A 144,179-nucleotide genomic window follows, 5' to 3' on the forward strand; every position below is an offset into this window, starting at 1 on the left:
CAGGATGCCAGTATAAGCCAGGATGCCAGTATAAGCCAGGAGGGACACGGGTCCAGTAAACATGTGGTGGCAAACTTGCCAGATTTGATAATTCTTTGGTACCTGAGTTGTTTGATATATCAGACAATCACTTAAATTAGGCTACCGTATCATAATTTGCAGCAGTAATATGGAGTTTTGCTGTATAAAATGAGAGTTGGCTCTGGAGGCTTTCCTTGAACCTCTGGGAGGGCGAAAACGGCCTCCCCAGGCTCCGGAAGCCCTCTGGATGCCAGAAATAGGCCCATTTCTGGTGTTCCTGAACTTCCGGTAGGCCCATTTTTTGCCCTCCCCGAGCATCCACGCGCGCCATGCACTTACTCACATCCAAACCGGGCCGCAGGGGGACTCCTGGGAGGGGGGGGGGGCGGAATTAGTCTCTAGTAGCCAAAAATCAGATGGAATTTGGTAGACTTTTTATTCACGAACACATTTATTTTTATGCGATAGAAAAGCAAGGATGCCTTTTAATATAGTTTTTTTCCCCCAACGTATAGCCTGTAGTTCATAACCTGGTCATATTAGGAGTTTAGAGGTGGAAGTGGTTCAGAAAAGAGGACTCAACAGTTCAGGGTACTCCAAGGGATTCAGGCAATTTAGGGTACGCAGGTAAAGACTGAGGGAACTCAGCAAGCGGGCTTAAATCCACCAAGCAGAGCATCTCCCTCGGGTAATGTCTCATTACTAGATGGAGCAGTATCCTGCATCCTTATTTATCTCTGCTCTCTTAGGCCTGGGAGGGTGCAAGAGGGTTCTTTGGGGAAATAGTCCAGTCACCAACAAAATACTTTGATTATGTTCTCTGTGCTTTCATTTCACAAAAACTTTAAAAACTTACTTGTTTCTTTACCTCTAGGTAAAGTTAATATTTATCACTAATCTATACTATTTATTATATTCTATCCATGCTACAGTAATGTCTATATGTATGTGTCTAAATTAGGCACAGTCCTATGAACATTTCTATTCTCCTTAATTGCCTGAGCTTATAACAAAGTCTTTAGCCATTGTTTAATCACTTTCAAGTTAGTTGGCTTCTGTTGCTGTCACCTGCTCTTCTGACGTGACAGCCTCTCAATCTGCTTTGTGGGTGGGGTGGGTGAGGAAGAAAGTGCTTTACCAGCTGCTAGCTGGCGGTAAGGCTTATACCAGCTCTGCTGAGTGGTGAGGCTTCCCTTTTCAGCTCATGCACTGTTGGTTTGCTGAAATCTGCTCCTCCTTCACTATTAGTCATCTATTAAGTTTTATACTTTGTTCTGACAGCTGCAAATTCTTCCTTTCTGTCCTCCTACAAAACACAAAAATGCCTCCAGTCCAAACAAGTATTAGAAGCAAGTGTGCATAGTTTATAGCTGGAAAGCAGACTCCCTTAAAGTCAGTGGTGGGATCCTGCCGGTTTAACAGCCATTTCGGTGATTGCGTGCTTGACGCCCATGTGTGTTCAGCCTTAACAAAACTTACTTTCCATGATACTTCTAGGGAGTAACACAGCTGAGGCGTGGCAGAAATAGGTAAGTAAAGAGCAGGGGCAGGCGGGCTCACCTGATCGGTGGATCAAACCAGTTTGCTCCCCAGCTGATTGTCAGAGCTACCGGTTCGCCCAAACCGGTCCGAACCTGGCTGAATCCCACCCCTGCTTAAAGTCCCATGGAAGGAAGAGCTTATGGTGGCCACTGCAAGGTCTTCCTTTCACAGGGAGGCATAGATTCCAACAACCCTCCTCTCCTTTTGGAGAAGATTCCTAACAATTAGTTACAACAGGATGCAGTTCCTGATTCTGAAGAAATAAAATTTCTAGATCTCAAAGAAGTCCTCGGAAGCACACATGACACTCTGAACTAATCAATAGTTTTTCTAATTGCTGGTTTACAGATGACGTCCAAGCAAATACCGTCTCTGGAGCTGACGAGTCTTCATGCCCAACAACAGTAGAGCTTGCTGTGGTTCTCCATTCCAAAGATCCATCACTTGCTTACTTGAAGCACTGCAAAAACTCTACTGAAGCTCTCAATGGAGTCAGGGAGAAGTATAATCAGATGATCAGCTAAGTAAATTGCTTTTGTGAACACCAGAAAGGGTAAATATAATAAAATTAGGACAATGTTTGAATAATGTTGGGTTGGGTTTCTTAAAAACAGGCTTTCTATAGCATTAAAAGAGCAGAAACTCCACATTGTTGAAGTTGGTATTATCAAGACAACTAGTAAATATTATGTCAGCTGGAAAGTAGGAAAAATCAGAAGCAAAAAATACACAAGGGGCAAAACATGACAGCAATGTGGCAGCTTCCAAAATTTTGTCAGCAAGGCTTTTCGGAGGAGGATTAATCTTGGACAATATTTCTCAACCTCAGCAACTTTAAGATGTGTGAGCTTTAACTCCCAGAATCCTCTAGCCAGCATCGCTTGGCCACCAGGCCAGTTCTAAGTAATTTAAGAAGAAGATTGACAGATGGGAAGGTCTCCAAAACAAGGTGGCAAGAATGAAGTAGGAAGATGGCCAGAGTGGGTATTCAGCTGGCTCGTATTGATTTGGGCGAACTGGTAACGGAGATCACCCACCCGCCCCAGCACTATGCCGCACTATTGAGCCACATTTTTGAGACCGGGTGCATGCGCGGAAGCACAAGCAAAGCACATGCACGGAAGGCCGGACACACCTGCGGAAGGTCCGCACGAAGTGAGCGTGCATGCGTGGGGCGAACCGGTGGTAAAAATAAATTAAACCCACCGCTGAAGATGGCCTGGCTTGAGGAGCAAAGAATCAACTAATTTATTCTACTGTATTTCACTTTTGCACAGAATGGGATGGAGGAAATTTTTGTTCCTGGCAATGGGAGGACAGTGATTTTTGTGGTGGGGTTGCAGTTCGAATCCATATCTTAATCTATGCATTTTAAAACCTTAAAAGAAAAGAAAATGAATTTTAATGATAAGCAATACATTAGCTATCAACCAGTGGTGGGTTCGGACTGGTTCGACCGAACTGGTAGTGGTTTGCCACATCCCAGAACCAGTTCTCCTATGGCAGGGGTGTCCAAACTTGGGAACTTTAAGACTTGTGGACTTCAACTCTCAGAATTCCCCAGCCAGCCATGCTGGCTGGGGAATTCTGGGAGTTGAAGTCCACAAGTCTTAAAGTTCTCAAGTTTGGACACCCCTGTCCTATGGTTATCCTACGGCAGCGCCATCTTGTTTTTTGCTTCTGCGCATACGCAGAACAATTCTTATTGCACTGCGCATGCACACACGGCACACATCAAGCATGCATGCATGCAGCGCACATGAGCAAACAGGTAGTAGTGCCTGCCAGAACCCACTCCTGGTATCAACGTTCTAACTTACTAATTATTGTGGCCCAGAGGCGGCCTGCAGAGTTGGCAGCAGAGTTGGACAGTGAGAAAGTTGGGGTGGAACATGGGCCAGTCAAAACACCAGTCATTTATATTAGGTTTTCCAGACCTGATGCTCTCCATAACTGTTTACTTCACATAATTCTTCAGGCTTTATATTTGAAACCCTGGAGGTTCCCAGTACTGCATTTCATACTTGGCAATATTTTTGAGGTTTTTTTTTTTCAGAATTCCAGCTAAGGGCACTCTTTGGCTCTCTATGTCTCTGCCCCTGACCCAGTTCCAGTCTGCATATTATGGATTTGGTAGCCAGCCATGGAATGCAATTATTTTGGAACTAATGTTGTTGTGCTGCTAGTTTTTCTATAAATTTGTTGTCAAGATCAGCTGGCCATTTGCAACTTGCATCATTTCTTTTGCTAGTACCAAGCTCTAACTCAGCGATGACGAACCTTTTTTGGTTCGCGTGCCACAAGTGGGGGGAGTGCAGGGGGGGTCGTGGGCCGGCGTGCCACACCCATAATGCAATGCGTGACCCCCCTAGTGTGCATGTGCGCACTACAGGCGCTCCCCCCATTTTTACATGCTTTTTTCGCCCTCCCCAGGCTCCAGAGGCTTTATAGTTACTTACGGTTTGCTTGGAGGGTCGTTTTGAGCACTCCAAAGGCTTCAGGGAAGCCTCCGGACAGTCCCTGAAGCCTCCGGAGTGCCTCCGGGGGTGGGGCGGGGAGGCTCTTTTCGCCCTCCCCAGGCTCCTATAAAGGCTCTGGAGCCTGGGGAGGGCGGAAAATGGCTTTTAAAAAGTGTGAACTCAGCTGACCAGTGAGCGCATGCGCGCTGGCCAGCTGACAGGGCAGCGCCTCGTGTGCCCTGACAAATGGCTCCATGTGCCACCTGTGGCATGCGTGCCATAGGTTCGCCATCACTGCTCTAACTTCACAAGTCCAAATGGGAGAATATTATAGCTCAGACTGTTTGACTATCCAGTTCTTTTTTTAAATGCTTGTGTAGGGATGTACACACACCAAAGTGTGTATTCAATAATTATGCTTGTTATAATATTTGAATGATCAAAACTACTCTCAGTAGGGAATGTTTTCCACGAAGAATATCATATTCATTATTGTTTATATCCATTTACCAGATCATTTTTGTTGATTGGTATTTAGCTTTTTGCCAGGAGATGGCAGCAATATTTAAACTTTTCTTTCCTGGCTGATTTAATTGGCTTCATTTGGGCCTGAAAACTGCTCCCTCAAATACTTCCACAAGAAGACTGACAGGGCTAGATCATTTTAGCACCCGGGTTTTTCTTGTGCTCCACCTTCCACTCACATTTAGAGGTCATCCTTGACTTACATCCATTCATTTAGTGACCATTCAAAGTTACAACAGAACTAAAAGTGACTTACCAATGTTCACACGACCATTGCAATATCCCTCATGGCCACGTGATCAAAATTCAGACACTTACTGTGTTTCTCCGAAAATAAGACAGGGTCTTATTTTCTTTTGACCCCCGAAATAAGCCTTGGCCTTATTTTCGGGGAGGTGTTTTTATTTTTGAGGTGCAGGAGGCAGCGAGCATGGTCACCTCATGGCTTCTGCTGTGTTTAAATATTTTCAGGGGATAAATATTTTTAGCGTATGCACTCAAAAGCCCGGTTGAGCTTATTATCCGGGGAGGTCTTATTTTCAGGAAAACAGGGTAGCAATTGGCATGTATTTATGATGGTTGCAGTGACTTTTGATCTCTTTTTGCAACATTTTGACAAGCAAAGTCAATACGGAAGCCAGATTTACTTAACAACTGAATTCCTAACTTAGTTATTCCAGTGATTTATTTAACAACTGTGGCAAGAAAGGTTGCAAAATGGGGCAACTCGTTTCACAACCATTTTGCTCACCAACAGAAATTTTGGGATCTTTTGTGATCGTAAGTCGAGAGCTATCTGCGTTACTTTAAAAGGCAGCCCAGAACTGAGTTTTCTCATCTCTGTCCCTACAATGGGAGAGATCAAGGCAGATTTGAGAGGCGTTTGGGAAGTCCTTGGAAGAGCTACCAGCAAAAACTGGAGATAGGGCAAGGGGGTCGAGCATTCATCTCTGCAATTGCTAGGAGTTGAGCCCAAGTCAAAATAACTCTTTCTCTCAATACAATACAATAACAGAGTTCAATTACACCCCATATAGATTTATCACTTTTATTTGTAATTCTGTTTATTCTGCTGGAAGCTCCTTGTTTAGCCCTCTTGCCCTACTTCTAATATATTTCAAAAAAATTGCTCTGTTTTCTTTACCTTTTTTAACTTAAACATTCCTTGTTCTTTTTGATTTACATTATTTACATTTTGGTTTCATTTTTAATCTCATTTCATTTTTGCAGCAACCGTTCTCTTGTATTCATTTACAATACAATACAATACAATACAATAGTAGCATTGGAAGGGACCTTGGAGGTCTTCTAGTCCAACCCCCTACCTAGGCAGGAAACCCTATACCGATTCAGACAAATGGTTATCCAACATCTTCTTAAAGACTTCCTGTGTTGGGGCATTCACAACTTCTGGAGGCAAGCTGTTCCACTGATTAATTGTTCTAACTGTCAGGAAATTTCTCCTCAGTTCTAAGTTGCTTTTCTCCTTGATTAGTTTCCACCCATTGCTTCTTGTTATACACTCAGGTGCCTTGGAGAATAATAATACAATAGTAGAGTTGGAAGGGACCTTGGAGGTGGTCTTCCGGTCCAACCCCCTGCCCAGGCAGGAAACCCTATACCGTTTCAGACAAATAGCTATCCAACATCTTCTTAAAGACTTCCAGTGTTGGGGCATTCACAACTTCTGGAGGCAAGCTGTTCCACTAATTAATTGTTCTAACTGTCAGGAAATTTCTCCTCAGTTCTAAGTTGCTTTTCTCCTTGATTAGTTTCCACCCATTGCTTCTTGTTCTACACTCAGGTGCCTTGGAGAATAATAATACAATAGTAGAGTTGGAAGGGACCTTGGAGGTGGTCTTCCGGTCCAACCCCCTGCCCAGGCAGGAAACCCTATACCGTTTCAGACAAATAGCTATCCAACATCTTCTTAAAGACTTCCAGTGTTGGGGCATTCACAACTTCTGGAGGCAAGCTGTTCCACTAATTAATTGTTCTAACTGTCAGGAAATTTCTCCTCAGTTCTAAGTTGCTTCTCTCCTTGATTAGTTTCCACCCATCCATTGCTTCTTGTTCTACCCTCAGGTACCTTGGAGAATAGTTTGACTCCCTCTTCTTTGTGGCAACCCCTGGGATATTGGAACACTGCTATCATGTCTCCCCTGGTCCTTCTTTCTATTAAACTAGACATACCCAGTTCCTGCAACCGTTCTTCATATGTTCTAGCCTCCAGTCCCCTAATCATCTTTGTTGCTTTTCTTCCTCTTAAAACTTTTTACCACACTTTTCTTCCTCTTAAAACTTTCTTTTACTTGTCTTCCTCTTAAAACTTCCTTTTACAACAGCTTCTACATTTCTTATCATGTTAAGTGAACCAACAAACTTGCCAGATTTGATAATTCTTTGGTACCTGAGCTATTTGATATATCAGACACTCACTTTAATTAGGCTACCATATCATAATTTGCAGCAGTAATATGGAGCTTTGCTGTATAAAATGAGAGTTGGAACTATTGCATCAGTTCACTTGGGCTACCAGCATATTCAGTACAGTTACTTGGGAATCAATAAGTTGTGGTGGGAACAGAATTTATAAAATAAATATAAACAGCGGGTTTATAAATGAGTACTTGTCTGGCTGCAAATAAGAACAAAGGAGGCTGCAGCAGACCCAATTTTATTTTATTGATTAATCGATGAATTTGTAAACTGCTCTGTTCATACAATTCTGTGTAGTGCCCAGCAGGCAGGTGCAAACATGATTGAATTGATCCACATAAAAAGAAGATAATCAAAACACAGCATTACATCAGACGGTTTCTTTCTGTCACACGGTTTCTGTCAGACACTTGGTGAAATAACATGCTGGAGCCATTCTCCTTTTCTGCTCCATCCAACGTTTGTCAACTTTTTAGGTGACCATGTGGGGGAAACTTCACAATGTAGAGCAGGAGTGTCCAATAAGAAAGTTCAAAACAGTCAACACTTCTGCAACCACATGACTGAAGCCTTGTTTACAAACGTTGTACATGTTGTGGCTGTCATCTTTATTTATTTAATTTTTGCATATAGATTTTGTAGGGTGCTACAAAAATCATCTCTGCATGCTTAAAATCCACACACTTGGAATTAAAAAAAAATCAAAGTTCTTGTCCTTGACGTATTAGTTTTTCACACCTAGGGAGGTATATTTCTATCTCAATTCTTAATTTCTTTCTCATGATCCCTGAATGAATTTTGTATCTTTCGTAATAGCTCTCTTCTGAAACCCTAAATTTTATGTTTTTTTTTAAAAAAAGAGCAGCCTATGAATGTAATAAATCAAATCCTTATAGTAGTTACTCACCTCAATATACATGTGAAGTTATTTTTTTAAGAGATGCATACGCTTTCCAATGTTGAATTGAATTTCTGTTAATAATGCACATACTCCATCTAAATTCAAGGTTAATAAATACATTTTTTTTCAACTGTTTAACCTATTTTGTTTATTTTCATTCTCTTTCATGATCTTTAGCCAATTACTCAGAGTTAGTTTGGTTGGTGTCGCTTATTAGCCCAGAAAATAGTATACGATCAAAATATTTATACCCAGGAAAAGCTGTACTTATTTGTAATGAGTAACTCACAGGTACATTCTTAAGGAAGGAGACTCAAAGGTCTAGTGACAACAGCAGCTCTTCTGAAAATGTCTAAAGCTCAGATCACATCTCCAAAAATGCTTGCTATTTGTTGGTAATGCTTGATGCAAAGCATGTGAACTCCAACAGAGGGTACTCTAAGATTTCAAATGAGTGTTAACTCAAGAATTCTCCCTAGAATACTCTAGCAGTTCTCAACTTTTGGCTGACAGGACTTCTGTTTCTTATCAAAAACGTTTACAGATCATCACCTAAGAAAGCCGTTTTGTAATATAGCCTACAGCTGCTGGAAATCAAACCTTTCTATCAAGGAATGTTTAAAAAAATACAGCTATTCTTTGTAATTGATGATTAACCAGAGTTCCACTGGATAGCTGGGCAGCCATATCAATGTGTATAATAAATTCTAAATGAATAAATGGACCACTGGAAAGCCATTGATGATACAGTTTAATGCAGGGGTCCCCAAACTTGGCAACTTTAAGACTTGTGGATTTCAACTCCCAGAAGTCTCCAGCCAGCATGCTGGCTGGAGAATTCTGGGAGTTGAAGTCCACAAGTCTTAAAGTTGTCAAGTTAGAAGAACTTTGGTTTAATGTTTGCAACTTAAGCTGTTTCCTTCAATCTCAATTCTTTCCTTTTATCATTTTTATTTTTATTATATAAAGTACGAAGAAGAAAAGAAAATAGGAAATTAAGGGAGAGAAAGGGAATGGGGGGAAAGGGGGTGTGAGATACAAGAGGAAAGAGACAAAGAAAGAAAAGGGGGCATTGACTTCCAACTCTTCCTAGCACAGTACAAGATAAACACACTCCAAGCTCAACTTTTTGCTTTTGCACGTGAATATATAACTAGCCATTTCTATCTCAATTCTTAATTTCTTTCTCATGATCCCTGAATGAATTTTCTATCTTTCGTAATAGCTCTCTTCTGAAACCCTAAATTTTATGGGTTTTTTTTTAAAAAAAGAGCAGCCTATGAATGTAATAAACCAAATCCTTATAGTAGTTACTCACCTCAATATATATGTGAAGTTATTTTTTTAAGAGATGCATATGCTTTCCTATGTTGAATTGAATTTCTGTTAATAATGCACATATTCCATCTAAATTCAAGGTTAATAAATACATTTTTTTCAACTGTTTAACCTATTTTGTTTATTTTCATTCTCCTTCGTGATCTTTAGCCAATTACTGGACCATAAGAGAAGCCTTTCTCTTAACCCATGACTGCTATGTTTGCTCTAGAACCCAGTCTTTTTTTAAAGTAATAATAAACAAAATTTCTAAACAACATCTTAGTAATATCCAATCTCGTCTTTAGCAAATTAAAAATCAAATGCTTTGAGAATCATCTGTCACATCATCTTTACCAGCCTTGCTTTGTTTTGTAGGTCCCTGTGGGCAGCTTAAATCTTAAAATTGGTTAAAATTGGTCTTCTGTTAGATTGCTGATCCTTCTATCTGAGCAAAGCGAAGTTTACACCTTACAAGCCCATTTAGATCTTTACAGAGAAACTCAACAGAATGAAAATCAGACAGAATGGATTCCTTCTCTTTTATGCCCTCTAGTCCAGGGGTGTCCAAACTTGGGAACTTTAAGACTTGTGGACTTCAACTCCCAGAATTCCCCAGCCAGCCATGCTGGCTGGGGAATTCTGGGAATTGAAGTCCACAAGTCTTAAAGTTCCCAAGTTTGGACACCCCTGCTCTAGTCCAACAATTTGCCAGTTCTAACCACAACCATCCTTTGTAGGAAGGGATATTTATCTCAAGGCAAGTGGGGAGATGAGCACAAAGCCCACATAAGCCTAGCTCAGAAGAAGGAGGAGAGAAAGAAGGAGAGATGGAGGAAGAGCAGAAATCTCTCCCTTCTGGGAAGTCAGCAAATCTGAAGACTAGCTGGCCACACATGCCTGGTCTCTGGCTGTTTTGGGGCTGTTTTTCAGGACATTTTGAGAGGTTTTTCAGGCTGTTTTGGGGCCAAAACCAGCCTGAAAACAGCCTGAAAAGTGGCCTGAAAACAGTCCCAAAAGCGGCCCGAAAACAGCCCAAAAAGCAGCCTGAAAACAGCCTGAAAAGAGGCCTGAAAACAGTCAGAAAAGAGGCCTGAAAACAGCCTGAAAAGCGGCCTGAAAACAGCCTGAAAAGCGGCTTGAAAACAGCCCGAAAAGCAGTCTGAAAACAGCCCAAAAAGAGGCCTGAAAACAGCCTGAAAAGCGGTCTGAAAACAGCCCCAAAAGCGGTCTGAAATCAGCCTGATAAGAGGCCTGAAACAGCCTGAAAAGCGGCCTGAAAACAGCCTGAAAAGCGGCCTGAAAACAGCCCAAAAAGAGGCCTGAAAACAGCCTGAAAAGCGGCCTGAAAACAGCCTGAAAAGCGGTCTGAAAACAGCCTGATAAGAGGCCTGAAAACAGCCTGAAAAGCAGCCTGAAAACAGTCCGAAAAGCAGTCTGAAAACAGCCTGATAAGAGGCCTGAAAACAGCCCGAAAAGCGGCCTGAAAACAGCCCAAAAAGAGGCCTGAAAAGAGCCTGAAAAGTGGCCTGAAAACAGCCCCAAAAGCGGCCCGAAAACAGCCCAAAAAGCAGCCTGAAAACAGCCTGAAAAACGGCCTGAAAACAGCCTGAAAAGAGGCCTGAAAACAGTCAGAAAAGAGGCCTGAAAACAGCCTGAAAAGCGGCCTGAAAACAGCCTGAAAAGCGGCTTGAAAACAGCCCGAAAAGCGGTCTGAAAACAGCCCAAAAAGAGGCCTGAAAACAGCCTGAAAAGCGGTCTGAAAACAGCCCCAAAAGCGGTCTGAAATCAGCCTGATAAGAGGCCTGAAACAGCCTGAAAAGCGGCCTGAAAACAGCCTGAAAAGCGGCCTGAAAACAGCCCAAAAAGAGGCCTGAAAACAGCCTGAAAAGAGGCCTGAAAACAGTCAGAAAAGAGGCCTGAAAACAGCCTGAAAAGCGGCCTGAAAACAGCCTGAAAAGCGGCTTGAAAACAGCCCGAAAAGCGGTCTGAAAACAGCCCAAAAAGAGGCCTGAAAACAGCCTGAAAAGCGGTCTGAAAACAGCCCCAAAAGCGGTCTGAAATCAGCCTGATAAGAGGCCTGAAACAGCCTGAAAAGCGGCCTGAAAACAGCCTGAAAAGCGGCCTGAAAACAGCCCAAAAAGAGGCCTGAAAACAGCCTGAAAAGCGGCCTGAAAACAGCCTGAAAAGCGGTCTGAAAACAGCCTGATAAGAGGCCTGAAAACAGCCTGAAAAGCGGCCTGAAAACAGTCCGAAAAGCAGTCTGAAAACAGCCTGATAAGAGGCCTGAAAACAGCCCGAAAAGCGGCCTGAAAACAGCCCAAAAAGAGGCCTGAAAAGAGCCTGAAAAGTGGCCTGAAAACAGCCCCAAAAGCGGCCCGAAAACAGCCCAAAAAGCAGCCTGAAAACAGCCTGAAAAACGGCCTGAAAACAGCCTGAAAAGAGGCCTGAAAACAGTCAGAAATGAGGCCTGAAAACAGCCTGAAAAGCAGCCTGAAAACAGCCTGAAAAGCGGCCTGAAAACAGCCCGAAAAGCAGTCTGAAAACAGCCCAAAAAGAGGCCTGAAAACAGCCTGAAAAGCGGTCTGAAAACAGTCCCAAAAGCGGTCTGAAATCAGCCTGATAAGAGGCCTGAAACAGCCTGAAAAGCGGCCTGAAAACAGCCTGAAAAGCGGCCTGAAAACAGCCCAAAAAGCGGCCTGAAAACAGCCCAAAAAGAGGCCTGAAAAGAGCCTGAAAAGCGGCCTGAAAACAGCCTGAAGAGCGGCCTGAAAATGGCCTGAAAAGTGTCCTGGTTTTGGGGGCATTTTTCAGGCCATTTCCTGGTGCTCTGGCGCCCACGAAGACCAGCTGGAAACCAGAAGAGCAGCTGGAGATTGCGCCCATGCCCACACGGGCCATAGGTTTGCCATCACGGAGCTAAATTCCGATTACCAGAGGAAGCTCAGGTTTTTCACTCACAAAAAGAACCTGACAGAAGAGCTCATGGTTTAAGCATGACTAAAAAGCTGCATGGTGCTGTTTAAATCCACAAATTTGGGGATAACATGCTGCTGTAAACCCTCTTGTGTGAAAAGTCTTTATCTCCCACTTTATCTCAAGCCACAAGATTGTGGGGCTAGCCTATCTGTGTGAGCCTTACTCTTTTAAATTGGCTTCCTTCCATTTAAATGGTAGATCTAGAATAGCAACTCACGCTGAGTCATGCATATATCAAGCATTTCTGTCGGAAACCACATACACCAAAAATATTTAAATGTCCCTAACCAATTCGCGTTGTATTTTTTTATAGTACAGATGCTGGACTGATGTTTTAGCTATTAAAAATACAAGAAAGAAGCATCAGAGATACAGGATGGTGCATAGACCAGAAAATGCCTTACAGATTGGAGTTTGGAGGCTGTTGCTTCCCCAAAAGGCAGAGGGAGGAAAGGAAAAGAGGAGGAAACAGAAGTTAGAAATTAGCATAAGTGAGTTGTTAGAAGGCAGGAACTTGGAACTTGGTGGAAGATTCTCCTTCCTTCTATTGTGCCTTCTTTTGCGTCACTCTTGCCCTCCAGAAAACAACCCTTCATCCAAGGTCATTTCCTTCCTCTAGTCTAGTGCAATCAGCACTCTAAAAGCAATGGAACCAAACACTGCTGTGAGAGCCTGTTGTGAGAGGCTGCATGCCACCACCCCAGCCCAGACCAAACAATTGTTCCAGCTCCTCCCAAACCTTGGATGGTTTGAAGAGGCCATATTTGTTTAAGCTTGTCTGGCTACTGGAAATTTGTCAGTGTGTGTTTTTTTTCCATTGAGAGAAGGACGGTTTTGAAGGGATTTCCAAATTAGCTACACATGTATTGGCAAGCACCAACCTCATGAGAAACATTTTTTCCACAAACTTGACCTGTTCAAAATAATCTTTCCCTCCCCATGATAGGCGTAGCAAGAACCTTGGACCCAACGATAAGCTTAGAATGCCTTAAACCAGGAACCTAAGCCCTATTTCGTTCTCACTAGCTGCTCTACAATCTATGTAAGTTGCTAAGGTGAAATATATATTTTAGATTGCTATTTATTGTCTTTAGTATTACATATCAAAGTCAAATTCATCAGGGTTTCCAAAGGAATATGCTCAAGACTGATTCAGCCTTCTAACTTTCCGAGGATGGTAAAATGAGGACCCAGATTGTTGGGGGCAATGTGCTAACTCTGTAAATCACTTAGAGAGTGTTGTAAAACACTGTGAAGCAGTATATAAGGAAATGGCAAGACCTCAAGAATTCAGATCAGCTCAGTCCAGCTTGGAATGAATGGGAGAAGCCTGGTGGACAGAACAGGCCAGTTTTCTAAACATTCTCAGAACTGCTATGTTCTTGACTTCCAAAAGGAGAAATGGACTGAAGTTAGCTCCACAAAATGCAATCCCCTTGACTGCAGCAAAGAGCAAGTGAGTAGACTCAGAATCTCTCCAGATAAGTAGAAGGTAGGAGACTGCCCACATGCATTCCAAACAGTTGCTCCTCACAATGAGATTGCAAGACAGTGGGTTTTAACATACAAGGTGACAATGGGAATAGCCATCTTGCTTGTAACTTCGCAAATTTCCTTTTCTAATCACATATGGAAATTGCTTGTTAGCTACTTCTAAGTTATTACAGGCATTTGAATCTCCAAATGAATTGTCCTTTAATTCTTAATGAAAGAAAATTTAAAACATAAGTTTAAGAATGTTTTTAAAAATCAAATAAGCAGCAAAAAGTTAAATAAGATTTGATCCTAGAAAGATCCTAGAATGGATGAGAAGTCCAGATAAATTTGGAATAATTTGGGGAACATAATTGTTTAGATTTTGCAAGACGTAATTTTAAACATTAGAGAAAAGCAAAGATTTTAGTTAAAAGAGAAACATGCCCAAGCCTGATCTGTTAATTAACTGGGATATATAAAATGAAGCAAAATGCAGATAGTCCTCAACTTACAACTGTAATAGAGTCTGTCCATTAAGATTGTAAGTCATGATGGTTGTAAAGCAGGTCACCCACATGACTGACGTGATTTTATGACCCTTGTTGCAGCAGTTAAACAAATGTGATGGTAATTAAATGAACCAATTGTTCACAATGGGCCATTTTTACCAGAAACCAGAAATAAATGCTACTTTTTGGCAAAAACATTGTTGGTTGATCGTTTGATTGATTGGCCCTTAGGCCATATCAAAATGCAGAGTTCCAGAAACAAATTATTACTAAAATTTGATAAAAGCAATTTAAAATGAAATTGGAATAAAATACAATAATTTAAGATGTAGATAAAATATGATAAAATTATATTTCAGTGTCACCCCTACAATCTACCCCAATCAGTCCCACATATGCAGATCTCAACGGAACCATTTTGCTTAAGTACTGTGCTGTGTTAAATGTTATTTTCAGATTCTGGCCACACACAAGGTAAAGAAACATGATGGTTATTAAATGAACCAATTGTTAACAATGGGCCATTTTGGCCAAAAACCAGAAGTAAATGCTGTTTTTTTGGCCAAAACATTGTCAAATGAGGTCACGTGACCATGAGACATTGTAAACAGCAATACTCAGGGACTGGAGGTGGAGGTTAGCCATCAAAATGTCTGAGCCAGGTCAGTAGTTCTCCCAGAGAGATCCATCATAACTTCTAAGCAACTGGTCATAAGTTTAATTCTTGTAAGAGGGCTATAGTGTTATAAACACATGGAACTAAGCCTCAAGAACACAGGTGCAGTTCTCAGTGTTGCCTTGGTTTGGTATACAGTAATCAGATGATGTCATGAAGAGGCTTACAATTAAGAAACATCTGGATTTATATGGATAATATCAATAGACAAGGAACATCTGTTTTGAACCAGAGGTTTCTATTTGGGGGGGCAGGGAGGCCTTGCTTCCTGTTTTGAAATTTCTTCATTGAAAGGAATTGACTTCTCCAACCTTTAAGTTTCTGGAATCCTGCTGAAGCAAGAGATTTACACACTCAAAGTTGTTGATTTTCTACTAAACCTGAGGGAGAATATTTTACTTTCTGATGAGAATTAAGCAATGCATGCCTAGACATGGATCTGATAGGGCAGCAAGACAAAAGTTCTGAGGTATTGGCTGGCAAGCAAGCAGTGACTGACTGATGATTCTCTATGCTTAATTTCTGTTCAGAAAAGATGAGCACTGGTTGACTATACTGCTTCACAAGGGCTCTGGACATACAATCGTACCCAGAATCCTGTAGCTGAATATGAACAACTTGGATCAATCTCACATGTTTTTTTAAAGCTGGAATCAGAAGAGCTGAAATTCTTGTTTGCTAGAAGGGGCTATATCACATGAAATTCAGTTTTGTGTGGAGCTGCAGCAAAATATGTCTTTTCAGCTCACACCCTTCCTTAGCAGGCATGCCGTAGAACCGTGTTTACAGCTGACATCTTAGCTTATTTTGGAAAGGTCCATGTGTTTGTTTGCATAGGACTTTTTGGCTTTCATTGTATCTTTGGCTATAGCAGACCTGGAAAGTGGCCCTGGAAACCTTTCCCAGAACTCGGCTATAAAAGATTCCTTCACCCTAGTGTAAACATATAATGATGAAAACATAAGAGAAATCAATATTTGGATGACTTGTTTACTTGGACTTATATAAAGACTCTCCCTTTAGGGCTTGAGAGACAGAATGCATACTGAAGACCGAGAGAAAGGGAAAAACACACGTTGAAATCACTTCTTCCGATTGTGAAATGTTTGGTAGGTATGAAGGATTACAGATGGTATTCAATTTACGGCCACAATTGGGCCCAAAACGTCTGCTAAGCGAGACAGCTGTTAAGGGAGTTTTTCCGCCTCTTATGAGCTTTCGTACCACAAAAGTGAGTCACTGCAAGTGTTAAGTTAATAAACATGATTGTTAAGTGACTCTGGCTTCCCCAGTGACTTTGCTTGTCAGAAGGGGCACAAAAGGCAATCACATGGCCCTGGGACAGTGTAACCGTCATAAATATGAGTGAGTTGCCAAGCATCTGAATTTTGATCACGTGGCCGTGGGAATGTTGTAACGGTCATAATTGTGAAAAACTGTCATAAGTCACTTTTTTCAGTGATGTAACTTTGAATGGTCATTACCTACTGCCCCACAGAACTAGGAAATTAAAGCAGAAGAAGAAGGTTTACTGGACTAGGAAATTTGGGGAGAGGGGAGGAGAAATCTCCTCTAGAGTAACCCTCCCCTAGACTAACCAGAAAGTTCTCCCTAGGACAAAATCAGTGTTGAGAGGCATTTAACTTCTCAGCTGAAGTACCGACATGAGGTCTTATGGAGAAGACAACTTATCACAGAACGATCTCTTTTTCTGTATGGTTATAGCCTTATAACATGAGCGTAACAAGCCATAGCTACAAATCCTGGTTTTCATAACCAGAGCTTGTGCCGTCTATCTGGATTCAAGGGTCTTGGTAAATGAAATAATATTGTTGTTTATCAGCAGTTGGGGAGAGGCCAGAGGTGGTATTCAGCCAGCTCTGACCGGTTCTGGTGAACTGGTATCAGAAATTTTGAGTAATTCGGAGAACCGGTAAATGTCACCTCTTACTGGCTCCGCCCCCTTCTATTCCCTGCCTCCCGAGTCCCAGCTGATCGGCATCCTAGCTGATCGGCTGGGTCTTCCTCTGTTGCCCTGCACAGGAGAACAGAGCTGGAAAGCAGGTTTGTGGGGTGCGGAGGGAATGGGGAATTTACAGTATCCTTGCCCTGCCACGCCCACCAAGCAACGCCCACCAAGTCACACCATACCCACAGAACCAGGAGTAAAAAAAAATTGAATCCCACCACTAGGAGAGGCGTAACACAATGGTCTTTCATGATTCTTTGATTTATTGTGTTATTAGTAGTGCAGTCTATGGATTGCTGATGTGGACATGTCTCCTGATTAAAAGATAGATTAGTGATTATTATCACTAATAATAGTGATAATAATTATTAGAGGTGTATTTGAAAATATTCTAAACAAAATCCACCCGTTTGTAGACCAGCTGTTCTCCAAGGATGATAAAAAAACCTTCTCAAACTACTGGAAAGATGCAAACGTGTAGAAAGTTACCAAACTACAGAGGCATCTTCAGAAGTAGCTGAAAATGCAGAGGAGTCAGTTGCAATTTTGGAACACAAACCTGACACCAACTTTTATTATAATGGTTTAAACATAAATCTCTCAACACAGCTGAAAGAAGAGCTTGCAGAACTTTTAAAAAGACAAGTTTGGGACTTTATATTTAAGGACATTAACAAGATTGAGAAATCCTTGAGAAAAAGGGAGGCTTCTGACTGCTTGATAAACTTTCCAGAGAGGAAAGTTTGTACTCCATGAAGACAAGCTGAAAGGAGTGACTTAAACTTATCTAGAATGGATTTTTATTTGTTCAATATTTGTAATTGAAAAAAGTCTTAATCTAAAATTTGAAAATGTAACATACATACATACATACATGTTACATATATATAATCACACAAACATACATATAAAAAATGTATCACATTTCCCCCTTGAACCTTCTCCTCTCTCTCCCTTTTCTTCTCCTAATTTCCCATTTCTACTTCTTTTTGTATTTTACATATAGATAAAACAACAATAAAAGCATAAAATGGAAAAATAAAATCTAAAATGCATGGCCCTTTAAGAATATTACTATTCCTATGTTATTACTATGTCAAATATTATTATTCCTATATTATTATTATGTCAAAGTTTACATAGGGAATTACATCATAAAACTTTGGCAAGTGACCAGGAAGCCCCCAAAGCAATCTGATCAGCTTTTCTGCATATTCATTGTAACATTAACACTCTCTTTTTCCCTTTCCTGTTTTCACCACTCCCTCCACCACCTTCATTGCCCCCACCCCTGGAATTTCTAGGCTTCCTTCCAAACTCAGATTTAAAAAAAACATGGGGATTTGCCTCTAAAATGAAACAGAAGGCTCTGCTTCGAATGCTTTAAACTTGATCAATATGGTGATTTTCAACTTGGCTTTTAGTCTTTTTAAAAAAAAAAAAACTTTATGTTTCAGAGGAAGAAGATTGCCCTCAACAAATAAAACTTCAGGAAGTGAGGTAGCAAAAGGATTTAAGGATTTCAAGCTCAATGATTCTCAGGACAATCCACTTCCTGTTCTTGAAGTATCATTCCCAGCTGGATGTAGGAAAGTCACAAAATTATCCTCTAGTTTTTCTCAGGAAGACCAGAAAATATTTAAGGTCAAAAAGTGCACCAATTCATGAGAAAGGCAGATATAAGTAGTCCTCAGCTTACCACCAGTTGTAAAAGCACTAGTGAGCATTCAAAGTTACAACTAACCTGAAAAATGAGACAACCAAAGTTCTGATGGCTGTATCTCCCCACAGTCATGTGACTGTGTCAGGGTAGATATACACATGAACTGGAATAGGGCTTAGGAACAAGGTCAGCCAATGAGAGCTGAAACACTTTGGAGCCTGGGCTTGGCTTAGCTCTATAGCTCTGAGTCTGTGCAAAAGCTAAAAGTGGCCTGCAACTCTGAACTAAACTGGAAACCAATCTCTCCTCTCTACCACTTTGGAAGAACCACTCTTGGTATTGTATATATGCCTCATGTGTTACATTATATATAAAGAGAAGTTAATGAATCCTGCTGAATCAGTTACCTGTGTGTGCTTCTGGATTTGATTGCTGCAACAAACTCGGACATCCTGCATTTCGGGTGTTTGGTAACATGACCAGGTTTATGGCTGTCTCAGGCATCCTGTAGTCTTTTGACTATGTCTTACAAGTTTTGCCAAAAGTCAGCACATTTGGTTTTGGCAAAACCATGCTATAGCACAATGGGTTTACTTGATGACCATGGCATTTGCTTGATGACCATGGCATTCACACTTATGACTGCCATGTTCACTTAACAACAACCACAAAAAAAATCATAAAATTCTACAATAATTACAACCTACAGCTTTAATGGGCAGACTCCATTATGGTCGTAATTCCAAAGACTACCTATAGAGCAGTATGGAAAATGAGGAATGATGGCTAAGTTGATGTGTTGTTGTGAGATGCCCAAATTGTACTCTAAAATGGATGGTCACACAAATCTTTTAAATATTTTAATTCCCTCTTCTTTATAGTAGCTTATCAGATTACTGTTGTCTAGGAATTGAGGACAGAGCAATTGTTGTTTGATTTCTACCTGATTTTCTCAGCATCTCAAAGTAGAAGGGATAACTATGGCCATTGGGAAGTTTAAAAATTGTGAGGTGAAGCAGGACTCTACTCTCTCTTCTGATGTTACCCCCACTCTGGTCAGACAAAGTTGGTCTGGGAAAGAATGGCTAACCCAGGATTACTCTCTATTTCCATAGCTGTGTATGTAGAACCAGGGAAATCAAGTCTGGATTTCCCTGGTTCTGCTCTGACATGATGAGTAACCACTAATAGCCTTGAATGTGGGCAGCTCTCCCAGTTGGCAGCTGTCACTACACTTGTGGTAGCAACCTCACAGTTTATGAATCATTTTCAATTGTATTTTTTTGTCTACACAGAAGTTCCAAATTGAATGTTCTTGTACCATTTTCCTAATGCCATATATATATACATAGTTCCCCAACTATGCACGTGGCACTCTGGGGAGCCGCAGCAAATTCGTAAGTGTGCCATGTGCCAAAGTTTTGTTCTTAGTGGTGTGCAAAATAAACTACAAACAGCCCTACAGTCTGGCTTGGTCTCAGGAAATCGTTGACAAGTACTTCACCAGCCCTGTCAAAGAAACAATATTGGACATGTATTGTTGTATGATGTATGAAGAATCTGGTGATGTTGTGACAAGTTTCAATCAGGTAATAATTTGGCCTCTAAGAGATAAGTTTGGGATCCATGTGAATGCTAAGGAGACAACCGATGAATAAATTTGGTCTAGATAAGGCCAACACAGCTCACGGCTATCATGAACATTGATTTAGAAAGAAACATCACACAGTTCTTAAGAAAACAAACCTTTGTTTCGCCTAGCACAGTGGTGGGCAACCTTTTTTTTCAACTGAACCAAATCTCGCCAAAACCACGATTGACATTTACTTTGAGAGCCACATTTTTAAAACCGAAAATACATAGGATGGTACACTGTTTTTAGTTTCAATAAGTTTTTATTGAGAATATTCTGCATGCAAGTATCCACATAGGTTGGGAGGATACAAATAACACAACTAATAAAACAAAAACTTTAGAACGATATTATTTATCGATAACGTTAAATTCCGTAAAATTTGCCTTACAATGTAGAGAAAATTACATCCTGACATTGACTGACAAAGTCACAACCACTAATGTGAACATTGGCCTTGCATTTCCTTGGATAGTTTGAGTAAGTCAGGTTTGTATGTTGTTGTTTTTAATTTCATCTCTCTCTCCCACTTTCTTTTTTTCTTTTTCTTTCTCTCTCTCTCTCTGGCTCTTTGTCTCTCTCTCCCTCCCTCCCCCATCTCTGTCACTCTGTGTGTGTGTGTGTCTGTCTGTCTCTCACTCACTCACTCTGTGTGTGTGTGTGTCTGTCTCTGTCTCTCCCTCTGTCTCTCTCTCCTCCCTTCCTCTCTCTCTGTCACTCTGTGTATGTGGGTGTGTCTGTCTCTCACTCATTCACTTAATCACTCACTCTGTGTGTGTCTCTCTGTCTGTCTATCTTTCTCTCCCTCCCTCCCCCTCTCTGTCTCTCTCTGTCTGTGTGTGTGTGTGTCTGTCTGTCTGTCAGTCTCTCTCTGATTCCCTCCCTCACTCCCTCTCTCTGTTCCTCTCTCTGTCTGTCTTTCTCACTCTCTCTCTCTCTCTCTCTCTCACACACACACACACACACACACTGTGGTCACCTTGTTGAGTGTTCCAATCACATTTGAAACACTCAACAACTGGCCTGCATTTATGGTATTTTGCAGCATTCTGCAGTCATAGGACCAAAATTGGTTGTCACTCGCCCGGGCTTTTGCAGAAGCTTCCCTCCGAAGCCCGAGAGGAGGGAGGGGAGCGGGCACCCGGCACACAGAAGAGCCGCATTAAAGGGTGTAAAGAGCCGCATGTGGCTCCCGAGCCGCGGGTTGCCCACCACTGGCCTAGCATTAATTGTTTAACATTTGAGTGTCCCTGAAAAGTTTTATCCAAAAGCCAATTTCAAGGTTGTGATGTGAACTGGATGCAGCTGGAAATAAGAATTATCAGGGAGTATCTGTGTTTTTATCCTGGAAGGCACCCAAAGTTCACTAGACCACACAGTGTGTCTCATTCCATAAAGGAAGAAAGTTCTCTCTGCGAATAGGGATGTTCACAGATGAGTGAGATCATTTAAAGGAGTGGGAGGGAATTGCACATGTCTAATTTATTGTATGAATCATATAATGAAGATGTGCTGGAAAACTATTCACTGAAGTCTCCCAGCGCATATGATATTCTTGAGTATACAAAGACAGGGCTGCTTTATATATTCTGTGAATGTGACTCTTGAGAGGTGATGATCAACAAGCAGTATACTGCAAGCTTCACACAGATTTCTAGGGCTTTTGTTATCATGAATGGCTGAATCCCTCTTCATTTATTCATTTATAAACAGAACAACTCATAAAATCAGACAGCATTTATTGTTCATTTAGCCATATAGTTTTCCCCTGTGGATACAAAAATCTCTCCTCTGTTTTCGGCATCTCCCTTTACATTTGCAGTAATTGCTTTGTATTTTTGCAAGGAGAAAAAAAAATGTAGTCAAATATTTTCATTGTCCTCACTTGCCTTATTTATTTACATATTTACTTACAAGGGTTTATATAGACCAGTGATGGTGAACCTATGGCATGTGTGCCACAGGTGGCACGCTGAGCCATTTATCAGGGCACGCGAGGTGCTGCCTTTTCAGCTGACTTCCTGTTTGCTCGGAGGGTCGTTTTGAGCGCTCTGAAGGCGTCAGGGATTGTCCGGTGGCTTCCCTGATGCCTCTGGAGGGCGTCCAGGGGGCGGGGGAGGCTGTTTTCGCCCTCCCCAGGCTCCTATAAAGCCTCTGGAGCCTGGGGAGGGCGAAAAAAGCTTGTAAAAATGGAGGGGGAGAGCATCTGTAGTGCGCGCATGCACACTGGGGATCGCACATTGCATTATGGGTGCGGCACGCCCACATACAACCCCCCTGCGCTCCCCCCACTTATGGCACGCGAGCCAAAAAAGGTTCGCCATCGCTGATATAGACTTTCAATTCAAAAAGACACTGAGCACTTATACTGTATTCCCCTCTTACGGTAAGGGAAAGGGAAATAAAAATGGTGTAAATGCATTAAAATGAACAATTACTATGGAAATTCCAAAGCAAACTTTGGTTTCCAAAGACTGAACAAAAAGACAAATAGGTTTGTGATTCATAGCAGTTTTATTCCCAAGGTTTAAAACTGTCACACATTGGGAACTGTAGTAAGTCTAATCTCAGGATATGTGCTGTTGCAAACAAGAGGGCTGTGACAGAGAAGGCTTGACTCCATGGTGATATGGATGACAACCTCCCCCCCCAAAAGGGACTCTGACCCACCCACTCATCTATATCTTATTGGATGAGCAGAAACCAGAAGGAGGACATCCCAAAGACATTGAGATGTCACGTAGCCTTTTAATATTCAGTTCTACAACAGGAGAGGAGGTTCTGATTCAAATATAAAACAAAGCCTTTTAAAATATGAAACCAATTTTTAAAAATAGCAGGAATCCAATTCCATAATATCCAACTGAAAAATAATAGGTCTGGGATTAAAAAAAGTTTCAATCTGGAATCAAAGAGGACAATAAACTCAGCACTAAGTAATCCTTTCTGTGAAGAATTCTAAAGCCAAGAAGACTTTATCTTGTCCTAATGACCATCCGCTTTAGCCTAGGGAAGATTTATTGGAATAAACGATGTAATAACCAAATCTTACAGGCTGTTTGGAGTTGTGACATCATCCCATTCACTGCAGGTTTTGTTTTGTCATCCTTTTCAGGACCACCAGATAATTCTCGCTGAAAAATTCTACAGGAACAGCAGAGTATGTGAAAGCAACAGCAATGGTTGCCACCAAACCCTCACTACACCATCTCATTCTTTTTTAAAAAGTGTAAAAAAAAAAGTTATGAAAGTGAATAAAGATTAATGTGGCGACATTAAAAAAAGAAACTGAAGGCTTGATTTTGGCTGCTCGAGGGCAAACTGTTCAAATGAATGCAATCAAAGCAGAACTGAAAAATCATTGAATGATTCAAAGCAGAAGAAACAAGGGGTCGTATACTCAGCTAGTGTAAGAAAATCACACAGACATATGCTCTTGCTAGTGCAAGATCACACTCACCAAAATAATTCCCTAGAACATTTGTAAAAATTATCATATACCAGAAATGAAAAATTGCTGGGAACATATAATTGAAAAAATATAAAAAAGTGAGCAGCCTTAAATATTGTGGGATTTCTGACTGTAGACAAAGTTTTGGCTCATAATCCACTAGATGTAACTGTAGTTATAAAGAAGAAAATTGTGGATAAATGAAGTAGCAATACCAGGGGATAGCACAATAGAATAATTGGAAGAAATCCGAAAGTGTCAAGATCTGAAAATTGAAATTGAAATAATCTTTACCATAAACCAATCATGTTAGTCCTGGCACACTGGATGCCAAATAAAAACAATCTTGGATGGCACTTAGAAAAATCTGCACATTCAGAAAATTCCTATCTGTCAATTGCAAAATGCCCCATTGCTTGCAACTGTATATGCCAGGGGTGTCCAAACTTGAGAACTTTAAGACTTGTGGACTTCAACTCCCAGAATTCCCCAGCCAGCATAGCTTGTGGACTTCAACTCCCAGCCAGCATAGCATAGCTGGCTGGGGAATTCTGGGAGTTGAAGTCCACAAGTCTTAAAGTTCCCAAGTTTGGACACCCCTGGCATATACAGTATACTGATATATTTCAACAACCTAGATTCTTGGGTATGCAATGCATATGAAGGCCAACACCAGCTAAAAAACTGGCAGCTGTGACTTCATATTGTTGTCAACAGATAACAATTATTAATAATCCACAGTTTTAGATTCTTCACGTGCCACTTAACCCCTTTGTCATCCCAAGCTCCAGCTTCAGGGTGAAAACAATTTCTTGCTGCTTGATAATACAGATAAATGAAAGCCGGCCGTGCTTGAAAATAAGGTAATGGGGAAGAAAGAAATGAATTATAGAGTCCCTGTAAACACTTTCCTGTGAAGTATCATCTCTTCTGATTAATAATGGAGTAGGGGCAGGCAAGGGGACGGTTTAAAAAAATCCCCATCGCAATCCCAGATGTGACTACTTCTTCTATAAAAGCCTTCTTGATGCTTTCTCCAGATAAAATGGAACTGCATCTTCCAGGAATTGCAGTCCCAACACATACAGAAGGTTTCAAGTAAAGGAAGAATTTCTCTATAAGCATCCTGTCCATTATAGGACATCATTAATCAATCAATGACAGGGAGATGGATTGCTGAGGCTCTTGGCCACAAATTTATAAAAAAAAATAAAAGCCAAATCTACACACACACACACACACACACACCGTTAGCTCGGTACATTAACAAATCAGCTCCCTAGATTGGTCATGCACAGTAAAGCACAGAATACTGATGCCCTGAGACCAATTAAAACATACATCAATTTCTTTCTAATGGATTTTAGTCCATTTTATAAAGTGTTCTGAGGCAGACAGAACTCCATAAAACAAGTCATAAGTATTTGTTCAGCGCCCTTGTAACGTAGAGTAGTCACTGACCACATGGTCATAGGTCGAGGAGCAGCTTGTCTGTTAAATCTGTGATTACCTGCCTGAACCGATCCTGCTGAAAAGTGCTCACTTGATCTAGGCTAGATTACCTGCACGGATCATGGTGATTTTGCACAACTGGGGATGGCAGCAAGACTAAACACAATGTACTTTGTTTTGTTGACTTTAAATGTTGTGAATAAAGAGTATAATTGAGACAAAAATAAAAATAATGATGATTCATTGACAGTTCCGTCAGCAACTATATAAAGGCCCAATCTTTTTATGAAATTAAAGAACTGGTTTTTTTTATAAGTATCTATGAAATAGTGGATGAGAAAACCCATGATCTATTCTCTAGCCCAGTGATGGCGAACCTATGGCACGCGTGCCACGGGTGGCACACGGAGCCATTTGTCAGGGCACGTGAGGCGCTGCCCTGTCAGCTGGCCAGCGGGCATGTGTGCGCTGGCCAGCTGAGTTCACCTTTTTAAAAGCCATTTTCACCCTCCCCAGGCTCCAGAGGCTTTATAGGAGCCTGGGGAGGGCGAAAAGAGCCTCCCCTGCCCCTCCCAGAGGGCCTCCGGAGGCTTCAGGGACCATCCGGAGGCTTCCCTGAAGCCTTCGGAACGCTTAAAACAACCTTCGGAGCAAACCGGAAGTGCTTCCAGTTTGCTCGGAGGGTCGTTTTAAGCATTCCGAAGGCTTCAGGGACCATCCGGAGGCTTCCCTGACGTCTTTGGAGCGCTTAAAACGACCCTCCGAGCAAACCGGAAGTCACTTCCGGTTTGCTCGGAGGATCCTTTTGAGCGCTCCGAAGGCTTCAGGGAAGCCTCCGGACGGTCCCTGAAGCCTCCGGAGGGCCTCCGGGGGGGCAGGGGAGCTCTTTTTGCCCTCCCCAGGCTCCTATAAAGCCTCTGGAGCCTGGGGAGGGCAAAAAAAGCATGTAAAAATGGGGGGTCACGCGTAGTGCACGCATGCGCACTGGGCGGGTCGCACATTACATTATGGGTGCGGCACGCCCACACATGACCCCCCTGCGCTCCCCCCCACTTGTGGCACACAACCCAAAAAAGGTTCGCCATCGCTGCTCTAGCCAACCAAGACCAACTCTAGGTCTGAGACACTTTTGCCTACCTTAGTATCTGCTTTTTGTTTTAATGTCATGTTATGAAGTAACCCAACCTTCAGCAAATAGGTTGGAACCAGGGGTGGGCTGCTGACGGCATTACTGCCAGTTCGCGTGTGTGCATGCGCAATAAATGGTTGCCTATAAATTGTTAAAAAAGGACATAAAACATGCCGGCAATGGCATGGGCGACCGGGGAACCGGTTCGGGGGTGTGGCCAGCCTGCCGTCCCTACTGGTTCAGCGATCCAGTGGTAATTTCCACTATCGGTTCGCCTGAACTGGTGCGAACCGGTAGCAATCCACCTCTAGTTGGGACCTGAAAATGGAGACTCACAGCTGTCTGAGGCCCAAGAAGAAGGGTAACACCAATGAGTCCTGCCAGAGACTGTCCAAAGGCTTGGTTCAAACATTACCCAAAGCCAAAATGGAAGCTTGTTCATTTTGGCTTGCCTATAGGCTGACTCCATCACTTGGGTTGTATAAATCATGGTTTATAGCTTAGTGAGTTAAGTAATCCCAGCAACAAGTTATGGTTTCTTCAACAAACCACACTGAAACAAACCATAACGCAATGCAATGTATTTTGTATTCCTCCAAGTGCTGTTTTCCCCTTTCCTTTCAATTTCTTCCCAAATTTTTTTCTCTCCCAGCTTTTTACATGCACAATCTTTATATGCAGGCTTTGTCAAGGAAAGGAAAGGAACAAGGAAATCTACTGCCATGAAGTGTCAAAAAGTGAAAGATGAGACTCTGTAAATTGTAAAACATTCTTACATAAAGCATCTATATCATTGCATAATCTTTAGATAGGTTTATAGAGTAAAACAATACTCAAAATCAGGGCAGCCCTTCACTTTGAATGTGAAAAGATCCTTTAAAGCAGACAGGAACTGTACACTTACTACTTCTCTTCAGCTCTGTCAATCAAATGCATCTTTCAGGGAATCAGCAAGCTGAGCGCAGCCACACTATTCCAGGAGAAGACTCAGCCTTCTATGCTGCAACTATTTCTATATTTCATGCAAAGGCATGAAGAAAGCCAGCTGGGTGACATTGGGTCAGTCAATCTCTCTCCCCCAACTCACCTCACAGGGCTGTTGTTCTGGGGAAAACAGAAGAGGGAAGGAGTACTGGGTATGTTTACTGCCATGTGATATTTATAAAAGAAGAAGAAGAAGAAGAAGAAGAAGAAGAAGAAGAAGAAGAAGAAGAAGAAGAAGAAGAAGAAGAAGAAGAAGAAGAAGAAGAAGAAGAAGAAGAAGAAGAAGAAGAAGAAGAAGAAGAAGAAGAAGAAGAAAGATAGATGATAGATGGATGGATGGATGGATGGATGGATGGATGGATGGATGGATGGATGGATAGATAGATAGATAGATAGATAGATAGATAGATAGATAGATAGATAGATAGATAGATAGATAGATAGATAGATAGATAGATAGATAGAAGCAGAGGTGGTATTCAGCAGATTCTGACCAGTTCTGGAGAACCAATAGCGGAAATTTTGAGTAGTTCGGAGAACCGGTAAATACCTCTGACTGGCCCCACCCCATCTATTCTCTTCCTCCCGAGACAAAGCTGATCGGGAGGGAATGGAGATTTTACAGTATCCTTCCCCTGCCATGCCCACCAAGCTACTGGATGGATGGATGGGTGGGTGGGTGGGTGGATGGACGGACAGATGGATGACAGAGAGAGAGAGGGGGGGGGAGAGAGAGAGATGGTGGATGAATAGATAGATAGATAGATAATCCCCCTTCCAAAATGTATCTTTCCTCCTTCCAAGAATCAAAGATTGTCTTTCTCTAACCCATTTTTGTTCCTGTCTCTGCAGAGCTAGGCATCGATAGTGAAAACAACAAAAAGTTGTTGCGCTGACATTGCGCAAGCTTAGGCTCTTTGTACAGATAAATCTTGTATGCAGGAAGGGGTGGAGGTTGTGTCACCACAGCGCAGTGCTGCTTTCATCACTTTGTTCCTTACATTCATTATCTGATACAATACCATCACAGAAAGATCAGAGCAAAGAATGTAGAACACCTTTGATCAAATTAGCCATCACCTTCCCAAAGGAAGACAGACGCTCTGCCCCTTTCTGCATGTGACATTTGCCTGTACAAAGGGTGGGGGCTTGTGTCGCACCAGCACAACATTCTTTTTGTCAGTCTTCGTCCCCTAAATGGTCTCTGCTTCGTTTATGTTGCCTTTGCAAACAAACAAAATGAAGGCCAAATCAGTGATGAAATTCAATTTTTTTTTTACTACTGGTCTGTGGGGCTTGGTGGGCATGGTGTGGCTTGGTGGTCGTGGCAGGGGAAGGATACTGCAAAATCTCCACTTCCACCCCACTCTGGGGCCAGCCAGGGGTGGCATTTGCCGGTTCTCTGAACTAACTCAAAATTTCCGCTACCGGTTCTCCAGAACTGGTCAGAACCTGCTGGATTTCACCCATGGGCAAAACGTACTATTTTCATGGGCTTTCCAGACACTGCTTGCAGGCTCTGAAGTTGCACAATTCTACATTGAATGCCTCCAAGAGCACTTTGGATTCCTCCTGATACGTTTTATTGCTGGAATTATTCATTTATTTACTAAATAGATTCATATGACTGCAGCATCCCAACTCCTGAGTGGCTAACCTGTTAAAAACAGTAGTGGGGGGAAATCAACAAATGTTTAAAAATGTACAGTGGCTGCTGAGGATAAGCCAAAACAACACAACAGAAAACTCTCAGCAAGTCATCTAACCTTCAGACCCCAGGCCCTGCAGCACATTCTGGCCTTCAGTGCTTTGTCTAGCCATAAAGCATTGTACAACAGTAGCAATAACAAAAGGAGGCAGCTATTAACGCACCGACCCCTTTGGTTTCCTGCATGACTAACTGTATGTTTCATAAGAAGATTCTTCCCCCAGGAAATGGATGAAGCGAACGTGACTAAAAGCCTGAGTGGAAAAACAGAATAAACCTGGCTACTGCAAACACATTTTGTAGTCAACTAACCAGCCAAGCTGACCGTTTTCTTTTCAAATTATGTCTATGAATATGCTTCCTCTTTAATTGACATAGAATCGTAGACACATAGGGCTGGAAAGCACTTTTGATTACAATCTTCAAAGCGCTCCATGGCACAGGACCTAGTTACCTGCGGGATCGCATCCTGCCCCATACATCCCTACGACCAATTCGCTCGCACAGAGAGGGACTTCTCCGGGTGCTGTCCACTAAACAGTGTCGGGGGGCGACACCCAGGAGCAGGGCCTTCTCTGTGATGGGCCCAGCCCTTTGGAATGACCTCCCCCTTGACATCAGGATTACTTCCGATCTCCGCTCCTTCCGTGTAAAGCTCAAGACCCACCTTTTTCAATTATCTGGCCTGGCTCAACCGTAATTTCATCCTATTCCTCCTGACAGTCTTTTTTAAATTTGTAATTTTTAATTTGGGGTATTTTAATTGCTAATTTTATTACTATTATTGTATGTATTTAATGACTGTTACCTCCTCCATGTATGTGTATGCGTGTATGTGTATGTTTATATGTATATATGTATGTGCTCTTATTGTACGCCACCCCGAGTCCCTGTGGAGAGGGAGCGGCTAACAAATTAATTATTATTATTATTATTATTATTATTATTATTATTATTATTATTATTATTATTACTTCAGAGGTCTTCTTGTCCAGCCCACCTGCTCAAGGCAGGAGACTTATACATCCAAGTCAAATGGTTGGCCAGTCTATTTTTGAAAACCTCCACTGATGAAGAACCCACAACCCCAGGAAGCAAGCTATTTGACTGATTAATTGCCCTCACTGTCAGAAAATTTCTCCTTACTTCTAGATTGGATGTCTCTGTGACAAGCCTCCACCCATTATTTGTTGCCTGCCCTCTGGTGCTCTAGAGAATAAATCAGCCCCCTTCTTCTTTATGACAGAGAACATGGAGAACCTCAGAAGAGCTCTGCTGAATCAGATAAGTGGGCTATCTTGGCCTGTGTACTACTGAGAAATTGTCACTGAGCTACAAATATGCCAGACCTTCTACGTGATTATACGAAGTTTACAACAGATGGAAATGTTGTCAATTCTGTGGAAAATGAATGCTGGCATCTTAAGGTATTGTCTACTAAGGACAGGGGTGTCCAAACCTGGGAACTTTAAGACTTGTGGACTTCAACTCCCAGAATTCCCCAGCCAGCCATGCTGGGGAATTCTGGGAGTTGAAGTCCACAAGTCTTAAAGTTCCCAAGTTTGGACACCCCTGACTTAGGAGATCCAAGTTATGTTATACTCAACATTAAGCAAATGGGAAAAAATAACAGAGTTGGAAAGGGACCTTGGAGGTCTTCTAGCCCAGGGGTCAGCAAACTGCGGCTCTGGAGCCGCATGTGGCTCTTTCCTCCCTCTGCTGCAGCCCCGTCACTGGTCGGCACCACAATTTTGAGAGGAGCTTCCGTGCGGGGGGGGGGAGAGAAGCACAGTGCACCAGGAGAAGACTATATGGCAAGGGGAGGAGGATTTTCCAGTTGTCTCCACAATTGATAGGACTTTCGGTTATGACAGGTAGAGGAAAAAGTAAACCGCGCTAGGAGGAGACTTTATGGTGAGGGAACTGAACTTCCGGTCAGCTTCAGAACTGAACACGGGGCTTCCGGTTAGGACCTTTGTGACTCCCAGTGTTTTCTTTTCTGTGGGAAACAGGTCCAAATGGCTCTTTGAGTGTTTAAGTTTGCTGACTCCTGTTCTAGCCCAACCCCATGCTTAGGCAGGAAACCCTATACCATTTCAGGCAAATGGTTATTCAATCTCTTCTTAAAAACTTTCAGTGCTGGAGCACCCACAACTTCTGGAGGCAAGTGGTTGCACTAATTAATTGTTCTAATTGTCAGGAAATTTCTCCTTATTCTAGGTTGGTTCTCTCCTTGATTAGCTTCCAACCATTGCTTCTTCTCCTGCCTTCAGGTGCTTTGGAGAATAGCTTGATTCCTTTTCTTTATGGCAGCTCCTTAGATGTTGGAAGACTGCTATCATGTCGCCCCCTAGTCCTTCTTTTCATTAAGCTAGACATACCCAATTCCTGCAACAGTTCCTGACATGTTTTAGCTTGTTATTTTCCTCTTGAAATCTACCACAAGAAACCAAAAAAATGCAGATCACGTGAAACAAATTGGGGAAAGGTTTTTGCAAACTGATTCAAAATGTTTACTTTGAATACTTACATAAAATAGAACCTTTTTTTAAACTGTAGTTGAAGTTTAGCAGTAGCAGAATGATATCATTTTGCACAACTGAAGGCTCAGAATAAGTTGTTCAGCAAATATTTGGCCAGTTTTGCAAATCTGACAGATGACTAACAAGCTGTCTGCTTAGATCAGTGTTTTGGAGGCTAATTCTCTATCATTAAGAACCAGAAAAACCACACTGGGTATACTCCTAATTTATGAGCTATGCTACAATTTGACTGAAGAGAATCATATAGACATGAGGGCGAAATTATTGCATTAACAAAATTAAAAGTGGGATTCAGTTCAACCTTCTCTAATGTATTACCATTCAGGTGTGTTGAGTTATGACTCTTGCCATTCCCAACAACGACTAACTTCCTATTCAGAAAACTAATCAGACACTGGTGACAATTTAAGACTGTGCCAAGCCTTTAAAAGATGCTGAGTACCTACTGACACAATCCCTCCGCTAGCCTTTGATATACAGAAGACACTTCTGTTGTTACTTTCGGCTGGGAGAAGTAAAAAGTCCCTTCTTGATGCTTCCCACTGAAAGATTTAAAAAAAAAAACATCTCATTTTTTTGAGAGGAGATGCTGCCTCAAAAGAGATTGCTGCAGCAATAAATGACCAAAGAGCTTGGCACAATAGTGCCTCTTCTTATAAGTAAGTGACTAACCTTTCTTTCACCATCTTTATCATTTATTTATTACATTTATATGACACTTCCCTCTCTTCTTTTTGCTGTTTCCCATTAAGTTTTTAAAGGGGACAAGAAGAAGGGAAAAGAGGCAAGGATTATTCAAATATAATACAATACAAAATTCTTTATTGGCAACGTGTGATAGGACACACAAGGAATTTGTCTGCTTGAAAAGAGCATCCTTGCATGAATATTTTATTTATTCACTCACTTATTCACTTATTTACTAAATATCAAAACTGGGGACCTATTTTTAGGGTATGCAAGCTGTTTTAAGCTTCTTCAATGCCACTTCTGTCAAAGTAGGATACATAAACAACTATATTAAGCTGTGAAAGTCAGGTTATTTTTGGAAGCAAACTGAAAAGCTTTATCTCCCCCCCCTCTCTCATCCTCAGCATAAATTGCTTTGTCAGGATGAGGCAGCCAACTGCCCATGACTTCACAGCCAGCTGCATAGTTAATACAGCATTGCAACAAAATGCAAAGCAGTGTAGAAACTTCTATGGCCAAGAAAATATTTTTAAAAAAACACAAAAGGATCAAGATTCATAATCAAACTTGCCTTTAGGGCATTTGATCCCACAGCACTGAGACTGGTCTAAAGGATAAAAATTAAATATGCCACCAACTGGCAAATATAACTTTGTCTCAGTTAATTAAACTGGATGCTCAGATAAAAAGCCTGCTAAGGTTTATTTTACTTTTTAAAAAAGGTTTTCTTGAGGTTTTCCCTTGCCTCAGATAGCAATAGCATTTAGACTTCTATACCACTTCACAGTGCTTTACAGCCCTCTCTAAGCGCTTTACAGAGTCAACATATTCTCCCCAACAATCTGGGTCCTCATTTTACCCACCTTGGAAGGATGGAAGGCTGAGTCTCCCTTGAACGTGGTGAGATTCGAACTGCCAAACTGCAGGCAACTTGCAGTACTACACTCTAACCACTGCACCACCATCCCTTAAGCAGTACATTAAGGCAAATGTACCCTCCTGCTCGTTACCTTGTTCCCCCTGCCCCCAAACTTACACAAACTGGTATTTGCTGTTTCATAAAAATGCAGGAGACAAACACGGACATTTTTGACATTTTGCGGTCTTGTGATTTGAAGGCACTCCTTGAAGTCTGTGTTTCTCTACAAATCTGAAGGAACTTACGGTAACAGCAGAAAAATGGAAGAACTGGAATTATGCATAAACATATACAATATGTAACAAAATCTAGTGATATGAGTCCACCCTTTTTTTACAGCAAAGCTTTAATAAAATTGTGGAAGACTTTAGATTACTTTTTTCTCTGGGTAAGAGAGCCTCACCCTACATGCTCCAGTGACAACTTGCCAATCAGTTGTCCGCTGGTAGAATGTTGTGATAGGTATTCTTTCAAACTACATCTAGAAGCAAACTCTGCCTCTACCTGGATAGACAAACAGACAGAGGATCTTGTAGTAAAAGGAAAAGGAACATTACCACAGAGCAAGTTGCATCCAGCCCCAGAGATGTTATTAGGAGCCTCCCTTGATTTGAATTAACAAGTGGCACAGTGGTTAGAGTGCAGTACTGCAGGCTACTTCTGCAGACTGCCGGCTGCCTGCAATTTGGCAGTTCAAATCTCACAAAGCTTCCATCCTTCTGAGGTGGGTAAAATGAGGACCTAGATTATTGGGGGCAATATGCTGACTCTGTAAACTACTTAGAGAGGGCTGTAAAAGCACTATGAAGCAGTATGTAAGTCTAAGTGCTATTGCTATTACTATTGCTAATCCAACTCCCTGCCCAGTGGAGGATCCACTACAACGTCTCAAATACAGTAATTAACTCTCCAGCCTTTGTCTGAGGACTTAGACCTAAGAAAGGAGAACCAATCACTTACAGTGGGGCAAAAAAGTATTTACTCAACCACCAATTGTGCAAGTTCTCCCACTTAAAAAGATGAGAGAGGCCTGTAATTGGCATCATAGGTAGACCTCAACTGTGAGAGACAAAATGTAAAAAAAAAGACCAAACAATCACATTGGCTGATTTGGAAATAATTTATTTGCAAATTATGGTGGAAAATAAGTATTTGGTCACCTACAAACAAGCAAGATTTCTGGCTCTCACAGACCTGTACCTTCTTCTTTAGGAGGCTCCTCTGTCCTGCACTCATTACCTGTATCAATGGCACCCGTTCGAACTTGTCATCAGTATAAAAGACACCTGTCCACAACCTCAAACAGTCACACTCCAAACTCCACTATGGTGAAGACCAAAGAGCTGTCAAAGGAACAAAATTGTAGACCTGCACCAGGCTGGGAAGACTGAACCTGCAATAGGCAAGCAGCTTGGTGTGAACAAATCAATTGTGGGAGCAATAATTAGAAAATGGAAGACATACAAGACCACTGATAATCTCCCTCGATCTGGGGCTCCACGCAAGATCTCACCCCGTGGGCTCAAAATGATCCCAAGAACGGTGAGCAAAAATCCCAGGATCACACGGGGGGACCTAGTGAATGACCTGCAGAGAGCTGGGACCAACGTAACAAAGGCTACCATCAGTAACACACTACGCCGCCAGGGACTCAGATCCTGCAGTGCCAGACGTGTCCCCCTGCTTAAGTCAGTCCATGTCCGGGCCCATCTGAAGTTTGCTAGAGAGCATTTGAATGATCCAGAAGAGGATTGGGAGAATGTCATATGGTCAGATGAAACCAAAATAGAACTGTTTGGTAGAAACACAACTCGTCGTGTTTGGAGGAGAGAGAATGCTGAGTTGCATCCAAAGAACACCATACCTACTGTGAAGCACGGGGGTGGCAACATCATGCTTTGGGGCTGTTTTTCTGCAAAGGGACTAGGACGACTGATCCGTGTACAGGACAGAATGAATGGGGCCATGTATTGTGAGATTTTGAGTGCAAACCTCCTTCCATCAGCAAGGGCATTGAAGATGAAACGTGGCTGGGTCTTTTAACATGACAATGATTCCAAACATACTGCCCGGGCAATGAAGGAGTGGCTTCGTAAGAAGGTCCTGGAGTGGCCTAGCCAGTCTCCAGATCTCAACCCCATAGAAAACCTTTGGAGGGAGTTGAAAGTCCGTGTTGCCCAGCGACAGCCCCAAAACATCACTGCTTTAGAGGAGATCTGCATGGAGGAATGGGCCAACATACCAGCAACAGTGTGTGCCAACCTTGTGAAGACTTACAGAAAACGTTTGACCTCTGTCATTGCCAACAAAGGATATATAACGAAATATTGAGATGAACTTTTGATACTGACCAAATACTTATTTTCCAGCATAATTTGCAAATAAATTATTTCCAAATCAGCCAATGTGATTGTTTGGTCTTTTTTTTAACATTTTGTCTCTCACAGTTGAGGTCTACCTATGATGCCAATTACAGGCCTCTCTCATCTTTTTAAGTGGGAGAACTTGCACAATTGGTGGTTGACTAAATACTTTTTTGCCCCACTGTAATAGGCAGCTTGATGCACTAGCTGACAGCTCAACCAGTTATTCCTCCAGATGTCTAGTCTGAACTTTGTCCCAATGCCTGATTTGCATCTGTAATTTTAATTCATTGGCTCTGGCCCTGCTCCCTGGGACAATGCTATCAAGAATATGTGCGTTCCTTCTGTGTGACCATCCTCCTAAAGGCTATTATCACACTTCCAGTTAGTGATCCATGTTGGCCACTTCAGGTTTCTCCCATATTTCTTTTCTGAGGGGAGTTTGCAGCTGTACATTTAGTGTCCGGTTCCAGAAAATTTCCCATTCTTCCTGGACACTTTTCTCCTTCAAGGTTTCAAGCTATTAATCCCTGGAGTTCATTTCCTCCTTTAAATCCCTATGCATGTTAGAATAACAGAAACTGCTGATTATCATTTTGTGCTTTAATAAGACTGGTTGATTCAGAAAGGTCTCATCAATATCCTCTGTCCACGAAGTGGCATATTATAAATTCCCTAAATGTTGTCACTTTTATCTCTTTCTCATTTTACTACTTCCTAAATACTTTCATTGAGATTTCCATGCTCTCCTGGATTTAGTACTATTCTTCCTATAATGTGCTTGTAGTCTTCCAATAATGCCTATATCACTGGTCTAGTTAAGATCTGTAGTTCTCTTTCTGTTTATTCTGTGCATTGTTGTAGAAACATTTAAGGTTTTAAATACCACCTACTCATCCTGTTTCAGTGTCTGATAAAATTCTAGGTTCCCATGGTGACTTTCCCATGATTGCTGGAATATACATTTCTGGTCTTTGGCCAACTTTTTGCTCTTTTAAAGCTTTCCAGAAGAGAGTGATAAGGCATTTGCCAAATATTTCTTCAAAATGGCTTTCTTAAAAAAGCTTGACATGCAGAGATGGGCATCACATAATGTAACAGCCAGTTTGCCCAGAACCAAAAATGTGAGTGTGCATACACACACTCTGTCAGGGCAGCCTCCATCAGTAACCAAGAAAGAAACCACTCAACTCCATTTTTCAGAATTAAGAGTACTTTTACTGGTTATGAGTAGAAAGCAGCTAGCAAAGCAAGATCTGAGGCAAAAGCGCGTGTAATCATAGAGATCAATATGTGACCCAACTCCCTCCCCCTAGTAACTCCATCCCCCAGTCCAATCTGCACACCCGACAGATGTCATGTGGGTTGCACCTTCAAAAAACATCATCAGGTTAGTATGCCGGACAGTTGGCCTTGGCGGCAATTCCACTATCTGCAGCATGCGCAGTAGATGGTGAGAAAATCACTCCCTTCTTCATTCACTCCTGTGCTTAAGCTTCCCCTCCCAAATACCATATTATCTCCCCCCCCTCCCCGTTTCAATGGCAGCCGAAAGCAAGCAACAAAGCAGAGGCTGATATCCGGCCCTCCGTCAGGAAAGGACATCACCCCTGGAAAAAAACGTAGAGAGAAAACAGGAACAAGACAGATTAGACATATGCATGGCAATATGAGTCAGGGCTTATCGGGATAGGTAGAGTAGAATTTCCGCAAAAGTCTAGGAGCTCTAACATGGGACTTATCAACCCATTCAGCTTGGGATGGGGGAAAATGTTTCCAGGAGACCAGATACTGAACCTGATTTCTACATCTCCTGGAATCCAAAATCTCTTTGATCTCAAAATGTTGCTCTCCTTCAATGAGAAGAGGGGCAGGAGGCGGCGGTATGGGTGCCCGAACAGAGGAGGTGTGCACTGGTTTCAAAAGGTTAACATGAAACACGGGGTAAATGCGGTTGAGATACTTCGGCAATTCCAATCGTACAGAAACAGGATTAATGATCTTCACAATAGGAAATGGACCAGCATACTTAGGCCCTAATTTCTTTGACTTTTGGGTAGTTTGGAGAAATTTGGTAGACAGAAAAACTTGATGTCCAATCTTGTATTCCCTTTCTTTCACCCTCTTTTTGTCAGCCTGTTTCTTGTGTGCTCGATGAGCAGCCTCCAATGTCTTTCGGGCTATGGGCCAAACCTTTTGGAGCTGGTCACTCCACTCTGAGAGGGATAAGACTTGTGGTTTTTCATGGGGCAATTCTGGGATTGGCACAAAGTCCTGCCCAAAGACAAGTCTAAACGGGGTGAAACCGGTGATGCTGTGCACAGAGTTGTTGCATGCTACTTCAGCATGTGGTAACAGTTCAGTCCAATTATCTTGCTGATAATTGATAAAACACCGGAGGTATTGTTCCAAAACAGAGTTAGTCCTTTCACAAGCTCCATTAGTCTGAGGATGGTGGGCGGAGCTTAACCCCTGGGTGGAGCCAATCAACTTCAAAAACTCCTTCCAGAAGAGGGAGGTGAACTGTACCCCTCTATCTGATATTATGCACTCCGGCACTCCATGCAAACGGTATATATGTGTAATAAACAATTTAGCTAAGGATTTAGCTGAAGGGATCTTGGAACAAGGCACAAAATGAACCTGTTTAGAGAACAAGCCCGTGACTAACCAGACCACAGTATTTCCTTGACTCTCAGGTAATTCGACAATGAAATCCATTGATATTTCCTTCCATGGAGATTCAGGACGGGCTACACCTTGAAGCAGGCCTTGGGGCTTCCCTGGAGGTCGCTTAGCAGCAGCACATACAGAGCAACTGGCCACATATGATTCAATGTCTTTTTTCAAAGAGGGCCACCAAAATTGTCTTTTGATGAGATGCAGAGTTTTCACAAACCCAAAATGCCCTGCCATGCGGGAATCATGAGCTCGTTGTAACACCAAAGACTTCATGCTTGCAGGAACATATAATTTAGCGACTATCCAGGCCAGTCCATCTTTCATGGTGCATTCATCTGAATGTTCCTTAAACCAGTAGTCGGACTCAAGGCTTTCCTTGAGTTTGCAGATGAGGTCTGTTGTGACCTCCAACTTAGGGTCGCTTTGGCTCCTGGTAACAGACGGTTGGCCTTGGCGGCAATTCCACTATCTGCAGCATGCGCAGTAGATGGTGAGAAAATCACTCCCTGTGCTTAAGCTTCCACTCCCAAATACCATATTATCTCCCCCCCTCCCCGTTTCAATGGCAGCCGAAAGCAAGCAGCAAAGCAGAGGCTGACACACTCTTTTTGCTTGTGTGTGCGCCTTCCAGGCATGTGCATGGCATCAAAAACACAATTATATAGGATGGGATAGCCCCAGGGCGGGTAGGCAGGCCCAACTTCTGATTGGAACTACTGGTTCGCCCGAACCGGTAGTTTGAATTGTCTGAATTGGAAACAGCAAACCTCTGTTGATGTGGTGTGTTTGCAAATCGATAAATGGCTACTATTGGAGGCATGAACCATCAGAGTATTTTTTATTATTAAAAGGCAAATAAATGAAATTGCTTACTATTGCTTTCTCTAGTTTGCAAGATGTTTTCTACAAACCCAGTTTATCCTTGTCATTTTGGAAGGGGAGGCAGGTGAGCATATTTTAAAACAATCCATTGAACTGCAATGGATACATCATTTTCAAAAAATCTCTGTGAAGCATATCTAATTTCAGGGATTGCAAATAAAGATGGTGTTAGAAAATCAGTGATTACATAATTTTCCCGGGTTTTTTGTTTTGTTTTAATGAAACAAAAATAGTAGCATATAGACTGCATAGAACAATGGATACGGCTAAAGCTTGTAAATTAATCTCTACCTTACTAAAAAGTGCTGTATGAACATCTTAATTGATCAAAGTTTTATTAGATGGTGGAGATTACCATCTATGGGCACATCTGCAATGATCATGGTATATAGAACTTGTGATGGAATTGGTTTTGGGCTCCACAATATACCAACCTAAACGTAAGAAGAGTGTAGCATGAATCATGAATGAAAGGAAGTAGGTATGTTCTCCTAAAATTAACAAAAATATGTACTATAAAGTTGGATCATTTAGTACACACCTGGAAGTGAAAAAAGTCTAATTATGAATGACTTGTGTGAATTGATATTAAGCAATTGTGGGTGCATATAAAAATAGGCATTTGGAAGTTAGTGGTAGTTACATGTTTTGAACCGATGAATACTGATAATGAAAGAACCATAATTATTCTTTTAGGTGACAAAAGTAGATGGGAACTGAAACAAGAGTATAGAAAAAGTGACTGAGCTATTTGGAGACCCAAGATAGAATTGTCAATGAACAGTTCAACGATGATCAACTGTGGAAATGTGTGTACTTTTTTATGCAAACAATGCTGTATTGTTAGGTAAGTTTCTGAATTATTTGCATAGAATATGTTTGCATGATGTATTGAGGACTGTAGATCACAATATTAATGTATCAAAGAACTAAGTAAATTGGGAAAATTGAATGAAAGATTGTCAGTTTCCTATAAATGACAAAAAATAACAGTAAACAGATGAATTTGTATACCCAGACAGTAAGTTTATTAAGATGAGTAAAATAAAAAAAAATTAAGATGTATCCATTTTGAGATGTATGGGGGTAATAAATTGTCTTTTGTGAGGAATAAAAAAGTTTACCAAAAGAAGCAAAAATATCTGCATTTCTAGCCACTTTATTATATGGAGAAGTGAGGTATATAATAAGAAACATTAAAGCTCAATACAGTGAGAATCAGTTATTTAAGAAGTGTCTGTGATAAAATACAATACAATACAATAGTAGAGTTGGAAGGGACCTTGGAGGTCTTCTAGTCCAACCCCCTGCCTAGGCAGGAAACCCTATACCGTTTCAGACAAATAGCTATCCAACATCTTCTTAAAGACTTCCAGTGTTGGGGCATTCACAACTTCTGGAGGCAATCTGTTCCACTGATTAATTGTTCTCACTGTCAGGAAATTTCTCCTCAGTTCTAAGTTGCTTCTCTCCTTGATTAGTTTCCACCCATTGCTTCTTGTTCTACCCTCAGGTGCTTTGGAGAATAGTTTGACTCCCTCTTCTTTGTGGCAACCTCTGAGATATTGGAATAATGCTATCATGTCTCCCCTAGTCCTTCTTTCTCTTAAGCTAAACATACCCAGTTCCTGCAACCGTTCTTCATATGTTTTAGTCTCCAGTCCCCTAATCATCTTTGTTGCTCTTCTCTGCACTCTTTCTAGAGTCTCCACATCTTTTTTACATCGTGGCGACCAGAACTGAATGCAGTATTCCAAGTGTGGCCTTACCAAGGCATTATAAAGTGGTATTAACACTTCACGTGATCTTGATTCTATCCCTCTGTTGATGCAGCCTAGAACTGTGTTGGCTTTTTTGGCAGCTGCTGCACACTGCTGGCTCATATTTAAATGGTTGTCCACTAGGACTCCAAGATCCCTTTCACAGTTACTACTACTGAGTAAGGTATCACCTATACTGTACCTGTGCATTCCGTTTTTGTTGCCTAAATGTAGAACCTTACTCTTTTCACCATTGAATTTCATTTTATTAGATAGTGCCCAATGTTCAAGTTTGTCAAGATCCTTCTGTATCTTAAGTCTATCTTCTGGAGTGTTGGCTATTCCTGCCAGCTTGGTATCATCTGCAAATTTGATGAGTTCCCCATTTATTCCCTCATCCAAATCATTGATGAAGATGTTGAAGAGTACTGGGCCTAAAACAGAGCCTTGGGGTACTCCACTGCATACTTCCCTCCATGTAGATGCAGTTCCATTGAGAACTACACGTTGAGTGTGGTTGGTCAGCCAGTTACCAATCCATCTGGTGGTGATGCTGTCTAACCCACATTCTTCTACTTTATCTAGTAGTAGGTTATGGTCTACCTTATCAAAAGCCTTACTGAAGTCCAAGTAAACTATATCAACGGCATTCCTCTGGTCCACTAATTTTGTCACATTATCAAAGAATGCAATAAGATTAGTCTGGCATGATCTGTTTTTGACAAATCCATGTTGGCTTTTGGCTATTACTTTGTTTGCTTCTAGGTGTTCGCAAATTCGTTGCTTGATTATTTTTTCCAGAATCTTTCCTGGTATTGAGGTTAGGCTGATAGGTCTGTAGTTTCCTGGATCTAATTTTTTCCCTTTTTTGAAGATGGGAACCACATCAGCTCTTTTCCAGTCCTCTGGTAGTTCCCCGGTGTTCCAGGATCTCTGAAAGATATAATTCAGTGGTTCTGAGATCTCGTCTGCTAGTTCCTTCAGAACTCTGGGGTGTAATCCATCCGGTCCTGGTGATTTGAACTCGTCTAGGGTAGACAGGTGCTCACTTACCATTTTCTTCCCTATTTCAATTTGTGTTCCTAATTTTGTGGTGCTGCTTTTGATAGGTTGGACTGTTTTATCCCTTTGTGTAAAGACAGATGCAAAACATGAGTTAAATAGTTCTGCTTTCTCCCTGTTGCTTGTCACCTTCTTGCCACTTTCTCCTAGCAATGGACCAATTGTTTCCTTAACTTTTTTCTTGTTTTTAACATGTTGGAAGAAGCTTTTTTTGTTAATTTTTACTTTTGTGGCAAGCCTTTCTTCATTGTGAGCCTTAGCTTTCCTCACTTCATCTTTACAGGCTCGGGCTATTTGCTGATATTCTGCCTTAGTTATGTCCCCCTCCTTCCACTTTTTATACTTACTTTTTTTGTCTTTCAGTTTGTCAGATAGTTGTTTATGCAGCCATGCTGGTTTCTTTTGGGAGGTGTTGTTTTTCTTCTTCATTGGTATTGTGTTAGACTGGGCTTTTCTAATCTCATTTTTCAAAATTTCCCAAGCTTCTTGAGTTGTTTTCCCCTCGAGGATTCTCATCCATGGAATTTTTCCCAAGCTCTCTCTAAGTTTATTGAAATTAGCTTTCTTAAAGTCCAAGACTCTAGTTTGACTTTGTTCTACTACTTGTGTTTGGATAATGTTGAATTCCAATATTGCATGGTCACTTGCCCCCAGGGTTCCTATGGCTTCAACACCTTCTATCATTTCCTCTCTGTTAGTGAGAATTAAGTCCAGTATGGCTGATCCCCTTGTTTCCTTCTCTACTTTTTGGAAAACAAAGTTGTCTGCTAGGTTTGTTAGGAACCTGTTGGATCTTCCACTTGGTGCAGAGTTTGTTTCCCAGTTGATGTCAGGGTAGTTAAAATCTCCCATTACTATTGTGGTGTGCTTCCTACATACCTTAGTTAGCTGACTAGCAAAAAGTTCATCTTCTTCCTCTGCTTGGTTGGGTGGCCTGTAGTATAGACCTATGGCAATGTCATTTCCCCCACAACCTTTAATATTGACCCAAATGCATTCAAGATAGTTCTCATTATTGTTTTGCTCTATTTCTGTAGAGACGTAGTTATTTCTTATATATAGTGCAACTCCACCTCCTCTTTTATTTGGTCTATTTCTTTTAAATAATTTAAATCCTTCTAGCTGTATGTTCCATTTGTCAGTTTCATCCCACCAAGTTTCTGTAATGGCAATAATATCATATCTGCCCTCTTTTACTTGAATTTCTAATTCTCCCTGTTTATTCCTCATACTCTGTGCATTGGTATATAGACATTTGAGTCCATTTTGATTGACCTTGTGTTTACTGTCTACATAACCTGTATTATGCCTGACTGCCCCTATTTTCTTGCCACTTGTGTGATTCATGCACATGGTATGACAATCACTATTACATGCTTGGTTTTGCTTGACAGCAGGAGTGATAATCTTACCCACACACACATCTATGTTACATGCATTTATAACCCTATGAATTTTAGTTTGCTGGGGACAGAGATGTTCTGTATCTATTAATTCTCTGTCCCCGCTCTTCAGTTTAAATGTTTATCAAAAGATACACGAACAAAAAATAATAGCTAATGAATTGTTTAAATAAATTGAATAAAAAAGTGGCCTACCCAAAATAATTACGTTTGATCATATAGAGAAAATTAGTAAGAACTAATTCTGAATTATAAAACAAATATAGGAAGGCAGAATGAATAAGTCAAGAGAAAGGTGAACACTGAGAAAATGATGGTTGAACCTGATGAAATTCTTCAGAAAAAGGAGCTGACTGGCAGGGAACAGTAAGGAAGGCTTGAATGGTGTAAAGCAGTGGTTCTCAACCTGTGGGTTGGGACCCCTTTGGGGGCCAAACGACCCTTTCAAAGGGGTCGCCTAAGACCATCGGAAAACACATATTTTCAATGGTCTTAGGACCCGAGACACCAATTTTATGGTTGGGGGTCACCACATGAGGAATTGTATTAAAGGGTCACGGCATTGGGAAGGTTGAGAACCACTGGTGTAAAGGCACAGAGCGGTATATATAGTGATTACTCTTGGTGTAAGTAATATTTATTTTCTTGTTTATTTCTTGCTTTTTAAATTGTTTATTACTTTTTATTATTTTTCTTGTGTAACATTACATTCGGCATAAGACTTTTTTTCCCCACTCACAACTGTAATTTTGTAAAACACCACAAAAATCTGGCTTTTGTTAAGTCTTAAATCACCTGGCTTGTATTCTTAAGAACAGTCACATTAAATATTTTTGTCCTGAACAACATAATGAATTTTCACTTCAAGTATACGAAAGTACATGCAAAACTATATGCAATAAACATTCTGAATGTCCTGTTTAATCTTGTTATGGCAATTGGAGAAAATTCTCAGGTGAGAAGGCACAGTTGTAGTAAGATGTAAAAAAATTCTGCTGCTTGATTTTAACATACCTATATACATCTATTACTAACAGCTTTTATGGTAAATTTCACTGCTGCGCTGTTTTTATCTTGAAATCTCATACATGAGAACTTCCACCATTAATATATTCCTTTCCAGAATTCTTAATGGCGAAAGGACCAACAAAACTGCTAAGATTCAAATCTCCATGCACCAAGAGTTATAATAACCATTTATTTGATAGCCTTAAAGAGCAATGCTGACTTTAATTCACAAACTAAACATTGGATTCTTGTAACAGTTTTGAAATATGAAGAATAAAAAAGGAGTCAAGAGATAATACTGGAATACTATTTTATTTTCCCCCTCCTGTAAAATGGCTTGTATTTCCAAAACATACAATAGTTAAATTATGTTAATATTCATTCACACTGTTGTACAAAAGGCCAATTTCACAAATATAATTCAGAACATTAACAGCTGGTAACACTCTAAAGTCAATATTGCCATTTCCATCTTTCAAGTGGATTTTCCAAAATAAGATCTCTAGGAATGGTTTTGATTAATGAGTTCTATATGTTCCTTACAATTTAGTCTTATTTGGTAATGAATTACCTAACATAGGGAAAAGGTGTTACATTAAAAAATTAAGTTGGATAATTATTTGAACAGCTTGTTTTACCAGGATGAGTTTCTTGCATATTTGTTTTACCAAGTCTGATCAACAGCTAAGATAATATTTTCAATATGCTGTTCCTATGAAGCTGAGACTCCCCTGCATGTATTTCTGAGAGGTGTTTTTTTTTTTAGTAAGATGCCAAATGATTGCTTGCTCATCATTACAGGTATCACCCCAATTTCTAACTAGGCAATCTTGAATATATTTTAGGGCAGAGGTGGAAAATGTGGCTGAGCTACAACTTGCATTATCCCTCTCTACTATAGATGTGGACTGATTAAAGCATTATCTAGTAACAGATAATAGTGAGCTGAAAATACCATTTAAAAGAGGCCCAGATTCCTATCAAGATTCCAGGGAACACTGTTTTCATAGGACAGAATGCCCCAAAGCCTGGCTAACACCCAAACCAATCAATACCCACTCTAGTGTGCAGACTGGTGGCTTTCAGTAGTTATTTCTAGGTGAAGACGGTTATCAGGACACTTGTAATCAGATAAATTCAACATTAAATAATGTATAAAAGTGTCTCCAAATCTAAAGTATCACTTATACAGGTACCTAATATGTCTAACACAAATTTGTCTTCAATTTTATGGAATAAACCAATAATATACATACATTTTGCCTATTCCGAATCATTTAAAGATATATGACTTAGAATCATTTAAGACTCTAGGGTTACTATAATGGTTTCCTGCATAGAATGGATTTTCTGTAGGAATGTGCAAACTGCACCATGCATGGAACAACTGTGTTGAGTAGCCAATATTCTAAGTGAACCATGCATGTTTTATAATCTTTGGACTATGTGTAGAACAAAACAATGCTGTTCCACACATTAGTTTGTGGAAGAGGAGGAGGGAGATTGGAGGCAGGCAGGCGATTGGAGTATGACATCCAGAGCAACCAGAAAGGGGGGGGGCTTACCCTACTCATCCCATATCACTCCTGGATCTTTATGGATTCCTTCTAGAGTGTTGTTTCATCCAAAATCCAGAACAATGAAAAAGTTTAAACAACATATTTTCTATTTCACACGTATCTGAAGTTTGATGCAGACCTGATTTTGGTGTGATCTGTTACGTGCCCATTTTCAGGTTCTTAAACTATTTTAAAATTAATTAGTAAGTCACCATTTTGTAATACAAGCCCCAATTCAATCCATGAAACTCCTACTCAAAGTATTTTTAACACCGGGAGTTTGAAAAAGACATCCAGAAATGTATGTCAAAACTACTATAAATAAGACTGCATTTAAAATAAGTCTTATCGACTACTGATATTCACATGGAAGGGAACTAGTGAAAAATATTTTTTCCTCTAACAGCTTCTTGGTAATTATCCCAGCTGTTGATGCGATCTTTCATGACTCATATTTTCACCTTGACTCTGGGCAGGAATTCATTCTGATCACTTACCAGCCATACTGATTGCTATTAAAATAACATAATGCCAATAACAATTACAATACTTTGATACCCAGATGTCTCACATATCCTACATACCATGCACTGCCTCCTTTTATGTCCTCTAGCTCTTGCTTCTGTGCTTACTAGATGTACTCACTAAAACTACAAGATGCCTCTCAATGAAGCAAAGATATTTTTTTGTTTAAGATATCTCAACAATCTAGGTTGTTTTATTAAAGAACAACAGCTTTCCAACTAATTAAAAACATCACCTTAAGAACAATTTAGGACTATTTAAGATTTTTTAAATGAAAGGAAGCTACTATCCTATTTCAATGTTTCAGAGATATTTGACCATAAGATTAACTTAAGTCTTTTTTTAATATAATTTTTGGAATGAATGCTAAATTAGATGAACAACTATCAATTTCTCCAATCAGATTCAGATCTGTAAAAGCACAAGTACTGGAGGGAAACATCTGAATTTGCTTGAAGCAATCTCCATGGAACAGTCCATCAGAGGGAACTGAATGGCTTAACATTCATAATCTCTTTATAGAAATTATTAACTGTTCCTGTGCCATTGCTTGGAAACTATAAGAAGATATAAGCATAAACAAGAAAATGGATATACAGCTCGAATATCTGAAGTCATTTAGACAGTAATGAATTAGTGTAGTAAAAATGGATAACCACATTGCTTTTAGTGCAAAACACATAGGCAAATCCATCAGCTGACAAACAATTATTGCTGTTATGGAACAATGAATTGTTTCAATGGCATTAAAAAAATCTGAGGTTTTGCAGTTTCTAAACTGGCATTGTTTAATGACCCATGTTAATGATAACTATATATGCATATAATAAAATGTTCTTATTTACTTAACAAAAGGGAGGGCAACCATGTATTTTAACTTATTTGCACAGGTCAACCTGTTCAAATGTATTTTGTATTAGCAATTTTTTGACAGACAGAAATTATTAACACCTTATGAAGTTTCAGAAAAATATAGCATACCTTTTCCTGAAATTCAAATTGCAGAGACAACTAAGACTTCAGAAAGTCTGCTGTTCATAAAGAACAAAATACATCAGCAATGAAATAAATAATTATTGGGTTCTAGAGCAGAGAAGTTAACACAAATAACACAAAAACATTTCCTCACTGACTACAGTATAAGAGGAGGAATTGTCCAGAGAGACTTACAAGGTGATCAATTAATATTTTATACAGACATTAGTGGATCTCCCAACACAGGTTAGCCTGACTTGCACTGACTTTTAAATAAATATTTTTCAAGGTATTTATTGGAAAAAGCAGGGAAGAGAAAATTTGCACATGCTTCAAATTCATTTTATAGGGCAGTTTTTCCTCAACCTGGCATCCTTCAGTTGTAGCAGAACTACATTTCCAAAAATCTTTGTAACCTCAAGAACTGAGTATCCTTGAGGTTAGAGCCCCAACACATCTAGAAGTATCAGGTTAAATAATCTTTTTTAAGGTTAAAGGCTCCAATTTTATTTCAAAATATACAAATTTGTAAGTTTTATTTTAGAGAAAACCCATTGGAATCCATCACATAGATAAATTTCGGATATCTCAAGCAATTTTGGCCAGTTCCTGTATATACTTTGAATCTGTGTCCAATTGGGTGGGGTGTCGACATCACGCACGTATTAAAACAAAAGATATTTCAACTTCCCCAAACATATTTTGGAACAAAGATCAGACTCGTGCTTATCTTTTTTTTAAAAAGTACCAATACATTTCTAAACTACTTCATCACCAAGGAATGAGTCAAGATTTCTCAATCTGACATTAAGAAATTACAGAAAAAGAAGGTTGGTGATAGCAAGCACCACTGCAAACATTCAAAAGGGTGCACAGAAAATTTTGAGGAGCATAATGCTGGTTGAGTTTGCATGACACATCAAATTATAAAGTACCCAACCACATTTTAGTTTAGAGTTTTGTGCAATGTAGTCTGTGTTACCACTTTCAGATGAGCCCTATAAACCCATAGAGTTAGGTGAAGCATGTGATACAATATGTCCATTTAAGTCAAATATAGATTGCAAATGACTGATTGAAAGAGTACACTAACAAATTCATAGCTCTTTGGGGAAAAGTTCAACATGAAATGAGACAGTCACTTAAAACATGCAAAAAAGCCACTCAGTGGCTTGCTTTTCAATGGAGTTGGCTTGTTCTTACAAATGCACACAATTTTCAATGCTCCCTTTCACCCCTTCAACCTGGAATCCAAAATAAATATCTTCTAGTTGTGTCTGGCAAGCCTGAGGCACTGAAGAACCATCATTGGATGGTTTAGATTGGAAAGAATCAAAGGATTACTAAACAAGAACTACGTTTCAGAGGAAGAACATGAACATGTAGGTTACAGGCTTATTATAAGCAAAAAAATGTTTTCCTATATGAGGAATGAGTAAGTTTTATAATATGTGAGCCAATAAACAAAATTTAAAATAAGACATAAAGCACACTTTGAAGTAAGTTTGTATAGCAAGAGTTTTAAATTCTATTCAGACAACACTGACAAAGAGAGTGCTTCAAAAATCTTAATCTGTAGAAAATATTATTGCTGACAGAATTCAGGAGAATAATATCCAAAATAGTTTTAAAAATTCCAAAAGCTTAACAGAGGAAGAGACTGAGAATGCTCTTTTAATAAAGCGTACTGGCAAATTGTATAGGGAATTTTTCATATAGCCAATAGCCCTCCGAAACAGAAAGAGGAGCCAAATCAAATTCTGTAATGTATAAGGAAAAATGGGATTCAGACCCCCTTCCTGTATGAGGAAATATGGAACTGTTTCTATATATGCTGCTCAGATTACAAAAGGATTCAGAACTGCAGAATGAGTGGGCTTATATGACCTATTAAAAAGAAATATATATATATATGGAACAACTTTCATTGCTTGAGCAAATAGTAGAGCATAGGATGTCCATATAACCTTGTATATGAAACTGTCAAACATGGCAACCATGTTTCTTTTTTCACATTTTAAAGTAACGAGAATGGTTTAACTGATTTTATAGCATTTCACCAATTAACAAGAAGTCATTAAAAGCACTAAAGTATCTGTATTAAAAGATAAGAGCTAAGCAAGATTTGAGTTACATGTTTTATCAGGAACTCAGAACAAAGTGCTATCTTGTTTAGAAGGCACTGACTAAGACGAAATGTTTTGAAAATAACTGGCTCTCCCAATCTATCACATGGGCTAGGCAAGCTACAATGTGATACTTGATGCAATATACTGCAATAAGTAAAATCCTTTCAGACAAATTATTTCTAATTAAAATTACTGAACTTTTTATACAGGAAAAGTGTATTGAAAACCAGCAAATAAAAACAAACATGTCAATGGGCATGGACATGTGAAGTGTTTAAAAGGTTAACTGACTATAAAGTATTATGTTTTAACTATGAACAGGCCAATTCAAGTGTGTGTGTGTGTATATATGTATGCTAATATATTAAAATCATATAACTTCTATACTTAACCAAGGACAAAGTAAACCAATGAATTGTTCTGCATTTTAACAGATAATTCAAAATGCAGGATTTACTTCAAGATATGAAATTAATTTCTCTCTGATAGGGACTAATTTTTTCATGGCAATATGAAAAATTGAATAAATTTGATAGCGTAGTATACGCTATATAAAATATGCTATATACTTTATGTAAGTATAAAACAAAAACAAAACAAACATGGAATTTCTATAACAAAACAACAATAAAGTACATGTAAAATAATTCTCAAGATGAGCAGTAATTTGTCCCGTTTCCTATCCACCATTCCTCCCATACTAAATCAAGAATTTCAAGTTACTTGACATGAATTGATCCTAAACATTTAAAGGGGTTTTTTTTAGATGCAACTTCTAAATTAGGTTAATAAAAGGAAGAAAAGAAAAATAGCAAACCAAACATTAACAAGTCAATAGTATTATTAGAAAAGATTTGCACATTATGGGAAACATAAAAGAAGCAGGTGCTACAAAACCACCTATTTTAAATTATTATTTCAAAGTGATTAACAAGAATTTAAACATGTGAATTATGCAGAATTTTCTGCAGTTGGTTAAGACTGAAGAGGGCATCAAACTGATTATAAGCTCAAGGGGAGTTTGTGTATGTTCTACAAAAAATTATCCAAAACTTCCCACTACTGTAGAAAGTGAAACTACTGAAAAAATAAATTGCTACATTTTCTTTTGCTCACAGGTCTCAGACATGCAAGGGCAAGTTAATACAAGTAAAGCCAAAAGGCAGAATTAGAAAGAGGCAAAACTGTTAAGATGGTACAAATAGGTAGATATGCATGAAAAGTACAAATGACACCAGATGCAAAACTGAAAAAGACTTGTTATACATTGTGATTTACGGCCACTGAATATAAATGAGATCAAATTTAGCATCACTACACTGGTGGGAGAACCACTTTGCTTCAGCCCGTGGTGCTGCAAGAGCACCATAAAAGAATCAGACCTAAGCAGAACCATCCAAGCCAGGAAGAACATGCATGGAAAGATTATTAGCGCATGATAAGAGCCATGGATACTATGGAAAAAGAAATATGGTTCTTGTCCTACTCTGATAAGTGACCTAATACTAATCCTTACAGGACCATTCTATCCTGTATTAATTTAGTAAAATACAGGGTAGAATGATAGTACAGTCCCTGCTACCGATAGGTAACAGAGTTGGCTCAGAAGAGTCAGAAGCAAAGAAAGAAATGCTCATTTTGCATACACTGTCTTAAACTTAAGGTTGGAGCAAATAACCTGTTCCTCAAACTTTCCCTATTGGTTTTACGAGCATTGTTTAACAGAGCAACTTTTATTTGAAGAAAAGAAAAATAACACAGAAAGTCACCCACAACCAACTTTCAAGTAACTATGTCTCTTGGACAACTATATTAGAGAACACTGCAGAATCTCATATTATTTTGTGCTATGTTGATAAAGCCAACCTTTTATTTCACTCTATGTTCAATGTATTAAGTGAATATTCACCTAGTTTTACTCAAACATTTGATACATCCTCTTTGAGAATGAATTATTCAAGTTAACTATATTGCAAATTAAAAAGAGAGGACAAATTACATTCTGTATGCTTCTTTTAGATTGAAAAAATATGTGTTTTAAAGGCTTGTCATTCAAAGTGTAGAAGAAAACATTTCTGTTAAAAAATCCAATATTAAAAAAATCATTTAAGACACTGGTATTTTTCTTCTAATCTTACAAATCTTACAAATATACTACAGCTTAACCCCAAAAAAAGATGTCATCATGAGCATGCTGCTGTACCGCATGCAATGCCACCGATAACTGTTTGGTTCCAGATATCAAAATAACTTCACATCCCAGCTGCTAATCCCACCCCAAAGCCCTCATTAATAACAATCTTATTTTTAAAAAAGGTAAAATCTAGAGTTAGTGGCAATTCTTTATCTTCACAGTAAATTGTTAACAAAGTGAGCTGTATAATGGTCATCTGTAAAATGGCATTATCAGTCAATTGGACCCTGAAAAATAAGTTTGATGCAGTTCTGATCTCCAGTCAGTTGGGTAGCACAGAAAGGGCAGGCAGCATGGAATGCGTGAGTACCATGTGGCAATGGGATCTGAGACCAGTATTTGGCAGATTTTTCTGAGCACACATGCCCACAAGGGGTGAAAGCATAAGTTGGTGGACCAGCATCAACATAAAAGCCTGCCTCACACCCAAGCCAAAGAGGAACATATGGACCAACAGTTCTGCACATGGGACATTCACGCTCATTGGCTTCTGTATCACTGCGGTGCCCCCAGTTATGATAACCATGGACATGGCCACAGCTGAGGTAAGCCCACGGTTGTTTTTCTTCTACCACTTCTTTACGGTTAATGCTAGGAAAAGCCAGTGTGTTCAGTCCCACGGGGCACTGGGGCCTTGCAGCATTGATTTCTTGTCGTAGAGCCTCTATGTGTTTCTGAGTTGGTGTGTGAAATAAGCCATCTGCTGTTCTCCACAAGAGTGTGGCCCCACATAGATCAATGAGAGAACCATCTTGTAGGATGTTGGTTTCATTTTCCACCTAAAACGCCAGGCAGAAAAGAACAACAAATTGAAAATGATTCCTGTCGCAATGTTCCCCCACACTTCTGGAAGTAATGAAACTTTCATTCTCCACTTTAACGTCTTATATTATGATAAGCCATCCAGCCTTCTCACTCAGACAATGACATCTGTACAATAAATATTGTACGGAAGAGCTAGAGCAATGGGCAATTGTGTTTTTATTATTTAACAGAGTTTTTCCTAACTTCTGCATTTTTAAGAACTGTGAGTTCATTCTACTGGAATTTCCTAGCCAATACACATCCCAATATCAGTCCATCTGATTTATAAGCTGCCCCCATTACCCGAGTCTAATAATTAGTCCTTAAGGTGCTTTTTCAACCATGACCTGGATGACTGGGAATCTCCATAGATTTATCTCAGTCATTTAAGTGACAGAGTTCCATTCCAACGACCTAATGACCATATGATTTAACTTGGTCGTTGGAATGGAACTCCGTCACTTAAATGAGGAGTGGCTGTAGATGATGAGGAACACTTTGAATTCCACCTTTTTGCCAATTAGCAGCCAGTATAGCTTGTGGAGCAGAAGTGAACCTAGAATGTTTCAAGGTATACCCATATCCCTTCACAACTCTACAATCTGGGCCAAATGTGGTTACCCCATAGTCTTCAAGGGCAGCCCATCTATATAGCACACTGCAACAGTCCAGCTGCATGAGTGACTTTATGCAGTACCTCCTGGTCCAAGAACGATTCTAAGTGTATCTTTATGTAAGCTGCAATGGTTTCCAGTCTGCCTCTGGGTGCAACTCAGAGTGCTAGTTATCATCCACAAGGCCCAAGGTAATGTAATTTGTAGGATTTCTCAACTCTTATGGTCCCCACCCATTTCACCAGATCCAGTAGGTTAGGCAGGCTCAAGGTATTACTAAACAGTGTATCTAGCTGGACTTCTTTTCCCACAAATCCCTGTGCGGCTTCTCATTCGGGAAGTAAAATGGTTCTATTGTAAGGGTTTTCAGATGGATTTATGTTTTTTGCATTCCTATTTACCGCTGCAGAGTTTTTATGTTGTCTTGTTCAATAAGATTCTTTTGAACAAACGTTACTGTTTGTTTAACTAAAAACACTTTATTGTTCTTTAAGGGCTAGAAATAATTTTAAGTCAAGTTTTTCATCATTAACTTACTAGCTTTCCTCTTTGTTGAGCAGATCTTGTTTCCCGTAGAGTATATACATCACCGCAGACTGAAATTTCTCTCCAAACACCAGGTTTCGATTCTTCAGTGAACCCTCCTTTAGGATGCATGACTAGAACGCCATTAGTTGTTAATCCATCCATGTGTCCATCTGGATTCTTCCATTTTGCTGCTTTTTCCTAGACAAAATGCCACAACAAGAAATAAAAAATAAATTATTCAGGCTTTCCATACTTGAATTACCAAGTGCCTAATACAGCCAAGTATTAGCAACTACATATCAAAGGATAAATAGAAGAACAAGAATATAGCTTGGAATCAAAAATAGATTATCAATAATTTGGACTAAATGCTGTATAACTAGTACTATTTTTGCTAACAAGTTTCCTTTATCCATTTCAAATAGAAAATATGGTTGTCTTAATTACGGGCTTTCCAATATATCATATACAGCAGCCTTTTTTTGGCTTCATCTGTAAACTGCTTTAACATTTATTATGAGAGATGCAGAAATAACATTAGTCAACAAATAATATGCAATTGGAACTAATTATCTGGGATTAGTAGGAAGAGGAAGAGGAGAAGATGAAGTCTATTTTGAGATACATAGCAATTAAAAAAGAGAACCAAATAGTGTTTTCAGAGAAAGAATGGACAAATTCTTTCAAAGCAAAACTTTCAGGCAAGTACTGTTTGCATTAGTGAGTCAAACTTAGCTCTCATTGCTTGCTTCATTTTTTTTTACAAAAATAAAAATGCTCCTCCTTTGTACCAATACTTTTGGTAAATGATCTTATTATATAATTGACTGCTTTGGTTTTTAACTCTACATACAAACTAAACATATTTAAGGTGCTCATGGGTGGCAGTTGGCAGTGATGGGAGCAGCATAAACACAGCCAAAAACCAGAGAAAGCAAACAAACAACCAGCCAACCTAGCAAACTATCTATTTCTATCTGAAGTTCTGGAGAATTGCTGGTAGTTTAAGTCCTCAATATTGGATAAGTCGATTAAGCATTCTAGGACATTCTGCATGGGTTGCGTTTAAAGACCATCCAGAAGGTTCAACTGATGGCAAAATGCAGTGACCCTCGTGCTCATGGGTGCTTGCTATTGGACAGAGATTGTATCTGTTTTGGAAGCCTGCAATGGCTTCCTATCAGCTTTCAAGTGCCACTTAAATTACTGGCTTTAATCTACAAAGCTTTCTATGGCTTGTTGCTGTGTTATTTTCATGTCCACATCTCTCTGAAATCAGCACAACCATTTTGATCATGCTGGGAAAAGCAACTGGTTGCCCCTCATTTTTGGGATTTCAAGGCCCAGTTGCACTGCTTTCATCACCTGCCCAACTCTCTGCTTTTAAGCCCAAACTCTGGAAGCTTCTTAAAACACAGTTTTTCTGGAGGTGTTTGGGGGCTGATGCCAGATGCCTTTTGAAGGGCAGATTTCTCTATTTCCACCATTGGTTTTATTTTTCATTGTTATTGCTGGTTTTATCTTGTGAGTCACCAATGTGGTAAATGTGGTATATAAATACATATATAAAAGTATGACTATTTTCAGAACTCTTTGTTCCTATTTTTATTAAATGGGTAGATTTGCAAAAAACAGCCATCGCTCTGAGAGAAGCTATTATCTGAAGCAGCCCTTCATCATATGATATAGAGGTCATGTCCTGACTTATGTAAAAACTTGGTATGCTCACCCCAAGGAATATGTTTTTGGAAGAGTCAAATCCTGCAGCAAATATTCTGGCTGTATATGGTGCATTCCGGTCACAGACAATGCGGCATGCAAACCTGGAAATAGTACTTTGGGTGATCTGAGTTTCATCGCTGTTTTGGCTTCCGGAAATCGTATCTGTTACAACAAAATCTATGGGGCTCTCTGTTGATCTGCCAACCTGAAAGAATTAATAGTATATAAAAAATCCTTAAGTGAAGCCCTGTGAACAAAACAACTGAACAGTTTAACTGTACTTCACACAAGCCCCCCTCCCAACTAGACATGGGCATGGCTTACATCAGTGTTTCTCAACCTTGGCAACATTACGATGTGCGGACTTCATCCCCCAGAATCCCCCAGCCAAGATGGGGAATGCTGCTTCAGGGTGCAGGTCATCTTATATTTAATCAAAGTTTGGAGGATCTGAGGTAACAAATCCGAGGCTTGAAAATTACAGTTAATCCTTGACTTTCAACAGTTCATTTAGTGACTGTTCGAAGTTACAACGGCACCAAAAAAGGGGACTTATGGCTGTTTTTCACACTTATGACCAGTGCACGCTCACAGTCGTGTGATCCAAATTGAGATGCTTGGCAACTGGTTCATATTCATGATGGTTGGGGGGGCCTGGGGCCATGTGACCACCTTTTGCAACCGTCTGACAAGCAAAGTCAATGGGGAAGTCAGATTCACTTAACAGTCATGTTACTAACTTAATAGGTGTAACAAGAAAGCTTGTAAAATGGGGCAAAATTCACTTAACTGTCTCACTTTGTAACAGAACTTTTGGGCTCAACTGTGTCGTAAGTCGAGGACTATCTGTATTACATTCAATTAAATAACACTGCACTTGATGTACTGTTAGATCCACTTAGGAATGACTTAAGTTCACAATAAATATTGCAAACAGAAGATAATTGCATACATCTACTTATGACCATTCATTTAATGACGGTTTGAATTAATGACGGTCTTGGAAAGGGTGCAAAACTTTGCATGCACACACACACCAGTCACATGATCACAATCTGGGTGCTTGGCAGCCTCTTATCAAGTCAATGGGGTCAATGGGGAAGCTAGCTGGGAATGTTCACGCTGCTGCCATTTGCTGAGAGGATTCCTTCTTGTCTCTGGAGGGTGGCTGAAAGAACTCCCTGTCAAAAGAGTTCCACTCTATGCCTGCTTGGATTTCAGCAGAAAGCTCTTTTAGCCAACCCCCAAAGAACTCCCTGCTGAAAGACCTGAGCTCTGTGCCTGCTTAGATTTTGGCCTGCTCCAACATCCAAGCAATCCCAGAGCTCAAATCCTTCAGCAGGGAGCTTTTTCAGCCAGCTCCCAGAAATAAGAGGCAGCCAAAATCCAGGCAAGATTTTCAGCCTCTGAGCAGAAACGCAGCATGATAAGGTAAGGAGTGAAGAGTGCCTCAGTTAGATGAGGAAGTCTCTGGGAAGACCAGTGCATGCCCCATGTGAGTATCTCTCCACTCAGGGGCTGAAAATCATACTTGGATTTTAGCAGGAAAGATTTTATACTCCTGTGCAGGGACACTCACATGCAGCCTGCACCAGACCTTCCAAGGTCTTCCCCAACCCCCTGAGGCATCCTGCATGACTTTCCCGGGACTCTGCTTAACAGTCTGAGAGATTGCTTAACAACTAAAAGTGCCAGAGTTATGATCATTGAGCAAAACAATCACGTGACATTTCCCTTAACAACTAAGATTCTGGTTCCAACTGTGGTCATAAGTTGAGGACATTTGTTTTGCCTATGTGCAAGTCCTCAAAAATGTTTGTCCCATTATGTTTTATTTAAGAATATGCTATCACAGTATATTTGTTTTTGATAGCCTGGACTTGCTTTAAAAGTATGAGATATCTGAAGCCTACATACACTTTTTAAAATCTGTGCCTGAAGTATGTCTTTTTCATGTAATATTAATAGAATACTGCCACAGGTGCAATTATTGTCTAGAACTTTTATGTATTTATTTGATTCCCCCCCCCTTTTCTTTAGTAAAGAACTCAAATTAAAATAAACAATGCTCCATACTCCCCCTCCCGCCACCGCCCCACCAAACAACCGTTCTGTAATACAGTTTGGTCTGATAAATTACTTTATTAAGTATTACTTTCTAGATCCATTTTAAAAAATTCATCTAGGCAACTCTCTGGGTAAAGTAGCTCATTAAATTACAGGAAAACATATCAAAACGTAGTACTATTGCTGAAAAAAATTCAATTGTATTTTTTTAAAAAAAACCATTATTTGCCAGATGAGTTACCTGAAAAAAAACCTACACTTTCAATTTCATGCATTGTTTGCCATTCAGACATGACACTACTTTATCTGATAGCTTTCATTCTAATAGGTCAGGGGTGTCCAAACTTGGCAACTTTAAGACTTGTGGACTTCAACTCCCAGAATTCCCCAGCCAGCAGAGCTGGCTGGGGAATTCTGGGAGTTGAAGTCCACAAATCTTAAAGTTGCCAAGTTTGGACACCCCTGTAATAGGTGAAAAATGTGAAACATGTTGCCACACACAGTGTTTTTTCCCCATTTGAATATCCATCTGACTTACTTTGTCAACTACGAGACCAGTGTTGGAAATATGCTCCAAAAAACAACTAGGCTGCTAACAGACAGGAAGGAGGGACAATCCCCTCCTATCTGTAGCCCACGTAGAAATTCAGGGTATCTTTTTAATGGCCTTCTGTCAAGCAAATTGATGAAAAAGTGGAACAATCTGTCCCTCTCCATCAGTCCATTACATTTCCATTCCAGTTATGGAGGAAGGGACTCCCTGTCCTAGCATGGAAATAAAGTGCACTGGCAAAGAGGGAATGGGGCAATCCAATCTGTTCACTTGCCTCCGAAGCAAGTCCTGGTTGTCCAGGCTACCAAGGAAGGCTTAATACCAGGCTGTGTCAGATAGTTGCCATAGTGAAAATATGTAGTTCAGGGCTGAGGTGCTGGGTTCTTGGCATTCTCTGAGCTTGCTTTTCTTCCTACAGACATTTCATTACCAAGATAGGTAACATTATCAGTGCACAGAGGAGGGGAGATTATTGATTGTATAGGTGAGGAAGCTTGTCCGACCAGCCTTGATTGAGGCATCACTTCTTTCTGGATTGCTTTTGAGTTAGTTATTGTTTCTTCTATGATTGTTCTTGTTTATCTGGTGTCGTTCAGGTTTACATTAAGTTTTGTATCAGATACTATCAACTACCTCAAGACTGTATAATTTCAGCAAGTATTATCACTCTCAGAAAGCTCTAGCTGGTTCAGGAATGCTTATCTTGTGGTATAAACACTTTTTGTTTTACATTGTGGATTAGAGTCAATGTATAGGAAGCATTTAATTGCTGAAGACAAGGGTGATATGACATGATTAATTCCTAGATGGGAGACTTAGTCTTATGAAGCCTGTCTGAGCTTTTCAAAAAATAAATAGGAAATCAATTTAACAAATAGCACTACATGTTCTGAGCTTGGAAAATCACTGAAGTAAGAGAAATCATTTAAAAAATCCAAAGAAAAACTTGAATCCATCTATTTCCAAAGAAATCTTGAAAATTAATTAAGGGCTTTCCAGATGGAGTGGGGAGTTGGGGTGCTTCTGTGGATTTGTTATACTAGCCATGTACACTACGTGGTGTACATGGACACACTTTCAAAATAATATTGAGAAGACCAAAATATAAACAATGCAGCTATCACTAGTTCTCATTGAGAGAGCGTTCAAAAATGCTTGAATAAGATCCATCCAAGTTCAGGAACATTATTCCTGAACTGCTCATGTGTCAACCAACTAACTTTCAAAAGCATGACCCATTAAGTACATAACAGGAAACGTGTATAATTGTTCAAAAGATCTGCTATAAAAGAATGTTTTAAATATTCCACATGAAAAACTCTTCAGTGGCAGAAAATGCATGGAAATGCAGTTACATATCACTATCTTGAAAATATTTTGTTGCATACATTTAAGCTAGGGAACTACACAACTGACCACAGCCTCCTAGTGTACATTGCTGTAACTTGTAAGAGAACTACGAAATAGGTCTCTTTTGCAATTATACATAAACGGTATATTTTCCTATACGAAGACTGGACAGAGAAGCAATTAACATTCTTCTTCAGCAATTGTAATATTTTAATTTTACAGATTATTTCACACCAAATTTATAAAATCTGAGAACAGTGCAATACTAGGATCAATGGCTATTAGCCTTAAAGGCAGTGTGACTGTCTCTAAAGGCCATCTACTAGGAGGCTAGGAGGCTTCCTTGGGTAGTTGGTTGGTCCTATGAGAATAGACTTCTGGATTAGATGGTCCAGAGGTCAGATCCAGCATGGTAGTGCATGTGTTCTTAATATAAAAGACAGACAAGGTACAGTATAAAAACTTTCTGAGAATTACTTTTCATATGACAAATTTCCAAATCATTAGGCGCATACAAAACATTAAAATCTCTTTAAGAAATCTATTTTACGTTTCCACAAGCAACTACTTTTATGTAATGTTAATAAACTTACCTGAAACATATCAGTATCTTTATCATGCGTATATTCTACTACAATGGTTTGATTTCGTGATAACGTGTAGGAGATACTGTGTTGGCCCTTACAACTGATGGCCTGTGGAATAAAACATTCTCTGCTTTATTTAAATAACATTTCTGCCAGGGAAAGAACAGTATAAAACACTTGTAAATACAATTACAAACATGACTACATTCTTCAAATTGAGTTTTTAATTTTAGGTACAGTACAGCATATATTGCAGTCATTAAGTGTAATCATAACAAATAAAAATTAAATTAAATTATCTCCCATGTAAGATATAATCATTTATGAGTTTTTGAACGGGACAGCAAGTAGAAAATACTGAGATCTACACTTCAATAGTTTTTAAAAAAAATTAGTATTATCTACTTCACAAAGTCAAGAAAAGAAAGTGCCTTTCTGTGATTTCACTTCTACAGTATTATTGTTTTATATATTTTACATTGGAAATACTGCTTGATGAAGTTTTTCTAGAGGAGATTCATATTTTACATATGAAAACCTATTTTTTACAGATATATTCAACATTCTATTTCAGGTTTTAAACCTACAGTATTTGCTATCACAAGAAACTTTATAGAGCAAACAATGGGATGGCGCCCAGCCTCCCGTGGCAATGGGAGGCGCCCAGGCAAGCAGGGCCTGGACGGGCTACAGAGCACAGAGCCAGTAAGTTTCGTAGAAGGAATTGAAGCATTCAACTTTGCAGCCCGGAGCCCACACCTGTGTTTAAATTTGGCAGGCGAGGGCGGGGGAGAACAATGGGAAGGAAAGGGTGGGAGATAGGAGCAGAGCGCAGAGCCAGGATGCCATGCAAGGCCCGCTTCCCTGCACCCAAAGGCATGAAAACGGAACACAAAAGAAGGAATGTGCGGTGGGGGCGCCACGCACGACTGCAGGACACAAGTGTGCACGTGCAATCCGGTGTCAAGTCCTATTGCAATTCTGACTGATGAAGCTTCTTGGATGAGAAGCAAAACCTCAATCCTCAAAGGAAAAAAAATAGTTCAATTTCCTTTTGGAAAAGCACCTTTGTGACTGTCTAGTCATATAATTAATCTATTTTAGTTATTTTGCAAGTATTAGAACTTATCAAAGCTTCAAGATAGAATTTCCACCAATATAAAGAAAAAATGTCTCTAATGCTCCTCTTACTCAGAATTTTATCGTTAAACATAAACCAAAAGAGCTCATTTCAAAAGGTGAACCAAATATGTTTATATGAATCAATTACAGAGCTGACTATGCATCTTAATGTTCCCAAACAGACAGTATCTGCATCTGCTATTTTCCTCATTTTAAATGACATAATCTCCTAAATATTTCTTAAATTCAATCTATCACACGCTTAGCGTGATATGCTTAAGAATCCAGGTACAGGTGAAAAACATTCAGCCACTTCCAGTCAAGCAATTAGAATTAAGAATATGTTTGAAAGGTTATTTGGAAATAGTTGATTATAGATTACAAGCCAACCCCAGCTTCATAGATTGGCATTCTGAAATATCCTTTAGCAAGCCTGTTTTTTAGTTCTATTTTTTACTAGGTAAATTATATATATGTTCCTACCACATAGATACAGGGTGTCCTTGGTTGGTAATTACAGAAAATTAACGTCCTGTGTTTCTAAAACAACTATTCATTTAGTACTACATGCACTTAATCTTATTTCACTGAAACTATTTGTACAATTCAAAAACCACATTCATAGGACTTTGGTGCCTTTATCAGGTTTCTTTCAACATTTCTTTCTAAATACAAACCATTAAAGGGCCTTTGAGCTACATAACCCATTATTCTTGATTAAGTTAACATTCTTTAAAATGAAAGCTCGGTGGCTATTAAGAAGAAAGCAAAAAAGAATTATTCATAGCTTTAAAAGGAGTTCCAGTTATATTCTATAAATATATAGAAGGCTTTTAATATTCAAATAGTACCAAGACAGATGCAGAAACCAGAACTTAATAAATAGGCAAGGATAAAAAACTTTTTTTTTGTTATTATATGGACCGCTGGACCCTAGCCAACATTCAAAATATAGATACATGCATTCCTGCTAGCTTACCTACATCCCAAACTGAATACAGAAATGCAAAAAGCCTTGCACCGCATACAAGTTATACCTTTATCCTACACTACCTGGCAAACTATATTTCTGCTTGTCAGCTCCTGCTCTCATCACAGAATGGAGAAAGAATGAACATTGCACAGTTAGTAGGGATATTATCACCTCAATTACAGAAACAGTATTGTTTACTTTTTTTCCTGTCTCTTTCTTTGCTATTGATCATTTATCTGTATGTATCAATTAAAAAGAAGAGCTAATATAGTGTAGTGGTTAAGGTATTAAGGTTATAAACCAGGAGACTGTGAATTGTAGTTCTGCCTTAGGCACACAGTGAGTTGAATGACCTTAGGCCAGTTACTTTCTCTCAGTCCAGGAAAGAAGGCAATGGCAAACCACTTCTGAAATCTTGCCAGGAAAATTGCAGGGACAAATCCAGGCAGTTTCCAGGAGTCAGAACAGACTAAAAGACACATACAAACACCCAAAAAACCTCTACCATGATTCAAAAAAGCAATGTTGAATGTTTAGCAAAACTTCAGAGAGCTAAAAAGATACGATTGTCACACTGTATATTTATCCAATTATGAAAACCACAATGGGAGATAACGCGTAATACAGAAAATACTGCACTGATTTGTGTTGGAGTTACATATTGGTCCCTAATTTTCACTTCAACAAGAATATAAACTACAAGATAATTTTAGGAAATGCATTATTTTTCTCATAGGATAATATACTATGCTTTAGACTTGTCTCATTCAATTACTATAAAAATAATTGAGATAATATTCCAAAAGTGTTGGGTTAATACTCTGCATCATAAATAGTATTCTTCATATTAGAAGTTATTAAAATGCAAATATCTCCCTAAAAAGAGACAGCGGAAGGTTTAAATGACCATTCAAAAAGAAAAGCCGCAAGTAAAGTTAGGCAACTTGTTCGCTCCTTCACTATGGTTTCCCTGTAACATGTGAATGGAGGAAAATAGCTAGGTGTAATTACAAGCAATGCAGAGGACAATGAAACACAAACAAGAGTATATGTCATCCAAAAAAACAACCCAGCACCTGCTTTGATCTGTCTAGATAATAGATTTTTCAGACCAAGTTGCAACATAATAAATACTTTGCAAGTCTGCTGTCAACATTACAGGTGCCAGGGACATGTGGTCAGGGGAGGCAGGGGAGGCAGAGCCTCACCTCTCATTATGAAATAATAATATATAATAATAATATCCACAAGGGAGTTTCATATATATAAGAGGAAGAGGAGGGAGGAGGAGTGCGCGCGGGGCGGTGCCAGCTGGGCAACCGGCGGAGGCAGGAGGGTTCTCGGAAGCGCCAATAACCTTCCTGCCTCCGCTGTACTTTGCGCGCTCCTCGCGACTGCAATAGAAGTCCAGAAGTGGCAGGGGCTTGATGATGTTGCCGCAGCTGCCATGCACGGATGGACGGAAGTAGCCAGAGTGGCGCCGAGGCAGTCCGGCGGACGAGTGACCGAGGATCAGGCTACCTGATCCTCCATCGCTTGATCGCTCACTCTTTCGTCCACCCGGACCCCTCGGCGCCACTCTGGTTACCTCCGTCGGGCCGCGCTCAGCAGCGACGTCGGCGACATCATCAAGACAAAGTGGCTTGGAGGCGAAGTGCTTTTCAGTGCTTTTCTGTGCGTCTGGCGTTTAGGTAGATAGCCGGATGTCCTAAAAGCCAGACGCACAGAAAAGCACTGAAAAGCAGCTGCTGTTGGGGATCACGGAGCGCAAGCTGGCGGAGCGCGCTCAGGAAGGTGGGAAATGGGATCACGTGTGCTGGAGGCTGAGGCAGCCTCAGCCTCCAGCACACGTGGTCCCATTCCCCCGCCTTCCTGATGACGTCACCAGCCTCACCAGCCATAAACCTCACCGCACGTCACTGACAGGTGCTATAGTGGAATGGATTTCTGCAGCATCCAGAATAGGGAGCTTTCTAATTGTTCCTGTGGCTGATGTGAAGCCAGAAAGCCTTCCTTAGGCAACATATTACAAAGAAATAAACACTTTGCCTAAAAGGAATGCTTCTAAGCTACATAGTGAATGCCCAGGAAGTGCATGGATAATTCTAAAGGTATTATTGCAGCAGGTAAAAAGATGTATAAAATAAAATATTGATTCAAATGAACAAAACTGAAAATCCTAGGAAGGCAAATATATTAACATCATATTTGTGCGAAATAACATATAGTATATAACATTATGTTTGTGCAAAATATCATACAGCATATCTAATTAGAATGTTCCCTAACTTGCCTGAAGCATCAAGATATTGCCAAGAGAAAACAGACCTCCCTAGTGGAATATGGCACATTTCAGAAGTAGCTAAACACACAAAGGATCTATCCATTAAAACAGAAAAAAACAACTTATACTGGTAAATAAGACAAGCAGAATTTCTTGATACCTCATAAAACTATTCTGTTAGGAACGAAAGTAATTTATAAACAAAAACTGAAGGAATCTTATGTGAAGTTGGCTATATTCTCATATTAATCCAAGTTATACCATAAATCCCAAATGCCGCTGAAGATTATTAATGCCGAGAAACAAATTAGTAAATAGTCATAAAAGTGAAGTGACTGATATAGACACATTCCAATAGAAGAAAACATGATTTTTCAGGGAGTCCAATATACACGAAATAGTTTACATTAAAAACAAATGAGACATTTTGAGATCCAGAGTTAAGAAAAGAATGAAGAATCAGTGTACTGCACACACTGAAAAGCAGTTAGTCTTACAAAGGTACATTAGTAGCCAAATTATCAGAATACAGAAAAATCTGTCATTCTTGGATACACAGATAAGCTGCACTGACTTTTTCCTCCTGAACAATATAAAATGGTTATTCTGTTCCCATCTGTTCCAGACAAACTCAAGATATGTTCTTGCAATTATGGAACTATGGTCTTACAATTACAGGATCAGAATTTATAAGACATATTATAGGACATGAAAGGATGACAGCTAGACTAAAATATTATTGAAGTTGATAGAAATCAATTACTGGGGGTGGGGGGTGGGGATGAAACATTGTCCAACCACATACCAATTTCCTATTATGGCAGTATAAAGAACACTGCATGGACTTCTTGTTGTTGCTTTTTTTTTTGTAAAAATACAAGTGGTCAAAATTCATAAATATCAGACATTACAAAATGAACAAATACTGCAAACAAACAATTCTACAAACCCATCTTTCTTCAAATAAATCAACGAGAAAGGGACTATAAATTGCAATTGGAGAGGACAATGTTTTTAAGAAAGTCAAGCAAGAGTACATTCCAGGATTAACAAAATGTAAAAAGTAATTGCATATAGATTTATTACATACAGATTTAGCACCAACAGAAACATATTGTTTTGGGGGGAAAGTTTCAGAAGCACTGCTATTATCTATTAAGAAGTAGATTACAGATTGGAATTGAAATCTTTTCAAAAATAATGCTCTTATCACCTCTAGAAAACAGCAAAGCACTCTACTTAGGACTTCCTTTAAAGGAAACTTCTAGAAACTTCTACTAATAAACAACAGCACCAATAATAAATTACACACTATTTCCATGGCACAGCACCAAACAAAAACTAAACAAAAACCACAATACAATACAATAATTATATATTGATTCAATAAAACTAGCTTAGAGCCCAGTAAACAAATATGTATACTGGACATTAAAACAAACAATACATTTAAGGCAATGGCCTGGAGTAAGACAGAGTATGCATACATCTAGAATTATTTAAAGCAGGTTCTAACATGGAATTGTCAGTTAAATCAAAGTAGGGTAAAACAACTAAATCCTAGAATATCCCTATGATAATAATATGACAGTCCCTGGAGACAGCAGTATAGAAGAGAAAGCACTGGGGGGGGGGGGGGGACACAAAATACTAAGACCTGCAAATAGAAGTAGAAAGATCTGTGGCAATAGAAAACAAAGATAGTGATAAGCACCCTGGGTGTAACCCAAAATATCTGGAATGCCACCACTCCCTACTGCTGATGCAGGCCTCCCAAGGCCTTCCCAACCGGAGACATCTTGTGCTCCTCTTGTTGCCCTTGGGGTCTCCAAGGCCCTTGGGTTTTTCTCCCCAAAGAAGTTATGAAATTTTGGGGCAATTGCAAGGAATTGTGGCCATTCTGAAAATGGTGACTATTTCCAGGAAGCAGTCACATGGTCCAGACATGTATGGACTGCCCTCCTTTCCCAATATGAGGTCCAGAAATCTTCAGAGGGTAAGAGTGATGGATGATGGAGAGGTGGGACACCACTCCGTCAGGTACCCAGTGGTGCAAGATCAAGGGGGAAGAGAGACAGGGAGTGCTGCAGCATCCCTATGATCAGTTGTAAGGGCCAATGACCATGGGGGCACTGCGATTTCAAAATGAGGTCAAATAACTTTTGGGAAGGTCTGTTGTAACTTCAAACGGCTGCTAAATGACTGGATATTAAATGAGGACTACCTGTAAAGATATGAGTCTGCCAAATATGAAGACAGAGAAAAAAAGAAAACTGGATTTCAGAACAAATCCAGGATTTGTTGGAAATTGCTAAAATGAGAAAAGAAGACAGAATAAGAAAGAAAAAAAATCTAAGAAATGAACTTAACAAAGAGTTTTAGAGAGCTGTTAGAAACGACACAAAACAGTATTACATTGGCAAAAAACTGAAGATGGAAACAGACATGGGAAAACAAGGACTCTTTCAAAAGATTTCTGAATTCAGAAGGAAATTCTAACCTTGAATTGGTATACTAAAGCATGCCACTAGGCAGATAATAACTATTCAAAGAAGATCAAAGGAAGATGGAGGGAACATATTGAAACACTATACAGTTGTGATGTCAACATTCAAGATATTTTAGAAGAAATTCCCTACTTACAAGAATCCCTAGTACTAGAAGATGAAGTTAGATCAGCACTCCATTCATTACCAACTCAGCTATAGCAACTGATGGGAATGCCCATTGAAGCAGCAGAAGAATAACCAGTAAAGGTTCTAATTAAGCTATGCCAGCAAATCCGGAGAATGACACAGTGGCCAACAAATCAGAAAAAATCAATCTACAATACCAAAAAGGAGACTAACAGAATACCTCATTGATCTCTTGAGAAATGTATATACAGGGCAGGGAGTCACAGTATAACGGCTTTCCTAACTTCTGATCATAAGCAGGCTCTGTTACAGTCGTAACTCAAGGACTACCTGTACTCCAACTGCCACTGTCATTCAAAGGCAGGCATTCTCTTTTCCTCGTAAACTTGATTGCTTCTTCAATTTCTTTCCCAGCCTAAAGCACAAGTGGCTGTTGGGCACAACTATTTTGTTATTTTAAAAACAGAAATGCACAATGCCCTCAATTTACCACCATATAAAAAGAAGAAACCAATAACAATTTTCTCTTTCAATCAATACCCAACATTATGTCGAGTAATCAATGAAATCTATTTTGCATTTCATTGTCTAAATTTCTGTTCATTGCCTCGACCTCTCCCATTGTTCGCAATCTGTTTCTGTTGTTTGTATAAAACACAAGTTGTGATTTATTCCTAATGGTTAGAGATTATTTTGCAATCCTGATATGAGAAGTTTCCTGCTGGTCTAATAAATCTGCATTATTATCCCTCTGATTTCTCAGTCTATTAATATCTGTCTTTTCCTGGGACTGAGGAAACTTCTTTATGGAGTTAGCAATAGCAAGAGCACTTACTTATATACCGCTTCCAAGTGCTTTCCAGCCCTCTCTGAGCGATTTACAGGGTCAGCCTATTGCCCCCAACAATCTGGGTCCTCATTTTACCCACCTCGGAAGGATGGAAGGCTGAGTCAATCTTGGGCCCTATCAGCAAATACAACGTGGGCATCCCTACAGACTCCGAATCACCTTTTTTCCCTTGAATATAAATACCTACCCAGCTCTATTATGCTGCATTTTTGCAATCTCTACTGAAAATTGTGTATGTATATGAGTCAGAGAAAGAGACAAATCCTAAAATGATTAGAATGATGTTTTAATTAGTGTTTTCTCAGCTCACATTTAACTCCTAAGAGTACAAATATAGTCAGTCAGAAAAAGGCTTTTGCCCTTCTGAAAGGGCCTGGAGAGCTGGTTTTGCAAACTGGTCTGCGGCCCCAATTGGGGCATGTCAGTCTGGAGGGGGTTAATGGAGTAAAATAAATCCCAACCCATCCCTGTGTGTAACCTGCTCCCTTCCCTCCCATCTTTGTCAATTTTAACTCATTTCTAGTGCTACTATTTATTGTTTTAATGTTTTCAACGTTTTATCTTGTTGTTTTTAATTGAATGTAAACTGTCTAGTCACCTCTAGGCAAATTGGGTGGCATATAAGCTTAATGAATACATAAATAAAAAGATACAATGAAAAGGAGGACTTGGGAAAAGCAGATGACGTGTTGGGAGCGCTTTTTAGTCACTTGCCATAAATATGCATTTCTGGTTCCAGAATAATTATATATTCGGAAAAGCAGCGTTATGCCCTTGTCTGTCTTCCAACTTATAAAGCAGGGAGTGATGTCTATTTATATCTCACTAACATTTTGCAGGATTTGGCTGTCAGTTTACAGTCTCTTAGTGGCAATCAATTTAAATACTTATTTTAAGTAAAGTATCTCTATAAAGGAATAGTGGTACTCATGGTAGAAGAAGCTGCCTTTTAATGTTCAAAATGAAGAAGAGCCAGAAACTCAGAACTGAGGCATTTTGTCAATTTCAATTCCTACCTCCCTTTCTTCCATGAAAGCAGCTTTAGCCAATGTGGACAATATCCACATATTGTATGTGCACGTCCAATTTTTAGAATGCAATGGGCAGGCTGTGTAGAGGACAGAGGCACAAGAAAAAGCCACTGCCAAAGCAATGGTAAGTTAAGCCTGTGCTTGGGATAACAATGTGATGTGAGTAAAACTCTAAGAGGTTTCGTACGCCCAAAGATAAAGGGAGGGAAGGAAAGTGAAATATTCTGTTATTGAAACTTTACAATAAAAGTAGTACTGATCTACATGATGTTCGTATCCTAGTCTGATCTAATCTGTAAGGTTTAATGAGTTCACTGGGTATTTTGCCTGTGCAAGTTTAACTAATAGTTAATTATTTACTTCTCCAGGCACTTTTTCAAATATACTGTCAAGAAACACAAAGGGATCATGCTATTAGAGATCCTTGCTAAAGTGTCAGGAGAAAAGATATGCCTGGAAAGGGAGACAACCAACTACAGGTAGTCCTCAACTTTTGACTACAATTGAGCCCAAAATTTCTATTTTTAGGTGAGACAATTAAGTGAATTTTGCCCCATTTTATGACCTTTCTTGCCATAGTTGTTAAGTGACTCTCAGCAGTTGTTAAGTTAGTAACACGGTTGTTAAGTGAATCTGGCTTGCCCATTGACTTTGCTTGTCAAAAGGTTACAAAGGTGATCCCATGATCCTGGAACACCACAACCATCATAAATATTAACCAGTTGCCAAGCACCTGAATTTTGATCATGTGACCATGGAGATGCAGCAACAGTCATAAGTGTAAAAAATGGTCATAAGTCACTTTTTTCAGTGCCGTTGTAACTTTGAATGGTCACTAAATGAATTGTTGTAAATCGAGGACTACCTGTACAGTGCAGTTGATTATATCACATAGCTTCCATGGTGTACTAAACATACCCCAAACAGATCTTATTCAATAAAACAGATCAATAGGAATTTACATTTAGTTTACAGAAGAAGAAGAATTCAGTACTAAGAAACTGTCTCTAAAATATGCAAGCTTTTATTCTAACATGGATTTTATTCAAAGAAGGGAACAGTATTGTTCGGTGTTTGGAAACCATGCTACTATAGAACATGCAAAATTACATTTAGTTCTTTTGGTTTAGGCCACAGCTCCTTAAGCCACCAGAAAAGCAATATAAAGTAAAAGCTTTGCTAAAGATTTCAGAAGTATTTATTCATTTCAGAAAGAGCACTAGTTGTAATTCATTTTATCACTGTTTTCTGGGCAGACACCCAGAAGTCATATCTTATACAGTAATTTTAAAAGCATAAAAACTCCTTCGAAAAAGTTTTCCCATTATATTTATTAAACTGTGATTAGAAACAGTATCAGGTAACTATAAATCCAACAGTATCAGGTAACTATAAATCCAAATTGCATTTAAAGAAAAAAAAGATACAGAACATACAAAACAGTATTACTACAATGTAAATAAAGAGACAGATACTGCATATACAAATGTACAGTATCATATATGCAAATATACTATATGCTGGTCTGTTGTTATTGAGATAAACCATAAAATCCATCCAAATTTACAATACAATACAATAGTAGAGTTGGAAGGGACCTTGGAGGTCTTCTAGTCCAACCCCCTGCCTAGGCAGGAAACCCTATACCATTTCAGACAAATAGCTATCCAACATCTTCTTAAAGACTTCCAGTGTTGGGGCATTCACAACTTCTGGAGGCAAGCTGTTCCACTGATTAATTGTTCTAACTGTCAGGAAGTTTCTCCTCAGTTCTAAGTTGCTTCTCTCCTTGATTAGTTTCCACCCATTGCTTCTTGTTCTACCCTCAGGTGCTTTGGAGATTTGACAAAACTATTGTACTGCTTCTGATGTCTCACTACGTATTTTAACTTTATCTGTGATTTTTTTTCTAATGTGGTAATTGAAGAGACCTTGCTAATTCAAATCTCAAATGTTATCTAATTTTCCAATGTTGTGCAATTATTGTTTTGACTGCTAAAATTACACAGATAAGTTCTTCATTTACAAGATGAAACCTTAAGCTTAAAAATAAATGCAATAAGCCAACTTGGGGACATCAATTTTTGGTTTAGTAATGTTACTAATTTCCAAAACGTTTTACACCAAAAGGGTGTATCTTTATCACATGATCCGGCCCACGGCTGCTTAGATCTGGCCCACGGTTGGCCTGGAAATATCAAAGGACCGGCCCACGGTGCCTCTGCTAGCCAAAACCTGCTGAGGGTGTCAAGGTTGACCTGCTGACTTGACCAAAGCCATCTAAGCCCCATAGCAGCTGGGGACTCTACATGTCTTTAATCTCTACATTATGCAATTGAGACTATTTGTGCCAGAAAGTAAATCTTCCATTGTCTGGAATAGCTTTTTTGAATGCAAAGGGGGAAAATGCATCTTGAGCCTGTGTCAAACGCCCACCATGGTCACACCCACTCCAGCCACACCCATCTCCGGCCCACCGAGGTCAAACAGAACCCTGATGCGCCCTCAATGAAATCGAGTTTGACACCCCTGTGATGAGAGATAACCCTGCTTGATACTTTTTAAAATCACAATAGAATCTGAATCAAAGCTATTAAGTCTTATCTGCACTTTAGTTGTTCCATATATATGTTCAATCATCTTACAACAGCCAGCCCCAAATCTAGATTTATTTAATATTTGGTTTTTAAAATGCTATTTCCAGAGAAGCAAAGACTTTAAACTTTAAATATATCAAAAAGATACATTACTATTGAAGCTTAATTAGTTTTACTAATTTCCATAGTAGTCAATAGTTTTCTGATTGGATAGTTGTATTGGAATAAAATATTATTTAAATATAAATTTACATTCATATGTTAAATATATGAATTATGTCACTTATAATCAGTGGTTAGCTAACAATTTTGTGTATGGTTTATAATCCACATTGAGTAGTGAATTGGGCCTATAAAATGACAATTTCTGTGAATTTGTAGCCATTTTAATGATCAAAATAATCTTAGATTGTTTTCAAGACTCTGGAAAAGAGTCCTCTTGGTACAAACTATTGTATAAAAATAAAAATATTAACACATCTTTAAATTCTTTATAAAATTCCCCTGACCGTCAATCAGGGCCAGTAGGTTTTCCATTTTGAATAGAACTAAAGACTTCAGAGATTTCTGAAACAGAGAAAGGAGATTCCAAAAATTGTACATCTTCTGGAATGAATTCTGGGAATGTTATATTTACTTGGCAGAAAATAATTTGCAGATTTCATCTGTCTGCAAATAATCTCTCCTTTTATTTTCCATCTGTTTGTATATTATACTCACTGATACGGTTCTGTTATGTGTTTTGCTATATTGTTAACTTCTGAATAAAGTGTAGTTGTTTTTTGCAGTCATGTTTTTTAAATTGTGCTCATCTCATGTTCCCTTACTATTGCTTTGACAATATCCCGTCTCACCCTTACTAATGTTCCATTTATATTATTTCTCAAAGTTTCTCAAAGTTTGAGTTAGTTGTTGCTTTGCTAATGCATTGCATGGCATTATAAGATTAAAACATAATTTCTAAGTAAATGAATCATCTCTTCTAATTTGAGCATAATAATCACTGGAGCGTGATCTGAAACAGTATGGGTGCAGCTTCAACATATTGCAAAAAAATTGGAAAGATCTTAATATTTATATAGTTTATCCTAGAGTGGGATTCATGTGGGATTCAGAATCGTATTCTGCCCCATACATCCCTGCGACCAATCCGCTCGCACAGAGAGGGCCTCCTCCAGGCGTCCACTAGACAGTGTCGGGGGACGGCGCCTAGGAGTAGAGCCTTCTCTGTGGCGGGCCCAGCCCTGTGGAATGACCTCCCTCCGGATATTAGGAATACCTCTGACCTCCGCTCCTTTCGTATTAAGCTTAAGACCCACCTATTCCAAGTAGCTGGCCTGGCTCAACTTTGATTTTTAATTGGGTATTTTAATTATATTTAATTATTTAGGGGTTTTTTAAACACTGTATTCTAATTGTTTTTTATTCATCAGCCGACCTCCTCCTTGTGTATGTCTCGGTATATGTCTCTGTCATATGTTTGTCTTGTACACATATTTATTTCATATGTTTTGTTGTACGCCGCCCCGAGTCCTTCGGGAGAGGGTGCGGCTAAGAAATAAATATTTATTATTATTTGTTATTTATTTATGTCTACCTGAATAAAATATATTTGCTTTTATTTCAGGATTCATAATTGTCCATACATAATTGTCCATGGATTAAATTTTGAAATGCATTTCAGTCTGAGGTTTTAAAGTTTCAACATGGTGGTGTTTTTTTGTTTTTTGTTTGTCATTTTGTAAAATATATTCCAGAGTTGTTCTAAGACTCAAAATGCCCTAAACTCCCTCTAAATGGTTATGTGGGGCCGGAGGGGGGGAGGTGTTTGGAAATACTACTTCTTTGAGTATGGACAACCTCTGGAAAATTGGAATAGGACTGTATATTTCCAATAACATCAAACAGCTAACGTGAATTAGAAATAGAATATCAGAGCTTAAAGAACATTCAAGCTCAGAAATTGTAGATTTGAAAATTGTTGTCAACATCTATTTATTAGCCCAGATGAAAGAATTCTTAATGCAAACATCATTGTACTCAAAGACCCAATAAAGTACGCTCAATGCAAAAAATACCTTCTAGCACCAGAAAGGGATAATCACTTAATACAGTGGTGTGTGTGTGTGTGTGTGTGTGTGTGTGTGTGTGTGTATTTGTGTTACAACCCCTGGTATGCCCAAATATACCTATTTCCCTGGCTCAGCTGATAAGGAGGAGAGCCTGTGGCTTACTGGCTAATACATCTGCCTAATATGTAATACAGCCCAGGTTCGAATCCTAGTAAGGGTATGGCTAGCTGATGAGAGCTAAATAGCTTGAAATAGATCTATACTAGTCTCCCTTTATTTATCTATCAGCACAAATACAACATATATATATATATATACCAACACATTCAATCATTGCTGCTCGGCAAAACTTAGCATTGAGGCCCAAGCTCTGAGAATTAGTGACAATACCTTAGATGCTTGAGGTGTTGAAATCACATGAACAGTGCTAGGTTTGACGCCATTTGCTTTAGGTCTTTTATAAAGGGCAAATCTGCTTTTCCTACGACCCCGGTCACCATTAGGGAGGCAGCCATTGTACCTATGAAAAAGATATGTGTTTGTTATTTCCATTTGCTAAGCATTTTAGTGAAATAAAAATTTAAAGTCTTTGTAGACATGTGTACAGGGGCAGCAACTCTCAGCTATCTCTGATAATAAAAGACCACCAGATTGTTCAACCAGCCAAATCTACAACACATTACCTAAAAGTTAACAATGAAACAATTTCAGATAAAGTATCTGACCATAGGTTGCATTCTTCAGTTTCTAATGTCTCCCAAACTCCCTGTAAGCATTCAACTTTATTTTAAAATGTTTATATAGCTGCTTATATTGTGAACCACAACCCTGAACACTTGACAAAACAATAAAAAATATCAAAACTCCCAACAATAACAATTACTGGCACCCTAAGACAATACTTTCTCAAACATCAGCATTCTACCTGCTGCGTGCCAATCTTATTCCTTCTGAACACTTGTAGAAAAAGCCAGCTATTGAACGCCTTCCAGACAACATTTAAAGGAAGGGACTTGGAGCATGCCTATCATATCTAACCTGGAATGGGATACCCTCAGGGAGACATGGTCCTGCAAGTCATTCAGGGCTTTAAAAGTTTTGCGGTGGTTCGGCTCCTACCTTTCTGGCCGGACGCAGCGTGTGTTGGCAGGGGAGGAGAGGTCGACCCTACGCCCCCTTACTTGTGGGGTGCCACAGGGGTCGGTCCTCTCGCCACTCCTGTTCAACACATACATGAAGCCGCTGGGTGAGATCATCCGTGGTTTCGGGGTGGGATACCATCTGTACGCTGATGATACTCAGCTGTACTTTTCCACCCCAAACCACCCCAACGAGGCCATCGAAGTGATGTCCCGGTGTGTGGAAGCCGTACGGATCTGGATGGATGACAACCGACTCAAACTCAACCCCTCCAAGACGGAGTGGCTGTGGGTACCGGCTCCCCGGTTCAGCCAATTAATTCCATCATTGGCCATCGGGGGCATTCAACTTGCCCCCGTGGAGCGGGCGCGCAATTTGGGCGTCCTCCTGGATGCCCGGCTGTCCATGGATGACCATGTGACAGCTGTGGCAAGGGGGGCGTTCCACCAGGTTCGCCTGGTGCGCCAATTGCACCCCCTACTGGACCGGGACGCCTTACGCACAGTCACTCATGCGCTGGTGACGTCTCGCTTGGACTACTGTAACGCTCTCTACATGGGGCTTCCCTTGAAATGCACCCGGAGGCTACAGTTGGTCCAGAACGCAGCCGCGCGGGTAATTATGGGGAGTACTAGGTACTCCCATGTGACACCGTTCCTGCGCGAGCTGCACTGGCTTCCTGTGGTCTATCGGGTGCGTTTCAAGGTTTTGATAACAATCTTTAAAGCGCTCCATGGCTCAGGACCTAGTTACTTGCGGGATCGTATTCTGCCCCATACATCCCTGCGACCAATCCGCTCGCACAGAGAGGGCCTCCTCCAGGTGCCGTCCATCAGACAGTGTCGAGGGGCAGCGCCTAGGAGTAGAGCCTTCTCTGTGGCGGGCCCAGCCCTGGGGAATGACCTCCCTCCGGATATTAGGAATACCTCTGACCTCCGCTCCTTTCGTGTAAAGCTCAAGACCCACCTTTTTCACGTTGCTGGCCTGGCTCAACTTTGATCCAACTATATCGCTCCTGACGGGTTTTTTTATTTGGGGTATTTTAATTGCATTCAATTTATTTAGGGGTTTTTAAACATTGTGTTTTTACTTGTTTTTATCTATCACTTCACCTCCTCCTTGTATATGTCGTGTATATGTCTTGGTATATGTTTTGTTATATGTATGTCGATATATTTATTTCCTATGTTTTGTTGTACGCCGCCCCGAGTCCTTCGGGAGAGGGTGCGGCTAAGAAATAAATATTTATTATTATTATTATTATTATTATTATTATTATTATTATTATTATTATTATTATTATTATTATTATTATTATTATTATTATTATTATCATCATCATCATTTAGGGCTTTAAAGGTAATATTTCCCCTTGAATTGCACGGGGGGAGGGGGGGAATGGAAGCCACACTGCTTCCATTTGAACAATGGGCACCTATCTAACAGATGATTAAAGAACTGGAGACTAAAACATATGAAGAACCGTTGCAGAAACAGAGAATGGCTAGTTTAGAGAAAAGAAGGCTAATGATAGCAATATTCCAGTATTTGAGGGGCTGCCAGAAAGAAGAGGGGGTCAACTTATTTTCCAAAGCACCAGAAGGCAAGACAAGAAACAATGGATGGAAACTAACCAAGGAGAGACGCAACCTGGAATTAAGGAAAAACTTCCTAACAGCGAGGACAATTAAGCAGTGGAACAGCTTGTTGTCAGAAATTATCGGTGCTTTATCACTGGAGGTTTTTAAGAAAAGACTAGATAGCCATTTCTCTCACATGATATAGGGCAGTGATGGCTAACCTTTTCCACAGTGAGTGCTCAAAGCGTGAGTACCCGTGCCCAAACCCCAAAAATGCAATGCGCACATGGCCCCACACATGGCTCCCCGCCCCTGCAAATGCGTGTGTGACCCACACACATATGCCCCCCTCCACATGCGTCCTATGCATGCACGGCAGAGACCCAATGACCAGTTGGTTGGCAGGAGGCACACGCACATGCGCGGTGAAGCTGAACTAGGGGATGGTTCGCTTTCCCACAGAAAGGGGCGCTGTGTGCCACCTGTGGCACGCGTGCCATATGTTCGCCATCATGGGTATAGGGTCTCCTGCTTGAGCAGAGGGTTGGACTAGAAGACTTCCAAGATTCCTTCCAACTCTATTCTGATTGATTGACCGTTCTTGCAGCAACAATGTAATATAAGTAAACTGTGGACTTCCCAGAAGTGCAGGCACTGCAATATTTAGAACCAGATGCAATTTCCAGATAGTCTTTAAGGACTGCCTCATATGGATATATTGTAATAATCTAATGAGGAAATGACCAAGGCATGAGTAAACATAAGCTGTAAATTTTGTGAGAACTGTGATTTCACATACGGTAAACTTCAGCTAAAGAGTTGCATAAGAACAAAAAAGTAAAATTATCTACCACAATTGTATGTGCATGTTTCAATCGTTTGTGACAGATATGCAGTGCCTGTGGCCTACAAATACTCTGAACCCAGCACTACGAAATGCTTCCTTCTCGGTGATAATCAATAAGCGTTTATTATTATTGAAGGATTTCAGATATGGATGTCTAGACACTATGTTTTGATGCCTTGTGTTTTGCTTGAAATTTTTAGAGATCCTTGCTCAGGACTTCTATTTAATTTGCATTCTGTGTACTGAAAGACAGTCTGACTGGAATAGACTTAAAGGTCTACTAGGAACAGAAGAGTTTTGAATGCTTTAGATATACTTGTGCCTTCATAAATAATTAAAATTAGGAGATTATAGATTATAGATTAGATTATATTCTTCAATTGATTGGATTTTAGGGAAATCCTCTGAGAAATAATTGAATTGTATACGGCATATCCTTGCTAGTACATGTGATTCTTTGAAAAAGCCAACATAAAGCTCTACCAAGAAAATAATCCATGATGAAATTCTATCATCTATGTATCAACTCTGTTGTTGGTAACAAAGCATATGCAACATAACAGGCTCAAAAGTACAAAACAGTATCTCTCATTTGCTTCTAGCATCAAATCCTTTGATAGAAATCTGAACAAGTCTCAAGTCAGGACATTTATCCTGATTCTTAGAAGGCATAGCCCAGAGTTATTAAGTGATCAAAGGAGAATGAATAAGAAATATTTGTATTTAAATTGGATTTTCTAATTGAATTGGATTTTCAAATTCATTACAGGTAGTCCTCACTTAGTGACAGTAATTGGGATTGGATTTTCCATTGCTAAGAGATGTAAAGCCCAATAGCAACATGACCGGGATCCTAGCAACAATAACTCCAGCACTTTCAGTTGCTGTCATTATGCGAATCATTGCAGCCATTAAGCAAGGACACCACGTAGTCACCATCTATGACCTAATGCTGGCTTCCTTACCCGACTTTGCTTGTAGGAATCAGACAATCAAAGCTGGATCAGACTGTTAATCCTTAGCAGAAAATCTCAAGGCTACAGACTCCATCCTAAAAGAAGACAATAGCCAACCATTTCCATTGCTGGGATTCTTCAGAAGAGGGGATTAAACTTGCTGCTGAATAATATTGAATAAATTTTTGTTGGGTTCTTCTTGATCTTTGAGCTTGGTTGTTTCCTTGCAGACTACTTCAGTATGAGTGAAAGTAAGGATTGCTTATCCTGTTTTGGTGGAGATGTAGCTTCCTTCTTCTTGGTTCCTTATTTAAGGTTATTGTTTCTTCCCAAGGATTCAATAGTTTAATGCTGAGTTGCATATATTCTATTCTATCAAATAAATTCTGTTCTCTATTTTGTATGAGTTTTAATATCCAGTAAAGATTAGCAAAATTTTTCAAAATTACTATTCCCCAAAACACAAAACCAACAGCAATTAAATATATTGCAATGAAAGATGAAAAGATATCTGAGGAACCAACAGAAGTTAAAACAAAAATAAAAGGACAGGAAAAGGGCGTTGGTACTTACCTGATACGCCTATTCTCATAGTGGGGGAGGAGCATCCAGAATGGGTTAACATCATCCTCTCGTTGATTGGACTGAGTCCGATAAGATCTTTACGCCACGCCCTTGTCACCAGGTAATCCCCAGTTTCGACGAAGAACTCTATCAGACTCGATGTGTCATCCACTCTAGACCTTGTCGTAGTTCCAAAAACTTTATTTATTTCTTTAACAGAACAGGTTCACAACCAAGAACGGTCCCAATAACATTACAATCTCAGGGAGGGGCTGGATACTCCTCCCCCACTATGAGAAGAGGCGTATCAGATACGTACCAACGCCCTTTCTCCATAGTGATGGGAGGAGTATCCATAATGGGATGTACCAAAGCTCAAACGTCCCTTGGGAGGGTCCACAGATGCTATATATGCACAACCTTATACCTGATGAGATGTTTCCCCCACCTGTGAACAGCCTGTAACACCCTACGTCCGAATGACGCTTCTGCAGAGGCAAAGAAGTCCAATTTATAGTTCCTCACGAATGGTGAGGGGGAACTCCATGTAGCTGCCCTACAGATCTCAGTCAAGGAGGCTGAAGTGGCCGCGCTTCGTGTAGAATGTGCTGTAATCGACCCCGGAGTCTACAGCCACCGTGCTTGGTAAGCCGTAGCAATACAGGTTCGTAACCATCTGCCTATAGTGGTAGATGTCACCTTGTTTCCCAGGGACACCGGTTGGAACGAGACGAACAGAGTTTCTGATTTTCTGGTCAGCAGAGTTCTTTTGAGGTAGATCCTCAGGGCCCTCCTCACGTCCAAGGTGTGCCACTTTCTCTCTAAAGGATGAAAGGGATCCGTGCAGAAACTGGGCAGTATCGGTTCTTGCGACCAATGGAAACAAGAGCACACCTTGGGTATGAAGGGGTCCAGCTGTAGAACCACTCTGTCCTGGTGGAACACACATAGATCTTCCTTGGTAGACAATGCCTGTAGCTCGATCCACCTAGCGGAGGTGATGGCCACCAGGGCCACCTTGAGTGTCAAGAACTTGAGAGATACTGTGCGTAGTGGTTCAAAGGGAGGACCTGTTAGAGTGTCCAACACCTTGTGTAAGTCCCAAGAAGGGTACCTATGTACCATGGGTGGTTTAAGATTAGAAGCCCCCTTGAAAAACCTCCTGACCATGGGGTGGTGAGTCAGTGTCTGAGACCTACCACACAGGAGTACCAAAGAAATTGCAGATATCTGTCTCCTAATTGTATTAGGAGCCAACCCTTTAATCAGGCCCGCCTGAAGAAAGTCCAGGACCTGGGGGACTGTGACTTGAACCAGGTCAAGGTTCCTGGTGGTGCACCATGTGCAAAAAGAACGCCACATAGCGCTGTAGAAGTGTTCCGTGGAAGGCCTGCGAGCCGCCTGGATGGTCAGTATGACCTTTGGGGAGAAATTGTCCTCCCTCAGGACGCTCCGCTTAAGCGCCAAGCGGTCAGCTGGAGCCACTGAGGGTCCGGGTGCTCCAGCGACCCCTGGTTGAGGGAAATCCTTTCCTGAGGGATCCTCCAGGGCCTCTCCACCAAAAGGGATCAGAGATCGGCAAACCAAGGCTGCCGCGGCCAATGTGGGGCAATCATCACCACCTCCGCCCCCTCCCACAAGATCTTTTGAATGACCCTGAGAATCAAGGGCAAGGGTGGGAAGGCATAAAGGAGCCCCTGAGGCCACGGGCAGCGGAGAGCATCCACCCCCTCCGCGTTCTGCAACGGGTACCAGGAATAGAAACTTGGGAGCTGAGCATTGAAAGGGGTGGCGAATAGGTCGACCTCCGAGTGGCTGAAACGGTCCACAATTGCCTTGAAGATTGCCGGCTGCAGCTGCTACTCCGAATTGTCCACCTCGGTCCGGCTGAGCCAGTCGGCCCTGACGTTGTCCACCCCCGCTATATGCTCTGCGGTTATCGAGAGTAGGTTCCTTTTAGCCCAAAGCCCCAGTCTTTTGACCTCCAGCATAAGGGACTGATCTGGTCCCGCCCTGCCTGTTTAAATGCGTCTTGGTGGTTATGTTGTCCGTGAGGACTAGAATATGACTGCCCCTGACAGAGTGGCAGAACTGTTTGAGAGCCAGACGGACTGCTCTGAGTTCCAACCAGTTTATGTTGTGGGTCAATTCCACCTGGCTCCATTGTCCCTGCGCCATCTGTGCCCGCAGATGGGGCCCCCATCTGAACAAGCTGGTGTCCGTTGTGACTGTCACCCGGTCTGGAGTTCTGAAGAATTCCCCCTTGATTATCACAGGGGACATCCACCATATCAGGGAGCAGGATACTTCTGCTGGTAGGAGGACCTTGATCTGGAAGCAGCTCAGGCGCCTTCGCTGGAATGGTAAAAGGAACCATTGAAGGTCTCTGGTGTGAAGGCACGCCCAAGGGACAATGCCAATGGCAGACACCATAGTACCTAGCAAACTGGACAATGTAGCTAAGGACACCCTACGCTCCCTGGATACCTGGGTGGCCAGCTCACTAAGATTGTGCTGTCTTTCAGACGACAGGGAGACTGTGCCTGACACTGTCTATCAGGGCTCCTAAATGAATCAGCCTTGTGGAGAGCTGTAGATGGCTTTTGGCCAGATTAACTGAGAATCCGTGGTCTCTCAAGGTCAACATGGCAATGTCTAAGTCCCATAAGGCACCATTGACTGCAATAGTAGGTCATCTAAATAGCATTGGATTCGTACAGGTACTTGCGTCAGGCACGCTGGCAATGCGACTATTACCTTCGTGAAAACTCGGGGCGCCGAAGACAACCTGAAGGGCAAGGCCCAGTACTGGAAATGGTGCCTTAGGTAACAGAACCTGAGATATTGTCAGTATTCAGGGGTTATGGGTATATGTAGGTAGACCTCCGTGAGGTCTATGGAGGTGAGAAAATCTCCCTGCCTAACACCCTCCAAAATAGAATGCAGAGAATGCATCTTAAACCTCCAATAGCGTATGAACCGATTTAACTGCTTCAGATCAAGAATAGCTCTCCAGCCGCCCGAGGCCTTTGGGGCCACAAAGAAAATGGAATAATAACCCTGACCCTGTTGCTCTGGAGGCACCGTTTGGATAGCCCTGATGTCCAATGGGTGTTGAATGGCTTCCTGCATAAGCTGCCTCCTGGCTGGGTTATTTGAGACAGGACAGATCCGAAAGAAGCTCCGAGGGCTGAAGAGAAATTCGATTGAAAGGCCAGATCGGATCGTGGCCTGAACCCATGCATCAAAGGAAGATAAATCCCAACTGTCGGTGAAATACGCCAAGCATCCCCCAATGGGAGGAGAGCTGGGTCTAGGGTTAGTTCTTGCGGAAAGAGCATCCGCCACCTCCTCCTCTGCCCCCTCGAAAGGGACGCTGCCTGCCCCTCTGCTGTCTATCTGGTTGATATTTTTGTCTGGGGGCGTATCCTCCCTGATACTGCCTGAATCCTGAATAACCGAAATCAGACCCTCTAAAAGAATCCTGACCTCGGAAGGAGGACCCGTAGTCTTGACCACGGAAGGTGGAACGTCTGGGGTATGGCGTCGCCCTGAAGTTGGCCTTCCTCGGAGTGGTGGGAAGCACTTTCCGCTTGTCTTTGTTCTCTATTAGGAAGGGGTCAAGAGCTGCGCCAAAGAGGGATCCCCCAGTAAAGGGGACCAACGCCAAGCGCCATTCGTGATGTACGTCCGCTTGCCACTGCCAAAGCCAGAGCAGCCTGCGAGACGCTATGGATGAGGCGATCACCCTGGAGGCAAACCTTGCTGTGGCCAAGGTGGCATCCGAAGAAAATTGAATGGCTGCCACCAACTTGTTGATGTCCTGGTGTGACCTGACATCCGCTATCGGAATTCGATATTGGAGATCCTGCAACCACAGTAACAATGACCGATTAAAGAAGGAAGCGGTGGTTGCTGCTTTCACTGCCCAGGCCGCCGCTTGATGGCTCCTTTGTAAGGTGAGGTCGGCCTTCTTGTCCTCCAGTTTCAGAGCATCCTCTGGTTCTCCGGACATGTTTGCAGGTGTAGGCAGGGCCGTGACAGGTGCATTGATAGTGGGTTGCAACAGCACCTGAGCCATGTCCTTGTCCACATTAAAGAATGTTTTGTCTGTAGAAGTGGGCATAGGGCCTGAAGTGGGAGATGCCCATTGTCATTTCACCAGGTCAAGGAAGGACTTGGGAGTGGGCACCGTGTCAGCCTCAATGGCCTGCTCCTCAAAGATGGTCTCAGCCGAGAAACCTTGAGGATGCACCGGTGTTTCTGATGATTTGTTGCCAAGTTTGGCAGATGACGTAGCCTTGAAAAGTAAAGACTTATACAAGGAAGGCTGAAACAACCTGGAAAAGGTAGGCTTAGAAGGAGGCATGCCTTCGTCTTCAGAAAGTCTGTCCCCTCTGATTTTGCCTTCTCCGGATTCAGACTCGCTGTCCTACTGAGATGAGATAGGGGAACATGGGGGATCCCCCCCGGACCTCCAGCCCCTCTAGAACCATAGGCATAAGTGCAACTTGTGGCTGGATCTGGGGCTGTTGAAAAGCAGCTCCCATGCACTGTTGGAAGGCCCACAGCATCATGTCCTGAAAATTTGGCACCCCTATGGTGGGTAATTGACCGGAACCAATACCTGCAGAGATAGAAGGGAAGGCTTGTGGAGAAGGCCCCGTGGTGAGGGGTGGCCCCGATGTTGTAGTGTATGGGAATGATTGCCATCCCTGGGCAGAGGTGTCCGAGGTGCCCGAGGTGTCAATGGGAATCCTCACTTGTAGGGAGGGATCTTCCTCTGTAGTCCTGCTGGGTGAAGAGAGCCCTGATGACCTCTCATCAGGCCCAGGCCAGGGGGAGCCTTCTTGCTGTTGGCCTTGTGACAGATGCACTCTAGGGCCTTATGCCTCTACCATTCGTATTTAGAGACAGGTTTGGGAGGCTTGGAGCCTCTTGCCTCTTTAGCCGCCTTTCATTTTGTTCTTTGCCTTGCCACCCCCACCCTTAGAAGGGGCATCAGGGGTAAGTTGTGACCTGATTGGAGGATCTTCTGCACCTCAGGTGGGGCTGCTGACTTTAGCAGCGAGGACTTAACTCCTGCCAGTGTCCTCTGAATTGCAGGCGGCCGCCATCTTGGGTCACATGGTCTCAAAATGGTGCTTCGCACCAAGATACAAACGGACATTCCCTTAGCTGGCTTGAAAAGCAGCTTGTGCTACTGCGAGCTGCATTGCGCCTGCCGCTGCTGACGGTTTCCTTCAACTCCACTCGCTTCCCCCTGATCGGCTGTCCGTTTAAAGGAGATGTGCCGGTGCAGATCTTTTGTTGCCCAGTAGGGAGATCCTCACTGAGTGACCGTTGGTCCCTCACTTGTGACCTAGGCTGTGCGCCGCCCCTGAGGGCTAAGGGCGAACACCACTACACCCGCCTGGGATTCTGATGATAGCCAGGTACTCACGTAGCCGGAGGCAAAGCAAGGCTTACAATTAAATCGATATTTGCAAAGTCCACAGGGATACAGGATGGCACAACCATCCAGTTGAGGAACTGAGTCGATAACTGGGGATTACCTGGTGACAAGGGCATGGCTTAAAGAGCTTATAGGACTCAGTCCAATCAACGAGAGGATGATGTTAACCCATTCTGGATACTCTTCCCCTCATTATGGAGAAAGCTCAAAATCTAACCTACAATATATCAAGACAAGGTGGTGAAGTATCGGTGCTTATCTCTTAATAGAATAAGATGCAATGAATAATTTTCTATGTGCATGCTAAAGTTCAGGTCATCCTCTGACTCAGGGGTGTAAAACTTGCATAGACAGGGCAGGTGATATATCACACCATTTTCCCCCTTCACATTGGAGATTTGCCATTCTCCATATTTAGAGAGAGAGAACTTAATTAATTCTTAACAAAGAACAGCTTTGATCTTTTTTATAGCACTGGACCTTTTCAAACAATAATGGTTTCACTATTCAAAGAACAGTTTGTCCTAACAGATTATAACAATTTATTCCAAGGTTAATAGCTACACTTAAAATCCTACTATAATAACTAAATGTTAATCTAGCTGCAGAATAAAATTCCACATTCAGTCTTGAGAGAAATTTTGTATGCACACTTAAACACACATCATGCCCCACCCATACAAAGAAACAGTTATTCACAAAGGAAGAAACAGGATTGCTGGCTAATGGGAAGAGCTATAGGACACAAGAAAGTGATGTATTGATTTATTGACAATAGCAAGACTTTTGGTTGTGAAGTTCGTGCTAGAATATGAAAGACACTAATGCACATGCCACAATATCATATTCTTTTCCTGAGGAACCACTACAATGAACAAAAAATAGTAACAACTTGGGATAATCAGACAACACTATTGCATTATCTGAAAGTGAAGAAGACTCATTCTGAAAGTAAAATGGAAAGCAAAACATCAAGGTTAGTGTTGAATATTACAAAGGCAATAGTAATTGACTTTTTAGGCAAAAACAATTGTTAATTCAATGTTCTTAGACTTAAGAATAGACAAAGGAGTTCAGTGTGCCGAAGAAGGGAGGGTGATATCAAAGTGAGGCAAGATCATGAAAAATAGTGTAAGAATATTTAATATCAGATTAAAGTACAGAGTAATGAAAAGAAGGTTCTCTCGAGTATAGAGAAAGAATACAAATGTCTTAAAGTTAATGTGTATGAGTAGAGTATTATGGACAATAAATTAGTTTGGCTATTCCTCAAACTGATAATCCACAGAACTAAACTCAAATAATCCACACATTATTTGGGGCATGAGAAAGAACGTTGGTCTTACCTGAACGTTTTTTTCGGGAGAGTGGAGGGAGGGGTCACTGAAGGGTTATTACAGCCTGATTGGTCCATTTGACTGAGAGAAAACTTCTTAGCCTTCGGCTTCTCCCGTTGGCTCCCAGTTTCCGCGATGTCAAGGTCAGCGTCTGCATGATGTAAGAAGACAAGGGAAAGCCGCCCCGGGCCACCCGATCCTACCCCTCCCAGACCCTGTCTTATCTAACTAGGGAGGGAGAGTGACCCCTCCCTCCACTCTCCCGAAAAAAACGTTCAGGTAAGACCAACGTTCTTTTTCCAGTAGAGTGGAGGGAGGGGTCACTGAAGGGACATACCCACGCTACGTCCCAGGGAGGGGAGACTGGGTCCCAGGGGGAGGATCGGCCACCACCCGCTGGAGAACCCTCCGCCCAAAGGATGCCTCGGCCGAGGCATAAGTGTCCAGGCGGTAGTGTCTTATAAAAGGAATAGGGGAGGCCCAGGTGGCCGCGCGACAGATGTCCTCAAAGGGCGCCCTAGTGGCCCAGGCCGCTGAGGAGGCCGCACTACGAGTGGAGTGAGCCGTAATCCCCGAGGGGGGGGATTTTCCAGAGGCTCCGTAGGCCTCCACGATGGCCAACCTAATCCACCTCCCAATGGTTGAAGACGAGACCTTTTTACCTAGGGAACTCGGATGAAACGAGACAAACAGCGCCTCGGTCCTACGAATGCCCTCCGTCCGTTTCAGATAAATACGGAGGGCCCTGCGTACATCCAACCGATGCCACGCCTGTTCTCTCTCCCTTGTAGGATTGGGGCAAAAATTAGGTAGTACAATTTCCTGTGCCCTATGAAAAGGAGTGTTAACCTTCGGGATGAACGAAGGATCCAAACGCAAGACCACCCTGTCCTGGTGAATCATGCAAAGGTCGTTTCGAACAGAAAGGGCCCCCAACTCAGAAATACGCCTGGCCGATGTAATGGCCACCAAAAATACTACTTTCAGTGAGAGGAGACGCATGTGGACCGACCTGAGAGGCTCAAAGGGAGATCCTGTCAGCGCCTTCAGGACGATGGTAAGGTCCCATGTAGGGAACCTATGGACAGGAGGCGGGCGGATGTTGGCCGCCCCTTTAAGGAACCTCTTCACCAATGGAGAGCGAGAGAGGGTAGAGGAGCCCTCTCCTCCCAAAATAGTGGATAGGGCCGCTACCTGCCGCCTGAGTGTATTATGGGACAACTCGTCCTCTAGACCTTTTTGGAGAAACTCCAGAACGTCAGGAACCGTGGCCCTAGCTGGATCGACCCCCCTGGGGCTACACCACTTCGCGAAGGCCGACCAGGTGGCGTTATAGATTCTAACTGTGGACGGCCTCCTAGCTGCCTCTAAGGTGGCTATGACCCCTGACGACAACTTCCTCCCTTTCAACAATCCCCTTTCAAGAGCCACGCGGTCAGATGTAGCCACTGCGGCTCTGGGTGAACTAAGACCCCCTGACGTAAGACTACCTCTTCTGGTGGGATCCTCCAGGGTTCTACGACCGAGAGCTGGACCAGGTCCGCAAACCATGGTCTCCTCGGCCAATATGGAGCTAACAGGATGACGGAAGCCCTCTCTGTGACTACCTTCCGAATGGTTCTGGGAATGAGGGGAAGGGGAGGGAAGGCGTAAAGGAAACCCGGAGGCCACCGGGTTCTGAGAGCATCCGCCCCTTCTGCTGCTGGAGTCTTGAATCTGGTGAAAAATCTCGGCAGTTGTGCGTTGCCGGGGGAGGCAAACAGGTCTACAAGGGGGTTGCCGAATCTGAGGCAAATCTTCCGGAACAACTCTGGGTCCAGCTGCCACTCGCCGTTGTCCAGAGTCGCCCGGCTCAACCAGTCTGCCTGGTGGTTGGACTCCCCCGAAATATGTTCCGCCATAATAGAGGCCAAGTGTCTCTCCGCCCATAGGCATAATGTCTGCGCCTCCCGCCACAGGGCTCGTGAGTGAGTCCCCCCTTGACGGTTGACATGAGCCTTCGTCGCTACATTGTCCGTAAGCAGGAGGACGTGTCGCCCCTGCAGTTGGCGGTGGAAAGTCCGGAGGGCCAGTCTCGCGGCCTTGAGTTCGAGCCAATTTATATTGTGTCTGAGGTCCGAGGCAGTCCAACGTCCCTGGGCCATGTCGGACCCCATCACGGCCCCCCAGCCGTAGAGGCTCGCGTCCGTCGTGACTTGTACTCTCTCCGGCTCCCAAATAGAGGCCCCCTGTCGCAATGCTGGGGACAACCACCACTTGAGCGAGCGTCTCACTTCCGGAGTTAACCGAAGCGGTCGTAGAGAGTTGCTCAACATTCTCCTTTGGGCTGGTATTAAGGCCCACTGAAGGGGACGCAGATGCAGACGGGCCCAGGGGACTATCCCTATGCAGGATACCATCTTCCCCAGGAGGCGTGATAAGGTCAGGGTGGAAACGGACCTTTTTGTCCTGATCGACGTGATCAACTGAGTCAGACTGGCCAAGCGGTCTGGGGACAGGCGAACCCACCCTGACTCGGAATCTATCACTGTCCCTAGATGCAGGATCTGTCTGGATGGGGATAGGTGACTCTTGGGGAAATTCACGGAGAAACCTAGTGTCTGGAGCCATTGGATGGTCAGCTGGAGGTCTGCCTTGGCTCTGGGGAGGGACCCTGCCTGCACCAGGACGTCGTCCAGGTAACACTGGAGTCTGACTGGGATGGATCTCAGGTATGCGGCCAGGGCCGCCAGGACCTTGGTGAACGTCCGAGGGGCCGAGGCCAGGCCGAATGGTAGGGCCCGGTACTGATAGTGTCTGCGTTTGTGGGAAAACCTCAGGAATTGACGGTGAGACTGGAGGATGGGGATGTGAAGATAGGCCTCCGTCAGATCTACCGAGGCCATGAAATCCCCCTTTCGAATGCCCTGCAAGATTGACTTTAGGGAGGCCATCTTGAAGCGCCTGTAAACTAGATACTGATTCAGGCGCTTCAGGTCTAAAATCGCCCTCCAACCCCCCGAGGTCTTCGGGACTACAAAGAGATTTGAATAGTAGCCCCGTCCCCTCTCCGGCTCCGGAACGACCTCCACCGCTCTGATTTCCAGAAGGTGTGAGACGGCGAGGTCCATAAGATGACGACGTTCCGGATCCCGGGACGGGGAGAATGTTCTGAAGCGTCTCGGAGGGTAGGAGAGGAACTCCAGTCTTAGGCCGTGGCGAATGGTCGCTCGGACCCACCCGTCTGATGTGATCTGGTCCCACTTGTCCGCGTACTGCGCCAGGCGGCCGCCTATGGGATGACTCGGATTTGAGTCATTTCCCTCTGCGGAAGGGACGGCCGCCCCCCCCGCGAAAGGGCCGCTTGGACTGGGACTGGTATCTGGAGCGATCCTGAAAACTTTGCCTGTTGTATGGCCTATCCTGTCTGTACTGCTGAAAACGGGACTCCTGCTCCCTGTCATAAGATCTGAAGGAAGGCCTGCGATACGGGTGACTGCGTGTTTCGGCCTTCTTGGTGGAGGTGGGCATCACCTTTTTCTTGTCTTTATTCTCCACCAAGATTGGGTCTAGGGCAGACCCAAACAGATTGGGACCCGCGAATGGGGCAGCTATTAAATCCCATTTGGCTTTATTATCGATCTGCCAATTTCTAAGCCAAAGGAGTCGGCGAGCGGCCACGGAAGTAGCTAAGGCGCTGGAGCCGAACCGCATCGCATCCAGGGTTGCGTCGGCCGAATACTGGCAGGCCGCCATAATTTTAGTTAAATCCTGGTGGATGCGATCATCCTGGATCGGGATACGATCCTGGAGCTGGCGGAGCCACATAACGGTCGTGCGATTAAAATACGAGGCGGCGGCCGCCGCCCGCATTGCCCATGCGGAAGCCTTATAATTTTTCCGCAGGGTGAGCTCCGCCCTTTTATCCTCCGGCTTAAGCTTATCTGCGGCATCCCCCGAGACCACTGGGGAGGACGAGACCAGGGCAGCTATCGGTTGATCTATGGCCGGAAGTTGGATGGCCTGAAGGAAGGCCTTCTCCATGTTATAAGCCCGCCTGTCATTGCTGCCAGGGGGGGAAAAATTTGAAGGCCTAGCCCACTGACTGGTGGCTACCTCCAGGAACAGCGGAGGAGCAGGGATCTCTTCTTTATTGGTGGCCGTGTTAGAGAACATCACCATATCCGGATCCCTGGGCGGGGGCACTGTAGGGTCCCCTGTGCCCACCTTAGTGGTCCTCCTGGCCTTCTTCAGTAGGGGCTTAAACATGGCCTGGATGAATAAGTTGGAGGAGGTGGGCTGATCAGTGGCTGCATCCTCTTCCTCAGAGAAACCCCAGTCGTCCTGACGACGGGCCTCTTCTCTGGAGGAGACCTCGCTCATGAGGGAAGGAGAAGAGGTTCTGGACCTGGTCCTACTGAAAGGAGTAATCTTACAATGCCGGGAAGGCCTGTCCCTTTGAGCTATTCCCTTGGAAATGGCTGCAGAGATTAATCTTTTAAGATTCTCAGGGAGGTGTTCTAGATCCTCCTCGTCCCAGTCAGAATCATAGTCCTGGGAACTATGATCCCTGTGAGGCCTCCTACCCCGTGAGGGACCTGCAGAGGGGCCTTCCAATGGGTCGTCTCTATCCAAGCCCCCTGTCCCAGGGGAAGTTGGGGGAGGGGGTGAAGCCCCCCGTCCTTCACTCCTAACTGATCTGGCTGAAGAGGAAGATGGAGAAGAAGGGCTGAATCCCCTGTTGACAGAGGGGGAATGACAAGGGGCCTCCGACCTGGGGGATCTAGATCTAGGTCTGGGATCCCTGGCCCTCCTCTTCTCTGCTCTCTCAATGGCCTTTTCAATGGCTCTGGAACGCCTAAGCTCGTCCCTTTGCCTAGCCCTGGATGGTCTATCCTCGGCGGTAGGCCTAGAAGAACGAGGCCTAGCTGGGGCTGTGGGGCCTGACTCCCCTTCTGGGGCCTGGGCGGTTGCGGTTTGAGCGGCTTCAGAACGCGCTGCCATCGCCCCACTCACGTGCACGGATGAATACTGTTAAGAAGACCAAGTCCTTGTAGTCTCTGAGCCCGGCGCTGGGTTGGAGCAGCTCAGCTTGGGCCTGTGATGCCCCTTCGTTAAGGCCTATTTGTGTCAGGGCCTGCCACGTGTCCAAAATGGCCGCCGGCTTGAATTGCGGCCGTTTGTCTTCAGGCGGCCGCTAAAATGGCGCGCGCGCCGCCGCTTGCCTCCCCGGCCGTTCAGACGGCCAAACGACCCCACAATCGTAGCGCAGCTCTAAATTTCGTGCCGCCGGTCTTCACGCCCGGCAAAGGCCGCTGGCGCTCCGGTCTGTGCTCGCGCCACCGCCGAGAGCACCGCCGACTCGGGAGAGGTGACGCGGCCGAGTTAGGGGCTTGCCGGTCTTCACGCGCGGCAAAAAGGGCCGCCGGCGCTGCGGCTTGAAGCAATGGGTCGTCGGGGGAGGAGTTGGGAGCTGTAAACCCCCCGGCACGCCCGAGACTCCAGGAATCAGCCGGGGGAGGAAAAAGCCCAGAATGGAAATTAGGTATGCGAGGAGAAAGTTTTACTCGGCTCTCCCTGCTGATCTGGGACAGAGGAAAATGTCCCACTGGGCACAGCTCCTTCTACTCTATGCTTTTTTTAAATTTGAAATATCCAATTGTCTAAAGAACTGTCCAATATAGTACTCACAATCACTGGGAACCAAAACTATAGTCTGAAGGACCTTCTTGACTGAGAGGAAACTGGGAGCCAACGGGAGAAGCCGAAGGCTAAGAAGTTTTCTCTCAGTCAAATGGACCAATCAGGCTGTAATAACCCTTCAGTGACCCCTCCCTCCACTCTACTGGAAAAATGAAGAGATGATACACTAAGAAAAAAAAACTATTATCTGTGGCAAAGATAAGGGAAGCAGAAGGTGAAGGCAACCAAAAGGTGAAGGATAGGAAAATCTTATTTTTCCACAAAAGCATATCATCTAGGAGATAGGTTGATCACGTATACATAAATGATAGACACAGGGATAATAACTCTTATTAAAAAGTGCTCAACATTTTTGATAGAAAAAAAGCAAGTGATTCAGAAGGATTTTTTTAAAAAAATGATTTATATCCAACAAGTGACTCTGGACAGTGTACGTCATAAAACATTAAAATAATTAAAGCAGTCTAGCAAAAAGCGACAGGGTCAGGATCATCCTGATACCTGAAGGGAGAATATATCAGAGGGCAAGAGCTACAGGACAGAGAGCACTTCTCCTGACTCCCACCAGCCGACATTCCTCATCTAACAGGATGACATGCCCAACCCGCCTGACCAAATTGGATGGGTAGAAATGATTGGGAGAAGATGGTTCCTAACTAAGGTAACCCATTCCCAAATCATGAAGGACTTTAAAGAAACTAGTACCTTGAATTGCACTCAGAAATACATTGATAACCAATTCAGTTCACAAAGCAATGCTGTTACATGTGCCAAATATCTGACATGTTTTACTACACAGTCACATTCTGCACCAGTTGAAGCTTCTGAATGCTCTTTCAAGGGCAGCCCCACGTAGACCGCATTGCAGTAATCCAAAAGAGGGTGTCTATGAGAAAGGCCTCCCCATCCAGGAACATTCTAAGACAGCGATGGCGAACCTTTTTTGGCTCACGTGCTGTAAGGGGGGGAAGCAGGGGGGTCGTGTGCCATAGGTTTGCCATCCCGGCTCTAAGATATTCAAAGACCCTCCTGACCATTGCTGCTACCTGCTCTTCTAGCAGGAGCTGTGAGTTCTCCAGATTACACATGGGGCCTACCTGGAGCAATGTCACCCTATCAGGGACTAGTGGTGAAAAGAACTTATCACCAAAAGACCCAAATACCCAAAGCTATCCTGTTTTGCTTGGGTTGAGTCAATGTCCCCTGCACTTCATCCAGATCCTTACAGCCTCCAGGCACTGAAACATCCAGACATCCATGGCATCACTCACTAGCAGTCATAGTTTTAGTTTGGCTACGTATTGTAAAATTATGGCTGGAGATTTAATCAAATTGTCAATCCTTTATTAAATCACAAAATTGTTCCTTCTAAATCCAATTCTAGTACAGAATGGAAAATATTGCAAACTTGAACATCAGAAGTTAATTAAGTAGTTGTATAGTAACTAGTAATTTTTTTAGGATAAAAATGTACTTTTGTGTTCAGTTCCACATTTCCTGGTATCTTAGTTGAACGGGTTACCGTAGTAAGTAGGAACTCTAGCTATATCAGATCATGTCCTATGTAATTATTTCTCTGTTCAATAAGATCAGACAATGCCAGCATGCCCCAGGTCCTGTCTCTTTAAAAAAAAATCTTATGAAAGCCAGGAGATGAGTTTTCTCTATTGATGCACCTTCCTATGGAATAGTATTACCCCTGAGATCCAGATGGCCCTGATCCTGCCTGCCTCTCATAAGGCTTTGAAGACCTGTTTGTTCTCCCAGGCACTCAGTTATGAGGATTTGTGCATCTGCCTGGTTTGATTACTTTTATTACGCCTCTTGTGTAAAACAGAAAGAACTCTCATTCAAGATAGTTATCCCTTTGATGTTATAAGACATAAATTGAGTTATTTAGGCCAATGCTGTTGGGGATCTAGTAACATTGAAATAAGATTTATTTCAATTAGGCCTGTAATAAGGTTTTTTCCAACCTCCTTCAATGAGGTTTATGTAACTATGAGTTTGAAGGCTGGTAAAGATTTTGCTAACTATGCATGATCTTGTCTGACTTCCTCATATAAAAATATTGACAGTGACCCTAGTGAGCAGATGATAAATGACATTATCTTTAATTATTCATCTTATAATATCTGTTTAGAGAAGATTACATAACATCTAATAATATTACTAATGCTGACACAAATTATCCATTATGGCAACCAAAGCTATTTCAATACCAAATCTTGGTTAAAAGCTAATAGATATAGCTTCAGAAAATCTGGATCAAACAGATACATCTGAAACTATATGAGCCGAGGTGGTGCAGTGGTTAGAGTGTAGTACTGCAGGCTACTTCAGCTGACTGTCGGCTGCAGTTCGTCAGTTCAAACTTCTCCGGCTCAAGGTTGACTCAGCCTTCATACTTCCAAGGAGGGTAAAAGAGGATCCAGATTGTTGGGCGCAATATGCTGACTCTGTAAACCGCTTAGAGAGGGCTGTAAAAGCACTATGAAGTGGTATATAAGTCTAAATGCTATTGCTATATGGCTACAACATTCCCAGAAACTGAATATCTGAGACTAGCCATAATTGTATAGATCTCCTCAGTCAAGATAGAGGGAAGGAATATACATCGCTTGCAAGAAAAAGAGCTAATTTCTGCATACATTCTGTCCTTGGTCTTGAGATCTCTAAGATAAAGACTTTTTAATCCCACCTGTAAGATTTTTATAAATAACTGACAGTGGCAACCTTATATAATATTCCTTCCTCCTCCTATTTTCTCCACAGCAACCACTGTGTAAGGTGGGTTGTCTGAGAGTGTGTGACTGGCCCAAAGTAACCCAGCGGGCTTTCATGGCTAAGGTGGGCTTAGAATTCATTCTCAATACAGGTAGTCATCAACTTATGACCATTCATTTAACAACCATTCAAAGTTACAACAAAACTAAAAAAGTGATTATAACCAGGCCTTGCACTTAAAATTACTGCAGCATTCCTGCAGTCATGGAATTAATATTCAGACGCTTGGCAACTGGCATGTATTTCATTCATTCATTCATATTTTTAAACTTCCCATCTCCCTCCAAGATTTACAACAGTTGCAGCATCCTGGGGATAGGTGATTCCAATTTGCGTTCCAATGGGCCCTCTGACAAGCAAAGCCAATAAGGGAAGCTGGATTTGTTTAATAAACACATAATTTGTTTAACAATCATAGTGGTTCCCTTAATGACCATGGGGAAAAAAAGACATAAACAACTGCACTGTTTAGCAACAGACGTTCTAGTCCAAGTTGTGATTATAAGTTCATGGATCATACAGTAAAAATTAAACATTTTTATTCAGAAACAAGAAGTTAAACATATTAACAATATTGCCCTACCCATCATGTTATTTAATTGTGCTTGCCCTTCGTTTATGTTTTTGGAAGGGGCAGGACCAACTGCAAATTTCAGCAAAACCAAATCTCTCTCTAGACATTTCCTTTCTGCCTCAGGGCTACAAAACATCTTTAAGATTCCTCAAGCCAAAAGTATGCAAGAACAATACTGTCTTATTCTTACTAGAGGCAAAAATATGCTTGTTCATTCTTAGATCTCTTCCAAAAATTTAAGTCACAGTTCAAAAGCATTAAACTACTAAAATAATATTAAACATTCTCATTTCACATTCATGTCCTGGTAAAAGTACATCCAGGTAGAATACTGTTCAAAGAAAGTAAAGCAGAATGAATAAAAGCAAGTTAGGGACTGTCCACACTTCCAAACAACATACAATACAAAAAAAAAAACTACCTAGGAATAAGTCCCAACGAATTCAGGGTTACTTTTTCAAAACAGATTTGAATTGAACTTCCTTTGAACTGAGTAGAACAGATGGCAATAAGAAAAAAAGCATTATTTATTTTCTGAACTATACATTATATCTATGTAGAATGACTGTCATCTGTCAAACCTTTTATAGACAATTAGAGATACAATTTTACAACCAACAACAATTTCATCCATGAACATTACTATGTACCAAATCTTTTATATTAACGGCAATATAAAGTGTTTCCCTCTGATACCCATCTATTAGGAAAACAACAATCATTTTATGACTTTGAGTTACCCAACTACAGAAAGAGAAAGCTACCAAGACTGCCTCCCACCACCCCATCCCAGACAAGAACTGCACCATGGAGAGAAGAGAGGCGACTTTTTTTTCCAAAATGGCAAAAATAAGGGGAAAAGTGCTCATTATTAAAATAATAATAATAATAATAAGTTTGAATTTATTAGCCGCTCCCTTTCCAAGTAGGACTCGGGGCGGCGTACAATGGGGCATATAAAACACAGAAAATATATAAAACACATAGGCGTACATACAGAACATACATACAGATACACAAACACGGACTCGGAGGAGGTAAACAATTTACATCGTATAGACAGTTAAAAGACCCGCATTAAAATACCCCAATTGTAAAAACCCGATATAAAATTAAGATTTAACGTTTAAAATACAATTTAAAAACAGTTAGGAGGAATAAGGATAATTACGATTGAGCCAGGCCAGATAATTGAAAGAGGTGGGTCTTCAGCTGTACACGGAAGGAGCGGAGATCGGAAGTAATCCTGATGTCACGGGGGAGGTCATTCCACAGGGCTGGGCCCACCACAGAGAAGGCTCTGCTCCTGGGTGTCGCCCCCCGGCACTGTTTGGCGGACGGCACCCGGAGAAGTCCCTCTCTGTGTGAGCGAATTGGTCGTAGGGATGTGTGGGGCAGGATGCGATCCTGCATATAACTAGGCCCTGTGCCATGAAGCGCTTTAAAGATCATAATCAAAACCTTGAAACGCACTCGGTAGACCACAGGAAGCCAGTGCAGCTCGCGCAGGAGAGGTGTTACAGGGGAGTACCTAGTCCTCCCCATAATCACCCGCGCGGCCGCGTTCTGGACCAACTGTAGTCTCCGAGTGCATCTCAACGGAAGCCCCATGTAGAGAGCATTGCAGTAATCCAGGCGAGACGTCACTAGCGCATGGGTGACTGTGCGTAGGGCATCCCGGTCCAATAAGGGGCGCAATTGGCGCATCAGGCGGACCTGATGGAACGCCCCCCTTGCCACGGCTGTTACATGGTTATCCATGGACAGCCGGGCATCCAGGAGGACGCCCAAATTGCGCACCTGTTCCATGGGGGCTAGTTGGACGCCCCCGATGGCCAGAGATGGGAACACCTGGTTGAACCGGGAGGCCGGAAGCCACAGCCACTCCGTCTTGGAAGGGTTGAGTTTTAGTCGGTTGCCATCCATCCAGACCCGTACGGCCTCCAGACACCGGGACATCATTTCGACGGCCTCATTGGGGTGGTTCGGCGTGGAAATGTATAGCTGAGTATCATCAGCATACAGATGATATCCCACCCCAAAACCACGGATGATCTCGCCCAGCGGTTTCATATATGTGTTGAACAGGAGAGGCGAGAGTACCGATCCCTGTGGCACTCCACATGTGAGTGGCCTCCGGGTCGAACTCTGCTCCCCTGTCAACACACGTTGCGTCCGATCAGAGAGGTAGGAGCCAAACCACCGTAAGACGGTGCCCCTGACTCCCAGCCCCTCTAGCCGGTGCAACAGGATACCATGGTCGATGGTATCGAACGCCGCCGAGAGATCTAATAGGACCAGGATAGAGGAACAACCCCTATCTCTGGCCCTCCAGAGATCATCAACCAATGCGACCAAGGCCGTCTCTGTGCTGTGCCCGGGTCGGAAGCCGGACTGGCGCGGGTCTAGATAATCATTTTCCTCCAGGTGACGTGGGAACTGCTGTGCTACCACACTCTCTACAACCTTCGCTAAAAAAGGAAGGTTGGAGACTGGACGATAATTGACTAGGTCCGTTGGGTCCAGGGAAGGCTTCTTGAGCAGGGGCCTCACCACCGCCTCTTTCAAGGCGGCCGGTAGAGAACCCTCACCCAACGAGGCGTTCACCAGGCCCAGGAGCCAGTCGCGCGTAACCTCCCAGGATGCCAGTACAAGCCAGGAGGGACACGGGTCCAATAAACATGTGGTAGGTCGCAGACGTCCACGCAACCTGTCCAAATCCTCGATGGCAACCGAGTCAAACTCCTCCCAAAGCGGTCCCTCAAGACTCGCAACGGGCGTCTCTACTGAATCACTGAAAGGGGTCCATCCCATCCGGATTTGAGCGACTTTGTCCTGTAGATAATTCCCAAACTCCTCTGCTCTGCCCTGTAGTGGGGCTTCCCGTGGTCTCTCAAACAAGAGGGAACGGGTCACCCGAAATAGGGCAGCAGGGCGGTTATCTGCAGACGCAATAAGAGCGGCACAATGTTGACGTTTGGCCGCTCTTAATGCCACAAGGCACGTCTTCAAATATGCTCGTACCTGTGCTCGGTCAAATTCGGAACGGGAGGATCTCCAACGACTCTCTAGGCGTCTCTTGTGGCGTTTCATCACCCTTAGCTCCTCGGTAAACCAAGGTGCCAGGGTGGTTCGTCGCCGCAAGAGAGGCCGCAAAGGCGCCACCCGGTCAAGGGCCCCGGTAGTCGCACTATTCCATGCGTCTACCAGGTCCTCCACTCGGGGGCGGGTCAGGTCCACAGTAGGTGGCCCAAGTTCCGTCTGGAACCTATCCGGTTCCATCAGGCGCTTGGGGCGGAACCATCTAATACCTTCCAGTTCCGCCTCCTCGCGGCGGGGGGTAGCACCAGGGAAGTCCAGCCGGAGAAGTGAGTGATCCGACCATGACAGGGGAATAGTGTCTAGATCCCCTATTCCCAGATCACTCGTCCACTGGCCAGAGACAAAAACAAGGTCCAGGGTGTGGCCTCCCTCGTGAGTAGGGCCCTGAATTAACTGGGTCAGGTCCATGGCTGTCATGGAAGCCATGAACTCCCGAACCCCCTCAGACGCTTCTCCCATCGACGGCAGCACTTTCAAATCTAATTGCCTCATAAAGGCCAATCAAAGAAGTCAAGTGGATATTTACAATTGTAGTACTGTAAGAGTTAAAAAGTAAAGAGCCATAATGTTTATAACTGCATTGCTGCAATTAAAAATTTAGATATAAGCAAAATGGATGATATTCTGAAATCATAACTGCAATGAGATGTATCATATACCTGCATTTTATTCTCTTTATAGGGATTATCTGTCTCAAAACTCTTAAGTTTTTTTTCTGGAGGCACAGAGCAAACCAAACATGTATTTCTTATTATATTATCCAATACACTATTCTTTCACACTATAGATAGTCCACCGCATTCTTAGGTTATGTATTTCAGCAAGACAACAATCTAAATATACCTCCAAATCAACCATGATTATTTGAAAAAAGATAAAAGTTTTGGATCAGCCCTCAAAATCTCCACAATTGAATACTACTTAAAATCTTGCAGATAATATTTTTAGCCTAGAAAAAATGTACAAGGAGAGGTGAGAAAAAATTTCAAAAGTAAGAGTAGAAAATCTTGGCTGGCTACAGGAAATGTTTAGAAATGGTTATTTCTGTCACAGTAGGAGCTATAAAGTATGGTCTAAAAGAATGTACACATTTCTGCATCTGTCATATTGACTGTTTTATTTTCAATCTGAAAATAATTGTACTTAAATAGCAGAGGGTTGGACTAGAAGACCTCTAAGATTCCTTCCAGCCCCATGATTCTAATAAGCAGAAAGATATCCTGTTTAACCATACGCAGATAGAGTCAGCTTCTGTTCAAGTAAAGATTCACTAAAGCATATTGTACAATTTAATAGCTGCCTAAACTTTTACATACAACTGCATTAAGATTTAAATGAATCTCTGATAGTACTGTGGTATTGTGTCATATCATAGATTTATGTACTCTTCTAAATATTTCATAACTGTTACCACTGAAGGGTTTTGGGGTTTTTTGGAGACTCGAGGCTACATTATAATTATTGTACTGACAGCTTTGTATTACTGGGAGGGGGAGTAGATTTTTTTTTATCCAGCCTTTATTTTTTATATAAACAACTCAAGGTAGAACACATATCTAATACTCCTGACAGGAGCAACCTGGTACAAATAAAACACGGCCATTTCCTATGTGTTACAGAATATAGAAAACAAATTTTACAAATTTTAACTTATCTTGGAGTACATTGGCTTTGCATCAAACGTAACGCCAGGGACAAAGTCCATCCAAAGGATAAGCTTCTCAAGTACTCCTTTAATATACTGCAGCCTCTGTGAAAAATCAATTATTTGAAGAGGGTAGAACATGGGTAATGGCTATTGAGTTGTTGAACAGTCTGCAAAGTGTGCATTATCTAAATATTTAAATATGCCCACAGGATGAGAACAATTTCAGGGCAGAAGGCCATTGTCAGTACTTTAGCTGTTTTACAAGGTACCAATGGGAATATAGTCTATTTTAAATATTGATTTATACCAGAGATAAGCTATTGGTTGGCATTTATACAGTACAGTAAATCATGTTTGTGTGTAAGGATCAGGATTAAAATATATTTCATATAAATTGTTATTCCATAAGCATCCCCCCCCCCCAAAAAAATGCCAGTCCATATGTGACTAGCACTTCATATGTTCTTCAATATCAGCAAATTCCTTCACTACCCTAGGATGAAATTCATCTAATTCTGGACTATACAGTCCAAGTAATTGGTATTCTTTGACTGTGTTGCTCCATTCTCAAGTTTCAATCCTTTTCTTTTAACCTGTTCTTTACCATTCCCTACAGAATACATACCCAATCCTAAACTAACATTTTTGTGTAGTCATGATAATGTAGGTGATGTGACTGCCAGAACAAGGACGAGGTTTTTTTTCTCATTGTCTCCTTACCGAAATTGTGACAAAGTTTATATATTATAGTTCCAGTTTAACGATTGTTTGTAGTATAAAACCACAAATGACTGGGTTGGCATAAAATGCTAAGTGAAAAACTATAATTTATAACTCATATGTCAGGCGCAAGAAATCAGGAGCCAAGGCGGTCCAAACGAATACCAGTTTAATACATGCTAACGCTTTCTACAAGAATATGAACTACTAACGGTCAAAGCAAATTGGTGGTGGATAAGAGTCAACAGAATTCAAGATAGACCGGACGTAGATCTCTTGTGTGCATGAAGGGACTCGAGACTGGTGACACGCTTGACCCATTCCCTTACCCTTAGCCTGGTCATCTCCTACATCATAATTTATAACTCGCACAAGCTTGATTCACAAAATACCACGAATCACCTCATGGTGAGATGGGCAACAAACAAATTTAATAAACAAAAAAAATATTAAGCCAAAACCAAATAAATCACATTTTATACTCAGTTAATGTTATCTTTAAATCATAGATTTAGTATTATCTTAATTAAGACATAATCAGTCAACTATATTTTTTTAAAAAAATCAAGATATAACCACTATGTATTTCCAGTACTTACATATGTACAATCTATTTTTTAAAAAAAACATAACCACGCAAATTGTAAACCACATTAATCCTTTCTAATCACACAAATCTTCCTTCTCAGACAATTCAACTTGTCTGTCCAAAAGTATACATATACATATTTTATCACTACATCAATTATAGTTTTAAAAATATATCAGGTAATATCTGCAGACTTGAATAGGTGTATAATTACCCTTACAAAAAAAAATATTGCTAAATATTGTAACTAAAATGCATAAATACTTTACAAAATTGCAGACAAATCAGCAGAAAAAGTAATGTTTGCAATAAGCACTTTCTAATACAGTTGAGTTTCTTTCAAGTTTACATTTGTACTAGTATTGCTATTTTGACACAGATCAGGATAAAATGCTAAGCATCTTACGAAACTGCATTTTATGTCACTATTTTAAACTTTTCAGTTATTGACAACTTTCTACAACATGCTTTCTTTAAAACAATTTTCTTGTGGACTTTGTTTTTTAAAAACATTAACTAAAGCAAAAAAAAAGTTTTTAAAAAACCTAAAAACAATACTAGTTAAAATAGACAAAATTGTAAAGGCACAAAGCATTCATAACATTAATTCACTGATACATTATAAGTTTGCTAAAAAAATGAATCTGCTTAGTGTATCTCTCTAAATGTAAAATAAGACAAATCTAGGATTTTTGGAATAGTTCAAAAAGCTTCAGCAGAAAGCCTTTTTAATCCATTACTTAATTGTTCAAATCTCATATCTGATAAATATTTATCAGATTAACATGATATATCATCGCATCCCTTCCCATCCCAAAGTATACAATATTCTTATCTCTAATAAGTTTATCAATGAATATTTTCCTATGATATTGGTATACTTCCCCAAATTTGGAATAGCTGGCTGTCTAAGTTTAATACCTTTTTACCACTTCTTGAAATCTTCCTAACTAGCAAATCATGTATTACTCAACACCGCCTCCCAGTTCGCTTTATCCTTTTTTTTTTTTTGCTTCAAGTTCCATTCCTGTGGTATTACTAGATAATTCGTTACAAGGGTGTTTTATGGTAGGAAATGTCAATGCTTTTTATCACACAATCTGAAATGACATTATCTTTTCTCTAAAAAAAACTTCTTTTGTTTCATGGCGTATAATCACTTCCTTTTTCTTGGATCTTTTCTTTATTCAATTAATTAATATCATCCAAATTGTACAGGTGGTGCTTTCTCTGTCACAGTCCAACTTTCTTTGATTTAGGAAATGATTATTTGATTCAGTTTTATTTATTTCTTATTTAAGCCATTTCCATCACAATCAATCTTTGACAATATAGAGAAATTCATAGAAGAAGTTGATTGGATACCTCATTTTTCTGCCAATAAATAGGTTTTTGGCACAATATAATTAATATAGTCACATCTTTAACACATAAGCTATTCAACATCTCTAGCCATTTATGAGTGTGATTATAATAACAACCAGTTTTTATATACAATTTTATATACAAAAAATATACAATATATACAGCCTTGCTACCTAAAGTTCTTCATTCTCAAAGGTAGCAAATAGCAGATGATTACACAATTACTTATTCTAGGCTTTAAAAAAATGCTGAACAGATGTTCAAGCTGTTCTGTGATTATTTTCTACTAATGATACAGCTCTGGGAAGAAGTAGCATTATGCTATTTATGGAATTACTGAGTGATTAAGCTTCTTGAAAAGGTGTCTTAGAAGAGATATAGATGTTTAGAATAAAAACAACAAATAAAATCTACAGTTTCTCTGCATTATTGTAAGCTGATTTTGTTCGTCTCAATTCTCATTCTTGGTGTTCCATGCTTTAAATAGAAATTTAGCTTTATTAAATGTGTCATGCTACAATCCAGACAGAATAAGATTAAACGTATCTCTTGCTCAAGCTGAAATACTCATGCATATTAAGTGCCTCTCTAATGACCCTTAATAACTAGCAAAAGTAGTCATTTAATATAAAAATCTCAAGTGCTTCCACAAAGACATTGCAGGGTGGGGGAGGCAAGAAATACAGGTATTCAAAGCAGAAGTAAAGATAAATTCAGTCATACAAGATTTTGTGGGGGAAAGCTATTTGCCATTTCACAGTGCAAGGAAAGAAAGAAATAATAATAATAAATATTTGGAAATTGTTCAAACCACATTCAATTATCCTGAACTTATATCTATAATATCTGTTCCAAGGCTTCCAATTGCATAAAACAAATAACTACAGTACAATTACCTGAATTAAAGATTACATGCTGAACAGAGTTCTAGAAGTGACAAGACTTTAATAACACATATGATGTCCACGCTGTCAGCATACCTCTTCTCCAAGTAAACTGTTCTTTACTGACAGTGATATAAACAAGATATTTCCAAAAATTATTGTTTAGATAAACAACTTTTCTACAAATAGTTTTTTGAGGAAAATGTTTGATACCCTTCAAATATTTGAAAGTATGTTATATTTTCATAATTTTCTGAAATCAGCTATAGGAGGTAGCAATGTGCCTCATCCCTAAAAAAGCTAAGTCAGATTAAACCTGTTTAGTTCTTGTAGAGGAGACTACTAGGAAATTCAAGATCTTTATAAAGCTTAAAATCAATGGATTTTACAAAAAAGTGACAATAGTAAACCACTTTCATGGTATTTCCAAAAAAATTAAATATGGATGTCCCTTTATGGTCATTATTTATATTTACTTCATTAAATCCCCCGAAAAAATATTTAAAATAATCAACTTCTTTGGAATCAGATTTTGTCAAGTTTTCTTTTACTGTCACATTCAGTGTTATTAAAAAACCAACCCTGTAAGGATCTGCTTAGAAAAAATGCTAAGAAAAAGGTCTCTGCTACTGATAATTCTTTCAAGTCCAATCCTTCCATATTGTTTATGAAATAAGCAAACAGCTACTACAAAGCACCCAGTAGTGATATTTCATAGTAAAACTTCTACACAGTAAATTTAATTTGAAAGTTAGTTTTCATATTCTATTTATTTGATCATGCAAATGTTATGTACTTTTAGTTAACATGTCTAAACACAAAGTTTGCTGGGAGTGAATAAACAGATCTAAATGTCTTATATTCAATTTGTATGGCACTCAGACACAAACTCCACATTCAAACAATAAGGATGGAGAAGAACACCAAACCAGCAATATAGATTCCACACACACACCATCCCAACTGCTGAAGTACATGTTTACTATTTCACATATTCACCAACATCATCCAGTCTTCTCTATCACAAGGCATACCAGAGAAGTAAAACAACAATTAGCACTATAATTAATACGTTCTAGAATGGCATGAGATTAATTGTAAAAGCACCCCAGAGTCAGACTACAGACCTCTCCAAACCAGATGGGTAATGTCAGTTTACCTTCTCCACTGTATGTTTTTTTTAAAAAGCATGCTAAGAAGTATCCAACTTAGAAGCAATTCATTAAAAAAATACTGCAGATTGCTCTTCTCCCAACAGTACAGTACACATTTCAGAAGGCCCAGTGCTTCTCTTTTACCATCCAGAATGCTCTTATAGAACGAGTCCAAGAATTGCACTGGCCATCCAACAAAAGCAGACACAAAACAGTCTTCATTTTGGAACAGCTATTATTAGTCCCAACAAATACAGTATCCTACAATATGGTACAAACTATATCTAAACCCAAGACAACGAGGTTGACAAGAGCCAATCCCCTGATCCCAATCTATGGGACCGATAGCCAACTAAGCAGACTCCCAGCATTATACTTCTGTATCACCATATTTCACCTTTTTTGAGATCTTTCATCTCAGGCAGAATATGGGGAAAAGATATTGGGTGAGCAAGAATAAACCACAAGCAGAAGTAGGATCTGCTCAGTCCCAATGAAACAGGGCCTCTCCCTACCCTATAATCAGTGTTTATAATAATCTCACTGCTAAGCATTCAGCATGGGACTACAGTACAAACATGCTAATATTTGCCTGCCCCTCCTTCCTCATACCCCCCCCTCCTTTCAATTTCTCTCTCTCCCTCTCTCTCAATACAAAGTTTCCTCTTTCCTCACCTGCACCCATTAATCCCCTACTTCTCCCACCCCTCCATCACGATTAACACCACACTCCTTGGCACTCCTTTCGCCCACGAGGGCAGGCCTTCTAACCAGGCAAGTTGTGTTTCTCCCCCCCCCTTCTCCTTACTGACCTTCAAGACTAGGGTCCCCAAACCCCAAACTTGGCAACTTTTAAGACTTGTGGACTTCAACTCCCAGAATTCTCCAGCCAGCTCTGCTTGGCTCAGGTTGCTAAGTTTGAAGACCTCTGTGAATCAAGACTCACCATTCCCAACAAGCGGATACATGCCTCCCCGTCCGGTAGGTTTCTCTCTCCCCTCCCCCGTCAACACTTCCAAAAAAGTGGAAGGCGAGAGACTCCCCCGGCGCCCCCCCCCCAACGTCCGAAGTGGGTCGCGGAATACTCTCCGCGTCCAGCCCATCATCCGCGCCTTCTCTCGCCTCAACGAACTTTTCGGGTTCTTTCTTTTTGGGGAGGGGGGAGGGGGAGGAGAGGCTACTAATTAAAACGTCCCCGCACATCCTTTACGTCCAACACCCGCCCGCCCTGCTGCCCGGAGGCCCAGAGAGAGAGAGAGAGACGCGACTCCCTCTTCCCCGCTTCAGGATGTTTCCCCGAGGGAGAAATAATTCCTGTCCCGCCGCTTCTCCTCCGCTCGTCAGCCGGAGGGCCGACCTTCCACGCATTTTCCCCGGCTGACCTGAGCTGCCAGGCCCTCTTGCTCACCCACCCCATCCCACCGGCCCTCCTCGCCCTCCCTCAGGCTTATTACACCTCCGCCCGCCGTCCCCGCTAACCGTCGCCAGCCGGCTCCCCGACCGTGGGCCCGAGGCCTCGGGGGTCACCCCGCACCACGCAACTCTCTCCCAGCCTCGCCTCACTCTCGGGGGGCTTCTCCACAGCTGCCCACCCCCGAAAGGGCGCCCACTCGTGACTAGCGCCCCTCGGGCTGCGGAGTTGCCCACCGGAGGCAAAAGGCGGGTGGGTGGGTGAGACGGGGGGTCTCCTGCCCACTCGCGCTTCTCCCGCGCCGCCGGCTTCCCCCTCAGCCTCAAAACAGGAGGGGGGAGATGCCCCGCCGGAGCCCCGACACACCGCAGCGCCCCAGTCTTCGCCGCCGCCGCCTCCGCCCCCTTACCCGAGAACCATGAGCTCTCCATATTTGACGGGCTCCTTGTTGGGCGCGCAGTGCTCCTCCTGGCTAGGAGAAAACATGGGGCCACCGCCACGGCTGTGGTCGTCGCCGTCGCTATAATCCCATGCGGGGCAACAACGGCATTCGCCAGAAGAACAGCAAGAGCAGTCATCAAACAGGACGTTGGGCTGAAGACCTTTCCTTCATAGTCGCGGAGCCAGCCAGCCAGCGGTCGGTCGGTCGGCCGAGATTACGGGGTTGCCTTTGCTTGGTGCGCCCGCCGACGCGGACCCTTCGCTTCCCCCTCTCTGCGCTCAAGTCAACAGCGACAGACACGACTGCCCGGGGGTGAGGGGGGAGTGGGGGGGAATGAGGAGAGACCAACTAGAGCGCCTACCCTGAAAGGAGGCGTGGAACGGCCCCTCCTCTTGGCTTTCTCCGGGCCTTCCACGCTCCCCTCGCCTTCCGTCAAAAACCGCGATGGTATCTTCCAGTCTGTTATGTAAACATAGAGTACGAAAAGGGAAAGGGGGAAGTTCTTAAAGGGCTGCTGCCCTGTTAAATCAACGTTTCCTTCATAAGGAAAGACAGGCGTTTTCTAGCGCCGCCTACCGGAGGCTTTGTCCGCCCCTCTCTCTGCCAAAAACCTGTCTACAATAATTGACTACTGTACCGTACTCAATTATCGAATAGTTCAGGATGGGATTACGGTACTTAGTACTTAGTGAATGTGAATGTGAAGTTTAAGAGTGGACAAAGTACGGTAGTATATAAGTAATTTAGGGAACTCACTGCCACAAGTGTGACCACTGTTCTATCTAATAATATAAAGGAGAAGATGGACATTTACCTCTAGAACCTGAGTAGTAACCAATAGTTACTCTAGCTGGGGGGGAAAAGAAGACAATTCTGTAATACCTTTGAGGTCCACAAATGTATAATAGCAAAATATTTTCTGGACTGTGTACAACAGTAGCATGAAGCATAACTTTGGGATAAACTTAGAGAGTGGAAACAATGAAGATAAAGAGAAATTATTGTAAACAGAGAAGTTAAAAACAGTAATTTATAGTGGTGGCTGTATATAAATTTATTAGATTTTATCCTGCCTTTATAAGTAACTCTAGCCAGCGAATATCTAATTCTCTTTCCTCTTCCTATGCCCACAACAACAACAACACAATCCTGTGAGGTGGATTGGGCTGGGAGTGGCTGGCCCAAAGTCACCCAGTTGCTTTTCATACTGAGGCAGGATTAGAACTCACAATCTCCTGGTTTCTAGGCCAGCACCTTAATCAGTACACCAAACTGGATATGATTGGGTATTGTTGCATATAATACTAAGAATCTTTCATTGATGCAAATACTGTACACTGTGGCTCAGAAAACTCCCATGTTTCTCTGTTTAAGGCAATGAGAGATATAGAATTCATTCATTATACCTTAGCTACTTCATCTTGACATTGGTCTTTGAAGTTCAAAAATGCTCATGCTAAAATAAATGACAGACTTTCCAGAGAATTTCATCGGTTCTTTTTTAATCTTGTCATTTCTTGTGTCAGATGTGTGGCCATTCAGAACTGCAATGAGGTATTCCATACTACTGTCACTACTAGAAGATAAAATTAATGCAAAAATTTCATATAGGGAATGCCATTTATCATTACCGATCAGTGAGTCTTAGACTGAGTAATTTTCTGTAAATAATTAAAACTTCTGGAATAGTGATTGTATAAAGTATTTCTCAAATGTAACCTTTCTCAACCCTGGCGTGCTGGCTGGGGAATTTTGGAAGTTGAAGCCCACATGCATTTTCGCACTGCCAAGGTTAAGAAACTCTGCTGTATAATGTTAGTTCTTGATAGAAGAAAAGAGATCTAGTCTTCATGCTATAAGTGTGAGCTTTTCTGAAATATTCGGTTGGCATCCATGGAGAATGTGGCAGCCTCAAACAGACCTTTACCAAAATTTGTACATAAAATAGACACGCAGCACTTACACAGTGTGCACGTTCCTTTCACAGTCCTTCACAAGCAATTTCACCCCGAGGTCTGCTTCATTGCTACCAACTGTAAAAACTGAGAATGCCTTCAGCCAATTCATTCTTCCAGCCGTTCAACAGCAGAGCCAGAAGAAAATCATTCAGTCTATAGCTACCCCACACCTTTCATTTGCATTTTCTTATCTTATGTTTATTTGTCTCTTTAGCTCTTAGTATTTCCTACTCTACCTGTGCTCTGCATAAATGTGTGTTGGCAGGGGAGCAGAGGTCGACCCCGAGGCCCCTTACTTGTGGGGTCCCACAGGGGTCGATCCTCTCGCCTCTCCTGTTCAACACATATATGAAGCTGCTGCGCGAGATCATCCGTGGTTTCGGGGTGGGATACCATCTGTACGCTGATGACACTCAGCTGTATATTTCCACCCCAAACCACCCCAACGAGGCCGTCGAAGTGATGTCCCGGTGTCTGGAAGCCGTACGGGTCTGGATGGGTGACAACAGGCTCAAGCTCAACCCCTCCAAGACAGAGTGGCTGTGGCTCCCGGCTTCCCGGTTCAACCAGCACATTCCATCGCTGGCCATCGGGGATGAGCAATTAGCCCCAGTGGAACGGGCGCGCAATTTGGGCGTCCTCCTAGATGCCCAGCTGGCTATGGAAGATCATGTGGCAGCCGTGGCGAGGGGGGCGTTCCACCAGGTTCGCCTGGTGCGCCAATTGCGACCCCTTTTGGACCGGGAGGCCTTGCGCACAGTCACTCACGCGCTGGTGACGTCTCGCCTGGACAACTGTAATGCTCTCTACATGGGGCTCCCCTTGAGGTGCACCCGGAGACTGCAGTTGGTCCAGAATGCAGCCGCGTGGGTAATTATGGGGAGATCAAGGTTCTCCCATATAACACCTCTCCTGCGCGAGCTGCACTGGCTTCCTGTGGCCTACCGGGTGCGCTTCAAGGTGTTAGTCACCATCTTCAAAGCGCTCCATGGCACAGGGCCTAGTTATCTGCGGGATCATGTCCTGCCCCATACATCCCTGCGACCCATTCGCTCACACAGAGAGGGACTCCTCCGGGTGCCGTCCTCCAGAGAGTGTCAGAGGGCGGTGCCCAGGAGTAGGGCCTTCTCTGTTGTGGGCCCTACCCTTTGGAATGACCTCCCCCCAGACATTAGGACAACAACTGACCTCCGCTCCTTCCGTATGAAACTGAAGACCCACCTGTTTTGACTAGCCGGCCTGGCATAAATCTGCAGCTTCTCCACCTCTTGGGCATTTTTTAACTGTTAATTTTAGTTTTTAAATTTTTACTGTTATTGGGGTTTTAACTTTTTCTAAGCACTGTAATTTATTTATTTATTTTTACCTCCTCTATATGATACTGTTTTGATTGTTGCTTTTGTACGTCGCCCCGAGTCCCTGTGGGGAGAGGGGGCGACTAACAAGTTCAAATAAATAAAAAATAAAATAATAATAAAAATGTAGCTTCACCACATAAAAATGATGTGATGGGCATGTATGCGTTTGTATCCACAGAACTATACTATGACTTCTTTTACCCAGGATGAGCAGCTTGTCCGCTGACAAAATGCATGCAATTCCCACCCATCCTTCCACACCTACTTTTTTTGCAATTCGTTGTTTAGATCTCTGTGTTAAATTTCAACAACAAATTGATAAGATGCAATTTCCTATCATTTTTTTCTGTAGAAAACAGCTGAAAACAAATATACTAAATTTTAGTTTAAATAATCCTTTCCCTGCAAAAACAAGCAACAAATAAACTAAAACAACTCTAAAAATCTCAACACCCCCTAAAACGGGGCCATCTCCCACCTAGCACAACCAGAGCAACCACATATACAGCATCTTTTTTCCTGTGGGGTTTTCATGTTGTTGCCTTTATCACATCCCCAGCCTATGATTGAAACAGGTTTACGTCTTCATATTAAGTGTCAGGGGATTATTTTCCCTCTTAATCCATCGCAGTCTAAGAGTAACTTCAAGGCATGTAGTATTAGTTAGGCTTTATCACCTTGGAGGCAAAATTAGCAGTCAGTTGAAAGAGAGAAGCTGGGGTAGTGTAGGGATCAATAAAGGGAATAGCAGTCTTCAGGTTAGGAAGTTTTCTGCTGGGAGACCCTTTGGGTCAGCAATAGGGGAAGGCCCTCTGTGGGTGTCACTGCATCCCCTCTCCAAAGTGCTACTCCCAGACACCCCAAAGTTGTCCTTAACTTCTCTATAGCCTCTGAAATTTACAGCCTAGTTTTGGGGAGAAGATTACTTAATGTGACACACAAGAATTATTTGCCATCTGAGTCAGTTGTTTTACTTGGCTTAATGGTAGGTCTACTTTTAGCCTAATCAAAATTCCAGTCATCTAACCAATATCCTAAACCTGGCAAGTATAGGATTTAACTTTGTTGCTTGTATCCATATGATTTATATTGATATTGATTGTTTCCTGATTGCTTATTTGTACCCTATGACTATCATTAAGTGTTGTACCTTATGATTCCTGACGAATGTGTCTTGTCTTTTTATGTACACTGAGAGCATATGCACCAAAGACAAATTCTTTGTGTGTCCAATCACACTTGGCCAATAAAGAATTCTATTCTATTATTCTATTGTATTGTATTGTGTTGTATTGTATTCTATTCTATTCTATTCTAAATGGATCTTCTCCTGGCACCCATCTTCTCATAATATTAGTCTGCAAGATTTTTTTTAAGATATAGCAGTATCTGGGAAAAGAAACCTACAGTTGGCCGATCATATGGTTTTCAAAGCCAGTGCCCATTTAAATTCACCCCAGCTTATCTCGGGATCACTCTGTTGAACATACAACTAAAGTAAAATACATCTTCTGTGAATTGTAATTTATCAGCAATTGAAAATGACATTATGAAGTCTCTCACCCACCTATTCAATTTCATCTTCTGAGACTAAAATAAATTGTCTTAACTGCTAGTTTCTTTCTTCAGAGAGTTCTTTTTTAAAAAAAGAACACTCTATTTTTATTAACTCTAAAAATGTTTTAAATCCATGTTTCCACTTTGGAGTCGTTTATATGCTGTTTAATCTTTTTATTTTAGCTTTTTTTTCTCTTTAAGGATTTGTCTGTGTAAATGCCCATTTTCTCTTTAAAAGGAACACTTTCTCTTCATCTTTCCATTTTGCACACTACTGGATAAAAGGAATCAATTAATGTCTAGCAGAAGCATGTTTAAGTACCTAGCCTGTTTTATTTGGTTTTTCAGAAGTGATTATCTAAGATAGGAAGTTTTGTCATTGGCTTGCATTGTTTATTTGTTAAAAACTTGAGGTGCTGAATGTATTTGAATATTGGCTACTTAACTGGCATATAAAATCCATAACCTCCTTCTGTGCCATTAGGATCCAATGTTTACGATTCAGTGTTGCATAGCCATCTCTGTTGCAGAGGTGGGCAGCCAATTTTTTTACTACAGGTTTGGGCACGTTCCCACATGCTCCTGCTCACACATGTGACGCTTTTGCGCATGCACAGAAGCGTCCAGGCAGGTGGGTGGAGCCTCCCGCCGCCGCTACTACCTGTTCGGCCAATCCGGGCCAAACTGGCAGCAACCCCCCTCTGCTCTGTTGCTTGTCAAGTTTAGCTCTCCCTGTTCATAGGTTTGGGATAACTTTTTCCCTAGGCCCACCTCTTCATCCTTCCATTTATTAACAATTTGCTTCTTCCTCTACTTCTTTTTTTCACTCTTTGCTTTATCTTCTCTTCAGCTTTCCAATTTATTTCCCAGTGTATTATTTTCATTTAACCCATTGAAATCACAACCCTGTTCTTGCTTTGCTTGCTTTCAGATTAAAAATACTTTCATATCTAGGCATTGTGTTATAGAGCCCTGGTCTCACATTCTACATAAATGGATCTTAGGTTTTAGATAATTAGAAGGTGCCTGAACTTTCTGTGCAAATCACAGTAACCCTATACTAGGCATTATTTGAAAAAAACACAACAGGTATATGTATTACCTAAAACACTGGTGCTGCATGTAAATCATGATTGCTCAGCTTATTTCTGAGATTCTTAAATGCAGGAATTGGGTATTCTAATTTCAAGAAAAGAAGGACTAGGGGTGACATGATAGCAGTGTTCCAATATTTAAGGGACTGCCACAAAGAAGAGGGGGTCAAGCTATTCTCCAAAGCACCTGAGGGCAGGATAAGAAACAATGGATGAAAACTAATCATGGAGAGAAGCAACTTAGAATAAGGAAAAATTTCCTGACAGTTAGAACAATTAATCAATGGAACTACTTGCCTCCAGAAGTTGTGGGTGCTCCAACACTGGAGGCTTTCAAGAAGAAATTGGACAGCCATTTGTCTGAAATGGTATAGGGCAGGGGTGTCCAAACTTGGCAACTTTAAGACTTGTGGACTTCAACTCCCAGAATTGAAGCAGAGCTGGCTGGGGAATTCTGGGAGTTGAAGTCCACAAGTCTTAAAGTTGCCAAGTTTGGACACCCCTGGTATAGGGTCTCCTGCTTAAGCAGGGAGTTGGACTAGAAGACCTCAAAGATCCCTTTCAACTCTGTTATTCTGTTATGCTTCACTCATGCTGTAAACATGTTTAACATAACATGGAACCATATCAATGAAGGATGAGAGCTGGGTGGACCTTCATTATCTGGAAACCTACCAGACGTTGGATCTTCAGCAGAGCAGTCTGAAACTTGCTTATTCTGAACTAATCCTATGCAGACTTACAAAGAAATAAGATAAATGAATGGGGGCAGTTGAAAGATGAATAGGCATGTGCTGTTAAACATATGTGATGATCAATTTTGCTCCCATTCATGAAAAATATGAAGGGTATATTCTACCAAGAGTCCACTTGGGACCATTTTGGCCAATGAACTCAGAGGACTGGGATCAGTGGCAAGTGTAGATTTAATAAAATAACCCTCAGTTCTAATCACAACTCATGTTAAGATAACAGAGCTCATCTGTTTTATGGACACCTTCTCCAGTGTGATGCTTTACAAATGTGTGAATTTTCTGGTCCTAAAATTTGTACTAGTAAGGCTTAGGACATGCTGCCTGGAAAGAGCACCAACTAAGAAAGCTCTGCATTGTAGATATTGTGTCAGGCTCCAAAAATCAAGAAAAATACATAGTGATTCTTCCAAACACATTTCTTTATTGTTCTACAACTACAGACAGAATCTTGCCAAAGTAAAGCAGACTACTTCCTGTATGAAGCAGGTACTCTGGGAACTATTAGGGAGGGGCTGCCTTCACTTTCTTTCTCTCACACAAAGTGTTAGATTGGGTATTGAGAAGGCAGAGACAGGCTTATAGCAACAACAGCTCTTTATTAACAGTAGAACAGTATGTACAATCCAGCAACTGCTTGGTCTGACAGCAGCCCTTTTATAGGGAGCTGTCAGACCTCTCAACCAATAGGATTCAATCTCTGTTGCCACCGGAACAGAGGACCTTGGTGGAAACCATGGTAGTTAGAATGAATGTCTAATACAAAGTATCAGAATTAACTTGTCTCTTAGTCTTCTGGAATTTATTTATTAAATTTATTTCCCACCCTACTTATTTCAAAGTGACCCTGGGCGGCTGACAACATTCAATGCACCCTCTTCCTCCTGGGAATCCAGGCCAATGTATTCCATCCTACATTGTAGGAGAAGAGAGGCATTAGTCTAGGCTACCAACAAATCAGAAGTCTGGTAGCATTTCTTGTGTTATTCAACAATGTTATTAAAAGGCAAAAATCATTTGTTAGTTAGAAAAAGTACTTCTGATGAAGTTTTGTACAATGCTTTGCAGTGGTGTTCTGCTGATTTCTATTCCATTTTCTCCCAGGCTGGAATGACAAACATTCTTTCTGCTAAGGGTTGCCATCCCTCAGAGGCTGTTTGTTAAAAAGTAGACAGGGAATTGAAGAACCAAGCAGTAACAAGAAGTAACAAAAAGCATTCCTTCTCTCTTGAGAATAAAATTCCTTAAAATCTGTTCCACTCTTATCACTGTTTTCAGTTATAAGACAAAAGCAAACATCTCAGTCTCTACTTATGCACCAAAACTTATTCCATTAATGTTTGTAGAACAGATTGTGGTGGGGAGATAAGCTGACTAAATTTGGTAGTATAACTTTTTAAATAGTTGTCCAGCTTTTCTTCAATGATTTAGCCTCTTATCTCCATCTCATTTTCCCTTACCAATATTTGTGGGTTCTTGACTTTTATCATCGTCTTCCTTTTTTCTTTTGCATAATCTCTTACTTTATTCTTTACATGTTTTAAAAATAAAATTATGAACAAAATGTTTTGTGGATTCCAAAGATACTAGAGAAAATACCCTAATTTACCAACAGTACTTACCTAACGCATACACCTTTCCATCCGGAAAATGCAGGCAGCAGGTTTCAGATGCTTCCAGACCTTTGTGAGAAGTTCTATATCTAAATATATTTTATTATTTATACGGTTTTCATCTTCCCTTAAAATATTGACAGAATCCATAATGGTCTGAGAATCAGTGTCTCCAAGTTAATCATATTAGCAAACTTCCTCAAACCCCAAAATAAGTCGACCTAATCCACATATCAAAAGATAAAGTCTGCAAACAGAGTTAATTAAATTAAGTCTCCCAGCAGAACTGTATGTTTACAAGAATACACACACACACCTCAATATACGTAGACACCTCCACACCCTGGACAAGCTCCCCCTATAAAATTTTGCCACTGTACCCCATTTCTCTGCAGCCTGCCCCTAAAAGCAAACTGCTTTGCTTTTAGGAATAAATATTTCTTCTTTCCTCACAGCTGTCTGGATCTCATTTTTTATTTATTCTTGTGCAATCCCGGCTCAAGTTGGAACCTCAAATTATTCTTCTGACACCAGTCAAAATTATTAATCTACTAGAGTAAGGGAAGTAGCCCTGACTGAAACAAAATCTGGCCATTAATTTCTTTGGCACAGACATTCTGCTGCTCAGTCCAGCGATAAGAAGGAAATGGAGAAAAGCAGCTAATCTTTAAACATAGAAAGTTTTCCTATCTGCTTCCAAGGAGAAGGATGAGATTTTATTAAAACCAAGAGCTGAATTATTACATAGTTATCTTTTTTATTAGGATGAGGCTGCAGCTAAGAAAGCTGTGCCATAACTCACTGTCAGAGTAAACACACGCTTGTGCATAAAACAAGCAAGGAATAAAAAAATAAACAAACAGCTGTGCGTCACTCCTATATCTTCCTCCTGTTTCTCGCATTTGACCCCCAAATGCAGTTAGCTAGAGATTTGCATTTCTCTTCTTCTTTCTAAATTAAAATAGTTATTTTTTTTATTCATGTCTCAATAAATAGGATCAGATAAATCCAAAACTAACTGGCCAGAATCTTGCTTTAGTTAAAAGCACACAAGTAGATTGTTGAGGATCGATTACAAAAAGAACTGGAATCAAGCCAGAAGTGTCCACAGGAAGATCTATGCTCTGCTTCACCTGGTGTACCAGTTGTACCAGTGGTGAATTTTTTTTTACTACTGGTTCTGTAGGCGTGGCTTGGTGGGCGTGGCGTGGTGCGTGTGGCAGGGGAAGGATACTGCAAAATCTCCATTCCCACCCAACTCTGGGGCCAGCCAGTTCTCCGAACTACTCAAAATTTCTGCTACCGGTTCTCCAGAACTTGTCAGAACCTGCTGGATTTCACCCTTGAATTGCACCCTTTCTAGATCAGGAAGCCCTAGGTGGTAAACTACCAGGACAACAGTTTGGAGTAATTTACACATGCCAATAGCTGGATTTGCACACTATTCCAGACAAAACTAAGCAAGTTATCTTCTCTAACCCATATTTGTTGAAAAGTTTATTTATTTAGTTAGTTAGTTAACTAGTTAGTTTGTCAAACATGTACGATATAACAGGTATAAGTATAAACATGTACATGATCACATGAAATGCAAATAAATGGGGACAGTAGGACAGGAGCTGTAGGCATGCACGCCCCCTTAAAGACCTCTTGGGAATGGGGTGAGGTCCACAGTAGAAAGTTTAAGGTTAAAGCTATGGGCTTTAGAGGAAGTAACAACAGAGTCAGGTAGAGCATTCCAGGCATTGACCACTCTATTGCTGAAGTCATCTTTTCTGCAATTGAGTTTGGAGCGGTTTACCTTGCGTTTGTTTGCCCGTCTATTATTGCGGTTGAAGTTCTGGGAGGCTGATGTTTCCTGGTTGGGTATTCTGTCATCTGCAGTTCCAGTGCATCTAGATAGCCCAAACTTGAGGAAATCTACACTAAATAATCATTCATGTATACCAATGGATTTTAGAGAACCATGTAGTGTACACACAAAATATAATTTTGTACATTACAATTGGATAATCGATTTTGAGCTACTAAAAGTGCTGATTAGGTAGAATAATCTAGTTCTTCTGGTATATTCCTATCCAAGAAAAATAAACATTCTTTAACTCATTTGACTTTTTTAAAACATTGGAATAAGTCAAAGAATGTCCTCTTCTCCATCAGTATGTGAAAGGTAATAATAGGATAGCCACTGACATTTATGAGGATAAAGAGGATCAGAATTGTTGCAGAGACCTCATACGTATTCTGTTTTGGAGTTTCAAATATTCAGACTGTTTCATAGACCACAAAGAATGCAAAAACTCAATTCTGCTGGAGAAAAGCTGACTTTTTTTTTTTTAAGAATTTGAAGGCACTTAGACTTTTATTCTTCTGATTAGTTCCAGGATTCATCTTGGAAATGCCTCAAGAATGTTGGAGATAGAAATTTTCTTTCTTATGTACCAGCACTTCTGAGAATAGGAATCTACCCAGATAAGGGATTAGTGAAGAGATCTGTTTACAGGAAATACATTATAAAAATATGCAAAACCTAACACCTAGTTAGCCATAGCCTATTCCAAAGTTACTCCAAGAATGTGTGTTCTTTGAATGTGTGCTTCGGAAGAAAGGCAGAAGAAAGAGATCTCAGATTAGCAAATTTAGACACAAGGAACAGAGGGAATGTTAGGTAAAGTGGGCGGGGGAGGGGGAGACACAGAGTAAATAGTTAATATTTTGTCTATATCTAATTATCATTTTGGGTCAGTAGATCAGGATTTGTACCTTAAATAGAGAGAGTAGGCATTCAGTACCAGATAAATATACAATTTCTCAATTGTTTTGATAGGGATGTGTCCAGAATGGCACCGTCTATGGAAATGAAATTGGAAAAAAAAAGTGGCATAAAATAAGAACCTCTTGTGGTTGTGTAATTTGTGCCAAACGAAATAGACACTTATTTTAAAAAGATAGGTCATGAATTCAGTGGTGGGATTCAGCCAGTTCGCACCTATTCAAGAGAACCGGTTGTTAACTTTCTAAGCAGTTCGGAGAACCGGTTATTGGAAGAAATCTCCTTTTGGGTTTTTTTCAACTTTACAGGGCTAATCCTGTAAGGAAGGCAGGAAGGAAGCATTCTGGTGTTTTTTCTAGCTGTCAGCGTTCCAAATACTATGCATGAAATCAATCAGAGACCAAGGCAGAATCATCCTTAAAGTTCCAATTTAATCATACAGGCATGCTGGCAACATACTGTGGAATTCCAACTCTGATTCTCTTCCTGGAATTCCACCCAGTTGAAAGTTCATGATCTATCCCCATACCCCATAATCCATCACATGTTCCAATCATCATCTTCCACGCTGGCGTCTACACCCCTCTGCTTCCGGTCAGGTGTCGAGGTGTGGAGACAAAAGATGACCTTGAGCTTCTAGAAAAGAATGACAACAATACATTCCACAATCCTACTCCTTTCTATTCCCCCCTCCCAACTACTACACTAATGAAACAGCATAAGAAATTAATAGAAAATGTGGCAGGCCAAAGATCCTAAAACGAACATGGCTAGGTCTGACACTAGCTTAATCTTTATTGCCCTGCTTACAGAAACTGCCTCTCCAGTTAACCCTCATTACATTGCTAAGGCGAAGTGCCCATCGACGTGAGCTGGCCATGCCCATTCAGTCACATGACCAACAAGCCTTGCCTACCCAGCTGCTCATTAGGGCAGAGAACTGGTTGTTAAATTATTTGAATCCCACCACTGCATGTATCCTGGATTTTATTAATCACCATCTAGGTACTTCCTGGGCTTCGAAGCAGAGATGCAGAATCTGGATCTCTTGTAGCCTTGTACAGGACTCATCCCCATGATTACTATCAGATTATAATTTTGAACAGTAGAAGAGGAAGACCCTTAAATATCCAGGAGGTAATCAAAGAATTCAGAATCAAATTTGTTTATTTTAATAAACCCGTAATCTTCCGGCCATCAGTTAAGTTTTCCCAGGATCAATGATTTGTTTAATACAAAGGAAATGTAATGTATTACGTCTAAATGAGGAAGGTTAACCTCAGTTTAAAATGCTACCTATCAAGAGTTGTAATTGTGATTTTAAAAAGCACAGTGTGCTTACTCTTGCCCTGTACTTGTCATTTTATGAATTATAATTGCTGTGATGCAAAACCTGGCAACATTATAGTGTATAAATGGGTTCCTGCCTGTCAAAAAAAACAAAAAACAACCAGCATAAAATTTCTCATTTTGACCTATATAACACAGGTTGACGAAGAATGATTGGCTGCTCTGGTCCTAGGGATGGTTTAAAAGCACACGCATGATGACTTCAGGTCTACCTGTGCTACAAGGACAAAAGTATGTTTTGCAGGGGGGGGGGGAATAAATCTAAAGGACTTTATTTTTTATTTCTCCTTTGTAATATAGGATACATGCAGGGGTGGCCTTCAACATTTTTGGCAAGAGGTTCTCTGCCCAGTTGTTAGGTGGGCGTGGCCGTTGTTGGCATGGCCATGTCAGCCACCTGCGCCATGGCAGGGGGGTGGAATTTTGCCCTCCTCGGGCTCTGGAGGCTTTCCTCGAGCCTCCGGAAGGGCAAGAAAGGCCTCCTCAGGCTCCGGAGGCCCTCTGAAGGCCTAAAACGGGCCCATTTCCAGCCTTCCTGAACTTCTGGTAGGCCCGTTTTTCACCCTCCCCTGAGGGGCCGCACCCTGCACTTACCTGCATCCAAACAGGCTGCGTGGAGACTCCTGGAGGGGCAGGGTGGGGTGGGTGGGGCCAGCCAGAAGTGGGATTTGGAGGTTCTCTAAACTACACAGAATCTTAGCTAGAGGTTCTGTTGAACCCCTGCAAACTCCCAGCAGCCCACCCCTGGATACATGGCTACTAGAGTCTAACCTGGTACCAGTATATGTAATGTCAGGAATATCAGAGCCTGTAGTCCAAGAGACGAGTTGCCTGAAACTAACGGAAGGCCATCAGGTCAAGAGAGACTGTTTCAGTTCTTTTCCTCTTCTTCCTCACCATTTCTGAACTCTTGCAGGGTCGTTCTGTTTCCGTAAAGGGGTCGGGGGGAAAATATGTTCATATTTCACAGGATGGGTTGAACTAGACATCTCAATCTGTCTTTCTACATACGGGTGAACCCTCCCTCCCTCCACGGCCTCCTGTGACGAAGCACCGAACCACAATTTCTAACAGTTGCAGACATTCCTCCTTGTAACTGAAGCAACAAATACTTTCCCAGCAGCTCCACAACAGCAGTCATTTAGGAGAGCTCCCGCAGCTGCAGTCGATTATCGGCAAGAACTTTAAATAACTCGTAGGTGGGGCTTTGGGATTACTCACGCCGACTTCCTAAAGTGGTGAAGGAGGCCTTTTGTTGAAGGCTTCTCCTCTTCAATGACATTTACAAATAGCTTTGGCCAAGCTTCTTTTCCCCAGCTATTGGCATCCTTGCAGTAGTTTTTTAAAAATGGCTTTCATTTCAACAAAATAAATGAGGCCTCTGCTTAGGGTTATCACCTTTCCCGCAGGGACGAACTCTGAACATTGTTTATGTGTTTTATGGCAGTGCTGTAAGGAATTCACTGGTGCCTGTAATGAACCTCTGTGATGCCACAAAAGACTTGTTTGCAGAAATTCACACAGCAGAAGAACTCAGTTCATCTGTGCAAGTCATCAACACAATCCTCATCAGCATCATACTTCAACCCATCTTTATGGTTTGCCTTGTAATCCAATCCCAAATGAATATGATTTCGGTTATTCAGAAACGTGGATTTGGAAATCTAGACTATAGAACATGTGAGCTTTCCCCAAACTCTTATATAATTGTCCTATGTGTCTGCAAAAGATTTTTTTTATAAAAAGAAGGGAGACAGTGGCATGCAAAAAGACCTATTTTGAAGCTCCTCTAGTCTCCCATCTTTCTGATCGGAAGGTGGAAGAGATACTTAATCCTAGAGTTGGTGTAATTCCTGTGATTGGATGGCACAAGCTGGTTTAAATTGAGATAAATAAGCTTAAAACAAAATGTTCTACTATTATAATAGATCAATGTTTTTCAAACATGGCAACTTTAAGATGCTGGCTGGAGAATTCTGGGAGTTCAAATCCACAATTCTTAATTTTGCCAAGTTTAAAAAATGTCATAGATTGATCTTTGGTCCACATACATACAACACGTTAGTTCTGTTAAAAGAATTTTCAGACCGATTCTGAGCCAACTTACCCAATGAAGAATGCAGAACAATTGCTCCATGTAGAGATAGAATTTTATTCTGGACAGCAAAACTGATGATCAGCAATTCAAAGTTGGCCAGAACTGGGAATGTTGAGAGGAGTAATATTTATACTAATAATGGGCTTTGATCATGAGGTGTGTAAATGTGTCAGTTGAAGTGTTTTACCCTGTAGACGTGTAAAGTCCAATGAGGAAATCTCTCTCTCTCCCTCTGTCTCTCTCTCTCATTCTGTGGGGTGCGTTGATCTTTTCTAGGTGTGGCATTTTATGAGGGGGGTCTGGCATCAAAGATTTGGGTGAGACATCTGGCATTGGAAGCAGTATTGTGATTAGGAGATTTCCCTATCTTGAGGGGACTTTGCTTCCTGATTGATTCATAGGTATTATCTGGCTTCCTGGGGAGACACGTATTGTCAATTTCAGCCTACATAGCATGAAAACCGGTCTTAACCGGTTTTTATAACTTTGTACAGGTAGTCCTCAATTTATAAACACAGCTGAGCTCAAACTTTCCCTTGCTAAGCCAAATAATTGTTAAGTGAGCTTCGCCCCATTTTATAAACTTTTTGCCACAGTGGTTATGTCGATCACTGCAGTTGTTAACTTAGTAATACGGTTGCTAAGTGAAACTGGCTTCCCCATTGACTTTGCTTGTCAGGAGGTCGCAAAAGGTGATCACATGACCCCCTGGACACAGCAACCATCATAAATACATGCCAGTATCCAAGCATCCAAATTTTGATCACATGACCATGGAGAAGCTGCAACTGTTCTGTGAAAAATGATCATAAGGTGATTTTTGTTGTTGTGCCGTTGTAACTTTGAATAGTCAGTAAACGAATAGTATAATAGTCTAGGATTACCTGTATGTGGGTCAGGGGCAGCAATGGGTTCCAGGTTCCGTTCCAACGGCCCCAGAGTCACCCACATGCACATGTGCGGTGGGCACATGCGTTGTAGCATCAAATGATGCTTCAGGAAGCCTCCGCGACACTCCAGCTATACGCGCCATGCTCATGCATAGAAGCGCCAAAAGCACAGGTAAGGAGCGCGGGCGGTCCCTCCGGAGCACCATAGCGGAACGGTACCCGGTGCTCTGGACAGTATCTGGTACGCTTGTACCGGGGCATACCGCCTGCAACCCACCATTGGTCAGGGGAGACTTTTGCCCGTGGAATGGAAAGAAGGGTGGAACATGGGTATTTTCTTTTTACAGTTCCACTGTGCTTGCAGGTTTTTTTTCTGTATGTACATCACCACTATTAGGAGAAGATGGGGGGGGGGGGTCAGATACAATACAATACAATAGCAAGTTGGAAGGGACCTTGGAGGTCTTCTAGTCCAACCCCCTGCCTAGGCAGGAAACCCTATACCATTTCAGACAAATGGCTATCCAACATCTTCTTAAAGACTTCCAGTGTTGGGGCATTCACAACTTCTGGAGGCAAGCTGTTCCACTGATTAATTGTTCTAACTGTCAGGAAGTTTCTCCTCAGTTCTAAGTTGCTTCTCTCCTTGATTAGTTTCCACCCATTGCTTCTTGTTCTACCCTCAGGTGTCCTGGAGAATAGTTTGACTCCCACTTCTTTGTGGCAACCCCTGAGATATTGGAACAATGCTATCATGTCTCCCCTAGTCCTTCTTTCTCTTAAGCTAAACATACCCAGTTCCTGCAACTGTTCTTCATGTTTTAGTCTCCAGTCCCCTAATCATCTTTGTTGCTCTTCTCTGCACTCTTTCTAGAATCTTCACATCTTTTCTACATCGTGGCGACCATGAGTTCTAATCCTGCCTGAGCCACAAACCCTTGATTAGTTTCCACCCATTGTCAGTTGGACATTGTTAGTTGGACATGATGTTTTGGAAGTCCCTCAAGACCTGGTTTTGCCATTAGGCCTGAGATTGCAGGGAAACCAGAGAATTGTTTAGATGGCTCCACTATTGAGATGTATGCGCCCACTTACACTCTGCTTGGGGCAGGGGTGGGTTCCGGCAGGCACTACTGCTGGTTCATTCGTGTACAATCTGAGTCAGGGGTGGGTTCCTGCCAGTTCTAACCTCTTCTATAGAAGAGGTTCCACAAATCTACCATGTCGTTTAGAACCGGTTCCAGCTCCCTCCCCTTGCCCGTCCACACCACGCTTGCCCCCACCACCACTCACTGATTGGCTGGCTCACCAATCACCCCGCCCGCATCTAAAAGCCCTATCTAAACCTTAAAGTCTTATAGCTGTCAAGTTTGAATATTCCTAGGGTTTTCCCCCCGAAAGGGTTATGGGTGCAAGGGTCTTGTAACTTGACAGCTTTAAGACTTGCGTGCTTCAAATGCCAGAGTTTCTGAGCCAACATTTTGGTTGCTGAGCAAGAGTGTTGTTAAGTGAGTTTCACCATATTTTACAAGTTGGCCACGGCCACCCAGTCACATGACTGCCAAGTTACTCCCACTCGGTCACATGGCCAGCAAGCCACTCCCACAAAGCAGGCCACACCTACAGAAGAGGTTCTAAAAAAATTTGAAACCCACCACTGCTCTGAGTGCACATGCGCAGTGCAAGTAAAATTGTTCTGCGCATGCGCAGAACTGAAAAACAAAATGGCAGCACCTATGGTGCTGCCCGGGGAACCGATCTGGGGATGTGGCAGGCCTGGGTCACTGCCGGTTCCAGCGGACTGATCTGAACCGGTAGGAACCCAGCACTGATTTGGGGGTTGTATACAGTATATATTTTTGTTTTAATTAACTCCATTTTAATGATGATTTTTTTTTTAATTTTTAAATGTCTGTTTTTATATATGTGTGTGTGTGTTTTTTAATTGACTACTGTATACCACCCAGAGTCACTTCTCATGAGATGGGCTACTATATAAATTTGACTGGTTGATTAAATAAACAAATAGATGAAAAGACGAATGAAAATATCAAACTAAAAATCATTGCAATAACAAGGTTTCACGATTATAACTAAAAAGAAAATAGAAAGGTTTTTATCTAAGTTATTTCTGCAGAAGAAAGACAGGTCTGCTAGCTAAATTTATCAAAGCTGAAATCATAATCAAAAGCAGAGGTACACAGTGCAGTTAATGTCTGGGTCATAAATCCTGAACGTAAGTTCAAAATGAGAACAGAAATACATCATGGAGTTGTATCACACATAATATTTGTTGTTTTGTAAAGAGATAATGGTCTCAGTTAAATTTACTATTATTTATTTCAGTTGATATCATGAATTTTGAACTGGGGAAACGAGTGGTATATTGCATTTCACCAAATATTCTAGTGTTGCTCAAATTCTTTTTTTTTTTTTTAGGAAAAGGAGGATGTAAAATCTATTGCCATTTTTTTAAAATAATGGAGGGATTTAACTCCTGGGTAAGACCTATCTTAAATCTTAAAGCAGGTCTTGTTGATGAAGTGGCTCCTAGAGGACACCAGTGCTGAAAAATTAGTGTTTTTCTCTTTCTCTTGGATCAATCTGTGACAGCGTTTTTCAAACTTGGCATCCCAGTAGTTCTTATGGTGTTCCTGACTTGATTCATTATACAGAGACACAGCAATAAACTTGGAGAAGCTATGAAGAAATCGTTAGAAAAGCAAGAACATGTGTTATGCTCCAGAGGAAGTGTTAGAAAATAGTTCAGACCGGCTGTAGTCCGGACTGTAGTCCGGACTGTAGTGAAGCAGCAATTTCCCAGGAAGGAGGGAACACACTCCAAGGATGGAGATGAGATAAGAGACAACACAGCCCTGAGCAGGATCAGAGAAGGAGGCAAAACGTTAAAATAGCCACTCCCTAGACCAGTGATGGCGAACATTTTCGGCACCAAGTACCCAAACCGGAACACGTGTGCATGTGCTTACATGTGCGCCAGAACCGGAAACCCAAAGACCAGCTGGTCAGTGTGCGCATGCCTGTTTTTGGCCATTTTGGGGGCTGTTTTCAGGGTTTTTTTCAGGCCATTTTCCAGATTTTTTTTCTGGTGCTCCAGCGGCCTCGAAGACTAGCTGGCTAGCACGCATACGCACGCGGAAACCAGAAGAGCAGCTGGCGATGGCAGGTGTGCCCACAGCGAGGGCTCTGGGTGACACCACTGGCATGCGTGCCATAGGTTCGCCATCACGGCCCTAGACTCTTTCAAGGTATACCCATTAGAGTGAGAGTAATATGGGTTTAGTCTGGCAAGATTCTGTCTATATGACGTGAGCAAATAAAGAACTAAACATTGGCTGGGTTGTACTGCTGTTCTTGAGTCAGGCCCAACAGTGGTCCATAAGTCACTTGGGTCTAAAAGGATGGAAGGGAAAACACAGTCCTTCCAAGATCCTTTAACGGTACCCTATAACATAACAATAAAGTATAATTCCAATCAAATGTGTGGAGTCTGTTTGCTGACATGGCTTATCTCTAAGGGCTAATAATTCCAACCAACCTTGCAGCTCTCCCTTCACTAGTTCCTTCATGATTAACTAATCCCACTTACTTCCCTTTCTGTCACCCAGAACTGTGGTACTAACTCCTGGTGGTTCACTCCAGAAGCCTCACGTAGCGTCCTTCTCTGTATCTCACTCAGAGAAAGATGCAATTCTTTCTCCTCCCAGTCATGGGATTACCCAAGTAATTTTACTAGAGCTATAGTTATTGCCAGTTGGTTTCTGGGTGCCATTCAAAAGGCTGGTTGTCATTTGTAAAGCCCTGTCTGGCTTAGGATCTGGAGATGTATGGGATCGTTTATTCTCGGTGACTTCTACCCATCCAAAAATAAATGCAGGTAAGTATTTAAAGAAAAGTAAGGTTTCCTTTAGGTTCTTTATCCCTGGCATCTGCATGCACCACAAGAACAGGACTTCTCAGTTGCTGTCCCTTTCTCTGGAACAGCAATCCTCTGTGGTCTGATTAACCCCAAGTGTCCAGGGTTTTCAAAAAGCAATTAAAACATGGCTGTTTCAGCAAGCCTTCAGTTCTAATAGGCTGAATTAGCCTGAAGTTCTGCAGGGAGAGCATCAATTAATTGGTGATTCGAGGCTCCTCGAAGAGGAATAATTGATTATATTTGGATGTTTTCTTATATTGCCTTAATCTTACTCCTGACTTTAGAAATATAAGATGCCCAGATGCATATGTGAATGGAACAGCATATAAGCCAAATAAAGAAGTTGCTGCAAAAATTGTTCTTCATCCTGGACTTCAAAGTTCAAATTCCCAGCCAATGTGTAAGAACAGCAGATAAACACTGCTTAATAATGAAATTACTTATACATTCTGACCCAAGTACTACTTAAGGGCACACGGTGGCTCAGTGGCTAAGACGCTGAGCTTGTCGATCAGAAAAGTTGGCAGTTCGGTTGTTTGAATCCCTAGTGCTGTGTAACAGAGTGAGCTCCCGTTACTTATCCCAGCTTCTGCCAACCTAGCAGTTCGAAAGCATGTAAAAATGCAAGTAGAAAAATAGGAACCACCTTTGGTGGGAAGGTAACAGTGTTCCGTTCGCCTTTGGCATTTATTCATGCTGGCCAGATAACCACAGAAACGTCTTTGGACAGCGCTGGCTCTTTGGCTTTAAAACGGAGATGAGCACTGCCCCCTAGAGTCAGGAACGACTAGCACATATGTGCGAGGGGAACCTTTACCTTTACCACAGAGACCAGTGGACACTTTTTTGTATGAATCAGTTATTATGAATGAAGCTGCAGAGTACAGCTATAGCCAGGCTTCTCTCTAGTACCCTCCTCACTTTCTCACATTTCATTAATTGGAACTTTTTGGGTTCCAAAATGTGCAAAGTGTGCAAACTACCACCCCTACATTGCCATTCTGGGAATCTGAGTCCATAAAGGGAAGATTGTAATCAACCAACTCAAAGGCACTCTCCTTCAATTTTGCATGCAGAACAAGTCTCTAATTATGCAAAGGTCACTGCCTACAGATGGAGTTGGAGGTTAAATCATTTCAGCAAGCTTTTTTTCCCCTTTTTTGAACTGGTCCTCTTGTTCTTTTACCCAAAACGCATAATAAAGATGATTCCTCTCTTTCCAAAACAGTGGTTGCCCCATATATTAACAATCACTTATCAAGAGCCATAGAGGGATGTGATGGCTCAGTGGCTAAGCGGCTGAGCTTGTCAATCAAAAAGGTTGGCAGTTTGGTGGTTCAAATCCCTAGTGCCATGTAACAGAGTGAGCTCCCGTTACTTGTCCGAGCTTCTGCCAACCTAGCAGTTTGAAAGCATGTAAAAATGCAAGTAGAAAAATAGGAACCACCTTTGGTGGGAAGGTAACAGCGTTCCGTGTGCCTTTGGCGTTTAGTCATGCCGGCCACATAACCATGGAGATGTCTTTGAACAGCACTGGATCTTTGGCTTGGAAACAGAGATGAGCACTGCCCCCTAGAGTTGGGAATGACTAGCACATATGTGCAAGGGGAACCTTTACTTTATCAAGACCCATAGCAATAAAGCAATAAAATAGTGTATGCCATCACTAGAATTTGCAACTGCAACTGATATTTCTTTACACTAAGATAGATAGTTGGAGATGAAATATCTACCACATTTCATTTGACTATAATCAGCCAGACTCGGCCATTTCTTGAGATAGCCTTTGTAATCCTGCAAAATATCTAGTCAATTAGTTCTATATATTTGCATCTTGATTTGCATGGAGGGAGGGTTAGTCTGCAAGTACATAAATACTACAGTGGTGGGTTACGACCGGTACGCACCTGTATGGGCGTACCAGTGCCTGCTAGGAGCACCGGGTACCGTTCCGTTCCGGTGCTCTGGAGGGCCCACCCACCCACCCGCACTCCTTACTGGTATTTGAGCTGTCTGCGCATGCGCACAGAGCATACGGCGTCTGTATGATGCTTCACCAAGCAGCTGGAGCATCACGGGTGGTAAGTACGCATGTGCATGCTACATGCATGTGCCTGCGTGCTGCGCGCATTCATGTGGTGGCCGCCCATCCCCATTGCACCGTACTGGTTGCACCGGGATCCGGAACCCACCACTGAAATACTAGTATATAAATAAATGCTAGTCAAGCTGAACATGCATTATAGGAAAAATTATGAACAAATGTAGAATCTTTATGAGTGATAAAAACCTTAAGGTGAGATTTCACATGCCTTTGCTTCAGAATATATGGCAGGTTACCGTTACATATTTAGGAAAGCTAGACTGAGCTAAGAATGGCAGTTACTGGTAGGTCATTTAAAAAACTGGTTAGTAAAATACAATTTAATACATGTGTGGATTCCGCTAATGTTGTGACCTAAATTGATCAGTTATAGTTTCCTTTGATATTTCGAAGGAAAACTCAACACATGCCTGTCATTTTGATCACAGTTCCTTTGTTAGCCTAATTTATCATTTCATACTCCTGATACTTATCTTTTGACCACTGTATTTAAAGGCCTTTCTGCAATTTTAGATAAGTGCACCTGCCAAATAAATGAATGTTCCTGCTTCCTACTAGCAGCTGCCCACATCCAACATGCTTGGCCTCTCATTGTTTGCACTGATGAATGATTCAACAGACCTTGGGACCGAGGGAGCTCCCTCTCTCTCCTCTTTCCCTCCTCCACTGCCCTTTGCCCATGGAACATGGCTGGCACCATGAAGTTGCAAAGACAAAGCCTCGCCTTTTTCCTTTCTCATTCTCCTGGTCTTGAAATGCAACGTTGCTAACACTGCAGAAAAGAAACAGAAAGCACAAAAGTGACGGCAGTACTGGACTCAGGGTGATAACCGTTGCTCGTGCGCTCTCTATTCCCACTATGTGCATACATTTGGAACAATGTCATATTTCATTTTTTTTTGCTTGTTTTCTAATTAGCTGGAATCTCCCTCTAATCCATCTGTGCCAAAAGCAGTATTTGATAAAGCGTTCTAGAAAATGTACCTGATGCAGAAGCTATGCATTTTCTACTTCAGTGCATTAGTACCCTGGACATTTTCCCACTTTTGAGTTGAATCCATCCATCCCTGAGTCAGCAGTAAACTATATTGACATGATATTTTCTGAACAGAACAAAACAGAATACAATAACAGAGTTGGAAGGAACCTTGGAGATCTTCTAGTCCAACCCCCTGCTCAAGCCAGAAACCTATACCATTTCAGATAAATGTTTGTCCAATCTTGTCTTAAAAACTTCCAGTGTTAGAGAATTCACAACTTCCGGAGGCAAGTTGTTCCACTGGTTAATTGTTCTACCTGTTAGGAAATTTCTTCTTAGTTCTAGGTTGCTTCTCTCCTTGATTAGTTTCCATCCATTGTTTCTTGTCGTGCCCTCGGGTGCTTTGGAAAATAGCTTGATTCCCCCTGCTGTCCTTAGTAATGATCCCTATTGTATATCTATTGATTCTGATCTCATATCTGCAGTCACTTGATTTTTCTCCAAGGTAATAGGTGCAAAAGCCTTAAAGATTTTACACGTTTTGATAATATTTGGACAACATTTGAATGAGGAGAGAACAAAAAGAGAAGCAATGCTTTATTACCAGTACAGCTAAGGACATTTTAAGCCCCTCTCATTCATGGGCTAGAAATGAGACAAAGGCAATATTTTGAGTTTTTAAGGTTGCTTTTATTAAAATATTGTAAGCCGTACAGAATATTTTTGGAATTGAGTGGATCTAAAAATCCAATAAATAAATAAATGTCAGGGGAATGTACGAGAGCAGGAAAAAAATGTACCCACTGTGGCTGGGTACAAATGGAGTATAATATGTTCCATGATCAAATATATTTTAATAGTTTATTTTTATTTTAAAAAAATATTTTTGAAAATAGATGTATGATTTTTTTTACAGAAATGAGTACACCTGATTTAACAACAGATTTTAAAAAAACAATTATGAGAAACTGAAACTGACAAATCCATCCCTAACTTTTATAAGCACATAGTCACGATGTTGTGTTAATCTAAGGTCACAGTTCCACCCGCAAAACATGTTATATTTTCAAAAGCTTTGTGAAAGTAGAAGGAAAATAATAGAATATTGGGAAGCAGGAAGATGATTGGATAATATTTGGCCAGGGACCAAAAGAATTATAATCAAAAAAATATAGAGAAACCAGATTGGAAAAAGTTGGGTGATGGATGGACAAATTTGTGACCTGAATGTGCCAGTAATAAATTGTACTGCTAGGTATTCTGCCAGTATAAATAACTTGACTATTACTCAGCCTGCTCCTTGCTCTGTTATTTTTCATTTAAATGGATGCAAAAGCACAACAATGGGACTTAATCTTCTTCCATAGCCTTAAGTAGCACCAAGCTTGAGGTAACATCCTGACAATAATCTAAGGATTGTGTCCTGGTAAGCCATAACTCATGGGCTTTTTCAGAGGTGTTGTAACTTTGAATGGTCATTAAATGAACTGTTGTAAGTCGAGAACTACTTGTATGTTGCTGGTCTTAGAATCAAAATATGTGTTATGGATTCAAGGAACACCCCTAACGAATGAAGACTCCGAGGCTTGAGTTTCCTCAAAGTTCCCTTTTATTAGGGATGTCATATTGGCACATCTGGGAAAACCTGAATCTGAAAGCTTCAAGGTTGCCCCCACCCAAGTGAAAGTTCAAGTCCCTGCCCAGTACCCACATGTCCATCACATGGTCCAATAAGACCCCGTCCCAACTGGAGATGCCTTCCAGTCACACTACTCCAGGTGCAGGGCAAGATGTCCTTGACGCTCTGAGAAAGGAATGTTATTTAGACTATACCTCCTTATAATCCCCCCTCCCATTTTCCCACAGCACTAAGTGTGGCACGCCTGAAGGCCCAATGCAAAATATGGCTTCCAGGCCTGACAATATGCCTTTAAATGCATTGGGCTTAGCTCAGCCTTTCCTAATCTGATACCCTTCATAGATGGTGGGCCTGCAACTCTCAGACTCCTAGCCAGGATATGAGTTCAAGTTCACGTTAGAGAAAATATGCTTATGTGGCTGCCAAAAGGCTCCAAGTCCTGACATTGTCCTCAACAGCAAAAACTATTGTGCCATTCAAAGCAGTATCTCTCAACCTTGACCATTTTTAAGATATGTGGACTTCATCTTACGGGTGGGCTTCAAATATTTCAGCAACTGGTTCTGTGCTTGGTTGCTGGGTGGGCGTGGCCATGGTTGGTGTAACCTAGTCGGCCTCCTGCACCACCGTGGAAGGACCATTTTCGCCTTCCCCAGGCTCTGGCGGCTTTCCTCGAGCCTCTGGGAGGGAGAAAATTGCCTCCCTCGGGCTCCATTTCCGGCCTTCCGGAACTTCCAGGGCTCCCATTTTTCCCCTCCCCGAGCCTCTGCACTGGCCCTGCACTTACCTCGCATCCAAAACGGGCTGCGTAGAGACTCCTGGGAAGGGAGGGGCAGGAAGGGAAGGGCAGGGCCAGGCAGGGGCGGGATTTGGAGGTTCTCCGAACTGGCCATAACATTAGCTACCGGTTCTCCCAAACTTGGGCGAACCTGTAGCAGCCTCCCAGAATTCCCCACCAACCCATGCTAGCTGAGGAATTCTGGAAGTGGAACATCACACATCTTAAAGCTGCCAAGCTTGAGAAACACTAAGGGATTTGCTATTTGTTTTTAGAGACCAGAACTGTTTAAATACACACTGTCCATTTACACTCTGCAGATGGCTTGTCCACCTCTGGTTAAGGATAATACCAAAACTCCATTAAAGTTTATTATAGTCTCACATCACAGCATGACTCCAAGAGGGCATTAGGGGGGGAAAAATAGATCTAATCCTTTCGGTGCTGTCTTAGTACATCCTGTGCATCTTTTTTTTCCTTGCCATCCCTCTCCTCTCAACAAAGGCCGTTTGGTTTCACTTGGCATCTCTGCAATTGGAATGCAGTCAGCCATGATAGCAATAAGAAAAAAGATGACTTGACTCTTGGGAGACCTTTCCAGCCTGTTCTATGAGGCTGATGGTGGTGGCAGAAGCCCAACTGAACTGCAGCCAACTGATCCAGCTATGATTTATCTATTGGGAGTGGTTGGATCGATACTAATATTTTTCAACCTCTTCAAAAAACAGGACTGCAAAAAAGTGTTTGGGGAATGTTAAGTGTCCAAGGCAGGGGTGAAATTTACGTATCTTTGCTACTGGTACAGAAATGTGAGTGTGCGCAGGACCTTCCGGGTGGGTGGAGCCTGATACCGAGTGCGCTTGCAAAGGTAAGTAGAACAGCGAGTGGGTGAATCCACTGTGCCACACAATCTCGATTAGCTAGAAAGCAGAAAATCCTGCTTTCTAGCTAATATGAATCGCGCATCAACGCTGATTGCTAGAAATACCAGTTTTACTACCGGTTCGGGTGAACCAGTCTGAATGGTAGCATTTCACCCCTGGTCCAAGGCATGTTTTCAGACCCAACATCAATCCTCTCCTATTCACAATTTCTTTCTCTTCCCTCAAATACAAGTAGTCCTCGACTTAATGATTGTTTGAAGTTACAACAGCACTGAAAAAGGTGACTTATGACTGTATTTCACACTTAGGATTGTTGTAGCATCTCCAGGGTCACATGATTAAAATCCAAACATTTGGCAACTGGCATGTACCGTATTTTTCGGAGTATAAGACACATCTTTTTCCCTCAAAAAAGAGGCTGAAAATGTGGGTGCGTCTTATACACTGAATACAGCATTTTTTGCCTCCTGAAACCCCACCCCCTTCACCAAAATGGCCGTGCATAGCCTTTAGGAGGCTTTCAGAGTGCTCCTGGGGGCTGGGGAGGGCAGAAAATAGCATAAATGGGCCATTTTTGCTCACTTTCTCCCCTCCCCAGCCCCCAAGAGCACTCTATAAGCCTCCTAAAGGCTATGCATACCCTTTTTGACAAAAAACAGAGCCGTTTTTGAGAAAAATGGTGCAGTTTTTGCTTGTCTTTGGGCTTCCCACCCCCCAGGAGCACTCTACAAGCTTCCTAAAGGCTAATTGTGCCCCTTTTTTTTGAAGAAAAAAAAACCAGGCATGTTTTCGTGAAAAACAGGCCATTTTGGGGATGTCTGCAGAATGCAAAAACTTTATTTCTAACCCTGAAAAATACGGTATTTATTATGGTTTGCAGTGTCCTGGGGTGAGGTGATCCCCTGTTGTGACCTTCTAACAAGCGAAGTCAGTTGGGAAGCCAGATTCGCTTATCGACCATATTACTAATGTCCCACCCACAGAAATTCACTTAATAACTGTGGCAAGGAAGGTCATAAAATGGGCCAAAACTCACTTAACTGTCTTGCTTATTTACGGAAATGCTGGTCTCAGTTGTGATTGTAAGTTGAGAACTACCTGTCTTTAAAACTAACCCCTTGGCAGAGACAGTTTCAAGTTAGGCCCAAATGGCCTTTGGAAGTTTTCTATCCAATTTGTGAATATAGAAATGTAAGTGGGAACTATTTTTCCAACTCTCTCAAGGGAAAAGAGGAATTCTCCAATTGTTTCTCCAAGCAATATGAATACCAAGGAAAAAGACCTAAGAAAGGAATTGTTGTTCCCATGGGATTTAAAGAGAAACTAGGGAGTCTGCAGACCATGGAGTGATAACCATATAATTAAAGGCAGCTGTACTCATACCACCTTGGCTAATTCATGTCTCGGTGGCTGCATCCTCACAAAACTCTTAGTTTGGTTAGTATGTGTTTTCATAGTAAATTAAATCATGAATTTACCAAACAGGCAAAATTTGAAAAATATAATTAATCATAAATAAACATCTCAGGTCCATACTTACAAAAACAGCCAATAGGTGTATCAGAGACTACAGTCCATCCATAATAAACTCATCCAAATTTACATCTATCAAACTATGCTCAAACTGACTTCTACAGTTCTTACCTTATCATTCTTAGAGAATGTTGCATAGGGCAAAACTAAGATTAGTATCCTACGTATATCCTCTCTATCTATTAAATAATATTATTTAAAAGCTTCAGGTGGTCAAAGCTGTGATGAGCAGCCCAGGCCAATATCTATGGGCGTATTGACTAAGTACTTTGGCACATGGAAGATTGTGACTTGATATATAAGATGATGGTCAACTGCCTTTTCCAAAGAGCTAAGCCTTTGCATAATGTGTCTGAGGTTGCCAGGTGCAAAAGACCAGGTGCACACATGATGTTCCAATTAAACTGATTTATTGCTCATTTTTATACACAAGAATCTAGTCAACTAATAGTTAACACTATGTTGGCGCTAGATAAGGATTGTTGGAATACAAGAGGGTTGGACTTAGTCCATTTCTGGCAATGAAGAAGCTCTAAGCTGATTCCTGTTTTGACTCTTCCCCCCAGGCTCTATCTCTCTTTCTCCTACATTGGTAGGATAATTTGAGCCTGGTCATTTGTGTCTCAAGTAAAAACTCTGGTTTGAAAATACCGAAGTACCATATTTTAATCATAATTCTATTTTAACTGTTCAGTTTTGTTGGCTTGAAGATATGAGACTACGCGATCATTTGAAACATTCATACTTTGTGTTAAGATCTCCCTCCATATGAGCGGCCCATTTCCCCCTCTTCCCCTTAATTCAGGGGTGTCCAAACTTGGGAACTTTAAGACTTGTGGACTTCAACTCCCAGAATTCCCCAGCCAGCATGGCTGGCTGGGGAATTCTGGGAGTTGAAGTCCACAAGTCTTAAAGTTCCCAAGTTTGGACACCCCTGCCTTAATTTTATTGAAATACAAGTTTCTTGTTGCTATTTGCTTCTGAAGTCAATCTTGACTAAAAAGCTGAATTAATGTAATGAGTGGACAAAAAAAGGCCCTTGCAACATTCCTTGCAGAATAGAAGGACAAGCGTAGGAGGTGAGGAATTCGAACCAATAATCAGAATGTCAAAGATCCCTTTTTAAAAATGCATTCTATAATTCTCACGTGTGTTATACCTCCATCTTCAGGCAGTCTAAAACTTAAAAATCATTTTCATCCTCTCCAGAATAGACAGTCAAAATCATAGGCGCTTAATTTGATAAATGATGCTGCTGCCACTGAGTTTGTTTCCCCCTCCCCCTCCCCTGCCAGAGATGTGTTTCCTCGCAAGCTGCCTTTAGTGAGATATCTTCTACCACATCCACAAAATCCTCCAGTAGAATCCCAGAGTGCTCGCTAAGTACCGCTCAGCAATGTCACCATGATGTGGATGCTAAAAAATGTTTGCCGAGAATAGAATAGAATAGAATAGAATAGAATAGAATAGAATAGAATTCTTTATGGGCCACGTGTGGTTGGACACACAAGGAATTTGTCTTTGGTGCATATGCTCTCAGTGTACATATAAGGGGAATAAGAACCAGGAGTAGCAATGTCAGGCTATGGAGCAGTGGTTTTCCAACTTGGCAACTTTAAGATGTGTGAACTTCAACTCCCAGAATTCCCTAGTTAGCCATGCTGGCTGAAGAATTCTGGAGATTGAAGTTCATGAATCTGAAAGTTGCCAAGTTGGAAAAACACTGATCTATAATCTAGGTAAGAAAGCAGTCATGAAGCAAATGCCAAGCCCTGTTACATAAATAAGGCCTTGTTTAGAGAGCAGTGCATTCCCATGAGTCTTTGCTATTTCCTTACCTTTTTTCCATGGGTTGCACTATGATGCAGACTGTATAGTCTGGAAAACAAAATTACATGCTTCATTAAGCATAACCTTCACCCAATGCAATTCAAGGCTGTTTGCTTATCCAGCAGTGGGATTTCACTTGCAGGAGGCAGATATTTGTCTTCTTGGTTTTCTTAATGACAATGAAGGCTGTAAAATCAGGCACACTTACAAAGTATGGTCAAAAAAGTCAAGATGGCACCCATGTCTCCATGGACATACACCAGAGGTGGGTTCCTACCGGTTCGGCCTAGTAGGTAGTAACTCAGCTTGTCATGCCCCCCCGAACTGGTTCTATCGGCGGCGGTGCCATCTTGATCTTCAGTTCTGTGTATGCACAGAACAATCTTCATTGCAAAAATGTCATTTTTTCCTTTTCTAACGTGCGCATGTGCAGACCTTTTTAGGTGCAAATGCACACCATTACATGAAAATATGACTGGTTGCTTTGTGAGCTGGACCGGCAGTAATGTACGTCAGTATGTCAGTAACCCACCCCTGACATACACATATATCTTCATGTACAGAAGATATCTGGGAAGCTCTCCAGGTGTGGTATGCCTTTCTTTCCTTCCAGGGTCTTCTTTGGCTCTCTGGTCTAGCCTTTAAATTTAGGATTTGGGGGTGGGGGATTTCCTATCCAAGCATTAGCCAGGTCCAACCTTGCTTAATTTTTGCAAATAGCCAAGGAGAACCAATACATAGCAGGTTATGACTCAAAAACGATTAACAACCAGCAGTAGGAAGAATCATTTGATCCTTACTTTTCAGACTAATATGTGATTGGCATAGTAGTTGTTCTTTGAACACTGAAGTACTCTGAAACGTATAAATTAAGTTCTGCTATAAAAAGGGGGAGAGGAAGAGCAATATGCCCATGTATCTGGAAAAACAGCAGCAAAAACAAATAACAGTGTCCGCTAGAAATTTTTATACATAAAATGCCATGCAAAATTAAGGGGAATTTTGGACAGTAGTGGGTTCCTACCAGTTCGGACCGGTTCAGCCGAACCGGTAGTGGTTTGGCAGCCTGGGTTGCTGGAACCAGCAGCGACCCAAGCCTGCCACACTCCTAAATTGGTTCTCCAGGCAGCGCCATAGGCACCGCCATCTTGTTTTCTGCTTCTGCGCATGCGCGGAGCAATGTTTATTGTACAGCACAGGAAGCACGCGCCCACAGCGTGCCCACGAGCAAAACGGCAGTAGTCCCTGCTGGAATCCACTCCTGATTTTGAAGATGTATATTTATGCCTGTTTGTTTTGGTATCTTTTAAATTTACAGAGATGCTGAAACTGTGTAATGTAGTTTTGAATTAAACCTTGCATGGATTACTGTAGAAACAAGCCTATTTAACCAAACCCATCAGGAGTGTCTGCAGGATGTGGTTTAAAAAATCAAGTTGGCAGCCCTGATAGTGCAGTCAACATTCTGGCAACTAGATGCGATTTTGTCACTGGTTTTATTGTTCAGTATCTAATGGTTTGCAGAGTCCCCGAGCCTCCTTTGAATTTATCTCAATTAAGTCCTTGGTTCAAATTCGTAGTTAATAGAATCTCTTAATCCATTTCCTCAGTTAATAACTCACATTTATTTATTTATTAAATTTGTTTGCTGCCCATCTCACTGCAAGGCAACTCTGGGTGGCTTACAGCATCAAAATAAAACCATAAAAATATGTGCCGATCTATGAAAACACAATAAAAACCACAATGAAAATACAGATTATAAATATTGTTTAATCTGGGGAAGAAATGGTAAATTTGGCAGTCACAGCTGGATATGACTCGCTTTTTTTCTATTGTCTTTTGCGATGGCTTTTCACACTTATGAAAAAAAGAATTCATATTGATAACCAACAGACCCTACTTATTTCTCCTTACGATTTGCTTTTCTTTCGCAACAAGCCATGCCCCCTTCTCTTGTCAATGGCATTCTGTTGTGTGAAAACAGGCAGTGCTGTGCTGTGCCATGCCAGGATGGGAGGGAGAGCTGTGCGGGGTCAAGGGACAACCTAGGCTTGTTCTTCACTAGGACAAAAGATGCCAGTGTGTTCTCGGACTCAACCACATCAGGATGAATTGAAAAGAGGACAAGTCAAGTCGGATCCTGGGCTCTGGGGTTGAAGGAGGACTTTAAAATAATCCAATTGTCTCCTAGAGCTGAAAAATAGCTCTCTACAGAGAAGTCTTTTGCTAATCTATATAATCTATAAAGCACAACTTTATATCCAACTACAGTGGATATGTCTAACACTCAAGTCAGCTGCCCCTGAAGAGCATTCGAGTACTTCAACTAATGCAGAACGTGGCTGTGCGAGTAGTAAGTGGTGACAGATATACGGTCCACCGTACATTACTTCAGCATGAGTTACATTGGTTACTGGTATGTTTCTGGGTATTTACAGGTAGTCCTTGACTTACAACCGTTCATTTAGTGATCGTTCAAAGTTGCAACAGTACTGAAAAAAGTGCCTTATGACTGCTTTTCACACTTGCAGCATCTCTATGGTGCTTGGTAACTGAGTGATATTTATGACAGTTGCAGTGTCCCGGGGTCATGTGACCATCTTTTGTGACTTTCAAAGTCGCAAAACGAAGTCGGTGGGGAAACCAGATTCACTTAACAACAGTGTTACTAACTTAACAACGGTAATGATTCACTGAACAACTGTGTGGCAAAAAAGGTCGTAAAAATGGGGCAAAACTAACACCTGTCTTGCTTAATGACAGAAATTTTGGACTCAGTTATGGTTGTAAATCAAGGACTACTTACATCCCATTACATTCTCCCCAAATAAGTAATATGTTTATAGCTCTTATTTTGGAACAGAAGGAGATCAGAGGTGGTATTCAGCAGGTTCTGACCAGTTCTGGAGAAACGGTAGCAGACATTTTGGGTAGTCCGGACAACCGGTAAATACCACCTCTGACTGGCCCCGCCCCTATCTATTCTCTGCCTCTGGAGTCCCAGCTGATGAGGAGGAAATGGGGATTTTGCAGCAACCTTCCCCTGCAGTGGGGAGGAAATGGAGATTTTACAATATCCTTCCCCTGCCACGCCCACCAAGCCGTGCCATGCCCATCAAGCCACGCCCACAGAACCCATAGTAAAAACAATTGAATCCCACCACTGAAGGAGATGGCATTTGCAGACAAAATAAGATAAGGTGGAGTTCGATGTCCCACCTTCAAAATTCGTGATCGACGTGTCCCAAATCACCATTTCCCCAATGTAACCCTGATAGTTTTGCTACATTTTACCTCTTCTAATTCCTTCTCCCCCTCTTTGCTGTTTTATTTAGAGATACAAATCTAAAAGTGAAATCTGTCTTTGGAGGTGGAATGACTCTCTATGAAGCTCCCTGAACAAGAAACATTTGCAAAACCTCATGACTGCCTCTTTTGAAAAGACATTGCTCCTGGCAGAGCTTTAGAATTGTTAAAAAAATAACCCGGTTCGGTTTGGGATGTGGCCAAATCCAATGCACAATACTGCTTATTAACATAGTTATTGATATTTGTTATTGCCTACAGTGGGCTGGATTATAAATTAGCCACAATTTAAGACTAATAGATTTCAGTGGGAAATAATTGCAACTTTCATAGTCTGGATCAGCTGGTTATTTATTTATTTTTTATATTTACTGCATTGCATTTTCTTGGAAATATTTTCGGATGAAGCCTCACTGGCATATATTTTTCTTGTTTTATATTTTAATCTTACTGTTGTAGGAACCTTTGTAGGGCAGCTGCTCCACAGGGATGCTGTTGGAGAAAACAGATACCTTGTCTGAAGCAGGCCTTGACCTTTGAAACAGCATGCCATCTTACAAAAGTGCCATAAATTGTTGAAAATGTGGCTGCGTTCCCAGCCTTCTGGTGATGCCCCAGATGTGACAAAGAGGCATATAAGCCAATCAGCATTTATTTATTTATTTAACCGTATGGCATATTAAAACCACTTTATAATGCCTTGGTAAGACCACACTTGGAATACTGCATTCCGTTTTGGTTGACACGATGTAAAAAAAAATGTTGAGACTCTAGAAAAAGTACAAAGAACAACAAATAAGATTAGGGGATTGGAGGATAAAACAGGTAAAGAACAGTTGCTGAAATTGGATATGGCTAGTTTAATGAAAAGAAGGACTAGGGGGTGACATGGTAGCTGTGATCCAATATTTCAGGGGTTGCCACAAAGAAGAGGGGGTCAACCTACTCTCCAAAGCGCCAAAGTCAGAACAAGAAGCAATGGATGGAAACTAACTAATTAATAAGCGGAACAACTTACCTCCAGAAATTGTGAATGCTCTAGCACTGGACGTTTTAAAGATGAAATTGGAAAATCATTTGATTGAAATGGCATAGACAAGGGTCTCTTGCCTGAGCAGGGGATTGAACTAGAAGACCTTCAAGGTCTCTTCCAGCTCTTCTGTTCTCTATTCTGTATACCATACTGTACATGGACTAGCAATATATATAAATGTTTCATCTAGATTAGTAAAACACAATAAATTAAAAGATCTATGTTCAAATACCAATGTCTAGGCCATCTAACCGTTGAAGCACAGCATTTTTTATATTTTAAAAAAATCAGATACTGGACCTTCTGTCCACTGAACTTTAATTTTTAGTGCCACAACATTATTTTGAAACTTACAAATAAAGATTTATGGGCATCTTTACATGGATATGTTACAGGGATTTTCATAACACTACCCTGCCTTTTGTTAGAATGCAAATATTGAGTTATTTTTCTTCTCTTTCTATGAGAGAGAGAGAGAGAGAGAGGGGGGGGGGGGAGAGGGAGAGGGAGAGGGAGGTGTATGTATTTATCCACATCCCACTTCAGGCGCTATCACACACTATCAGTCTTCTCTTTCTTGAAATTAAAACATAATTAAGAATGTGTGGTGGTGGTGGTGAGGAAACAACTTGGGCAATAACTACTGGTATGAGAAGGGTGTCCTTGTACATTTCAGAATTGCATCTTGGCAATAAAAACAAGGTTTGAACAGAGTTAAGGCATTCAGTTGCATTGTGAAGTGAAATGTTGCACTGTTTTTAGAAACCTCACAGTACCAACTTGGTCTGTTTTTCCCTCCCTCCCTCCCTCCCTCCCTCCCTCCCTCCCTCTCTCTCTCTCTCTCTCTCTCTCTCTCTCATTTCAATGCATTCCATGCCCCCTGCTGAATAGCTGGATTTATTTGGACATCAGTCCTGATCTTTGCTTTTTAAATAGCATGAATTGACATCAGCTACTGGCAGAACGACAGAGTTCTTAGCTCAAATTACAGAGTGCGCCAGCTGAACAGAGCAAAAGCTCATGCGTGTTTCCGGAAAGGCCTTTGTAATATCTAATTAGCTCTTTGGGGTCAGATCAAAAAAAGGTCTGAAGGACCAGAACATTTTGCAAGAACAAAATAAAGCCTCCCTTCCAGACCTAGGAAAACCTCTGCTTCTGAATAGCATTTCTCCTACCTGCAACCTTTCTCCCGCCTGCAACAATTCCTCCTTGTTTTTAACTCTAGTTTAATATCCAGGATTCTGATCATCGTACAAACCCTTTATTCAATCCCACCCTGGAACAAAAAGATGACGGGGGAAAATCTCAGAAAGAATTATAATAATAATATAATGATTGTTGCCATCTTTATAGGAAGTATTTAAATAAGTGAAATTTCAAAACATAAGCAATAGCCACAGAGACACAGCCACCTCTGTTCCTTGTTGTTATTTCCAGCAGGGATGCCCCTTACTCTTCAAAGGTCACAAGGGCCAGCCATTATGTGAGAAAGATCAGCAAAACCATCTGTTTCCATCACAGCAGGAACCCTTTACAGGCTGATGCCTGTTTTCCTTTTTCCTCCCCATCTCCTTTTCCTTTTGTGCCATGTCCTTTCAGTTTGCAAGTCTGAAGGTGAGGACTGTCTTGCTTTGTTTCTTCTATAAACGTAACTGGGAGACTTGCAAGCCAAAGAATATAGTATGCATGTTTTAAAGAAATAAAGAGCTCACAAATTCCCCCGTTTTTTTTTCCAGTTCAAAATAGGATGACGTGCGATTCGATGGCATAGAAAGGGGGGAGGGAAAGATTATGCAACCTTTCCTGTAGCACGGGGGTGTCAAACTCGATTTCATTGAGGATCACATCAGGGTTGTGTTTGACCTGGGCGGGAGCAGGATGGGGCATGGCCAGATCAACATCACTCATGTCGGGGGTGCCTGTGTTGGCTCGAGTGCTCTGTCAGCGAAAACAGGCTCCTGAGCACCGTTTTCTGCTGCAATGGCCTCCTGCAACCTTCTACTACCGAAAATGAAGCTCATCCATTTTCACTGGCAGAGGCACCATGGGCCAATCCTTCATTGTTTCCAGGATGGCCCGGCGAGCCAGATCTAAGCACCCTGTGGGCTGGAGTTTGAGTTTGACACTCCTGCTATAGAACAATTCTTCAAAAGGATGGGATTGGAATGCAGCATTCACCCACCCAAAGAAATGCTGCTAATGCCAGAGAAAACAAAGGATTGCTTCTGTTTTAATTCCTCCCTCAGTGAAACTAAAGATGGACAGTCTTTAGACTTCCAGATGATGTTGGACCCTGACTCCCATCCCAATTTCTGTAATGGTCAGGCTCTCCACAGCTAATGAGAACATTGGGAGAAATGCCCAAGTCCATAGCAGTTCTAATACCACAAGTATCACAAGTCTTTTCTATATTCTTGTACCAGTAAAACTGCATCCAGAGGACACCAGAAGGACATCAGAATGAGAAAGGATGGGCTAGCTGAGCTCATGTCTATGAAATCTCTTTGGCTTTCCATCATATGCCACAATTGAACAACAATGCATTATGGAAAGGTTCTCCAACTTTGTGGCTGCCCAAGTTCAGATTTCTTAACCATGGCCATTCTGTCTGGGAATGTTGATAGGTGGAGTTCCCGCATCTGGAAGACAGCCATGTTGGGGAAGGCTGAACATAAGTATGGTTTTTTCAACCATAAAGAAGACCCCCCCCACTCCCCACCCAAGGAAAAGCAGGAGAGAGAGGGAAAGGAGACCCAAGCTCATTGCCACATCACCACAACTGGAATTGTGTATTTTAATTACTCTCTGGGTTGGCTTGCACAACAAACAACACCCCTCTAAACTAATCACCTGGTCTATGGCTACATCCGTTTCTGAAATGACATGGAAACAACACAGGAAACCTAAAATACACCCTTTAAAATATACCTTGGGCTGTATTTTTCCTTCTTTTTTGGTGTTGTTATTTCTGCTCAACTGTTTCCTAGTAACAACTTCTTATGTTGGTTTTGCTTACAGCCTTGGTATTTTAAAACCTGAGCAGTGCCCTTTGAACACTGGCATACCTTGTTCTCTGTGAATAAGGCCATTCTTCAATGCTTCTGGAAATACTTTCTTATTCCCTCCCAGAGCCCCCACCTCACACGCTAAAGTTAACTGTGCAGCAAAGACTGGAACCCAACTCATCAAGGCTGCAGAACTTCGGTGGCATGCAAACAATCAAGATTTTGAATTTTCTGAATAAAAAAAGATGAAGAGCTGGGAAAGCATGAAGATTTGCAGTGATAGGAGTAGGGGCGAAACCAAAATACTTGCATGCCCATCAGTGGTGGGTTTCAAAAAAATTTAGAACCTATTTTGTGGGTGTGGCCTATTTTGTGGATGTGGCTTGGCAGTCATGTGACCGGGAGGGTATGGCCAACTTGACATCACTCATGCACACTCAGTCACATGACCTCCATCCCCCAAGCCATGTGGCAATTTTTTGGGGGACTCCTATGAAGGGGGGGAAAGAGAGGGGGAAAACTCCCAAAAATAGACAACTGGAGGATTAAGTGCTGAAATTAGGGAGATCGGAGGAGGCAGGACAGAGGAGAATCCAGTAGAAAGCTATCACCCGCTGGGGAAAGAACTTTGGGAGATTGGAGGAGGTAGGACAAAGGGGAATCCAGTAGAAAGCTATCACATGCCGGGGGGGGGAGAACTTTGGGAGATCAGAGGAGGCAGGACAGAGGGGAATCCAGTAGAAAGCTATCACCCGCTGGGGAAAGAACTTTGGGAGATTGGAGGAGGTAAGACAAAGGGGAATCCAGTAGAAAGCTATCACATGCCGGGGGGGGGGAGAACTTTGGGAGATCAGAGGAGGCAGGACAGAGGGGAATCCAGTAGAAAATGCCTGAGCTTGCTGTTGCTGTCTGACGGATTGTGCCGCTGGACCTCTCCTTGCCTCTCCCTTCACCACCTCCACTCCCAGGTATGGAACTTGACACCAAATTGCACGTGTGGTGTGTGCTTGTGTCCTGCAGTCATGCATAGTGCCTTCACCCCACCCTGGGTTCCTCCTTTTGCATTCCGTTTTCTGTGCCTTCGGGTAGAGGGAAGTGGGCCCAGCATGGCATCCTGGCTCTGCTCCATCTGAAGGCACAAAAACAGACCAAAGTTTTTTTGGAAAAGCAGCCTCTCTCCCATAGAGTTGCCGGGTCTAGGCGCTTGTTTTCCTACTTGGAAACCAGGCCGTGCCCGCCCACTCACTGCTTTTCCTTCCCCATCAGGGAAGACAAGGAACGTGAGGGGGACCCCTCCACCCGCGGATGGGCTCCAGACCAGGCGGCTGTCAGAGAGAAGAGGACAGCACGTGCCCTTGGGCTTATGCAGAGCCGAATCCTCGCCTCCTGTTCTTCGGCTGCTGCACAAGCCCATGTGGCGTGCGCTGTCTTCTTCTCTCTTGACAGCTGCCTGGTTAAAAAGAAGGACGAGGCTCCGCTGGTCTGGAGCCCATCCGGGAAGATGAGGAAAGCGAGGGGCCCCTCCCCCCACAGATGGGCTCCAGACCAGCAGAGCCTCGTCCTTCTTTTTAACCAGGCGACTTTCAAGAGAAAAGAGGGCAGCACACACCACGTGGGCTTGTGCAGCAACCGAAGAACAGGAGGCGAGGATTCAGCTGTTGCCCAAGCCCACGGGCACGCACTGTCCTCTTCTCTCTGACAGCCGCCTGGTTTGCTAAATCCAGCACACCGGCGGGACTCTTGCCTTCGCTGGCAGCCGTTTCTTGCCATCGCCGCCATGCCAGAAAGAAACTGGTCTTTGGAAAGAACCTCCCCCTCCAGAGAGCCCATGCCATGAGACAAAAGGGGGCGGACTGGTTTGAATGTGGATGAGCGGGCGATTTGGGGCCGCTAATTTGGGCAGGTAGAGAAAGAAAGGCTTGTGATAAAGCACCCCTGCCTCCAAGGGCAAAGGGGAGCACCTTCGCCTTTGACTATTGCATGCCTCCTTTCTCCACCTGCCCAAATTAGCAAAGAAGGCGGGCCACTAAACTGCCAGCTCGCCCGCATTCAAACCAGCCCACCTCCTCTCTTTCGGCATGAGCTCTCTGGAGGGGGACGGAAGGTCTCTCCCAAGACCTGCTTCCCTTACCTCACGGCGCAGTTCCA

At 41.8% G+C, this 144,179-nt stretch overlaps 1 protein-coding gene across 3 annotated transcripts; it reads right to left on the bottom strand.

The window, feature by feature from the left end:
• Nucleotides 1-44,438: 44,438 nt before the first annotated feature.
• Nucleotides 44,439-106,028, bottom strand: PELI2 (pellino E3 ubiquitin protein ligase family member 2). 3 transcript variants are annotated; one of them, XM_081939715.1, is made up of 6 exons: nucleotides 105,522-106,028; nucleotides 73,708-73,837; nucleotides 59,759-59,860; nucleotides 55,203-55,400; nucleotides 53,483-53,671; nucleotides 44,439-52,306 (listed from the first exon to the last, which is right to left on the bottom strand). In XM_081939715.1, the coding sequence occupies exons 1-6, from the start codon at nucleotides 105,596-105,598 to the stop codon at nucleotides 51,740-51,742; spliced, it is 1,263 nt and encodes a 420-aa protein (XP_081795841.1). In that variant the 5' UTR covers nucleotides 105,599-106,028; the 3' UTR covers nucleotides 44,439-51,739. The 3 variants fall into 3 exon arrangements, with proteins under 3 accessions (XP_081795841.1, XP_081795839.1, XP_081795840.1); XM_081939713.1 differs by lacking the exon at nucleotides 105,522-106,028 and adding an exon at nucleotides 104,648-104,923; XM_081939714.1 differs by lacking the exons at nucleotides 59,759-59,860; nucleotides 105,522-106,028 and adding an exon at nucleotides 104,648-105,039.
• Between the last annotated feature and the right edge of the window lie 38,151 nt (nucleotides 106,029-144,179).

The sequence above is a fragment of the Natrix helvetica genome (genome assembly GCF_964273705.1).
Source record: "Natrix helvetica genome assembly, chromosome: 1".
Classification (NCBI taxonomy): domain Eukaryota; kingdom Metazoa; phylum Chordata; class Lepidosauria; order Squamata; family Natricidae; genus Natrix; species Natrix helvetica.

Bases quoted from the DNA above. Each gene is read 5' to 3' on its own strand.
- PELI2 (XM_081939713.1), bottom strand. From the start codon at position 104,904: ATGTGCGGGGACGTTTTAATTAGTAGCCTCTCCTCCCCCTCCCCCCTC. The intron at 55,401-59,758 runs GTAAGTTTATTA...TAATTCTTTCAG, and splicing joins AAGATACTGATATGTTTCAG to GTTGGCAGATCAACAGAGAG. The intron at 52,307-53,482 runs GTAAGTTAATGA...CTGGCGTTTTAG, and splicing joins CTCAACAAAGAGGAAAGCTA to GTGGAAAATGAAACCAACAT.